Here is a 144,179-nt window from a genome sequence, read left to right as displayed (position 1 = left end):
AATAAAACTTTCCGAAACAACCATAGCCTGCCAACATAAGTTATGCGTATTTTTACATCGTCACAGGCAAGTAAACGTTAATCAAAAACAGTTTTTTTTTGACATTTTCATATTTCTCACTTGTTTACCTTCTCTGCGTTTGCCATAGCTTTTACTAAAGTAAGAAAACGTTTAAAGTTTACTATTTCTCTAACTTTGTATGTAATTAATAAGTACTACTACCCAGTCGAAGAAAAAGAATTGTATGCAACGTTATATAAGTAAGTCAAAAAAAGCTCGTGGCGTCTTATTCTTACGATGTTCGCTAAAGCTCACCATCGTAACTCACGGCACTCACCTTTTTTTTGCCATGTTTATGGAACCCTATTTATTTCGAGAGGTTCAATAGTGTCGCAGACTCAAATTTTCAGTTATAAAATTAGAAATATATCGTTTATTGTTTTTAAGTTGCTTAGGATATTATCACTGAAACTTGCGGTAAATACATTTTATTCTATTTTATCTTTTTTTCCACAATAACGTAAATTTTCTGCACAAAAGTCAGTTACGTGGTCAGGTTCGGATTATCCCTGATTACTTTGTAGTATTGTAAAAAATACAAGGTATAGAAAAACTTGCTGTTTAAACATGGATTGAATTTATAATATGATATACCAAGCATGCAAACATAAAAAAGTTAGGACATTGATAAGACTATTTTTTTTACATTCCCGTTGTTCCAAAATACACCATCATTTTCGTGGTCACACTTATTAAGTATATTTTAAACAAAAAAAATAGGTCAAACCTCCTGTGAATCCTTTTTTAACTATAAGCAACTTTGAAAATAAGACTGCGTCAATATAACGTATAATGTTTATCGCAAGTCATAATTATTATCTATAATTAATGTAATAAAGGTTCAGTTAGATTTGCGTCAAGATCGAGCGTCATTTTCGTTACGGTTGGACTTGGTAAGTATTGGGTAAATAAATATAATGTTTTACTGGTGCTGTGTCATTTGCAGTTAAGTTATTCGTTTCATTGCTTCAAATCTATAGGATATTTACTGCAGAGCCCGCGAAAGTAAGAGCTTTTCAAATTTCGTGGTCATCATTTTCGTGGTCTATGGGCCACGAAACTGATTAAAGACCACGAAAAAGATGATTTCCCTACAAGTAGAAAAATTACAGAACACTTTTATAGAATTTTCTGCTTTTTACAGTGTAATCGTTTATGCCGTATTGATTTAATTGATTTAAAACGAAGAATGGTTGACCGTCAACAACATTTGCTCCAGGTGTGGTTATAGGAATTATGACCAGTGCGTCGCCAATTTTGTTAACTGGCGAGAGGTTCAAGATTATTTTGCCCTGAATGTACGTGTGAAATGTATATATCTAAATTTAAAAGAAAAATTCGTCATTTCAGGAGCATTTGTTGTTAACATAATTTCGTTCTGGTTTACCGTAGACCTGCACGGGGGGAAGGTATTGAAAAACTGTTTTGGTTTGTGAGTTGAAGTTATTAATCTTACTTTAATTAAGTAATTTCTACATAGTATTTAAAGGTTACAAAAATGACAATTTGAAGTCGTCATTTTCGTGGTCAAGTTTTAATTTTTTTTTTATATAGATATCGATTGTCTATTTCTGTCCATACCTGATTAATTAAATAATGCTTATTCGTTTTCTCATTATGATCGGATTTTCATTCAAATAGTACAATTATAAAATTTTAAAATAAACAAAATTTCTTTTTCATATCTCGATGCTCATTTTGTTACCGTTAAAATTGGATTTTTGCTTTTTTTAAAAAAAGAAACTTTATCGATCTCTTATAATTTGTATTGTAATTAATAAGTACCCAGTAAGAAAAGTATTGTATCAAAATAAAACAAACATCAAAATGTGTGTCTTATTCTTATTTCTGTAACCATCGTAACTCACACCTCAAATTTTTAAACCCTTTATACAACTGTTGCATAAAATACTATTAAATATATTCAAATCCAAAATTGAGTTTGTAAAAACTTCCTACAGTCACACAACCAAATTTTTTATTTTGATCTGTACGTCCCACTGCAATGCTGCACAAAGGCTTCCCCTTTTTGTTTCATCCATCACTATCAAAAGTTTGCCAGTTTAAGTCGAAAACTTAATAAATACCATATTTTATTTTAACTTGTCAATCTTTAATGATTACGGAAACGGAAATAAAATTAACAATTGGCCTTCCTATGAAAGTAGTCATAACAAATTACCCAACCATTTAAATTTCACTTCTACAAATCAATTTCACTATGCCACACTCGAATACAAACCCAAGCGCGCGCACGTAAACTATCGCTATCAGCATCGCGAATGGGCAGATTGTGAAAAACCTCGTGTATATTTTATTGTTAGAGGAACAGTGTCAGTGAAGACATGCCAAAGTGGACAGTGCGTGGATGAGATGACGTCACTAAAGCACGGGGTGAATCTAAGCCGGCGGGCGTGCAGGCGGGCGCTTGCTGTGGCAGCTGTGGCACTCCTGGCTGTCAGCCATTGCAGTCCTATTGAAGTAAGTATACTCTTTATAATTTATTGAATCAGCCGTTAAAAGAAAGAAAGAAAGAAAATAATTTATTTAAAACAGCAATGACACATAATAAGTAAAAATAACAATAGGAAATGTTGCCGCTATAAAAAGGTCCCGGCTCAGCATGTCGCTGGTTGAAAACCAGCACTACTTAGCAGCAGCGTTACTTTCCGGAGGTCCATATTAATGAACTAACAGGATTACTTTGTTGTGTCTGTCTGTTTGTCTAACATTGTGGTAGCTTGAACGGTTGTGTTCAGTGGCGTAGCTATAGTATAGTGGTGCAGTGCACTAGGGCCCGGAGCTCAGGGGGCCTGTAACCTAAGCGTTGTCAAAATAGGAGCATAAAAAAAAAATCTTGTGAGCGGGCTCGAGCCATTTTTTCAAAATGTTTTTGAAAGTCCAGCTACGTGGAAAGGGGGTGGGTGGGTGGGGGTGTTGTGTTGCTCTGAAGATGAGTTCTGGTTGAGTTCGAATCGCGTCAGTTTATTGCGATGGTGGGGATAGATGGGTTTGTGTGATTTGTGTGTGGTCATACAGTGGTAGTGTTGGAGGTGGAGGAACTGCATGGACACACATTTCTTGCATAAACGTAGCTATCATAAGGTCGCGGATGAGCAAAGTAATGTTTTAGTTAATTTACTGTTTATATGTGATTTTCACAATACGATTAAAAGCGTGGCGTAGAACGTCCACCAACGAGATGTACGTACAGATGATCCTGGCTAAAGCCAGTTCACGGTGGATGCAGGTCGTGGGGAGGCCTATGTATGTCCGACAGCGGATGTCCTACGACTGAAATTATGATTATGATGAGTAGAATCACCCAATTAGTTATACGTTATACCATGTGTTTTAGAATTGATCGAATGTGTCAGCAGGAGGTTGGGTTAGTTTGAGGTTTTTGAAGTGTCAAATTATTTTTATTTTGATAATCAAAAATGTATCGGCATAACTACTCTGGGATAGTGCTCTCATATTGCTAATGTCAGTAGATAGGATTTTTACCTAAACTTGGAAGATTCCGTATAAAATACGAAATCCTTAGAAAAATATTACTTAATTTTTTTCTTAATGGCTACGGAGCCCTATTTTACGCGTGTCCGACACGCTCTTGGCCGGTAAATATAATCTCTGCGTGAAGCTGTGCTTGACTTTTGAACTGGTACTTAACCAGTAGATTACTTACACAATAAAGATCATAAATATTTTATTGCCCGCTTTCATCTGGGACGTTAAATGACATTGTAGCGACATGCTTACTCAGAAGCTGCACGAAGTTGTAAGATTATACTGCAAACATTCTGTATTTTTAACCGACTTCAAAATAGGAGAAGGTTCTATGTTCCACTGTTTGTATTTTTTTAAATGAGGCTTAGTACTTCAGTGTACACCTGCGCTGATAAAACACAGACACACATAAAAAATCTTTGGAGACTCATTATACTTAGGGGCTGTTTCACCATCCATTGATTAGCGTTAACCGACGGTTAAATGTGATGCCGTCTCCGTCTATTCGAACAAAACAAATAGAGACACACTCATCAATGGATGGTGAAATAGCCCCTAAAAGACCTAAATAGGATTGTAATGTAATAACCAGCGATTTGGCATGCTGGGAATTTTAAATCACAAGTGAGATTAGTAGGTACACAATCGTTATCTTATCCAAGCACGTGGGACTTCAAAAGAATGAAATTGCCGTTACGTACCGATTAGCGTTCGTACGCTTTGATAGAAATTAAATACGTTTATAAGTTGTTTAGTATTATATTTTTCTTTATCTATACCCATATAGTAAATCCTCTAGGTAATGACCAGCATTACGACATTGGATTATATTATGAACACGGCTGTATCGTAATGAGATTTCATACATCATTACAGCACGGACGGGGGGGGGGAGCAGGTTGGTTCTTGAACACATGACATTTAATATATGGATATAGATAAAATAAATATTGTATGCAACTGTACGTAATCAGGCCTTAAAACACTCATGACCCTATTATGAATCTCGGCTACGCCTCGTTTCACAAACCCACACTCGTGTTTTAAGGACCCCTATTACGATACATTTGCATAAAATACTATCTTCAACAACAGAAATCTTAGGGCCACTTTTATATCTATAGCATGGTCTATTACAAACGAGCATGGGGATCAGCTGATGGTCAGCATTCCGCCGCCGATGGACCGTCGCGACATTGTGGTAGTCACTTGCCAACTGAGTCGAAAATCAAAGTCCGTATCGTACCGTCCCTCTCGCTCTTGTATTAAATAGTATAAGTGCCAGAGGGACCGAACGACACGAACTTCGATTTTCGTATTTCGTAGTAGCCCTGCTGGTTATAAGATAGATCGTATACAGATAGATTTCTTACTTGAAGGTCCCAAGCAATAACTTTCGGTGAAAAAAAAAATCTGCTTGACCACGTGCAGAAAAAAAAACTCAGTTTTGAGTGTATGAATCTATGATCAAGCCTGAACCAGGTTAAACAACTCACTCAATCTTGATTTATATATTCATCTACAAGCGGTTAAAAGTAGCTAAACTGCTGTGCCTGCTAGCTAAGCCGCGTGGCAGGACCAATTTGTTCAACGAGGCGCCGGTAATACGGGCCATAATGACAGACGACCAGATGGCCTAGTGGTTAGAGAACCTGACTACGAAGCTTGAGGTCCCGGGTTCCCGTGTCGGGCAGATATTTGTATGAAATTTATTTGTTCTCGGGTCTTGGGTGTTTAATATGTATTTAAGTATGTATCTATCTATATAATTATCTTTATCCTTTCATTTAATGAGCGCCTGAGTGGTCGCGTATTTATTTCATAATAACAGAAAGTACCTGTATCTTGAGACGAAATTGCCGTGTAGTCGCCTGATTACTTAGTGACGAGGTTGAATAATGTATGAGCTTTCTGTCGTATGTTTATGGAAGGGTAATTTAATCTTGTATTAGCATCAAAGTGTATTAGGATCGGATGTAGAGAAATGGATGGGTTCTTGTTAGACACTTAACTTTTAGTTTTCCACTTTTTTATTTTCCCGCCAATGTGTATGGAAACACTTTTTTCAATTAAAAATTTAAGTAAATTCAAAAAGCTGAAGAGAAATTTGACTTGCAAAAATTTAAGAAATCTTAATTTGCAAGATAAATACAAGTTTGTAGAAACAAAGCTATAATCAACTCAACCTTACTTAACCTGTAAACGCCAATCAGAGGATAATAAAATTACCTACATATTGCAAAAATTCACAATATTTTTCTACCACCATCTTTTACCGTTTGAAAGAAAGGGATGGTGAATGCAATCAAGCAATCAAAGTTAAAAAGAGAATTGCGAAAACTAGCCGTATACTTATATGTAACAAAAACCGTTAATTGTTCTCAACAAGGTTATGCCTCGAATTACATTTTTTAGTTCCCATTTTACATTTAATTTAATTCAAGGTCTGCTGAAAAAGTAACGCTACGAATGCTTAATGTGCTACGATTATGTCGGTCGTAATTCATACGCCGTAGAGGCAACGACGTAGCGGTCGGAGTCATTTCGTAGCACCGCGTAGCAGATGCGTGAGCGAGTGAGAGACAGAGAGTCGTGGTGGCAGGTGAAGATTTTTTAGGGTTCCATATCCAAAGGGTGCCAACGGAACTTTATTATTGAGACTCCGCTGTCTGTCTGCACGCTGGCTGTCTGTCCGTCTATGACTCTAGGGCTCTATCTCTTGCTATAAGTATTTTTAATTTTGTTCGTGTTAGTTGACTGTATTTAAATACTACTTGGCTTTGGATACACTTTTCAAGTAAATCAATGGAAAAAGGTTTTTTTTTATACCACGTCGGTGGCAAACAGGCATGTTGAAGACCTCCATGCTGTAACTCGCTGGAAAACTCACTTGCCAACTGAGTCGAAAATCGAAGTTCGTATCGTACCGTCCCTCTCGCTCTCGTATTAAATAGTATAAGTGTCAGAGGGACCGCACGACACGAACTTCGAGTTTCGAGTTTCGTAGTAGCCCTGCTGAACCGATTTAGATTAATTCGGTAAATACTGATAGTTTGAGTCCCGGGGAAGGACATATATAAGGTAGGTGTATATTAAGTTATTTCTTTTTGCCTTTTTGTTTTTATGTGTATGTAAATTCCTTACTGTACAGTGGAACCATTTGATTCCTGACCCACCGTAGAACGTTCTCACCGTAAGTGTCATACTTAATTAATTCCCTTGTCATGGTTTCACAGTGGTCACGATTCAGTTGATTCAAGTGTACTTTCTTAGGAAGTAACTGATTATGCACTACACCTGCACAAAACTATCCGCCGTTTTCTCGCACGCGTACCTCCAGCTTTAAACCAGGGCAGCTACCAGTATAAACCCAATTAAGTAGAGTTAACCCACATCGTAATTAACGAGATCCCGGGCCCAAACTCTGAGCCTGTAAAGCATACCGTGTTTTATCTTAAAACATCCTTTGTACACGTAGTTTAAAAGTTAAAAGGAAATTTGAGTATAAAGTTCGATTTATCAGCGGATCTTAAGGGTTATAGGTATTGGTTATGTACTCGTATGTGTTTTGACAAAAGATAATGATGTAAATATGGGTTCAAAGAACTATTTATGTTTCTGTTCCGGCCCGCTACGTCTGTCAGTCACATAATTTGTGTCTTAATGAAGAACAGAAATCCATCCTCCTCCGCGTCCACGTAAAACAAAATGTATTATTTTTTATTCGACTGGATGGCAAACTTGCAAGTGGGTCTCCTGATGGTAAGAGATCACCACCGCCCATAAACATCTGCAACACCAGGGGTACTGCAGATGCGTTGCCAACCTAGAGGCCTAAGATGGGATACCTCAAGTGCCAGTAATTTCACCGGCTGTCTTACTCTCCACGCCGAAACACAACAGTGCAAGCACTGCTGCTTCACGGCAGGATTAGCGAGCAAGATGGTGGTAGCAATCCGGGCGGACCTTGCAGAAGGTCCTACCACCTGCAAACAGACATGTATGGCACAGACTTAACTACCACAAAAACCTTACAATTCTTACAAGTGGAGGAGGGTTACTTCCGAAAAGATTCCTCCGCTTTTTCACTTTTCGTTTTTTTTATATGTACATATATTTACCTGTAGGTTAATACATTACGGTACCAATGAAATGTAATCCTCTCTGAACCACAATATCTGTTTTGACTGACAACCCGTTCTTTGCAACTAACTCTTTACAGACTGAAATGGAAAACTACGCGTGACATTTCTATTCATCTGTTCTTTATTGGTTATGTAGAGCTGTTACTTTCAAGAAATACACATAAAGATAAATTTATTTTATACTCGTACATATCATACAAAGTAAATATCTAGCCCTCTTGTTCTAAGAGGAGGCCTGTGCCCAGCAGTGGGACGTATATAGGCTGGGATGATGATGATGATGAAATATCTGGCAGACCCCAAACTAGACAGAGAATGTATCTTTGGGCCATGGAGTGCACTATACTAGATAAAGTTTACCTGCAATGCTTAGTAGACGTCAAGTGGCAATTCAACTTCGTTTGTACGTAAAGATAAATTTCCTATTACATAACCAAAAAGTTTGAAGTGTCTCATTATTTTGATAGCGTTCACCACGAGGCCGTCTATTGATCCCGGGCTCTTTGGCATGCCTCGATAGTTTCCGCCTATCTTGACCTTGCTTTGTGAGAAGAGGCAGCCTTCGCGGGAGTTTACCCGGTATTTGATAAACTTGGGTCTTTGGACATGAAACTACTGTGAGACTCACTCATATTTAATGAAATAAAACCGGATAGGTAACTCATACTTAAAACAAGATTAGAGTATAGGAAGAAGAGCTATAAATTAGCCCGAAACATGTCGAGCTAAACTCAATTGAAGACGTGATAACTAACGTGAGACGTTACCGTTTTCATACATGTCTCTATGGCGGTAGTGTATTGGATACCTAACACAAAATTATATGAAAAAAGTGGGACACTTTTTTTCTTCTATTACAATCGAAAGTGCTCCTGGTTCTGAGTAAAATCAAAAAAAAGTCATTTCAACAATTTTTTCTGAAAGCGCTCTGAAACACGCCCTAAGCCACGTATAAATTAATGTGTATTTCTACTTAATTAGAATTGGTAGTGTTGAGTAAATTTTCTCTCGCAGACGGACTAACTTACACACGAGTGAGAGTGATCCTTAAGGGTTCTATTTTTCACACGAACATACGGAACCCTAAAAAGGATTAATAACGTTTTATTTATCTTGAGCCACAATAAGAGGCATGTAGCATAGGTTTCTACTTTGTTTCTACACGCACATATAGGATGTAATCAGAAGATCATCTCAAGCGAAACTTTTAATCTGAATCACGCTGAGTGGGATGGGAATTGTACGGAATAATATTTTTCACCCAAGAATTTTCTTATTTGTTACGAGGCAACTGCCTGTTTCACTGCAATGTTTTCTTACCTAAAGAGCCAGATAAATATACAAACAAGTCCGCGAACTTGTGGTGAATCTAGTGATTTTAAAATTTAAGATTAATGACATCTCAACAATGTGTGAAGAAAAGCAGCGAAAGCAGAAGGTCACTGGGAGCTATTCGCTTAAGGTATAAACGTAATTAATCTCCAATTTTATTATTGTGCTAACGTTTTACTCAATGAACGAGAGTAAGTTTGATTGTAAAAATTTCCAATCTCTTACTTTGATTTGCAAAATTTTTCCTATGAATATAGGTAAGTAATGTAAAAAACTTTTAAGAAAACCCGTAAAACTAAAAATTCGCCTGTAAACAGCTCCGCCTCGTAAAAGAAACGCAAACCAAAGTTTTCCACTGTTAAAAGTCTTACAAAGATGTGCCATTAAAAACTTTGAAAATACACCAGCTGTTCTGTTGTTTAAATAGATAACAAGTTTGTGATGAAAATTTCGTTTTTAAGGGACGCATATTTACTGGTATTAGTGGGAAAGTAAATTTTATTGTGATTTTGGTTATTAAATAAAAAACCTCTTACTACCACATATGCAAGCTAATAATCAAGTTCTTACGTCTAGTAAGTTCTCCATTTTTGTATCAAATGTTTGATTTGAATGATTGAGTGTTCAACACGCTGATGCTCCTGTCAGGTGACTCTTGCGGCCACCTCTTTCAAAGTTAAATGAACGATTGCAACTATTGGGCTTTTCCAATGTTCTTATCGGGACAGTGTTGAGCACTCATAGTTTTACTCTACCTTCTCGTCAGGGGGCGTTCTAGTAATACGTAACGCAATTTTTGGAGATTTTTGAGCGTGGCCCGATATGCACTTGGCCAGTTTTTTAAGCAAATCTACAAATAATATTTTTTCCAATATCAGTCTGAAGAACACACAAATAATATGTACGAGTATTTAATAAAATTTTACCGGAGAAAATTAGTTCTTGTACATTATTATTATTTATTAACCACATTATTATCCAATCTAATCTCATTAGGTATAATATAGCCCAAGCTAGAGCCGAAGGAGTTTTCTAAGAAGCATTTGTGTAAATACTTAAATTAGAACTCAACATCAATTAGCTAATGGCTCTTCCACTGTCTGGGAATCTAAGCGACGCCTACCTGACCTATTTAAAGTTGACGAATATTTATAAACCGGGATTAACTTGGTAAATTTTGACCGATGTCCATGACATGAAAACCGTTTTTTATAGTCTAAATACACTCTTAAGCCACGGATCCACTTCAGCATCGTCAGGCCAAACAGCGTCCAATTGAGTTACCAGCACATTATTCAGATATCAGTGTGAGTGACAGCACACTGACCTACAACTCTATTTCTATGTAGGGCCGTTAGGACGTGTCAGATTTATTTTTGCACGCTCCGTTGTGGCAGATATTAATGCAGGTGACTGTACGCGGCTCACGGCACCTCTAACGGCAACTGCTATCAAAATGTTTTATTCTAAGACAATCCCTCGATCCCCAATCGGCCATGAACATCTTTGCTTGTTTGACGCAACGCAAATGCTTGGGGTAGCAGAGATTTTTGTAAACCGCATTGCACTATACCGAAACAAAACGATTTATTCTATTTTACAAGCTTTTATTTAGTTTCACCTGTCCCGTTGTCTGCCTGTCTGTAATCGAATCTTGCAAGTTGAATTCGACCAACTTCCAGTAGCTGGATTGACCCGAAATTTGGTATACTTATGTAAATTGCGTGACAATACAATAATCTGGTAGTGACATCCTGGTAGTCTGGTCAGGATCGTCTCCACAGGACGGAACTCTTCAACGGTTAATGGCATCGACATTAAGAGAAGTCTCTTCGTTCCATTCTCCATACAAACGTAGTCTCGGTCTCATTTGAAAACTAAGCAACAGAAATAGATTAAACTTTGTAAGTATGGACTAGACGTAATTATCTATGCTTGTGGTTTTTCATATTTTCATATAAATGTGTATTATTAGAATTACAGGAGCTCAAAAGTCGACTAAAAAAGATGTCAACTTTGCACGACAATTACAGACTAATAAAGCATTTTTACAAAAATCGAAAAAACCACAGGTATAGAAAATATAATGAATATCTTGATTGTAAAATATCATTGATTTCTGTCCTATACTTTTCGTAAAATTCAACCGCCCAAATCTTGAAAAGCCTACAGCTATTTCGATATAAATTACGGACGTCGTTGCGGAAGGCATGGGGGGGACGGCTGCGAGCGCTTATGTCACGAGCGATAAAGACAGCAATATCCCAAACGAATACCTAACGCGGCCGCGCGGCCGGCAGGGAAACATCTCTTAAACTTGGTATGCAAATGTAGTTTGAGTGACAATACAAGTACAGTCAACAAAAAGTACAGTCAGTAAAAAAAGCTTGTATTTATTAAAAATGATTTTTTTAACTAAAACTTATTTAGTACCTAATGAACCATTTTGCGTTTACCATTTAGGTTTTCTCGAATTTTTTTTACAATGAAGGAAATTTTTTACTATGGATTTTAAAATTTTGCGAAGCAAAGTAAGAGATTGAAAAGGCAATTTTTACGATGAAACTTAGATACAGTACCCGGCCATAAAGATTGCACATCGGTCTTTGGAAAGAGACTCGGCTAATTTCGGCTTCGTAGAGCGTTGTCACACACAACTTAAGTAAGTGATGTATTATGAATTTGTGTTTAAAAGTCCTAACGAACCACTTTTCTTTTCAGAGTACTACGAAACAGAGTCCGTCCATTACTGTCGATGGGACTTCCACGTACCCTGGGCTGGGCTTTGGGCCCATGGGCCCGGTCGCTCCCTTGCCAGGGGAGCCGCCGGGCACACAGCTTCGCCAGCAACTGGAGACCACGTCGGAACTGCCGGCCACGGAGAAGACGAAAAGGACCCTCGTCATAGCAGCCTTCGAGTTCCACCGTGTGGAGACGCCTTTTCTCATCGGATTGTGGATATTCTTCGCCAGTTTAGCGAAAATAGGTAAGAAATTTATTACTTTTTAGTTAGTTTATACTGGTTTGGGCCGGGCAGAGTGCCCCATGCACCCACAAAGATGGACGCACTCAGCCACAAGTCACTGGGGGCAAGGCAAGCTGAAGCGGAGATAGCGAAACGAGCACGAAACTGATCTAGTGGTCAGATATGGCTATGAATCGAGAGACATTAACGTAGTTTAGTGAGAAGAAAAACAAAACTTTGAGAAAAAAACCTTTTTAAGCCTTATATCTCCAAACCTATACGACGTAACGTATGTAAACGTTAATATACTTCTGGAATGCATCCAATCTAATTAATAAAATTAAAAGAACTGAAAAAAGTCCGAAAGTTTCGAGGTTTCTTACGTGTTAAGCTGGAAGTACAACCAATTTAATGCAACATAAATAGTTTCACACACACTCCTAAGGGTTCCAAACAACCATAGGTACTAAAAATGTAGCTTTATGTCACGTTTTCGTTTTGAGGTTTCTTTGTGTAAGATTTGATTGGCCGGCAAGGTCCATACGTTTACCTTTAAGTAGATAGTCATACATGATTAGATCCAAAAAGGTTAGGGTTAATTATTTTAGGGATCGCTGCCCTGTTTTGAAGCCACTACCCAAGCAAGTGAAGCAGTGTAATCACGTATGAAAGTTTTCGGGTCCGTGTTCAGAAACTTACCCATCTAACTTCAGTTCGTCTCGCCATACTGTGCGTTCGATCGTTGGAGAACTCTACATGCTAAATAAATATCAGTTGGCATTATGGACAAGAATAAAATCATGTCAAATGTTCATGTCACACCCGTACCTACCGGTTATCGCTGGGAACTATACATTCGAGGTTGTTCACCACTATCTTTACCTAACAAATTGTCCAGTTAGGTAGGTCCAACTTCGACAAAGAATCTAACTCGAATGGATAGTGTTCGGTTGACCTTTACTGTTGGCCTCTTTAAGAATCTCAGAGTTACGCAATGAGCTATATAAGAGCTATGCTTGGAGTTTCTCTGCGCGATAGGATCATGAAATACAAAAATTTGTGAAAGAACTAAAGTCACCGACATAGTTATAGCTCAAAGAGTATGCAAGTTGAAGTGAGTCATATTGCTCGAAGAACAGATAACCATCGGGAGAAAAAGGTCCTACAGTGGCGACCACGAAGCGGAAGACAAAGCGTTGACACTTCAACTTCTTACTAGTTGGTTTGACGACATTGTGAGAGTTGCGGGCCACCGGATTATTATATTGTCACCGCACTATTATACTAGTTAGTATGCCAAAATTGAAGTCAATCGCTGACCACTGAAATTGGGTCAGAAAGAACTTGCAAGATATGACCCAACAACATACGAGTAACAAACAGGGCAAGTTAAATAAAATCTTGTAAAAACAAATAGAAAATATAAAAACAAACAAGTCTAGTTTGCATTTTTATTGCGCTTCAAAGACTCTCGGTTTCAGTCGATTCGTTTTTCATTCGGAACTCGGTCTGGGTCATTGATTATCTAGGTAGTTAGCCACTTGTCAATCAAGTGGCCTCGATTGGTTTTAGCAGCAACGAGAACTAAATGCCCTTTGATTTACTGCAAATAAATTAGCTTTAGATTGTTTTTCTATTAACTTTTTTTTAACAACTAACCGAGCGAGGGTGTATTCGTTTCGTAACTTTTTTACAAACCTAACCAATTAGCTTGAAACATGTCGAGCTAAACTCGATTTTAGACGTGAGTTATCAGGTACAATAAATATCATTTAATATGAGTGAGTCTCATTGTAGTTTCATGTTCAAAATGAACCAGAAGTTTGATTTTTTCATTTCTCAAAGTGGTAATAGACCTGAGTATTTGATATCTATATCAGCTTTGGTACCTCCATGCATCCCTGAAAAAAACCGGCCAAGAGCGTGTCGGACATGCCCGAAATAGGGTTCCATAGCCATTACGAAAAAATTAAGTAATATTTTTCTAAGGATTTCCTATTTTGTACGGAATATTCCAAGTTTAGGTATATTTTATACCTTAGGCTACTATTTACTCTTAAACTACTAATCATTCTCAAGAAAGCTTAACCGTTATAGTTTTCCTTGTAAGTTTGATATACTTACTAACATTCTGTTTTTTTTTCGAATTTTTCCACCCACCGGTTTAGATTTTAGAGGCGGGGGCGGACGCTCGATTTTAATGAAAATTTGCACTTTAAAGTTGAATATTTTGCAAACACATCACTGAATCGAAAAATCGTTTTAGCAACCCCCCAATGGTTTTAAAAAATTTTAAAGATCAATTCAACGACACCCCACACTACAAGGTTGGATGAGAAAAAAAATCGCCCCCACTTTAGGTCTAATTTTTTTTTAAATATATCATTTTGTCGGCATAGTTTACGTATATTCATGCAAAATTACAGCTTTCTAGCATTGATAGTCCCTGAGCAAAGCCGCGGACGGAAAGACAGACAAACATAGTGAAACTATAAGGGTTCCGTTTGTGTCATTTTGGCAATGGAACCCTAAAAAGGGCTTGGCAGCCGGACGGATATACCTACATACCTACAAAGCGATCCTAGAAAGGTTCTGTTTTAGCCAACTGAGGCATGAAACCCTAAAAAGGTTAATTTCATGTGTTTATGTAAAAATCCAACTTCAATGCTAATTGGTCTGCTTTTAAAAGTAATATAACCCTCTGTGTACCTGTGAGTATCTGTTTACACCTGTTTTCTGTATCGCTTACTATTTCTGATATACAATAAAGAGTCATTGTATTGTATTGTATAACAATGGTACAAGTAAATAAAAACAAGATATTGTTACATCATAGCTGTTTTGTAAAAAATACCCTCATTAATTCAGCAAGCTCACGTATACTTTACCTAAATATCTAAACAAAACAAAGAAAAAATAGATCCGCGGTCCTTAGCTTAAAGTTCTTTATCTGTAACTTACCTTAGTAACTTTATCCGAGGAAAAGGAAACTAGGCCATACCGTTTGTATTGTCTCCAAACCCAATAAGTTTTTAACTCCCTTTTCATCTCGAAGACCAGAAAAAGAAACAAAAAACTTTACTGAGCAATAGTAATCGTAAGACATTGGTTACACGCTCATTTTGGCGTTAGTTCAGTCCATAGTTCAGTCATCCAAAAGTTTCGAGTCAAAACGGAATATGTGAAATACTTATGAGTCAAAATGGAATATTTTGAATCATCATCATCGGCCGGAAGATTTCTATTGCTGAACAAAGGACACACCACAATGAACGACAACCTGCCACTTGCATCCACCAGTTGCCCGCAACTCTCACGATGTCGTCAATCCACCTAGTGGGAGGCCTGCCTACGCTTCGTCTTCCGGTTCGAGGTCGCCACTCCAGGCCTTTTTTCTCAAACGGTTATTGAATGAAAGAAAGAAAGAAAAATATTTATTCGTGACATTTAAAAGCAGATAAAAAAAACAAGGAAAACGAGACTTGGTTTGATTGGTTTTTCAAGCGATATTATTAAATAGGTAAATAGATAGGTGGTACGGTCAAAGACTTTAATTCATGAGCACCATGGAACCTTTTCAAAGGAAAAGTCATTACGATTTTCCTTGTTAATTAATGCGATGTCACTATGACGTTTACTGTAAAATGGTCCATTTTACTTTACATTTTATTTTCAACACATGATAAGTCCGTCAGTCTGAGAGGATAACACGGTAATTCTATCGTCTTCCTGACCAGAGCAGAATGAATCATGGACTGAACTATCTTCAGAATTTGCATCATGCTAATAGCATGTAACCAATGTCTAACATAATGTTTTCGGTACCTAGTGTCTGTAATCTGGGATGGAACTGTAAAAGTCACCTAAGACTAACAACTACAGACTGTTCGAATAAAAATGCTCTTTATTCTATTGCGTAGAAAAACAAAACCAACCGGTGATTTCCTAAAATTCGTGTCGAAAAACTCGTAAGTAATTGACCGGTTTCCTTCACTTCCACTCCACGACCTACGTATTTGGCAATTGAAAATTTCCTTAGACTTGAGAGGCTTCGCTGAGGTGTGGGTGACCTAGATTGAAAACCGGTACGAAGCGGCCCGACTTGGTATATTCGTTCAGCTGTCCCAAAACAGAAGTCAAACCAGACACACACGCACGCACGCACGCACGCACGCACGCACGCACGCACGCACGCACGCACACACACACACACACACACACACACACCTCACAAACTTTCACATTACTAATATTAGTAGGTAGGGTTCATCATTATCTTAGACTATCCTAATTGGTGCAATGAAACTAATGCGTCCTTGCTGTTACTCTTTATTCATTCTTGTATACATTTTACAAAAAATAACACGTGTAAATACAAAACAAATTTTACTTTTTTTTACTTGCTCATTAAATACTTGCTTAAATAGAAAGACCAAAAATATAACACACCGGTTTAACTAAAAAACAGCATGCATTTGATAAACAGTCTTTCTGGAACAACAGTTTGCCAAATGATTAGTTTTGGATTTCCTTCTCTGCTTGACGCAAAATGTTTTTCTACATTTGCCCTTGTACCGTCCTGGTTTAACAGGCAACACGTTGCCGTCGTCGCTGTATCTACTACTAAATTTATTAGAACTTTTCTCGCTTGCTTTTTCCGCTTCTTGCGGAGGTCGGGTTGGGTCAGCGTGGGTCATATAAGCGGCTACGTATGTAGATTTATTAGACTCGGGGTCAAACCCAAAGGGCCACGCTTTTTGAGTAGCCTGGAAACCATGAGACGGGCAATTAGCGTCAATCTCCATAGAAGTGATAGAGTCTATCGATATCCTTGAGTAATCCTCGCCTGATTTCGGGGTGGTATACTTATCCTCGCATCTCACTGTGTGCACTTTAGTGTAATAGTTACCCATCCTCATCATCGGAAGGTGAAATGAGTTGCTACTGCAAGTGTAGCGAAGTCTCGGCTGCAAAACAGAGTCGTCCAGCGCATAAGTTTTATCTCTGAACTGGCAACCCACGTCCCTGATAAATACCACGGCGTTGCTGGGGCGTTCTCTGACCTCGTTTTCGAAACACTTACAATTTGCGGTGTCCTGCTCACCATGCTGGCATGACTTATTCGACTTGCAGCAGTTACATGGATGTGGAATTTGATAAGGTGAAAAAGTATTAGACATGCATGTTTGATTCTGGAAATATGGCTGTTGCTGCTGCGTTCTTCTAAGTTCAAATGCATGTTGCATGTGCGGAATCGCAGTGTTTTCTAATGAGTCATGTTGACATAGACTCATGTATTTGTAACGTGGAACGTGAAAGCCATCCGTATTTTCTTCGAGATCTACGTAGTTGTTTGTGGTTTCGTCGTAATGAAGGCTCTTAGTAAAAGGTACACACAATGGTAGGTTCACACAACGTGGATGGTGCAAACAAGGTGGCACGTATTCGCAATTGTTCTTCAATACGTTAGCCCTTTGGCAAGACGGGACGACGGTGCAAGGTGGATGATGTCTGCACGCTTTCGTTATTTTTATGATACGAGGTGTTGATCTCGGTTGATTACATTGTTTTTTTAAACACTCTATGTTCTCAGTGGGTACTATTTGACAAATATGCACCATGTCACATTTAGGCTCATGATTACACGCATTTGTTTCATTTTCCATTTCTTGAATATCTGAAATCACTGAATGTGCTGGGGCGAGCACAGATGTTTTTGGTGATTCTTGAGGACTGTAGATTGTTGACTGACATTTTAAACTATCTTCGTCTTCCGTACTCATTTCTAAATTAATCTCAACTTTTTCTTTGCACTTAGGGCATTTAATTAAACGCATTTTTTTGGAACGTTTTGTTTTTTTACTTTGCTTACTTTCACAAGGTGTTGTATCAATCTGTGTCACGTCTTTTGTATCCGTAACTTTAAAAGCAGAATCATTTTGCGAAACTTCTTTGTCATGTTTTTCAACAAGACCATCGCCACTCAAGCCGGTTAATTTATCTTCCATGTGCATTGAATGTCTTTTAGTTGCAAATACGTTACCGCAAATTGTTTCCATTATGTTCGGGGTACTTGTGTTTTGTTCAGCTACTGTTAAGGATTTGCTACTTTTTGGTAATTCCGTTAAAGAACTCTTATCTTTACATGGGCAGCCATAAGAAAATAAGTGACAAGGGCACGGATTCCCAGCATGTTTACTGCATTTATCGACTTTTTTGTCTTTTCTTCTCTTATCTTTCTTCTTTTTGGACACAGAACTGTTTTCAGAGCGATACTTTGAGTATGACCAAAACTTTGATCCTTTACCGTTTGGGTCATTAACATCGTAACATATAGTAGATTTTTGATGATGCACCACATCACAATCATCTTCCCTCAGACACATATCACATGACAGAAGGCAATCAGGAGTCATATTCTTCCTGTTACTTTTATGGTCAATTTCTTTACTAACACGTCTTATAAACGCGGGACGGACGTCAGTGGCGCAATCTTGAACAATACAGTCAGACTTTCCATCAAAGCCATTTTTTGGTGATACGTTTACATTCAAAGATTTCAATATATTAGCATTGGAAACGCAGATTTCAGATAAACATCTAAATGAATGCTTTTTAACCACGCTGTCTAGATCATAAAATGAGGTACTGCTTGAATGCAAGACGCTAGATTTACTACTGTATTTCATCAGCGAGTTTAACATTTCACTGGTTATTAATTTTTCTGGTGGCTTGCGTGGTGATTCTGATTTACTACTTCTAGATTTTGTGCTAAGCGCTTTTCGGCCACATAAAGGCAACTCTGACACATTATCGGATTTCTTAGTTTCGACATAAAAAGGATTATTATAAGGATCTGGCCCAAATATATCGTACATACTAGTATAAACTTTCAGAGGCCTTTGGGCGGCGCTGCTCATTGCGATTTAAAATATATATAATACGAAGTTAAACTTGCCTAATAATACTTTCAAAAATAATTTCTGGTAAAATATTCAGTACTGAAAATGTTGAGTAAATATTCTAAGAGTTAAACATACTTTCTAAATTTTATATATTTTTAGTAATTTTAAGTTTTTTGTTTACTTTTGCTGTATTATTTTGACATTGAAATCACAATTTACGTCAAAGTGTATTTCTTTTTAAAAGTTCGTATTGTTTAAGTTGATAAATATGTAAATAGTTTACAACTGAAACTCAAAACTCGATGCATTCTTCTTTTATTGACAAGCGGTCCGAATAATCAATCGAAGTGCTAGTACTATGGAATTTCTCTTTATTTCTTCTAGGTATATATAAGGGTGAATCCACATTTTGTATTATTTTAGCGTATCTTTATGTCCGTCGCCATCGCGCAGCCAAGTATTATGATGAACACGTTCCGTATCTTATTTAAGAGTTCAAACTTAATACGACCATGATACTTGTCGGTGCTACGCGACGGTGATATGATACGCTAAAATGTGCTCCTACCCTGCCCGATAAATTTTTGTTCCTTATCACAACCAAGTAACAACAACATAATTAACTTAGGGCACCGAAGAGCTGGTAATTAGTTCATATACCACATATCTATATCACATCGTTTCAATGAAAACCATCTTATAATGACGGATTGGACTTATTACCGTCCATAATGTTATGAAAGGTGGTCACCTCGTGGATAACAGCGGGCCTCGACCTGAACAGGTGCGCGTCTGCAAAATGAAAAGAAGGATGACTATTTTAGTGTTCATACTCAGAGCATCATAATGTTTGCCATTCTTCCAGCAGGGCTACTACGAAACTCGAAACTTGAAGTTCGTATCGTACCGTCCCTCTCGCTCTCGTGTTAAATAGTATAAGTGTCAGAGGGACCGCACGATACGAACATCGAGTTTCGAGATTCGTAGTAGCCCTGCAGATGTTAGACTAACATCAGGAACGCTTGTGTGTCTAACATCTGGTAGCTAATGTAGTGTGGTGGGGGTGATAGCTGGCTGTATGTTTGTGTGTGTTCTTACAGCGTGGAGGTAGGAGAGCTGCATGAACGCACATTTATTGCATAGACGTAGCTATCGTAAGGTTGCGAGTGAGCAATGTATTTCTTTATAGTTCTATGATATGGACCTCCGCAAAGTAACGCCTGATTCAATAAAGTTATCATTTTGTTTCAGGTTTTCACATGGCACCAAAGCTGTCCAAGATGTTCCCTGAGTCCTGTCTGCTGATCTTTGTAGGGGTGCTCATAGGGGCACTGCTGCTCAGCACTCACAGCGTCCACGTGCAACCTCTGACTCCAGACACCTTCTTCTTGTACATGCTCCCACCCATCATTCTAGACGCTGGATATTTCATGCCCAATAGACTGTTCTTTGACCATCTTGGGACTATACTGCTGTTTGCAGTCGTTGGGACAGTGTTTAATACGCTAACAATAGGTAAGTGCTGTAAACAAGTTAGTTATGATTAGACTTTACCCGAGACTATTACTTATGTAGGTGAGGCCCCTATTTCACCAACGAAAAAATTGTCAGTGGCAGTGTCAGTCAGTGACATTCTCCAGTGACAATCAATTATTTGTATCAAAACTTAACGATAATTATGTTTTGAAAAAATAATTGTTTTTCCTATATAGTCGACATTAGCTCAGTAGCGAGCGACCACACTACATTTCGTTATTCGCATTTCGACCCGTTTTCGACTTATGCGACGTGACTAATAATTTCTCTGTTCAATGCGTGGCCAATACGCTATCAACACAGTGGTTATCTGACAGCACAAGGAAGGAACAGACAAAAAGTCACTTCACCACCGGCCATGAATGTTTTGATCACTGCATCTTCTTCACTCACATGAAAAGCAATGTATCTAATGTTTTGAATATGCGAACTCGAATAATAAAGTGTAGTGCAGTCATAAATGTTAAAAGCGCTCATAGAATTAAAGTTAGAACGTAGCCGAGATTTATGGCTAGTTTTATGACTGCGGTATATTCGTGGTTTCCGCCCGAAACTCTTCAGGTAAAGCTAATTGATTTGGGTGAGGTGTCTATAAAACTGCTTCATTCTTTAAGCGATTAGATATGGTCGTTTAGAATTAATTACTTAAACTATAAAATGAGCCAAGTGTGATAATACTACCTTTTTTAGGGTACCACCGGAACTTCAGTCTTGGAAACTAAACCATGTACCAGGGTGGAAACTTTGTGCTACTTATATTATGTTGACATCCCATACATTGCCAAAGAAATTGTACCGAAATTGATTACGAAAAGGTTCCACCCTGGTACGTGATTCAGTTTCCTCGATTGTACATACCTCAATGCAATTTTTCACATTATCCTTGTCAAGTTCAAAACAAGGAATAATGACACGTTTTTCTAAATTCCCATACCTACTCTAGCATTCTATAGACCAGTGTTCCGCCAAGTGTGTGCCGTGGTCATTGGTCGTTGTGCCTCGGAAAAATAAGATTATGTCATAAAGCTAAATAGACGGGTGGAAGAAAAATACTTACACATATGTTGTACCTTCAAAAATTTTCGTTTTCCTAGATGTTACGGTCAGCATCAAAAGTAGCTAAGGTAACGGCGCCTATTACCGTGGTACTTAAGGAAGTTTTCAAATGAGTCCCAAAAATTAAGGGTATCAAAGCTCCTTAACAAACGAGTTTTTTTTTTATTTAAGAGCGTTTATTGAACTTTCAGTGTCGTAACTTTTTGGGCTCGTTGTAGTTGTTAGTACTTATTTGATAAAATAATTACCTATAAAATCAAAATACCCAAATCTTCTATTACCGTGGTAATGGACAGGCTGTGACTCTATTACCACGAATTGAGCTTCTATTACCGAGGGTATAAAAACAGAAATTTTCTACCATATCTTTGTAAACAATTAGAAGCATATTATTTGTAATTTATCTAAATTTAATATAATCGGATGAATATTCACGGGTCTGTGGCCAATTAATGAAGAAAACCGTTTATTGCGATTTCTGAAAAGTAGTTTTTTTTATATAAGTACAGTGTTTTGTCATGACACGGCAGATGATCCGCTACTTTTGATGCTGATGTAAATACCTAGGTACCTTGAACACAAAAAAAATGCGGAACACTGCTATAGACCAAACTGTCGCTGCTTGGTTTAAGTTCTGTGGCTGATCAAACGGGCGCTAGTAGTTTATATAAAAGAGCCCTTTGCGGCCTATATACTTGCAGAATAATAGTAGATTGTTGCACTAAGCAGAAAGTTATTTATTATTGCACCGAGTGCCGATTTGGAGGCCGAGCGTTAGCGAGGGATTTAAAAAGCACGAGGGCAATATAAATTACTTAATGCGAGGTGCATAATCTGCTTTTCTTTCAACTATTATAGTAATAATAGTAAACAATTAATAGGAAAGAAATGTCACTAGCACTCGATAATTCCATTTTTGTAAGTTTTGCACTCTCAAAAAATTTCCACGGGTAATTTGCAAGGTTCCCGCCAATTAGTTTTTTTTTTATTTCTTACTTTTTTTGGCAGAGTTAGTAGCAGATATTTTTACCCGCGATCTGTCAAATTTCGGATGGGCGCCAGGTTGACCAACCAAACACACAAAGTTTTTTTTTTAAATACGGCTACTTACTATTTTTGATAGGATTATGGTAGCAACAATTTTTTGTACGCAATCTGTCAAATTTTATAAGGCCGCCAGGTTGACTAACCTAACACTAGATTTTTTTACGCTATGCAGGCTAAATTTATAGCAAAAATACTGGTGTTACCTCTTTGGTGGTGCAATAAAATAAAAACTAAAACAATGCAATAAAGGATGTTCATACATTTTTTCTGCTCTAGAGCAGAAAAGTCCCGCTTTGTGTTGGGTATTTAGTGCGATTATGATGAAATTAAATCATAGTTGGAAGAAAACTTTTTTTTTTATTGATTGTCTCCGTTTCTCCAGGTGCATCCCTCTGGGCCTGCGGGCAAACAGGCATGTTTGGCTGTACTACCCCACTGCTGGACATGTTTCTGTTCAGCGCTCTCATATCCGCCGTAGATCCGGTCGCCGTGCTGGCGGTCTTCGAAGAGATTCATGTGGACGAAGTGCTGTACATAGTCGTGTTTGGAGAATCGCTGCTAAATGATGCTGTTACGGTCGTGTTGTATCACATGTTCGAAGCCTATACGTGAGTATTTTACTTTGTTTTAACCTCCCCACCTTAACCGTTGGCAGTGTACCACAATAATCCTTATTGAACACCACAATAGCAACCAATACAGTAAACGGGTATCTTAGAGAGAAAATTACAAGGTAAGGACTTACGATATATACATGAAGAAGGTGCTTCAGAACGATCTTGTTTTTGGACAACCTTTTTCGACAGAATGAACATTGAAGAAATAAGATTTACTAACAGTAAAAAAAATGTTGCTTGTAACCTAAGCTTGTAGCCATAGCTTGTAACATAACTTGAGTGACTACAAAACTAAGGCTTACTAAGTAGTAGCTAAAAGTTAGGTGATGTCTTACAAAATCAGTTTTGCAATATTAGCATAATTTTGGTTCCTAATTAGTAAATTTTGGCTAAACGTCAAGTAGCCAAACTAGTTCAGCTATCCTTTTTTTCAGTGAAATAAAGAAAAAAATCAGCCATTGGTGCAACTTACAGCAGATTAGAAGCTACTAGTAAGCTACATTTCATACTTTCACTTTATAGGTACCTATAGGGCGTTTTCCCAGCCTCAGCTATACAAGCCAGAGCTATATGTAATGATTGATTACGGGGCATATAAAAAAAAGTGTTGGTACCTTTTCTTGCAAAATGTATTTAATTTTTTCATACAAATATTATAAGACAGTTATGTGACGCCAATACCGAATGTATAAAAAAAAAGTCGCACAACTGACATTTTTTTAAATCATTAGAATCGAGTCTGCTTTTGATTCTGGGCAGGAAAAACCATATTTACTCCAAAACTGAAAAAAAGAAAGGGTACATTTTTCTCTGAAAATGCCCTATGACAACGTGACACCATCTTCATTTTTTTATATATAAAAATGGGCAGTATCATGTAGTATTTAAACGCACATCAAAAGAAAATCCTTTTTCATCAAAAAAAAACCGAATTCACATCAAAATTACTGATTGCACAGCAAAATACTGCGCTCAAAATATTACGTAATAAACCGCAACTTATATTCGTGGCGTACCGCTATTTATCTTAAAGTAAAGCATTTTTATTATTGCACAGTTAATAATGAATAACGCACATCATACCTTTTTATTTAAATCTAGCTTCTATTTTCATATAACGCCACAGCATTTCATTTGACATATTATGGTATCATCTTATTATTTATTAATTACCATCCCATTAAAAAAACTACACTGGGGTCGAAGCCGCGGGCACCAGCTAGTCTTTTTACATACCTTCCTGAGTTATTTAACGAGACGCCCACAGATTACTAATATGTAGCTAGGAGACGCCTAACCAAATACAGCCCATAATTGACACCTGACGCCCGAGACGAGCGTCAAATACCTACATTTTGTCACAACACGATACACGATAAAGCAAATTCGTTTACGATCCCTGCGGGTGAAAACGTAAATATCAATAACGATTCTTGCTGAGTATCGTTACGGGACAAGGTTTTGTGGACTAATATACGTACCTCAGTGTAGCAATGAAATTTGTGAATAAATCTGAGTTATAAATTCTAAGCCAAAAAATATATTTTTGTACTACTTATTTTTAATCAGTGTAGCAATGAAATTTGTGAATAAATCTGAGTTATAAATTCTAAGCCAAAAAAAATATTTTTGTACTATTTTTAATCACCCACGAGTAACTATCGATGAGCACGAAGTATGCCGGACATGTTTCAACCTTTGTGTTGTCCTTCATCAAGGAGTGATCGTGCGCATACAGTCTATTCAATACTTATTTACTACTAGATGTTGCCCACGGCTTCGTCCCCGTTCCAATTTTTTTTTATTTTGTTTAACACAAAACTTGTCCCGACAATAACAAATAGGTACAACAAAAAATAACTATCCAATTCGGTGCCGTCGTTCGCAAGTTATGTGTATACATCATTTCGGCGATTCATTTTTATTTATATAGAAGATAAAAGAAGAAGATAGATAGATGAATCAGAGGCGTGGAGTGAATATTTTCTTTAGGTAATCCGAAGAGTGAAAGACGCTTGAGCTATAAGGTTTATCTTTGTATGCAACACCTCGTATTTAGTGTACACAAGCCTAACTATGTAAAATAATGTAGATAGGTACACAGCTTTTTCCATCACTGACGTTTCGAAAGAAAATTGGAGCTCGCTCAACCCATGGGAATCAAGATGTCGCGGTGCCACGCCACTGCTGAGCAGACTTAAACATGGCGTGGCGCTTAAGCTCGGCTTTACATTTGCAATACATATTGCCATTATTATCTACTTAAGGTACCTACTATCCTCATGTACACGTGAGTGCACAAATCAAAGCACTCTAGGCTATTAGAGACTCATTATCAAATGCAGAGCCAAGCTTATGCTTCGTATATTATTTTATTACTTACTCGGTCGAAGATATTGCTGACGCTCCGAAATACTCGTAATTACACGACGCTAAACTAAGAGTACCTATGACGGCAAATCTTTAACTGTTTATATTTCGGTGTCACCATCATAACTGTTTACCATACTAATTTTAGTTTTGCTGGCCTAGTGGTTCGTCATCGTGGGTTCAAAACCGGCCTCGCACTGAGTTTTTTGAAATTCATGTGCGAAATTACATTTGAAATTTACCACAAGCTTTAATCTGTATCTACCGAACCAACTGAATCGTAACCCACTGTGGAACCCTTTCGTAGAAAAAGTTATAATTACATCGCATTGCTTGACAAAGAAATTCATTATGACACTTACTATGAAAACTTTTCACGGTGGGTCAGGAATGAAAAGATTTGACTGCACAAACCTGCGAAGCAATTCAATGGTATGGCTGAAGTTCCCTAGCTACTAAGGTCCAAGTCCTCTCATTCTGATAGGAGGCCTGTGCCCAGCAGTGGGACGTAGGGGAGAGTAACCTATATTGAACCAGCGCTTAAATTGGACCACTTCTGTATTTCCACCAAATTACACAATTTATTTATACTTGCAACAAACACTGTTTGTAGTGCTGTCATCGCTTTACTTTTTGTTGCCAGTGTAAATAAATTGTGTAATTTGGTGGAAACACAGAAGGTCCAACTTAAGCGCCGGTTCAATATAGGCTACTCTCCCTTACATAGGCTGGGATGATGATGACGCGCCTCTCCCTAGCATTAAATTATGAAGCACTGACTTTAAAAAAATGTTCTTTACTTGTTTTAGTGAAATGGGTCCATCCAATCTCGTCTACACAGACTTTTTGGCGGGTCTGGCGTCTTTCCTCGTGGTGGCAGTCGGTGGCACCTGTATCGGCGTGGTCTGGGGCTTCGCTACTGGCTTCGTGACTCGGTTCACTCACGAAGTCAGGGTCATTGAACCGATCTTCATATTCATCATGGCGTACTTGGCGTACCTTAACGCCGAGATGTTCCACATGAGCGGGATACTTGCGTGAGTGTTTGGTTTCGTTTGTTTGTTGTTTAGAGTCATATCTGTAATAAATACGTAGTACCTGGGCGACCGAGCTTCGGGTTAACACTCGATAACAAGCGTTCCCCAGAAATAAGACTAAAACCCCTACATACATGCATCGAACATGGATACAGTTAAACTTTGGCAGTTATAAGTATTAGCGTAGGAAGTAGAACTAAAATAAATATAAACAAAGTTTTTATCATAACATCCACACTTCTAGCCCTCAATCCATGTAGGTCATGCATTTTCCTGCCATGTTGGCTGCATTTAATTCCTGTAGTGCTTGCACTCAGCAAACGAGATTCAGGAAATGGCTTGAAAGAGTGAAAGGAAGCGCTTACGCTGGCCTCGATACCAATCGGTGGAAATGGAAACCGACATACCTACGAGTACATACACGTGCAGTAACGAGATGTAACGTATTAGGGTCAATTTATTGTTGCTAAGGTTACATACCTACGAATAATATACCTAGTGCCATCCACGAAGACGCGTGATTTTGTCAAAATTAGACATTAATGACATTGTAATAAGAACCACAGCACGCGTCATCGTGAATGACTCTACCTATATCAGAGGGTCTATTGCGTAACGTTTCTGACGCTCGCGATCGCAATCAAATGACAGATTTCGCATACAAAAACTGTCATTTGATTGCGATCGCGAGCGGCAGAAATGTTAGGCAATACGGCCTCAGGTGTGCATATCTCTCATCTATCATGCCTCTTCATTGGTATCGGCAATCAAAATTTTCTTGCGCGTTTTGAATAACTTTTTATACTATGTAAAGATGTCTATTTCTTATACTTTGTAAGCCCATCTAGAAAGGCTTGTACATATTTTTGAGGATTAATTATAAACGAAATGTAAATCGGGAAGAGCGAGTCCGACAGAGGTGTACAAACGCCTACTAGGAGGCCTCCACATTATACTGTAGAATGTTTACTTTAAATGAATTAAGATTATTATATTATTATTACTAATTATAACCAAAAACAATTATATTATGACTAAATACATACATAATTTCTTTATCAACTCATGATAGGAGGCCTTTTCGCTTTAGAGCGCTGTCTTCTAGACAACCTTTTAGGATAGAAATAAGTATGAATGTGTATTTCAGTGCGACTGTAATTTTTTTTTTTCTTGTAAAGTTTGTGAAAGAAACGATTACTCTCGTTGTATTTATGACTGGAATATTAATAAAAGCAAAATTAGGTAGTCAATTAATTTTAGTACCACTTGAAATAATAATAAAAATAATAAATAACTTAGGTTAGGAAATAGAGGAACGATTATTCACTACGGTTTGTTTGTGTATTTATGTTGTAATGTGGTTATTTGAAGCAAAAATGATCAATTTTACTTCTGTAACAGGATAACATTCTGCGGGATAACTATGAAGAACTACGTTGAGGGTAACATATCGCACAAATCCCATACCACCATTAAATATACGATGAAAATGCTTTCGTCGTCTTCCGAGACGATCATCTTCATGTTCCTTGGGGTGGCAACAGTTAACAATAACCATGACTGGAACACTTGGTTTGTGCTGTTGACCATTATATTTTGCTCAGTGTTTCGGATAATAGGTAAGCGTTATTTACTCATATATTTAAACATGTTCAAGTGTAAAAGAGTTGACAATTGTAGTAACATTTCAGCGTTCGCATCTCTGTCTCCTAGCAAACCACGTTTAAAACAACTGAGTAACTTGGCGAAGATATTCTTTACCACTTAACAGAAAGCGGAGCGATTGAAGTCTTTCTTCAAACAGATTTCTCTACTTAGTTACCATAATAATTACAAGGGCCATAATTGACTTAGGCACCATAAATGTAATAATTTTTAGACTAAGTTGTGATGTGAGTTATGTATGAGAGTGAGAATTATGTCAAATTTTAGTAGGTAGTTGTTACTTTACCGAGTGCGTTCTGTTCGCTGAACTTACGAATACTTTAATGGACAAAAACAAAAAGTGTTGGAATGTCTACCAAAAGGTTGACAAAGATCTTGTGTAGATGGTGGAAAGCTATTCACTGTATATAGAAAGCACAAAACCGATTATCGTGGTGATTCTTGGATGGATTACTTCGAGCAGTGAACCCCTTGCGACATAGATAAATGATAAGAATAGCTTAGAATTTATACACACAATACACAGAGGTACAGAGGTCGGAGATACAATACGACACAATAATAGGTACGACAGCGAACTGGACCCTTACTTAGACAAAACTCTAATCATGATATTTTTTCAGGAGTGTACATATTTAGTGCAGTAGCTAATAAGTTTCGTTTGCACAAACTCAATAGAGTCGAAAAGTTTGTGATGTCTTATGGAGGTAAGCAACATTTTCATCTTGCACGTACTCTACTTTAAGTATAATAATTCAGCTTGTTTTTAATATAACGTAAGTGCCTGTGTGGTTTTTGCTTTTATTATTTTATGTATGTTTTCCGTATGTTTTCACATAAAATTAATTTACGGGTTACTTCGACTCTCTTAAATCTTATTTGCCGTTATCCTTCTCCTAAACATTTATTTTGTACATGAGAACTTCCAGTGCTTTAATAAAATAGATTTTCTCGGACGGTCATTAGTGCTTTGAGGGCTTTTTTCTGCCTTTAATTCTAACTCTGACAAGGGTCTCACAGTAAAAAACATTTTATTATATCGTTTTCGGCAAAAATTCCAAAATCTGTTAATTATATTTTAGTTCAACATTTAAGCTGCAATTATAGCTTAAATATATTTAAAGCTCACCACATAACATCACGGGTTTTTCCGGTGGCGATTTTTTCAGGTCTTCGCGGTGCTGTAGCGTTTGCCTTAGTGCTCTTAATAGACCCTGAAATTGTTAAACTGCAACCAATGTTCGTGACGACTACAATAGCGGTCATATACTTTACGGTGTTCATCCAGGGCATAACTATAAAGCCTTTGGTTAAAATGCTGAATGTTAAAACTGCTGAGAAGAGAAAACCTACCATGAACGAAAGGATACACGAAAGGGTACGAAATATGTTAATAAAAAAAGATATTTTACTTAATAATTTCAATGATTCTTATGTGTTTATTTTACAGTTTATGGATCACTTGATGGCGGGTGTAGAAGATATTTTAGGCAAACATGGTAACCACCACATAAGGGATAAGTTCAAGAGATTTGATAATAGGTTCATAAGACCATTCTTGCTAAGGAATTATCAGGTAAAAATCGATTCTATTAACGGCTGGTCCCAATATTCGATCTGTAAAATTTCTGTGATTTTTGTAAGGTATATTTTTTTAGGGCCAAGAACCAAAGATATTAGAAACATATTCGAAACTGGCCATGAAAGATGCTATAGAATACATGCAGAGGAATGCCTCTACTATCGGAAATATTTCAGGCGCCGAATCAATGTCGGCCATTTTCAAAAACTATACTAACACAAATTTAAATGGAAGGTATGACTTTTTACGTCCATTTGAATAGCTCCCTATTCCCAATGTTTAAAAACAAATGTTTATTTTTTAGTCCGAGTTTCAGTCAGTTGGATTCATCGACGTGGAACATAGATATGCAAGAGTTAGAGTATAATCCTAGTAAGAAGGATTTGACGGACGCAAGGATCCACCATTTGCTTGCCGAGGAACTTTGCAAGCCGTATAGACGTGTATGTGTATGTGACCTTTTAAGCACCCGTTTCATTAGACTAAGAATCCCCTCCCCTCTAATCAAAGGTCGGTAGTATATAAATTTATCTAATCCTTCAAACTTTATCTGCTTAGTTTAATCAGCTACTGAAACTAATGTACTTATATAGTATATAGGTGCTCATAGTTGGTTGACATGAATGCCGTCGGATTAGAATCTAGTCTTGCTTGATTCTGTATTTCATATACCTAAGTGATACCTAAAGCTAAACATTAGAATAAGTCGGAATAAAAATGGAAGCGAGAATGCAAGACAAAGTTATAACAACCGAGGGATGTTTTATAGCCAATCCGATGTACTTTTTCCATTCTTATAACGACTTCTCTTCTTATGTAAGTTTTCTTTATACATATTATATTTTGACGACTGGATAGCCAGGTGGTTAGATAACCTGACTACGAAGCTTGAGGTCCCGGGTTCGATTCCCGGCCGGGCCAGATATTTGTATGAATAATACGAATGTTTGTTCTCGGGTCTTGGATGTTTAATATGTATTTAAGTATGTATTTATCTATATAAGTATGTTTATCCGTTGCCTAGTATCAATAGTACAAGCTTTGCTTAGTTTACGCTAGTAATATTAAGTTTATGCTTAGTTTGGGACTAGGTTAATTGGTGATATTATTATTTATTTATTATATGTATTTTATTAAATAGGTTACTAAGTAAACCTTAACTAGCTAAAAAACTTGTGATTTTTAACGATTCTTTTGCACGCCAGTTATATATCTGCCTGCGATCGTTCTAATTTAACCTAGCATGACCATACCGAATAAAACTTGAGCTTTGACAGTTTTTCTATAATTTCTTTTGTTTTTTAGCATCGTCGTCTCAGCTATAGTCGACATGCGGTTAATGACCGGGACCTTGGCACTCAGGTTAACTACAGAACTCATATGAACATACGACGATTGGTCGGCGACAGAAAGCATCATCACAAACGTAGCAAACGAGGGAACAAGGTATGATGAATCCAAATTAAAAGTATGGCTTTTTTTTTCATTATACTAATGAGGGCTATCGCGTATGAATTCGCCTCTAGAGGCGCTAGTGTAGCGTTAGGTCTACGAAATGTCAAATCTCATAGTTTTTGGGTGAGCTACGCGGGTTTATTTATAATTAGAATATTTTTTTGAATATTTTGCAATATCTGAAATTGATTATGGCAAATATGCGTTCCGGGGGAATGAATGTCTGTGTTTTGAGACAGTTTTGTCTTTCGGAAACCTTTGTCCTCCCTTTTTTCCGAACAAAACGGGGACTATGCAACACTGTGGCATGCTCGATATTTTTATGGTACTTACGGTTTTAAGGTGTGTTAAATATGATTTTAATCTAAACTTTGTTTTCACGCCTGTAATAACAGACTTTGAAAGCCATACTTAAAAACCTCACACAACAGTGCGCCATCTAGTGAGACAAAAAACGATAGCCCTCATTGTATCATAGTAACATAAACCGGATAGCTTCGTCTTTAATCGAGTTTAGCTCGACATGTTTCGGGCCTAGCCCTTCCTATGCGGCTGCTGCAAAACGCGCCCTGCGCGTCTCAAATGTATTAAATGAGTGATTCTTCGAGGCCCCGCCGATTTTCGATTTTCGGGGGCTAATTGCAATGAACTCGGTTTTTGTGTAACAGTTTTTTTTAATAAAATACAGTTTTCTTAGATATTTTTATATAAAACATGCCTTAACAGTAAAAAAAAAATTCAAGGCAGTTCTATTGTGACGTAAAGCGGGCGGTTAAATTTGCCGGTGAGTATGTAAGTAAATAGGTACAAATAATAAGCACAGAAAATGTTTCCAAGAATAATTAAGTACCTACGAGTACATTGTTCATTATTACGTTTAATAATATTTTAATTACTATTTATATTATTTTATTATTATTTAACATATTTTTTTACAACTATTTTGATCCCTCTGTCGTCAATTTCTTATTCCTCTGGACACTAACTAAAATGTTAATTATTTTCTAAATGGCCAAAACAATATTTATGTTACTGAACCCCAACAAATCTTTTTTCATGGGAGCATGATTTTTTTTTGGCAAATAAGTAAAAAAAAAGTACGAAAGAGGAATAAATCAAAAATCACGACCTCGAAGAATCAATCACCCAAATGTATCAATAATTCATTTTGACGTTACGACCAAATTGCAGTGATCTTGATATAAGTAGACTTCAAAATGAGAATGAAATTATACACTTCAACGACTTTGATAAAATTTCAACAATTTTGTATTTAAGTTGTCGTATTAATTCGTATGTAGACATTGTATGTTTGTGTGGGTCCATCTTGTAAGTCGCGAGTAAAACACACTTCCAGTAGTCGGATTGACTTGAAATTTGGTATAAGTACATACATAATATGTAGGCTGAATGACAATTGAAGTACAATTATTGTGTTAATAATGAAATTTTTGACAAAAACTTATTCTAATTTTGGCGCTCTCATGTAGAAAACAAATGGAGAGCGCAAAAATTAGAAAACGTTCATGCTAAATTTCTACTACTTTTTAAGTGTTTACCTATACAGTTTTTGTTTTTCTTTTCAGGATGGCAAAAACCATGTTACTTTCCCTGAATTCCAGCAAAATGGTTCCGCTAAACAATTCACGCACGGTAAAAAAAAGTATTATAGATTAGGTACTTAATTTTTTCTTTATTATATCACGAGTGTTGATCGCATGCACGTGTGGGTTATACAATATGTTTTATTTTGTTTTAAGTTATTTAAAACACGCTTAGATTGTAAATAACTCATTATTCTCTATTGATTTGCCGAGCACAAATGCCTAGTTATTGCATTAGATAGGAACCTTCTTATCTTGCACATAGAGGCTATATTGTCTAACGCAATGCGAATCACAAACGCTCTCACTACTTTTTTCTATCAAATGGTGGTGAATGCAATGGCGAGCGCGTTGGATAATACAGCCTCTAGTCTGCTTGATTAGTCTTTAAACTAATGTATTTTATTTAAAAATGTACTTTAAACTGAGTTTAAACAAGTTTCTACTAAAACATACTCACTCACGCAAATAGTTCGCCACTATTATGTTTTGAAGCATGTGATTGATTATGTAGTGAAACATCCCACGTTTACCGATCACTGCACTATAATTATTAAAATTAAAGACTTTTATTAAAAAAATAAACTTAAATTGCCAGTAGTTCGTAAGAGCAACAGATCAATCATTTCTTAGCGTTTTTGTTCTTCACAAATGGTACAAAGACCAGTAGGTACCAACATAATGAAATTAACGAAAATTCCAGACTACATAGACGAGGTGCTCCAAGAGGACGACGACCGGGGACCTCGTCGGGAGGGCGACGACGGCGGTATTACATTCACTGCCAAATCCCCGCGTAGGTATTCTGCATGTACACACTTGCACTCACACGTTTGGATTTGAAAATGGGAGCGTGTCCGAATTGATTTGTTCTTTATTTATTTTTTAGATTCGATTTTCAAAAAGTTGAATATAAAATTGATTATCAGCTGTCGCAACAAAAACTAGCATTTAGGCCACTTGCTGTAAAAAATCTAGATTTAACCGTTAACTCTGGTTACAGCCATAAGTTTTGGGACAACTTAACTAAATTAAATAGAGATCTTCAGCAAGTGATTATTAGGCTCCAAAGTTTATCTCACTCGATATTTAATGTTAATGTACTTAGCCAACTTAAATTACTAGAGTGAAATTAACAGAGCTTATTATAGGACTCTACATAGGATAATCTTTTAAAATTATGACATAACTAGTTAGATAAAGACCTTTTCAAATTATACTTACCTACATTGTCATTCTCGGGAGAGGCTATCGATGCTTCATGATGAAACCATAATAATTTCGGGCCATTCCAAGGGGTAAGCGACAGCTGTCCAAAATTCCGAGTGGATAGGATTTCCTCGTTGTGTAATTTACACCTGCCTAGATGGTTCCTCTCGTTTGGGCAGAAAGGAATCCCTTCACATTCAAATCCAAACATTTCCTTTATGTCGTTGAAAAATGTATTTATACTTTATTTCGCACTTTGTCGTGAGTTTTAAAGTACTGTAACTAAAAGGGTGTTTAAACAAAGTATATTTTATTTGCTGGGCCCTTAACTAATCCTTGATCTGATTTGATATGGCTACCTATTAACCTTCTGTGAGAATGTGCTGACGTATTTGTGGTGGCATGTTTCGATTGGGTTTTTGTGATACCGCATCTAACTTTCTTTTCCATTTATTTTTGATCTGTTTCTGTTGAAAACGACGAAGTATTCGGTCTGTCACAAATACCGTTGATCGCTAACACCATTGACAGTGCGCTAGCCCCCAACTTCCATTCTGCTCCGTTTCAGCTTGTTTAATTGTTTGATTGTCGTTTTCTTCCCTTCTGGCAATTTCATGTGGCACCACTAATACTCCCCACAAACGGGTATAATCAGCTGGATATAAAGAAGTGAGTCCGACGTCCTCGCATAAAGAGAACAGTAGCTCACTTATTAACCAGCTGGCTAACCTGCCCGGGTTCAATCCGCTGAAAGCGAGGATTGTCAAGCAATACGCTAAGACGCCCGAGGAGATACTGCCCACAGCAGTTGAAAAGTCCTTGCCATGGAGAAGGGACCGGTCCACGTACAACTTTGGTATGTTACACTGGACACCTTGTTAGGAACTTCGTGTTTTGTATTACTTTATTGGCGTGTGATAATAAATATTTAAGCGATAAAGCCGCACTAGAGCTAGGTAGTGATTTCTAAAATTTCTATATAGTTACAAGGTGTTATTTAATAATTGACAATCTCAAAGTAGTATTTATTACTTATTGTTATTATTATTCCATAATATTGTTTTTATGTTTTAAAATTTACAGCGCATTGGTATGAACGTTATGCTGTAAATTTTTATTGGGCAATAAATAAACAAATACTTAATTACACTTTACATACCTACCTACTTACCTACTTTAAAGCAGGTTGTGTTTTGTTTTTAAATCGCGTTGCATACGATTAGATAATTTAGTACTGATCGTTTTTTCTGTCAGTTTAATTTTCTTCTAAAAACGGCTAAGCCAACTGACAAATACAAATTACGAGTGTATAGAGTCAGAAATTTGTAAAGAAAATCAGTGGAATTACTGAATTAGCAAAATATGTATACGAATATTTTTTTAAATAATTGAGGTATGTTTGAAAATAAAAATAATCAACTATATGTATCTTAAAATATAGACAATGTTTTTTTTACTTTATTTTGATGTTCTCGTGTGACTTAAGTCTTTAAACCTAAAATAAAAAAGGTTGTTGGGGTTTCTGAGGTTTTCAGTTATGTAATTAACATCTTGTTAAGGTCTACCTACTATACTAATCATTAAATCTGGGTACTGTCTGTAAATTTTGCACACAATTTCTTTTGTAACTAACGCAACCTCACTAAAGGTGAGAAGGCATACTTATGTCATTTGTATAACATAAATCTATCTGAATACAGAACTCTGACTTTATATTATTTAATTAAAATATTTATAATCGCACGAAAATAAGGTAACAATAACCTAATGCATGATTTCACTACTTACGCAAAATTTTAGTGTTGGTATTTTTTTTTTGGTTATCGCTATTTATGTGTGTATTTTCTATCTAGCTAGATTATTATAAATTACCGAATTGTCTATGGATTACTGAAAAACAGTTTTGTGAGCAGTTACAAATTTTGTTTTTATTTTAGGCATTTCACTTACCTAATAACGTTGCATGTTATTACGAGGGCGCTGCCTTTTAAGTTCTGTCGTTTGCAAACCTCCAGTGATTATTAAAAAAAAACTAGTATCATCTTAAAATATTTGAATTTAGAATTCGAAAACAAAAAAATGACTCGAGATCGGCCGAACTGTTTTGTCGGCGTCGGTTCATAGTTGACAAGTCAGTTGTGAAAATGGAAATATTGAAGGAAAATTTACGTGCCATATTTTTTTACAAATTCAAAAGGGGTTTAACTCGTCTTCAGTTCTTTGAAGAGCTGACTACTGTTTTTAATAATAAAGCACCATGCATCCGGACTGTGGAACGCTGGTATTTAGAATTTGCTGGTTCTCTAGTCTTAGTGATAGGCACCGTGAAGGGCGACCAAAAACAGCCGTAACCCAGGAGAACATTGATGCTGTACCTACGGCAACTGATCGTCGAAGATCGGCATGCGACATGCCGTGAGATAGAAGCTTCAATAAGCATTTCAGGGACCAGTGTTCAAAATATTTTGCATGCTCACTTAGGAGTAAAAAAATTGATCTCACGCTGGATAAGTACCACATTTACTAAGTGAAGAGCAGAAAATGGCTTGCGTTAGATGGTGTCGCATAAATCTGCGGCAATTCAACCGAGGAGAGTCTAAACACGTTTATGATATTATCAGTGGTGACGAATCTTGGATATATGCCTACGATCCGGATTCTAAACAGCAGTCGACTGTTTGGGTGTTCCAAGATGAACCAAAATCGACCAAAGTAAATACGCTCACGGAGCACTTCGAAAGAAATGGTCGCCACGTTTGTAGCGAAAAATGGCCACGTTGCCACCGTCGTGCTCGAAGACCGTAAATCAGTTAATGCTGACTGGTATACCACTGTTTGTTTACCTGAAGTTATCGGCGAGTTCCGAAAAAATAACCCAAGACGTCGACCACGATAATGCGAGCTCGCACACCGCCCGGCAGACAATTGCGTTTTTAAAAGAGCAAAACGTCGGAAATCTGGAACACCCGCCGTACAACCCAGACTTAAGCCCTAATGATTTCTTCACTTTTCCAAAAATCAAGCAACGACTTCGTGGTCAACGGTACCGGACGCCTGAAGAAGCGGTTGAGGCATAAGTACCTACAAAACGGCCATTTTGAGACCCCGAACTCCGACTGGAATAAATGTTTTAAAAACTGGTTCGATCGAATGAAAAAGTGTATTAGGTTATATGTCACGGTGATTACTTTGAAAAACAATGAATATCTACCATTTAACTCTTAAACTGACTTTAATTTTTCCAAACGACACAACTTATAAGGCAACCCTCGTATATATTATGTATGTATATATATCTAATACCTTTAAACGAGCAATTTTTGTATACAGTTGTGGACATATGTAGTATAGGTATATAATATTTCGCGGATCTCGGCAACGGCTTCAACGATTTCGATGAAATTTGGTTTGTAGGGGTTTTCGGGGATGACAAATCGATCTACCTTGGTCTTATCTCTGGGAAAACGCTATTATCGAGTTTTAGCCCAAGCAAAGCTCGGTCGCCCAGGTACTGTATGTAATCATCGCAATATAATATTTTCTATGAAAAAAATTAGCTCAGGTAACATAAGTACCTTCTAAACCGAATAATTCAACCAACGCATAGTTAGGTATATGTAGATTAGTCTGACTTCAGCCAATTTCTTTATTTACATAAAAATATGTGATAATGTAAAATTAAAAGACATTCATTTTTGTAAGAGTAAGAATAAATAAGTACCTAACCATAAAAATGACATTTTTAGGGTTTCGGAGCCAAAATGGCAAAAACGGAACCCTTATAGTTCCGTCATGTCTGTCTGTCTGTCCGTCCATCCGCAGCTTTGCTCAGGGACTATCAATGCTAGCAAGCTGTAATTTTGCACGGATATATATGTACACTATGCCGACAAAATGGTACAATAAAAAATTAAAAAAACATGTTTTTAGAGTACCTCCCATAGACGTAAAGTGGGGTGTTTTTTTTTCTTATCCAACCCTATAGTGTGGGGTATCGTTGAATAGGTATTTTAAAACCATTAGGGGTTTGCTAAGACAATTTATTTTTCGATTCAGCGATTTGTTTGCGAAATATTCAACTTTAAAGTGCAAATTTTCTTTAAAATCGAGCCCCCCCCCTCTAAAATCTAAAAATGGGTGGAAAAATTTGAATAAATTCAGGGTGGTAGTAAGTATATCAAACTTTTAAGGAAAACTATAACGGTTAAGTTTGCTTGAGAATTATTAGTAGTTTAAGAGTAAATAGCAGCCTAAAGTATAAAATATACCTAAACTATGGAAGATTCCGTATAAAATACGAAATTCTTAGAAAAATATTATTTCATTTTTTCGTAATGGCTACGGAACCCTATTTTGGGCGTGTCCGACACGCTCTTGGCCGGTTTTTAATACAAGTTTTTTTTTTGCTGACTGTACTTTTTGTTGACTGTACTTACATTGTCACCCAAACTACATTTGCATACCAAATTTCAAGTCGATGCTATGAACTGTTGATGAGTTTCGTCCTGCGGAGACGATCCTGGCTGGACTACCAGGATGTCACTACTAGATTATCGTATTGTCACGCGAGTTACATAAGTAGGTATTCCAAATTTCAAGTCAGTCTGACTACTGAAAGTTGATCAAATTTGCATTGCAATATTTGATTAGGTACAGACAGACAGACATAGATAGACAACGGGACAGGTGAAACTAAATAAAAGCTTGTAAAAAGGCATATTTTTTGTTTTTGTTTACCATTACTGGAGCATGAGTAGTTCACGAAAGGAAACTAAAATCCTTAGGTAGAGCTTTTATATTTACGTACAACCTAGTTAATTGAAAGATTATTTTACTTATAGTGGATTTTATTTTTAGTACCCAACGAAGACATACTAGAAGAAGATGAAAGGAGAATGTCCGATGAGAATGGTAAGAAAATGATGTTAATACTGTAAGTATGTTTATTTGGTCTTAGATACAAGTAGGTACACGAGGGCATAAATATCTATATATCTATAGCATTAAGTGGCATAAAAGTGTATAGATATTTTAGACATCTAATGAAAGCTGAACCCAGCTATTATTTGAGTGGCAACATTATTCAAATGTCATAGGCAAACAGACCAAAGAGTATAAGAAAACAGACACTTGAGCTTGTACTATTACCTCTCCTTCCTCTTTGACTATTACTTATTCTGTGACTTGTCGAGTTTAGTACCTTCGTGTGTTAAAATAGGGTTTTTTTTTGGAAATTTACTGCTGAAACATGGGTGAAACAATCAAAAGTGGTGTATGACAGATTATTTTACCATGATTAAGCAAATTCAAACAAAAACAAGCAGAGAGGGAAGCCTTGTTCAAACAGAAAAAAAGATTTTTTAGATGCGGTGACCGGATTTGTAGATTAGTAGGCATGGCAAAATATTTTGTTAGTATATATCCCTTGTAGAACTGGTCAATACAATTGTGGTTCTTAAGATTCACTTTTTCTTAAAAATTTCTTATTAACCTTTTCATGTTCAACATATCGTTTTAAATAATGAATGACTTATTTTCCAATAGGCATGCGATAGACAGAGAAGCATGCCTATTGGAAGAGAAATTGTATGTAAAGCACGGAATATACTCTTCTCGAGGTGAAATTAACTTGAAATTTGGTACCTACTTATTTAAGGAAAATTTACTAGATTTCACTTTGATATTATGCCTAAATAGGTACTTATTCCTGTTGTTGCACTGTAAGCGTATTCGTTCGTTCCAATAAAACTGTGACGTCACACTTCACTTACCCAATAAACCCTTATTCTGACACATTTGTTGTAGACACGTACATGATAGTAGCAGATCAAGCGCGCGTTGCCACCCCTACGGCAACGGAGACAATGTTACCATGGAAACGAGAGGAGGCGGAGGGCGCCGGTGCCCTAAAACAATCCGAATTCCCATCTTGGGCCTCCAATAAGGAATATTTGGCATACAGCTCGCCATCGGCCACGTTTCTAGGTGAGAGTTGAGCTTGAGACGAAATCAAAAAGTTATTGAACGAATGAAATGAATGGTTTAACGAAAATGGCGCCAATTTTTTATGTCAAGTGATGTATATTTTTTTTACTCGACTGCCCCAAGGAGGGTTATGTTTTTTTACGTTCAAATTGTAAATTAAGGTTAGGTGCTAAGTATTTTCAATAAACTGCAGAATTAACTAACATAATAAGGGTGTTCCTAACCAGTACCTACCTAATTAAAACCTGTAGCGTTTCATCAATTTTTGCACAATTACATATTATTTTTTATTTTATTATTTAAAGGAATGTTAGTATAAATATGTATTTTGTTCTATATCTAGAAAATATACCGTGCAAATTCCAAGTCCAATTCCTGCATTTGTCTTTAATATTAGTATGTACGTATACGTAGGTGCTGTATATATTATAAAAAATATTATCATAGCAATATTTTCTTAAACCTGCACTGATTTATATTTAAAATACCTATATATTGTATTATGATCTAACTAATTTAATTAATTACCAACGTTATTCTCATTTTGATTTTTCTCTTCCCCCTTCCCTTTCATATATCCTGCCACTAGGTGGTATAGAGAAACCGAAACATCCAAAATCTATCATAGGTTTGTTCCGAAGAGAGAGCACAAGTTCAACTCAGGCAGGAGATGCAGTGGCTTCTGACTCTGAGAATAAGCCCGAGTGCTCCAAAGGGGAGGGGTCTTCATATAAAGGGGAGTTTAGTCAGCCGAGGCAAGGTCCTAGCATGCTGTCAAAGAGGAGCACGAGCCTTGGTGGACCATCGGTGTTGCTGATGGAAGATGTGGCGCATTCAGATCCATTGGGGGCGTCCAGTCGTCCTGCTAGCATCATGCAAGGGCCGCACCGGGGTCAGTGCAGAAGAGGGTCTATGTTGGAATTGACTGGGTATGTGGCATAGCAATTTATCTTCAATTTATAAACTATTTATTTTAATAATGAATAAGTGACAAAACAACTAAAAAATAAGCAGCTAAACAAAGCAGCTAAAGTGTTTTTTAGTGAACTTGTAAAAAAGGAACTCGCATATTATTATTTACGAAATTGTTGTTATGTTCAAGTTTCGGAAAAAAGTAATAGTGACGGAACAAATAGAACCCATTATAAAGTTCTTTTTTATATGACGTATTCTATTAATTACAATTTCAGAACCTCATAATTCCGGACTAAGTATGTATATAAGTAGTTATTCACTACTTTGATTTAATTTCATATCTAAAAATAAAATATACACTCTTTTACAGATCAATGTCCCGCGACGCGATTACAGAAGAAAAGTGCTGCAAATCGTTACCAGAGAGCGAGCGCATGGGTGTACGTCGGTTACCTTTTGGCCAACAAAGCCTCCCAAGAGAACCCTTTATCCGCCAACTGACCATGGCTTCGACTCTCCTAACCAGCTCATCAGATTCTGACTCTTCCGACGAAGGCACCTGAGTGCGCCGCCGTGGCGACTATGATAGGTTGCCACTTTTAAAATATAAAACACTTGAGTGAATGAGTGAATAAAACTCATCACTTTATTATTCCTTGTGCTGTGAACAACTGGTGTAAGTAAACTACGGTATGCGCGCGCACCAAATCTATTGTATATTTTTGTGAGTGTTATTGTAATTTTTGTAGATAAAATATTCTGTATAATATTTAATAAAATTTTGAAATAGTATACAATAGTAACAAAAAATTGTATTCTTGAAACATGTAGGTATGAACTTAGAAAAAATGTTGCAGGATCGTAAATCAGCATCAGCATACCTATTCCATATCTTGATTCTTACCTACATTATTCTGTATCTACCAATTACCTTGGAAAACTATTTTTTTACTATAACTTAGGTAACAGGTAGCAGCAGTCTAAATCACTAATAAGTGATAAGTGATCGAAAATGCTTGTTTTTTATTCGAACTACATAAATTCTTACGCACTCAGACGGGTTGTCAATAAGCTTACACTTAAAGAAGACATCAAAATCAATATGAGGTACCTACCATTCATAAGTAAAAAATAACCGTTAATTACTGCGGTGCGTGTTGGATAGGAAACAAGCTTTTGATATTGTGTTCTTATTCCTACCCTTAAAACTGTGGTTAAATTATATTTACGAGTATATCGACTTAAGTAAACCTACTAAAATTATTTAGTTCAGATAATATGTTGGTTGTTGTTGATTGCTGTTGTGTAATTTTTTTCTGCGTCTGCGAAATTTGTATTTTCCTGGGATAAAAAGTCTACGTTTATCAAAAATAGTAGCTATTTAAAGGATTTTTATTATCTTTTCAGCAACTCCAGACATTAATCTTATCAAATTTTTGTGTGTAGTTACAACCAAACAATATTGACCTTTATTATGTTAATAATTACAATTGATACGCAAGATTACAGATAAAGAAGCAGCTTGGGAAGTTTTCACATTTCCTAAACGCTAGACGCTAAAATTTAAAAATGACAGATGCTACTCTATACTTAGAATCTACGATGTAAATGGCAGGCACACTCTGAAGAGTGACTTTAAGAGAATCTCATAAAATATGGAAGATAAATGCATGCTTGACGCTTGTACAGTATTAATTGATCATGTAAAAAAGATCTTGTATAAATAATTTATTGTAATAGGTATTCAAGATGTTGAACTGTTATTTAAATATGTACTTAATATTATTAAGTATCTAATGTAAATGTTATGTTTCATGGTTCAATTAATGGGTGAACTCTTATAGATGAGTGTAGACTACTATTTTATGCTTTGTTGTAAAGACAGCCCATTGACTGTAACGTTTCATAAACATGCATTTGTACCTAAATTGTATTTACTTAGGTAAATTAGTACAATAATAGTGGTTAAATATGTATTAGATACCAAATAATGGTGATTTTAGTGGTTTGGACAATGTTTTGCCGATATTTATTTTAATACTTAAATTCAAATTAACTTTGCATTGCAATTTTGTAACAATTTTTAAATAAGGAAAATAAGGCTAGGTACATAAGAAGTCAAGAATTAAAATTTATAATCTTAAATAAACCCATTCTTCGCCTTATTCCTATCAGATGCATCTGAAAACCGGTGTGGTTTTAGGAATTGTAGCTGTACATTGGGTCTCCCCTCTCACTAACACCTGTAAAAGGGTCTTCTTTATGTGAAACTAGCTCTTGTGGCAGCTACACGTTTTAATATTCGCATTACTCTTCTTTGTTACAATCATTGTGGATAATAGGTAAAATTGAACATTATTTTCTCACCCAGGGCTGTATTTCAAAGATGAGCCGAAAATCTGAGTGTTTTGTTTTCACCGCCCCTTTTCGGCGTCATGTTCAGACCAGGATGTGGAACATTTTAACCCCATGTCGAGCTGTAAATACTAAGTATTTACTAAACGAAGTGACAAGTGTTGATAAATGCCCAAATATTTAATTTTAAAGCTGTCATAATATAACGATTTCAAGTCACGAGAGTTGTGATATATGATACTCGTAATTTTGAACCCAACATTAGGATAATGAATTGATAAGCTAAAGTTATTGTAATAATGTAGATAACATCGACAATAGCGTAGTGCATTCATTTCATGACTGATTGAGTTGTTTAAATGTGGACTGTAAAATAAATGTTCAGTAGTTAGTGAAGAATAGTTAATGATAAAATTATGTTATTAAATATTTTAAGTAACGCAACTAATGCAAGTGTCAATCAGTTTGATTTTTCATTTTGTTTCTTGCCTAACATGTGCCAGGGTCAAATTCAAATTTGATAGCAAATGAAAAAATGTTTAATATTTTATAATTATAACATACATGATCTTACGCAGACAGTGGTTTTCTATGAAATATGGTATGTCAATTGAAAACATAATAGTGCCTAGGCTTAGATCTACACCACTCATTGTTTAATTATTGTTACATAGAGGATCATGTAAAAATTCAGTGAAATAAAAACTATGACTTGATGCAAATTGATTTTCACTCTAACCCCTTAAGATAAGGATAAAAGTTGAACCTGTGACGAAAGGCAACCAAATAGCTGTAATCCGCAATAATTGCATTCTGAATAAACGTAGGCGCGCGCTACTAGGTATATTTGTTAAATTTCCACTTTTTAACTTCTCTTTCAAAAGTAACGTAGGTATTTAGTAGGCACGTATTTAATAATAGTTATCAACGCTAATATATGTATAATAATTCATTGAATCAGGCGTTGCTTTGCGGAAGTCCAAATCAATGCACTTGGTAATGGTTAAATGTTATGTTGGTCTCAGGATGAGCTCTGGTTGAGTTCGAAACGTGTCAGTATATAGTGTGTACTCTATATTATTATTATTTAGAAGCCTGTACTCTATAGGTGTACTCTATAAATAAATATAAAAGTAACCCTCTACGCGGCAGTCCAACTCGCAATTGGCTATTTTTTACCGGTGTGCCGTCAAACATTGATGAACGAAAAGTGTGCCGTTAAAACCAAAAGGTTTTTTTATTATTATTCTGTTCTTAATTCCTCTACAATACTCTACATCTTGGACATGTCCAGCAACAATTTTCCTTGAAACGGTTTGTGGTTGAAATTTTATATTGAGTGATAGGTATTTAAGTGATACTCACAAAACCGGTATTCAAAATGATACTCATTTTGATCTGAAAACGATATTTAATTTATTACTAGCGATATAAGAACAATTATATAATTTTACTATTATTCAAAGAAACCAATAAGATAGCTTTATCTTTTCGTTTTACAGTAAAAGTACAACTAAATATGAAGTAAACAAACCCTGCCTGACATAACGAAAATAAAACACACTTTTTGAATAAATTTTACTTACCTCATTTAATTTTAATAACCAAAAATGAATTTACAACCTTTTGTCCACCCAAATCGCGGTATCACAGTAATTTTGTATTATAAATTAATACGTTATAGGTTTGATTTTTGTCAAAATGTCGCGATCAAAGAGTATAAGTACTACAGGGCTACTACGAAACTCGAAGTTTGTATCGTACCCTCCCTCTCGCTCTCGTATTAAATAGTATAAGTGTCAGAGGGACCACATGACACGAACTTCGAGTTTCGAGTTTCGTAGTAGCTGTAGCCCTGCTGGTCGCGATGAAATTTCCAAACGTCAGAGCATCAGAGCAGAGCCAAAAAAGTTGCGGACGCTAGGTGGCGCGATGTCATGCACAGAGCCAATAATAGTTTTTTTTCTCAAACCTGTTCACTATAGGTTCACTCACTACAAATGGCAACATTAGTCATTGAGCCATTCATTCATTCGGTCAGTAACGTCAATGGATTTCTAGACTGGCAACACTTATACGATGTTCCGTGCCGCTCACATTGTCTTGTGATTTTTCTTCTTGTTTATCATTTTCACGAAAATAACGGAAAATGAAACAACTGTGAAGTTTTGTGTTAGTCAATACGTTTATATTAGTTCGTTAATTATTTGGTTGAAATATTCCGTGCTTTCATTTCTGCTTAGCTGTTTATCATGTGTGGCGAATGTGTCAAGATTAGAAAGAAACATACTTTTGCTTCGTAATAAAGAAAAATAGCGGTAAGTGGCATAATAAATATTATAAAACAAACACTTAACTTGTATAGTTTGTAGGTTACATTTTGTTTATCAGGTTTGGCTCGAAAAAGGAGTTGAAATGCAAGCAGTCGATCTAGGTGCCTTTCTAAATGTTGTTAGGTACTTGTTTTTAATTTCTTTTACCACTTATTTCGAAGTTGCTTCTGAAAAGATTCTAATAAGATTAGGTGAACTATCATGGCTACGCGATACGTTATCATATCAGTTATCAAAGGGACACTACATCATATTTCTCTCAATAGTTTATTGAATATTTTTGTACTAAAACTATTGTTGATAATTTTATTCTTCAATTGATTTAATGTTAATAAGCGTTATTAATTACTATTATTCTATCTGTAATCTATGTAGATTACGATTCTAGGAACTAAAATTGCTGAAAATTTAATCACTGGACCATGTGTAAAAATTGTTTTTAAGTGCTTCCTGCCACATAGATGTCTGGGTATGTACAACAATGCTTAGGATTTAAGTTGTAGAAAGTACTTACCTAGTATGTTTAACTGATACCTAATCACTTATTGTTTATTATATGTGAAAATCGCGAAAGTTTATAACAGAACAATATAAAATAAAAATAATAAACACGAAACTGAAAAAATAACATGACACACATACACATGAAACATAGCAAACAGGTTGACTGATAGTGATCCCTTAAACTTAAAGGAATAGGTATGACTTTGTATTTTAACATTTGTTAATCATGTTGCTTTATTTAATTTTGTACAATTAAGTATGTTTATGTATGTATGTTTTGTACAATAAAGTGTTTACATACACACTTACATAGTGTGTAATCCGTTTGTGAATGGTATGTGTTGTGACCTTTTACCAATCAGTACTGTGCCAAAAGCTTGTAGAAATACTAAAGTAAATGTTAGCAGTTCATTGATATAAATTTAAACTCAGAGATGTCTTGAATCATTTAAATATTTGAAATATGTTATAACCTTTTAAACTTATTGAAATAATTTCCAAAAACATAAAACTGGGAATTTTTGGCTCCGTTTGTGGAACTATGTGTTAAAAAAAAGTCAGGATTAATAAGGTTATTTGTTGTGAAGCCAGCTGTGACTATTGCGGACAAGTTATTGATCCTAAGCTGTTTAAAAAGTCAGTCTGGCAGAAACTTTTAAATCTATGATCCAACTTTTTTTTCGTTGCCTTGGTCACATAGGGCAACAGGGTATGAAAATCAGTATGCCTCATTTCATTGGTCAGCAAAAATAAAAAATAAACTATCAACTTTTTTATGGGCATTAGCTTGACTTTTACCCCATAAGATTGCATCAGGATCACACCTCTGGCACCTTGGGTAAAGATAAAGACAGCCCATTACACCCATTGAGGCTTTTTTCCAGTTGTAAAAAAATAAGACACCCAACTAATGTCTTAATTAAATTAACATTGATCAGTTTGCTTACAAATGTGAGGTTCGAAATTGGATTATAGAAATTATCATAGATGATGGGCATTTTGACATGGGAATAAAAATGTGCAGAAAAATTATTGAATTTATTGGTTACTAATTGGTCCATTGACAGGATTTTTTATTTAGATCTAACTTAAAACTCCTCTTAGAATGTGAGGGCTTGATCTATAGTGGCCCCATGCAGGTCCAGTGTGGATTGGGATCAATTGATTTGCAGGTTTGTTGCTTCCTCACAATGTTTTTCCTTTATGATAAGATAAAGCTTGTGGTAAATTTCAAATGTAATTTTGCACATGAATTTTGTAAAACTCAAAGGTATAGGCCGAATTTGAACCTGAATTTGTCTGCTAAGAGGTAATAGGTCAGAACTCAGAACACTACCACCCATACAATGGTTCATAAAAAGCTTGTCTGAAATAGGGGTAATGTTTGATGTTGTCCTTGGTCTTGAATTATCTCCAACTTCATACCAAACTTCATTACAATTGGCTGAATATTTTAAGTGTGAAAGTGTAACAAACAATCAAACATACATTTGCATTTATAATATCAGTGAAGACGCCTATTTTCAATGCTATTCCTATAATATGTTTACTTTCAGGTGTGGCCCCAAGATGGAGCACTCAGACCTGGTGTCTGAGATGGCTCAGGTGGAACATCTCACCACCCAGGAGAGGCTCCACTTAGCCAGGAGGTAAATAACAATCATACATTTACTAGTATTTCAATTGCAGTGTGTGTATGTACTAATCTATAAACACACGTCTCGGTCTTCCCCTGCCTCTCCTGCCCTCTATTTTCCCTTCAAAAGAGAAGGTCAATGTAATGTCGTACCAGGAGCACAAAGCATTAGCAGACAGGCGTACAGAATGGCGTTTACTTCACCGACAAGAGCTAGGCTAGGCTCTTAAATATATTATGATGAATGATGTATGTTAGGGATAGCGATTCTTTCCAGAAAACATCGATTCTTGAATCGATCCGAATCGAGGCCTGAATAATCGAAATCAAAAAGATCGATTCTCTAAAAATTTATCTTGTGGAAGAAATGACCTTAATAATCGAAATCCGCAGTTCGTACCGTACCTCTTACTTTTCTATCAGATACTATTAGCGTAAGCGGGGCGGCACGATAAGAAGTTCTGATTACGAATTTCGACAAAAAAATAGTTAAAACCGAATCTCGATTCGGGAGTCTTGATCTTCAATGTCGAAATATCGACTCACTAGATCATTACTCTGAATCGATGTTAAAAATAGATTTTTTCCGTTGAAATAATCCATTAATCGATCTGAGATCGCCATCCCTAATGTAGGTATGTACCAATAGTCTCATGTACCGCGTAACTTTGTGGAACCGTTTCACAGTGGCGGAGTAACCCCCTCTCACCTTCGGGGCCCGGGACGGCAAAGTTGAATGAGGACCCCCAATATTAGAAGATGATGTATAATCAGAGGCCTTATTGTCTAACGCACTCGGAATCACGATCGTTTTTAACATTTCTCTCTGTCTGTCACACAGTATGAGATGAAGATAAAATCACGAGTGCGTTAGTCAATACGGCAACCGGCAACAGGATTTTTATGAAGAGCAATTGCGGACGTTTGGAGATCCCCCGGGACTGGAGGCCTGGGGCGGGCCGCCCCTTCCGTCCTACTGTTAGTCTGACTCTGCCGTTTCACACCAAATTTCGTAAGACCTCTTTGCCGGGCGACGATAGTGGCTTGGAATTGGTGATATTGATATTTACCGAGCAAAGGTTCCACGGCGGTACGCGGTGGACTAATAACAAAATTATTTTGTTCTTATGACTTGGTCAGGTTATTAAGCATAACTGTGTATTATTCTGTATGTACTCTAAAGTAAGTTTCCTTGTCAGTGTTTCAGTTCAAACGAGGGTCAGTAAATCTAGACGTAAATTACTACAGAAAAGTACAGGTGGCGAGATAAAATCGTAGATAAAATACGCATACCCATTAACTTTCACTGAATAGTATGTTTGTTAACTGAATGACCGTGGGACCGACATTATTTCTCTGCTGTAATTAGTAGTAATCGCAGTACACCCGTAATTAACATCAAAGTACCCACTGAACTGTTTATAAACAAAATTCTCGGCCCAATTCATGTTTATCCATCTCGTTTCATACCCGTTATAAAACCAACACCGGAATCTGTTTCTGTAAATAATTTTGCGAGATTTTTTGCGTCGTTCCGTAAAGCCTGATTTATGTAAAAAAGTAGGCAACTGTCTTGTTTCATCTCGCCGTACAATTTGAATACCATTCGGCTGGTTGTATAACCATAATGAATCTATTTTATTCTATGTAGACTGAAATGGTTTCAGCATAAGTGTAAACCTTGAAACTATCTTATCTATGCATGACAATAGCTCGTTCTGTCGCCGCCCGCGTCCTCAATGAATTGGTTATGTTTTCTGAAATACTATGGTTGCTAATGTTGCTATAGCTACAATGGTAGACATAATGACATGGATCTTGAATGCTTAGCAAAAGTGGCAGGGATTGATCGATGCAAACGTGGGGGCAAAGTTCCAGAAATTCCTTCACCTAAAATATCAAAAAACTGATTCTTACGCGTTTGTTCAACGCTCAAGATTCAGTGCCGCGTAGTACCTAAGTTTCAATTTAATTTGACCTCAAGTTTTCCACCTCCTCTTTAGTTGGTGGAGTCTTCAAAGTAAAATATAAGTAAATTCATTTATTTGTGTGGTAAAACTTCTCCATTATGTACTTTTCGTTTTGAAATGGCATTCAGAGAAGATTTCTACTGTCCTGTATTTATGGTCTTTCCTAATAACTTAAATTAAGTTATCAAATCATCAAATAAAAGGAAGTGACTCGATAACAGTGATGTATTGAAGTAGCTCAGCTGATACATGTGTTATACGTAGATTATATTGTCAGAGATATGGCCGGTACGCAGCGCGATTATCCGTTGTCGTATTATTGACCGAATCTGTTCTGGCGCTTGTTATCATTATCAATAGTATTCTAATCTAAGTTATTTTATATGATAATTTGTTTTACTATTCAGTATAAAAAATGAAGACCTAGTCCTGGAATCAAGCCATTTGTCACATAATTAGTATCTAGTCACGCCACCTCAGCAAAATCGATCCCAAAACAGATTTAGATATGATTTCACACAGGCCGAGGTGAAGTCTTTACATAAATGCATGTCATGTGTCATTGGTACACATCTGTACCGTCTTGTTTTTTATGGAGAGGTTGGCTTATTGCTTTTTGTTACCGCCTAACCGCAACTTACAGACTACAAACCTATTATGTCCCGAATACCGTAGGTAACCCCTTAATAAGCAGGTAAAATAGTGAGCTCGAACGGCAAGTTTTAAAATCTTTATCTGTCTGATTTGTTAGATTATTTTCCCATAATCATTTTTTCTTTGCAGCAAAAAAAATTTTTTTTACACGATTTTTATTTTTACAAGCTTGTTTTTTTCATGAAGCTTATTTTCACATTCGCGTTCTTTTTGTGTCGCATTTTTCCCCAGTCGCGTTTTTCCCCAATCCCAATCGGTACAGAAACAGTCTCGACGCAGCCTATCCTGGGTGGTTTTGGCCCTTCGGGCCGATGCTACACTAATATAACCTAAACCTACCTATGAGCCGTTAAGCCTGGTTGTGTGGTTTAGTAGTGGGGTAAATAAGACTTGATGGGAAACAGGAGCTCTGTGATACCAGGGCTCCATCGACACTGTTTCTGTGTGAAAATAAGCTTCATTAAAAAAGCAGACTTGGAAATATTGCCTTCGTGAAAAAAAGCGAAATGAAAATTTGCTACAAAGAAAAAACGGCTATCGGAAAATAATCTAACAAACCATCTGTCTTACGCAAAAAAGTACGTACTGGCTGTAAATTAAAACTGTATTTACAGTTTTACTGCGTTTCCCGTTTATTTGCAAACTTATGCAAACCTTTCAAGTCCAAGGACTGGGAGTAGCTGTACGCAATCTTTATGCGTCGAAAGCAAAGTCAAACAAGCCGTCTCGGTTTCTATTTTCGTTCCTGAAATAGTTTACTTACATCTTAGCATAACCATCGTATAGCTAGTCGATACGTAGTGTCAACAAGTGTACATCGTGTGTACACAATCATGTTTGATCTTTCAAATTTAGTTAATCCTTCGCACACAAGTTAGCACATCACGGTATTTATCAGGGCTACTGCGATGATAACGATAAGTTATATGTTCACACTCGTACCGGTCACCGGTCATTAATACGAGATTATACTTATGTGAGAGAGAATAACATCATGTTCAAAAAGGAAAAGCCGAGGTGAGGAGGTAAATAATTCTGCATCGACGGTTTTTGCCAGCGGGAATCTCTTTAAAAACTGTTTCCAGGTCATTCGTCACGTCCTCGATGGCTAACTGACTGACATAGATGAACGTTGCTGCTCTTGTGAAATTTAGAGTCGAGTTTATTAGAATTCTTTAATTAGACTGTCTTATTAATATTATTTTGAATCCTTACATCGCCGATTGACCCTTCTGTCCTGATTTTTGTTACAAAAAATTGATAAGCGTTTGAGTCAGACGCGAAATAAAGTGAAACCTTGTTTTCTCTTTTAACGATTGCATGACCGTTCGCCGTTAACAACCCATGAGGGATTAAGCGTTAAACATGGAACGCTGTTAGCTGAATTAATCCACACAAATTGCTCTGAATTGTGCAGGTTGTTCTCCCAGCATGAAATTTAAAAAAAATATATTGCATTTTAATGCTGCGACGTGCGTAGTATTAAAAATTTTATAGGTAAAATATCATTGTATTGTGTTTTGCGTGTTTGAATGAGACTAACTTTTATTAAGGTCTAAATACTTCGACTGATAAAGTTTTCCAATCATGATATTTATATCTATTTGATGCATATCAGACGTCGACACGAAAAAGAGGCAGCTAGAGATAGTTAGGGAACGAAAGGATGGTCCATCTCAAAGACACGCAATATTTGTCATTTTGCTTTTACCCAGTGAACTTCTTGTATTTGAATTATAGTATAAATTGGTCACAAATGGCTCTTTTAAAATCTGCCAACGCTTTCAGATAAACCAACTATCTTTGTCAAGAGAAATGCGCTGCAACAAAATGTAATATCCAAGAAAGCCCAAGGCTTCACGATAATCAGAACAGTTGACTTGCGCCTGCGCCTTCTATTTAATTGCTAACAGTCACATGCCCATAAACGTATACGCTTTGCAGTTATGCACTACAACGTATGTTTGCTCGTAGCCACGTGAGCCGATAACTAACTTTAACTAACGTGCCAATTTTTCAATTGTGCCAATCACGACTGCATCGTGCGAATATTTTCAACGTTTCCTTGATATTAATTTTCATAAAGGTCATGCGGTTTTAAAACTATTCTTTACTTATTTTAACTGTACTTTCGAGCTTATTAGCATGTTATCATGTTTAAATACTTGTTTATACCGTCCCGTAAAAACTGCTGCCATTATATTCTGGCGCTTTATTTCTTCATTTATAACTGGTTGCCCTGCGGCAAGTTTTTCTCGCTCTCTGTAAAAACTTTTACACTATAGTTACTAGATGTACCTACCTACCTATCTATAAATGTTTGTCTGTATCCCAGCTTCTTTTGAATGCTGATGACGTTCAGCGTCAATGAACAAAGCATGAAAGTGGCGATATAATCTATTACCGATTACCTATGTTTACAGACGGTCATTATCGGACGGACATTATCTTAAAATGTTGTCTGTTGTGCGAAATTGACGTTGAAACCGTAAAACTGGTCATTTAACATTCTTTTGAGTTAGTTTGTACCCTTTTTGTACCACAGTTCCCATGCCCCGTTACAGCCTCTACAGTAGGATTTTGTTTACCTTCATATTTAAAAGCACCTTGTCCGCAACGATTGTACGTATTTTAATTGACACATGTTTTAAAAGAGTTGTCACGGAGTTCGCGTTTGTGTCGAAAAATATTATGATAATTGACATAAATGACGCCACATGCGTATTATAAAATAACAAGACGACTGATATCTCGTGCCAACATTCATCCGCTTTTTTTGCATTTAATGCAACGGCCATTCATATATTCAAGGCGCGGTTAACGTTTCGCGGACCGGTTACATTACGTAAATAAATCTGAGTCTGCACCGGTTAGTAAAAAAGGATTTCGGAATTCGGACACATCAACTATGAATTTATATTGAAAATACAAACTGAAATATAGATGCACAGAAAAACCAGAAAAATAAGACCATCACTGGGAATCGAACCCAGGTCCTCGGTATTCCGTACCGCGTGCTATACCGCTACACCACTGATGGTCAACGGTACCGACACGAATTTCCCCTATGCACCTCATATCTCAGCTTGTTTGTTTCTTATTTAGCCACTTAAGCAGTGACGCTAGCGACATCTATGCCGTAGCCCTCATCAAGAAACTTTTTCGGCACTCCATTGGAACTAACCGCTCACCCGGACAAGAGATATCGTTACTAAGCAATCAAATCAAGATTGGTTTTTTGGAATCTTTTTGTATTTTTTATGAATTTATATTTGGTTTTGGATTTTGGCTTTGGGCGAGCAAATTAGGTCTTTCCAATAGATACTCAACGCTTGACATATTACCAGTTTATCAATTGCTGCTCGTCATGATATGTTGCGTATCAAGCGTTTACATAAGGAATATATTTAGTCCATTCTACATTTATTGTAATTATTTATTTTTCAGGCGTCGCATGCAGCAGCTAAAGCTATGGCAGCAGCGCGAGAAAGAATGGCTACGGTCGCGGGCCAAGCGAGAGAAGAGCACCAAACGGAACATCTACTTCAGCGATAGCGTCATGCTCCTAGAGGCTGCTGCCAGAAATGATATTGAAGAAGGTATATTGAATGTTTTATTTACCTAAAAATTACTTTAGAAAACTTCCAGTAACTACCATTGGCATTGGCACAGTACAGTCCAAACGAGATTGAACGCCGCCTCTTGGCTCGACTTGCAGAAGTAAGTGCGTGCTCACAATAGGACTAATTAGTGTCGATCACTAGCCTATGGGGCTAATATAAATAAATCATCATCCCAGCCTATATACGTCCCACTGCAGGGCACAGGCCTCCCCTCAGAATGAGAGGGCTTGGGCAGTAGTTCCCACGCGGGCCCAGTGCGGATTGGGAACTTCACACACACCATTGAATATAAATAAATAAATAATAAATAAATAAATATCATGGGACACTTGACACCAATTGACCTAGTCCCAAATTAAGCAAAGCTTGTACTATGGATATTAGGCAACGGATAAACATACTTATAAATACATACTTAAATACATATTAAACATCCAAGACCCGAGAACAATCATTCATATTATTCATACAAATATCTGCGCCGGCCGGGAATCGAACCCGGAACCTCAAGCTTCGAAGTCAGGTTCTCTAACCACTTGGCCATCCCGTCGTCTATAATATCTCACTGTTCTACCAGTCCTGTACAAGAGCGACATAACGCTTCAAGAATTCATTGCAATTTTGCTATGTATACATAGGTAGAGTCATTCACGATGACGCGTGCCGTGGTTCTTATTACAATGCCATTAATGTCTAATTTTGACAAAATCACGCGTCTTCGTGGATGGCACTAGGTATACGCCGTAATAAAGCTAGGTTTACTTTATCTGTTTAACTATAATTCTGTTATTTTTAATGTATGCTAGTTACGGTATACTTTACAAAAGTATGTATAAAATCAGTAGTTTGACAGTGAGATATGGAAATTTATCCGTAGGAATCAGGAGGCTATCCCAAGAAAAGATACTTGAGCTTGTCTATGTTTGTTATAATATTACTAAGAAAATGAGGAAAATACTGACTAGATATATCCATTTAGATTGCAAGACGGTGTAGTTCATAGGCCGGTACGATGCGATACCTACTATGTTATGGTGTAGAACTAGTTTCAGATTGTTTTTACGTTTCTACGTCATCAGGATTGAGTCACGATTTTATAGATTTTAGCATACTTAATTTTATTTAATGAATATGTCTAATGACATGTTTAGTTTATTATCGTAATACACTGGGGTGAGAAAGTATTAAGTTATTTAGGTTTTTTCTAAGAGAAGAGACAAAAGGGTAACAAGAACATGATTTACTGTCTTTTTATGTTATACTTTATACAGAAATTGATACTTACATATGAAACTTTTGATGTTGATCTGAAGTTCCATCTGACGCGGAATTCCGTAGGTCGCTTTTACGATCAAAGTGTTGATAGGATCTAGCACCATTTACGTTTGACAATAAATCTATTGTCGGTATATGACGTCAACGATGTCTGAAAAGTATTTTTTAATATTTTTAATTTGAACATCAAAGATAGACATGCAATAAAAACGGAACTAAACCTATATTTTATTTTATGAAAGAAGAAAAGCTATTTTTTTAAATTTGTTGTTGGTTTTAATTATAATTTCAACGTTGATTGTTATATCGATCAGTATATCCCTTTCTTACTACATACATTAGTAAGGCCGCGGACCGAACGCTAGCGGGTAGAGGAGCAGAGAGCTTGGTCTGTTTATTGCGTAGCTGAGACGAACAACACCTGGCAGGCAGCACATGCAATGAACAGAGAAAACGCTCACCTTGACGCTGCTTGCCCCGCTGTCTGCCTCGCTGCCCGCCCCGCTACCCGCTCGTGTCAAGCTCGTAACATAAATTGCTCAGTGACATGTAAACGGTGTGCTAGCTCGGCTTTTAGAATATAGTAGGTACATATATTGACCTGTACATGTTAATTTTTACTCATTTAATTGGATATTACTCATTTTTAGGGTTCCGTACCCAAAGGGTGCCAACGGAACCCTAATGAGACTCCGCTGTCTGTCTGTCTGTCTATCCGTCTGTCTGTCACAGGGTTCTATCTATTAAGCCGTAAAAGTTAGACACTTGAAATTTTCACAGATTATGTACGACTGTGGCCGCTATAACAACAAATACTAAAAATAAAGTTACAAATTAAAGGGGGTCGTCAATCGTCATACAAAAAACGTGTTTTTTTCAGGGTTTTTTGGTTGCTAGGCGACCGAGTATGCTTTGTCGTTTGAATATTTACCTTTGCGATTTTAATGATGTTTTATAAAAGCTTCGATAATATAATATAGTGACTGTCTGATACATACAAAATGTCGTTTTTGTTGGTCAGTTTAAATTTAGTGAAAGTCCTGCGTCAGGCGACGTCGAGTATTTAAACGTTTGTCTGAATATTTTACCTTGTGCTAGATTTTAATTAAACGATGTTTTATAAAAGTCCATCGTCGATTAATAGAATTGCGTAGTGATCTTTGGATTGTGTGGGAGATCGTTTTTGGCAAAATTAATGAAGCAATTTATGAACCACAAACCTCAATGAAGCCAACTTTGATAAAGCGCTCGCCAAATCTTTCAACTTAAATTTGAAGTAGATATCTTCAACCGATTGAGCTGAAATTTTACACGCATTTATTCTATGACTGCAATATTATTATGACATGGAGTTGATCTGATGATAAAAGCTAGCTGGTGACCATAGGAACTCTGTGATAACTCGGACTCGTTTGATTCGTCTTGTCGATTACTTAGGTAACCAGGGGCATACAGTACAGTCAGCAAAAAAAACTTATATTAGAAGAATTTTAAGAAAAACTTTTACTGAACTGTTTACGGAACCCTTCATGTACGAGTCCGACTCGCACTTGACCAATTTTATTATTATTTTTGCCGTGAATTTCTTGCACAACATTTTACAAAGGCGAGATCTTTTTGTCATGGAAAACTATGGTAATTTCTGGTAACAAATAATCTGTTTTTATTACCTGTACTTATCTGATTACTGATAATTAGTGTGGGACCGAAACTAGTATATGTGGGTAAGTATTATGTCGTCTAAAAAGCAGCTGGTCTAAGTAGCAAGAGGTCTAAGAAGCAACTGGTTTAAGTAGCAAGTGGTCTAAAATTCTTTGATTCAAGGTCAACGGACGCGGCGCTGCTATTTCGCGTGGCTGAGGCGTTTCGCGCCCTGACGCAACTCTTATCTAACTTAACCTATGTTTTTTTTTTAAGTTTTCGACAAAAAACGACTAGGACCAATTGCTTCTTAGACCACTTGGGTACCTACTTAGACCAGCTGCTTTTTAAACGAAGTAATATACGAGTATACCGTGTATGCAACCGAAACCGAATTTCGTTGTGTGCCGAAATTTTATTCGAGGGCGCAAAAAGAGGAATGTTATAGGTTTGACGCTAATGTCTGTTTGTCTGTCTGTGGCATCGTAGCTCTCAAACGGATGGATCGATTTCGATGCGGGTTTTACGTGAAAGCGAGTTTCAACATGTCGTTATACGACAAATTGAATGAATAAATGAAAAAAAATATTCATCACACACATAATAGTTACACACAAAAGTTACAAAAATAGTAGAAATTGATGATGAAATCTGAAATAGTGAATATATCTGTGATGTGAAGTCACAAAAAAACGCTGATCCTTTAATGGTGGAGCCACTTATCACGACGCGAATTACTTTAGAACACCCCATAAAAACGGACAGATTCAGTTTCGGTTCTAGTTTATGCAATTTACTTGCGAAAACTGAAGCTAAACCGAATGTCCAATATAATGCCGAAACTCGCCGAAATCTTAACCGAAAACGAATGTTCGGTCGGACACTACAAAATATGTATACCTACCTATACATGTGAAGCCAACATTATGTACTTTAAAATTTTACATACATCTCTTATGAACTTGATAAAGAATGATATAGGTTTATTCTTTTGTAATCTTACAATCCACCGAGTTATTTTAAGACATTATCTTATAGACTTATAAATAGGTTTATGACGTGATAAAATAATGCCTCATCAACTCACATCAACATCTACACGTATTAAAAACTGTGTATTTTATGCACCGAGTAAAATATTATCTTGTTGACATTGGACCTTGTGTCATATTATTATGACACAATCTCCTTGTCACTTTCACTTTTTTACACATACGTTTTTTTTCTTTAAGATTACTATAAAGTTACCTGGGCAACCGAACTTTGCTCGTGCTAAAACTTAAAAATAAGCGTTTTGCCAGAGATAAGACTAATGTAGATCGATTTTTCCTTCGCGCAAACCCCCACTTACCGAATTTACCGAAATCGCTAGGCCCCTTTCCGAGATTCCCGAAATAAATAAATATAGGTATGTACAAGAATTGCTCGTTAAAGTTATTAGATACAGATACATGTTAATATATATATAGCTGTGAGTTGTAGGAAAAAACGGTCAAGTTCTGGTCGAAATCGCGTACCGAGGGCTCCGTACGTAAGGTCCCTACGTAAAAATACCATACATCACAAGTTATTTCCGACTCACGCTTGACCGATTTTTATTATTTTTAATTTGCAGCATATTTATGTCTATTACCATTCGGAGTTTGAGATTTGTGTGTTTAAAAGTTATCGAGATAGATCGAAAACGATACGTTTATCTCCGTAACGGTTACACATACAAACCTTAAAATACGAGTAAGAGGAAATACCTACTGCATATCACTACTGAAAACCGATCAAGTATGAGTTAGTCTTGGAAAAAAACATTGTTAATACAATTAAAAACAAGCGTTTCGTTTTAATTGAATTAATAATTATTAATTTTATTTTTATTTTATTTTTAATTATTTTTCAACTGTTTTGATTTGAGATATGAAATTAAATCAAAGTACTGAACTATATACTTAGTTCCGTAGATGACTTAACATGGTGATTACTTATGATTAATCATTAGCTTTGGATTGACCTTGTAGTAAATAATATTGATGGAACTCACCGACTTCATCGACAAATTTCTTAGATAAGAAACCTTTTTAATACTTTTTTTTTTGCTGGCAGTTCTTGTCAGCGGATCACCATGTGTTAATTTTCAAGTAAATTCAATAACTGGAGATTTGAAGCAAACTAACTAATCAATCGTGAAGTGAAGTTAATGATAACTTGTAAATAATTTTCTTTTTTTACACGCTACAACGTTTTACCAAGTTTGCGAGTATGTGTGTGTGTGTATATGTTTGAAAGAAAGAAAATAATTTATTTATAACAGCAGTGACACATTACACAGGTTAGAAAAAAATACATAAGTAGTGTTGCCGTAATAAAAAAGTCCCGGCTCAGCATATCGCTGGTTGAAAACCAGCACTGGTCTGCCGCCGGGCCACAGAAGAGTGGAAAGTCACACAAAATAGACACAAAAAAGTTACTAGACTAAAATATTAGTTGGCTGTTACTCTGGGTTTGTTACTCATTCACGCTAAAACGGCTTGACAGATTTATAATTATGAAGTTTGGTATGTAGAAAGCTGGATGTCTGGAATAACACAAAGGCTACTTTTTACCCTGATTTTCCCACGGTATCGGGATAAAATATTGAAATTTCCACCGTATGGTTTGAAATTTGGCATTGCAACGTCGATGAAAACCACGATGTGCTTTATGGGAATTCCCATGGAAATTTGTTAAAATCTCGGAAATCCGATTCAACCGCCGATCTAATGGATTACGCGTCCTTATTAGTAGTCTTATTACTTTTGACAGTAGTCGCAAGATTTGGCAAAAAAAAATAAGTAGAATACTAATAAGTAAGTAAGTAATCGATGTATCTAATCTTTTATTCCAGTTCGTCGCCTTTTATCACGCGGCGTGACCCCCGACGCAACCAACGAAGACGGCCTTACAGCGTTACACCAATGCTGCATAGACAACAACGAGGCAATGATGCGTCTACTCCTAGACAATGGAGCCAACGTTAACGCCGAAGACAGCGAAAAGTGGACTCCCCTCCACGCGGCGGCAACCTGCGGGAACCTTAATTTAGTGCGAATATTAATACAGCGAGGCGCTAACCTACTAGCGGTTAACGGTGATGGGAATATGCCTTATGATATTTGTGAGGAAGAGAGAACTCTAGATGCGATCGAGAGTGAGATGGCGGCGAGGGGAGTGACGCAGAGGCTGATTGATGAGACGCGAGCGGCGACTGAAATGAAGATGCTGATGGATGTAGCGGAGCTCGCGAAGGAGGGCGTGGATTTGGATGAGCCTAGGGATAGTCAGGGTGCTACGTTGGTAAGCTTTTTGGTTTTTCAGGGCCTTAAAAAGAAAACAGAAGTCTTAGGCTGCGTTTCCACCAGAGCAGAGCTGTGCGAGGCGAGGTAAATGAAGCGTTTCTATTGGTTAATAAAAACACATTCCTCGCAACACATCATCGCACATCTCTGGTGGAAACGCACCCTTAACCAGTGTCTTGGCCACTATACATTAAAACTTTTTTTTATTTGACGAAGGTAAAACTTTGTAAAGCTTTCTATTTTTTTTCTTACATACTTATGAAATTGACTATGTCAGCATCAATGTATGTTACACTTTCCCTTGTACCGAAACTAATTCTCTGAATGCAAAGACTTGTCTAATGAACTTATAAATCAGTGGCCGTATTGTCGAACGCTCTGACATTCGCGATCGCATTCACCATCTCTTTCTACCCTCATCCTACTCTGTGACAGAAAGAAGTGGTGAAAGCAATTGTGGTTCCAAATGTGTTAGACAATATGGTCTTAAGCTGAGTTTAGACTTGCTAGAAATATCGTACAAGTTGCATTACATTGCGAGGCCGTAAGGCCAACGAGTTTGTAGTGGTCAATCGAGTGCCGCAATGTATTGCAACTTGCACGATTTTTCTTGCAAATCTAAAAAAAAGTCTAAAACGGTTTTTCCGAACCGGTGGTAGATTTTTTTGAAATTCGTAAGTGCTTGTTATAGCCTAACGTTACAGAGATATTTTGACTTTGACTTTAGTATCGTTTCCTCTGAAACTGGTCACTTATACGTCTATCTTATTTTATCCTCAGTTACACATCGCGTCAGCGAACGGCTATTTAAAAGTGGTGGAGTTTCTACTGGAGCATCGAGCGTCGACCGACGTGGTGGACCACGACTCGTGGCAACCAGTCCACGCCGCCGCTTGCTGGGGACACGTACGTATCTGAACTATGTCTTTTGGTCAGGGCCAGATTAACCATTTCGGGCCTCAACGCAATGCATAATTCTCGGGACCTCTTTTCAGCCATTTGAAGATCATCAGCACTTTTCGAGTTCAATCAAATCTGACAGCATGCGTCGAAAGCATATTTTACATACATACTTACATACTTAAAATCACGCCTCTTTCCCAACGGGGTAGGCAGAGACTACATCCTTCCACTTGCTACGATCCTGGCATACAACTCGCTTCCTCTACATTCATCAATCTTTTCATGCATGCATGTCGGTTTAGAGCACTCCTGACCCGACCTTTATTCGGAACGTCCTCGATTTGATCGTGGCACGTTCGTCTAGGCATTCCTCCTCCAACGTTCCCATTCACGCTCGTCTTATAGATCTACCTTGTCAATCTGTTTTCATTAATTCTCTCAAACATATATATATATTTTTTCTTTATGAAACACCCGCGGCTTCGCACACGTAAATCATTGGATCAAGCAGCTGAATTGAAATTTCGGGATTTTTTTAAATTCCCCTGGGAATTCCCGAAAGTTAAATCGTGGTTTTCATTGATGTTAAATTAAAAAAAAACATGTTAAATTTCATGACTCTAAGCCCAGCGGTTCTTGTTTCGAGATTTTATCCCTATCCCGTGGGAATATGGGAATAAAAAGTAGCCTATGTTTTATTCCAAATGTCGAGTCGAGTTATCTACATACCAAATTTCATCCAAATCCGTCCAGCCGTTTCAGCGTGAAGGAGTAACGAACATACTCACTCACAAACTTTCGCATTTATAATATTACTTAGTAGGATTTTCAATATCTTTAGTGCGCGCGCGGAACCCCTAGCCGAAGCGGGGCCCCTAGGCAGTTGCCTATTCTGCCTAATGGTTCATCCGGCCCTGCTTTTGATATATACTAGATACTTTACTACCAGGGAGCGAACTTGGATTATTCGCAGTAGTTCCTTTAATTATTTTCTTTTCATACTAATAAATTCTCCTTTTTTGTATTGTCAGAAGAAGTACTGCGAATAATCCGTGAACTTTTGGTGCGAATAACGCTTAGATAAGTAATTTAAGACGGGATGAGCCTTTACACCTATTTTCCCTCTGCCTTGCTACCTGGGCACTTGACCATCATTGTTTATAAAAAAATAATAATTAAATTACTTATTTGCCGTTTTGTTACAGCTGGAGGTACTAGAAGTATTAGTGCAATATGGAGCTGATCTCAATGTCAGAAACAAACACGATGAGACCCCAGCAGGTAATTTTTACTATTATTATTATGATTATTATAAGATTTATAAGACAACAAGAAAACAGCTTTCGTGATTCATGTGTTGCATAAATAACATAAATAAAAGAAAAACTGCGTGATCTTGTGGCGGTATTGAAAATTTGTCGTAAGTCGCGATTGTTAGAAATGAGAAAGCGCCCTCGTGCGGTTGTCGTCCACAATTTTGTGCGCCGACATTATTTATAAAATTGCAAAATTAAACCGTTAAACTAGAGCCGCGTATCCACTAGAGGCAGCCTCGCTCCGAGGCCGCGCAAGTGGAGACGCTGCCAAAGGCACGGCTCAGACTGAGGCTCCTTTGAGCACGGCCAAAAACCGACAAAATATGGCTCGGCTCGCGGTGCTCGGCCTGAGGCTGCTCTAATGGATACGCGGCTTAGCGATTATTCACATCTCAAGCAACCCTAATGATGGTTTCTTGACAGGCGAAATATTGCTAGATGGCGTTAGTATCGAGAAGTCCGTTTGACATTTATGTTCTTGCTTGCGATTGGCTTTATTAGTTACTCAAACAATCCCAAACGCGACGCAGTTATCTAAGTTTTCCATTTCATGACATTAGCTAGCGCCAACTATATAGCCTGTCGCAGAAACCCTAATTAATCTGTATGTTTTCATGCAGATATCTGTGAGGAGGGCGAGCTGCGCGTGCGCATTGCGCGACTACAGGCCGAGCAGGAGGAGCACAGGCGCCGCGCGCACGCGCCCGAGCGCCGCGCCGGCGCTAGACGCTCGTCCTCCACCGCCAGCAGCAGTCGGTATGTGGCCGTATAAAGGGAGGGGGGGGGGGGCTTTGTTAATCAATGGACTTGTTCTGGCTGATAATAGGCGTTCTTCCATTAGCCGGCCCGTCACCGGCGCCGATTGCCAGGGAAGTAAAAATGTGTTTGCAGGTGGTACGACCTTGTGCAAGGTCCGCCCGGATTGCTACCACTATCTTGCTCGCTAATCCTGCCGTGAAGCAGCAGTGCTTGCACTGTTGTGTTTCGGCGTGGAGAGTAAGACAGCCGGTGAAATTATTGGCACTTGAGGTATCCCATCTTAGGCCTCTAGGTTGGCAACGCATCTGCAATACCCCTGGTGTTGCAGATGTTTATGGGCGGTGCTGCTCTCTTACTATCAGGAGACCCACTTGCTCGTTTGCCATCCAGTCGAATAAAAAAAATGTATGAAAATTTATATACCGGTAGAAAGCTTCCCACTCAATGCCGGCCCGGCAAAACTGCATGTTGTATATGAATTGCGCTGAAGTCCGTGTCAGTACTGTACCACTCACCGGGCGTAAACCGGCATCGACCGGCGCCGGTGCTGGTGCACGGCCATGCCGGTGCCGTGCCGATGCCGGACGCTAATGGAAAAATAGCCAATGCATCGCACGACTACAGGCCGAGCAGGAGGAACGCCGCGCCGGCGCCAACCTAATGATTTTATGGGGTAGATCCACTAAAAGTTGAGAGTTGTGACGACAGTTTTAAAGCAATTCCTTCATGGATCTTCTCCTAAGCATGCTAATAGCTTTTGTTAACAATAGTCATAGCAATCGCCAGCAGCAAGCAGAGGGTCGTGGGTTCAAACCCCGGCTCGCACCTCTGAGTTTTTCGAAATTCATGTGCGGAATTACATTTGAAATTTACCACGAGCTTTGCGGTGAAGGAAAACATCGTGAGGAAACCTGCACTATCCTGCGAAGCAATTCAATGGTGCGTGTGAAGTTCCCAATCCGCACTGGGCCCACGTGGGAACTATGGCCCAAGCCCTCTTGTTCTGAGAGGAGACCTGTGCCCAGCAGTGGGACGTTTATAGGCTGGGATGGAGTCATAGCAATAGCTATTTATTGCAAACATTTTGCTAACAAAGTTAGTGTATCGCTGATGTCTCCTAAGTTACGGGACAGAATAACATACACTAAGGGGCTGTTTCACCATCCATTGATTAGTGTTAACTGACGGTTAAATGTGGTGCCGTCTCCGTCTATTCGAGCAAAACAAATAGAGACGGCATCAAATTTAACCGTCAGTTAACACTAATCAATGGATCGTGAATCAGCCCCTAAATAGTTGATTGACCCATAAAGTACCAGGCAACCAATAGGTAATCATGTATTTAGATGGTAATGAGCACAGATTCTGCGTCACCGTTTCCATGACTGACACGGCGATTTTGCTTTTTCGGTATTTCCTTTGTTATCCGTTTCTTCCATGGATGTCGTAAGAGGCGACTGAGGATATAGGTTAATGTATACCGTAGGCGACAGGCTAGCAACCTGTCACTATTGTACCGTTCTCGTCAAACTGAAAACATAAAATTGCTAAGTGGCTCCGAAGCGGTAACGTTTCGTGTGCTCTGCCTACTGCCTGCATTTGGGAATACAGGCGTAATGTTTGTGTGTGTGTCCTTTGTTTTACACGGTGCAGGTTTTATCGCAACTGACGACAGTTTTTTTTACCAAAAAAAATTACCGTTTTTTTGTGATTAATTTGCACTTCCCATGAATAGACCACTACTGCGGATTCATATTTTATATTTGGTGCTATTTGGCGTTTTTGTTGTGGATTTTAAAGCTACATTCCCATTTCAGCGTGCGGTCAGTGCGGCGGACCTCGCTGCGGGAAAAGCAAATGGCGGCGAAAGCGGACGCGCGGGGCGAGGCGCGACTCCGCGAGACCTTCGATTCTGTCGTCGACGACGATATGCAGGTAAGAGAGTAGAGGTCATTTACCAACTAATTCACGGAATAGAACAAACAGGATGAAGTGTCACCAATCCATTAAATTAATTTATTTTATTTATTTATCAATAAAAAATTACAGCATTACAGTTGAAACGAATGCGCTGTAAAATTCAAATTATACGATAAAATACACAACAAAAATACATAAAAGACACAAAAATTACATACATAAAAACACTAATTAGGGATTTTTGAAAGTCGTCTTCGTCGCTACCATCTGCTGGTGCTTGGCAGGCACTTGGAGTCTAAATGAGCTGAAATTGTTAGCTCATTAAGACTCGAGCGGAAGGAAACGAAACGAAACGAATACGAAACGAGTGTCGCCGATAATGCATACACGCGTGTTTTGACAAACTGTGAAACCTTGCCGATTAATATACCATAGCTTTTGTTTGAATAAAAAATACTTAATAATAATAAAGACGCTTTAATGGTAACTACCTAACTGCTCCATCATCAGACCATGGAAACTACCTTTGGTCAAAGTACACCCTAATACTATTCAAACAAGCACGGCAAGGCACGAGAAAATCAAGTTCAAAGATTCCGTTACATACATAATCGTGTTAAAAAGTTATCACTTCTGAACCGGGGTAATATAGTTAAAATTTCATGACATTTTAGAAAATTCCGTACAACTTGCTAACCAGTAGACGTGTACATAGTTGTTTGCATTGTAAAATTAACTCTGTTGTATAGAACTTAAGCTTAAAAGGACTGTAATACTAATCATCAACTAGTTTATATTTATTTACGACCCATTTACCCACGAGGATGAAATAAAAAGCTAATTTCTTATTCCGTGGGGATTTCAAAAATCCTTTCTTACCACCTCAAAGACAATAGGATACAACAACAATATCAACAACACAACAACAATAAACAATAGGACAACTATAGGTACCATCAGCCTAATATGTGGTCTTCAACACTAAAGTTGATAATCGTTTGCAAGTTCGACTTTAGCGACATATTTATTTGATAGGAACTTTTTTAAAAATTGATAGACCACTTATTGGCTGATGGTCATACTCAGCCAGGGTGGGTACCATGTCTGCTAAATATAATGTTAAGTTTCAGTGGTTTAGCCTGTGCAATGTCTGACAAACTGTCAGTTAGTCTCGTTTCACTTTTATAAGTGTAGATCAAACTCGCAGTAATTGGCGGGACTTAAAAAATACGATGTTCTTCTTTAGTATAATTTCTGCCATTATTGGCTTTGTTTCTTGCACTTACTGTTTTTTGGCCTTATTTTCATTATGAACATATTGTACAGTGTACTACAAAGATATCAATACGGTAAAAGCTAGAAAAATATGTATAGGTACACGACTTTATTGACTTAACAATAAGGTTGTGTATACTTATGTTTGTAGTGTAACATTGGCATTATCTAGTCGACTGTACAAGAAAGCATTGCATGGTTTAGTTAGGCCTCGTAGGTATAAAAAACCAGCAACGCAATTTCGATTTCGTGTAAGTAAGTACGGGAGATCTATTAGTTTTTGAGCCGATTGTGACATTGGATAGCCTTTAACATACTAATAAAAACGGGTGAGCTGTGTCCCCCCACACACGGCCGTCAGAATACAATTTCAATAAACATTGAAAAATGTTAGCAATCTAAGACATTTACTATAAAAAGTGTTAGGGTAAACCATACAGTAATTGGCCATGTTACAGTAATTGCCCACTTGATTTTTTTTATATGAAACAACAATACTTAATACAAATAATTTTATGATGAAAGCGACTAGATTAATATAATTAGCACGTTATTGGTTTGATTTATCACCACTTTTCTTTGTAAATTTTTGATTAATTAAAGTGGGCAATTACTCTACCGTGGCCAATTACTGTATGGTTGGTTTACCCTACCTATTTTATTTTAATTTGTTAGTGTCCTTTAAAGTGAACAGATTACATGTTTTATTTAACATGAAACATTTATTTTGTGAAACAAAAAATCTTATAAATTATAAATATTACTAGCTTTTTACCCTCGGCTTTGCTTCCGTGAACTGTTAGATCTATGTATTAGTTGAATTGAAATTCACCAATGGAAATGGTGATCTTAATTAATGTCGCATATTGGTTTAGATTTGGGGATGTAACATGTGCTTTGGCAGTTTTTCCGTTATTTGCATCTTGATTCGCGCCGCGAATCGCGCGCGAGTGTGGGAGGCTACTACTCGTTGACGCTTGACGGCACCTAGTCTGCGACCAGTGCTACTCTAAAATACAAGACGCTCTTTAGACCAAAAGCAGCATTACTAACATACCCATCCCAGCAATCAACGCGGTAAACATACCACGCTACATTGAGCTCACGTAATTAACATTATCATAATTGACATTCACATTCATCTCGTGATACCAACAATCTAAATACGTCATGACATGACAGACACGAGGGAATTATTCAGCTTTCGACTTTCACGCGGGAAATGGAAAAACTACGGGCGCGAAAAAAGTGCTCGCCGCGAAAGGGAAATTTTGTTGCGACGTGACGACTCATGTTTGGGCCTACCATCTTGCTCGCTAACCCTGCCGTGAAGCAGCAGTGCTTGCTCTGTTGTGTTTCGGCGGTGAGAGTAAGACAGCCGCGTAGCCGGTGAAATTCTTGCACTTGAGGTATCCCATCTTAGGCCTCTAGGTTGGCAACGCATCTGCAATACCCCTGGTGTTGCAGATGTTTATGGGCGGTGGTGATCTCTTACCATCAGGAGACCCACTTGCTCGTTTTCCATCCAATCGAATAAAAAAAATAAAAAAAAAAACAAAATAAAAATCAGTGTTATTACAAGCTATATATAACGTTATGCTTGAGATAGGATGCTTTAATAAGTAGGGGTAAGTGTTGTGCAGTTCCCGGCCATAAATATTGCACATCGGTAGCGTATTCGTAGAGCGTTGTCACACACTACTTTTGTGACATTTGTCAGTTCTAACCTAACCGAACCAAATATTTTTGGTAATTTGTGCTCAATAGGTTAGGTTAGGTTAGTATTGCGTCAAGGCGCAAAGCGCCTCAACTGAGCGCAATAGGAGCTTCGCGAAGCGGAGCTCCGTCGACCCTGTCACGTAATAGTTCATACATAGGATATTCGATACTCTGTACTTCGATATTTTGGACTTCGATATTTATATCTTTCGATGACACTTTTGTAGATAAATATATTTTCGATATATTGGACGTAGGTTATCTAACCATTCGACAATATAAACTTTCGTTTTATTAATTTTCGATATTTCGATACAGTCGATATTTTTATTGTCGATATTTTGAACATCGACATTTTACGCGTAGGTATTTTAACTTTCGATATTCAAATATGTAACCATTAGGCATCGTCCTAATAGAACGCGAATGCGCGATCATCGTAGGTTCGCGCGAATTGTAACGCGTTTGAAACGCGCGATCAAACATATTGAACTCGAATAGGTGTCCTAACTGACAATCGTGCGATCGTGCGATTAGTTTGCATAGTTGCCCCACATTATAATACAAATTGTAGTAATTTACGCACCAGCTCGCATATAAACGACTACGCATTAAAGAAAAAAGAATGTAAACTTCTCATTCAATTAAAATAACTTTTATTACTTCTGTATGTTAAAATGCTTAATACTTGCTGTTGTTTTTAAGTAATTGCTTAAAACTGTTTAGGTTTAGGTAAGCCAGCGGGGCGTGCTATGTTAATTAACGCGGTATAATTTAAACAATATCAGCCCGGATGAGTTATGCGGTTATCTCCATTATTTATCTGTACATTGAGCAAATCCGCCACGCGGGTGAGTTACTGTAGAGGTTGTAATCGAAACTATAATGAAATCTAGGCCATACATAACACCGTTGTAAATACAACCATTTGTAGACTTAAAAAAACTATAGACTGCTATTTCTAATCAACATTTATTTAATATAACAATTAACCTGGATAATCTTAACATTCTTTACTAGAAATACTGTACGGATATGTTTACTGAAGCCATAAAAATTAATTAGATCGGCTCACGCTATAGCTTACGTTTTTACCAAGGTGTAGAGATGCTTTGGCCAGCTGCGCGTGACAGTACACTAATGAGTCCGGACTAGAAGCAATGATGCTCTTGCCGAGAAGTGGCGTTACCATTTAGTAAAACAAAGACTAATTTTCATTCAACCGTGCTTCAATATACTAGTACAGTACAACGAGAATGTTAATGTCTCTCGGGACTCGTCGGATTTCTTCGTTTTCCTGGAGATTCAAATGAGAAGGAAAAAGAAAACCGATTTTTTGTTTCGGGTTCCGAGCGAAAGTAGCAAATTATTTGAAGTGTATAATAAGGTAGAGTATGGCCGCTCTTCGATTTGTTCAAATAATCACTATCGCTTATAACATTAATAATGCACTATTTAATTAACACGTAGAATCTAATACTTATTTAAAATAAATACCTCAAATTAAAAATTGGATTGGTATTTTCCTGTACATTTTTAGGTAAGAATCTTGTTTACTAACTCGATCAAAGCAAGGAAGAAGTTTTTGTGTGCTTGTCATGTTTTATTTGACACTAGAGTTTACCCCCGACTTCGCACGCGTAAACTACTCTATCTGGCAGTTACAATTGAAATTACGGGATTTATAAAAAATCCCCTGGGAAATCCCAAAATTTCTATCGTGATCTTCAATGAGGTTGTGTTAAGAACAACTGTACAACATTTCATGACTCTAAGCCCAGCAGTTGTTATTTCGAGATTTTATGATTTTTATCCCTATCCCGTGGGAATGTCGGAATTAAAACCAGCCTATGTATTATTCCTGACGGCCAGCTACCTACATACCAAATTTCATGACTCTAAGCCCAGCGGTTGTTATTTCGAGATTTTATCTCTATCCCGTGGTAATATCGGGATAAGAAGTAGCCTATATGTTAAGAGCGTTTATACCTGCTGAGCTGGCAACGTTGCATTTTTGTTAGTTTTTCTCGATTATTCCATAAAAATTAAATGAAAATTAATAATGTTGTCTGATAGAACCCTTCTTAATATATAGTTAATGTGTCTACTCCAAATATTTGTGATAGACTTTTATATTCCTTAAAAACGAATTAATGTTTATGACCGCTTTTTAAAGAAAATAAAAGTCTATAACGAATAATTATTGGAGTAGGCACATATTAAGAAGGGTTCTATCAGACAACATTATTAATTTTCATTCAATTTTTATGGAATAATCGAGAAAAACTAACAAAAATGCAACGTTGCCAGCTCAGCAGGTATAAACCCTCTTAATCCACCCCCCTCTAAAATCTAAACCGGTGGGTGGAAATTTAAAAAAAAAACCAGGATGGTAGTAAGTATATCAAACTTTCAAGGAAAACTATAACGGCTAAGTTTGCTTGAGTATTATTAGTAGTTTAACTCTTAAATAGCAGCCTAAGGTATAAAATATACCTAAACTTGGAAGATTCCGTATAAAATACGAAATCCTTAGAAAAATATCACTTAATTTTTTTGTAATGGCTACGGAACCCTATTTCGGGCGTGTCCGACACGCTCTTGGACGGCTTTTTTAATTTACAAATCATACCTGGACAGTAACGCATCTGCATAAGTATCTGATACGACTCTATTAATTTGTAGAGCCGATAGGACATGTCCGGTATTTTCTTGCACGCTCCGCTGTGGTAGATATTAATGCAGATGTACTGCAAGTAATAACTGTACCTACTGCAAGTGCAATATGTAATAGAACTTAGGCATTGCATTATCTAGGTTCATAGATTAGCGATTAGGAGTGTCGTAATGTAGAAACTCGTAGGCTAAGTATCGGGTTGCATTAACCGTTGCGTACATTTTGTCGTGCAAATTGGATTTTTATTGCTTATTTTAATAAATATTATGAAAGTTGTAAGTAATGTGTAAATATCAAATGACCATTCGAAGTTACGTACTTATCATTGAGGTAGGTGTCAATGTCACGAAAGTATTTTATTATATTACAGTTTCATAAAATAAAGTGACAAGTAAATCTTGTGTAACGATTATTTTTAGGTTTTGCTTAAATTGACGAAGAGCTTAAATATAATATATGTACGCCCTAAACATCCTGGGTAATAATACGTATAAATAAATATCATGGGACACTTGATACCAATTGACCTAGTCCCAAACTAAGCAAAGCTTGTACTATGGATATTAGGCAACGGATAAACATACTTATATAGATAAATACATACTTAATAAATACATATTTACACCCAAGACCCGAGAACAAACATTCGTATTATTCATAGAAATATCTGTCCCGGCCGGGAATAGAACCCGGGACCTCAAGCTTCATAGTTTCTCTAACCACTAGGCCATCCAGTTTCAGGTCAACCAGTAAGCGTTATTAAGAACAAGATAATTAACGATTTGTATTACTTATAAAAACTCATTATTTTATACTTCATTCAACATGTGAGATCTAGCTAAACAACACAATCGTAGCTCAAATGGTGCATGCGAATGTAATGACTAAGATGATTACTTGCATGAAACTACAATTTAATGTATTGTAATAAGACGAGTTATTTTTAGTCTCCAGTATATACATAGTAACGATTAAATTGATCTAAAAAAGAAGACTAAACCTAACTTATTGTAGACATTATAAAAACCTATATTTGGCAGTTGATTCTGAGTTGTTTTAATTTCAATTATAATTACAAAAATGAGTTTTTAGAGGGACGAAAGTAAAAGTTCGTTGGTCGGTATAGTGTAAATTAAAATCTTAATAAGGTTAATTACGGCATATGAACAACAATCATTTCATTACGTAGGTACCCGCTTATTACCGAAGTACCATGTTAATTGTTTCGAAATAGTGTTACGCCTTAACTCTACTGTAATTTGTTTTACACCATGGGTTTTTGTTTAGAAAAATATTCTTTTATGCAATTTTTTGCTTCCTGTGTTTGTAATCCAATTTACAAATGCATACCGAATTTCAAGTAACTCTTACCTCTGAAAATGAGTAAAAACTTACCGGAAGTTATAGGTATAGTAGGTTTTCTTTATTTATTGATTATTATCTTAGATATTATTGCGTAGGTTTAGGTATTTTCATTCTTCTTTAAAGCTAGTAAACAAGCTAAGTTTATCGTGGACAAAGTTGTTGTTTTGTTCACTAAAGAGTTTACATACATACAATATAATACCAAAAGTTTTTTTCTTAAAATAATCCACAAATGGCCCAGTTTCGAATGTTTTCAGAAACTTGTAATAGTTGTGTGTATAACCGTAAATATTTGATGAATTTATATCTGCGTGTTTTGCGATACTTAGGGTAATTTCGTGTAAGTACTGTTCGCTAATATTGGCTGGAATTTTCTGCTCGTAATTCGTTTAAATTTTATCGCTTTACTTTCTCTGTTAATTTCAAAGCGGGACATAATTGGCGATTAGTATTAATTATCCATACACTGATATCGGCTTCAGTGTGCTGTTGTAACCCGGAAATTAATGCACATAATCAAAAAGCGCAAATTTGAATATCTCGGGCACGTGCTGCGCCATAACAGATATCAGCTGCTGCAGCTAATATTGATGGGCAAAATACAGGGAAAATGGCGGCCTAGAAGGCGGAAGAAATCATGACTGTAGAATATAAGGGAGTGGACTTGGATCAGCAGTGCAAGGGAACTGTTCCGGATGGTTCAAGACCAAGACGGATAGATTTTCAGAGCTAACGGCCAACCTCCAGTAATGGAGTAGCACTTTAAGGAGACACTTATGTCTTAGGTTTTAAGTAAGGCCTTTTAGTTAGAGCGTAGGTAGTTAATATACGAATTGTTATACTTCTAAGTTTTTTGATGACGGAAACCTGCGAACAGTCCAATGGTACCTATTTGTGAAGCTCCGATCCGCACAGGGCAAGCGTAATAACTAACAACTCTAGGCTTGTCTTACTAGGAGGCATTGGGATTTATATTACCTGGATATAGTACTCTAGTCTCTGGCTAGACTATAAGTACCCCAGTCAGATGAATTGAAAGGTCTTCCCCATTAGATTAATTTCAATTAATGATTATAATTCTCAATTAATTTAGGATAATTTTATTTATTTACACAAACTTGCATATTAACCTAAAGCGACTGAGAGGTGCAAAATTTTAGGTATGCAACATAATACGTATAGCATACTCCTAAACTAGGTTATTTTGGTAAGGGTAGGCGAGCTTACAATGACATTATCAATGAAAACACATCATAATCCAGGGGCTCCCAATTTTTTTCGACCTCCTTCACCATTGTTTCCTTTGTAATTGTTTCACGATGCCCTTTTAAAGTCACGCTTGCCGTGACTTATGTGTACCTTTCGTCACGTGACGCTTCTGGGAGAGCGCCGCGATGCACAATTTGGGAACTACTGTTTAATCACATCGCAGATTATATAATAGTTACTGTTTTCTGTATCGCTTACTATTTCTGGTGTACAATAAAGAGTAATTGTATTGTATTGTAGCAGATTTGACACTGCGTTTGACAACTTCTGTATTCACCTACTAGCCGACTCGCCGCAGAGTATATCCTCCTGAGCTCTCGCGTACTTTATGAAGTACCAATTCACACTAAGAATAACGACCGAATGTACTTTATAAAGTACAAATTGTTAATTGAACACAGAATTTTAAGAATTTTGAAATAAAATCTAAAATAACAAAGCTGGTGACCCACGTCCAGATATAAAGTAGTGGGTATGCGTGTTAAATAAGTTCGGGGTCAGGCGAATATTATCGAGTTACAACTGCCAAAAAGAAAATTACTGCCTGCAAACGAAAACGGCGGCGAAGTACTCTAATATATAGAGTGAGGATGCACTGCTCTAGACTAAAACATGTTTGAAACGGCATCACATGATAGGTACACAAGAAATGCGTAATAGAGTCATTGTCATTATAGTCGTTAAACTTGATGATGGACACTTATTTTAGTATTATACTCCAGTGCTCTGTTGGTTTGTCGTGCAGTCACGATCATCGTGCTAGCTTGCCATCTAAACCTATTGGACCAAGGTATTGGTGTTCACCATTTGCACTCGGTTCATAATTGCATCAACGTTCATTAGACGTGGAGCTGTTAGTACAATCGCATCGTACAATACAAATTTAGGTCAAAACCTTACTATAATTAGTACCTATTAGTCGTGCTCTCAGCATGGGGTCATTGTTTATTTATATCACTCAGTAAATGCAGTATTTCGTCACTACTTTGAAAAAATCTCGTATCTGAAATCAATACGTTAACAAATATGAATCTTGACATAATGTTCATAAAGTTCACTCAAAAATAATCGATTTTGAGATACGAGCTTTTTTAGAAGTAGTGACGATTTATTATTCATTCATTCGTTCACCATGTTTACAGCGAATAAGTAATTTTTTGATTAGTTTTCTTCCTTAAATAGAATATATGATTAGGATAAAATGCGGCAAGAATTTCAGGTTTTAAATATAAAATGTAGTACTACCTCGAAAACTAATGCAGCTTCATCAAACAAATTGCAATTTTAAGGTAATTAACAGCGAAATCAAAATCAATAGTGAATTGAATAATTTAAAAAAAAAACCGGTTTAAATCGTGCTTTTCAAGAGCAACTTCACATATTTCCAAAAAAAAAAACAGGTGGGGGCCACATAATATTTGAAGAGTTCCTTCGATTTCTCCAGGATCCCATCACCAGATCCTATGTCTATGGCACTGAAACCAAGTAGAAAATATATCCTTAAAAAGGTTTCTTTTTGAATCGGTCTAACCGTCTTCGAGTCATTGGGGAACGTAAAGTTACTGAAATTTTCCACTTGAATGCAATATGAACAAGAACAAACTCTGAAATATTTTAATACCTACGTTTTAAATTGGATAACGCTTAAGACCTCATATTGGCATAGTCGAAAGGCTTACAAATGCGGGCGCAGCCAAGCAAGGAATATAAATCCTTTGCTAAATTTATAGGGTTCCGTATATCTTTTTTTCGTATGGACTGTTGATGTTAGCCTCTGATGGCTTTTACAGCTTACCGGAGAGGGCGCGTTGCCAGACGCGCAGCTCAGCAGAGACCGTATATTTAAGTGACAAAACGGAACCCTTAAAAGATCACTCATGTAATGAACTAAAACCTCCGCAAAGTAACGCCTGATTCAATAAATTAAATGATCACTCATGTGTCTGTCTGTCACAGAATTAAGTTGAAATTTGGCGTACTGGCGAACGTAATTTGGGTACATATACATTTGTGTTGCTCAAACACGAATAGTTTACGCAAATAAGTGAATTGACAATTTGGGGGGAAATCTATACTAATATTGTAAATGTTTGTCCGTCTTTCGAAACGGAGCGACGGATCGAAGTGATTTTTGGCGTAGAGATAGTTTATGGGCCAGAGAGTGGCATAGGCTACTTTTTATCTCGAAAAAAAAGCAGAGTTCCCGAGGGAACAAAGTGCGATAACCGAATTACACGCGGACGAAGCCGCGGGAAAAAGCTAGTCTGAAGATAAAAGAAAAAAGTTTCGTGAACTTTCTTGTGCGATTGATTAATTTCAAATGAATCTTACATATATTTTGTGTGATATCTTGTGAAGTGCAGGTATAGCTTTAAATATTTAATAAAATAAACGAAAATTTACCATTCGCTTTGTCTACGAAACCACTTGAATTGAAATTTTGAAATAAATACATAGGTAAAGTATTTCTTACATTACAGAAAAACCTATAAAAAACGTGTACTTTAAATACGCTTATTTGTAATTATTTTGCGTGTGTTTTTTGTATAATTTGAATTTTACGGCGCATTGTTTTTTATTGTAGCGCTGTACCGACTTCAAAAAAAGGAGGTTATTTATTGACAAATAAAGAAATAAATATTCAATAAGTCTTTTATCGTACGGAACCCTCTCCACGCGACCTTGACTCGCACTTGCCCGGCTTTTTACTTGCCCAAACATACCAAGCCGTCGCAACCCTCTTCAACGACAAACGTAGCCTTCTCCAGCTTGTTGATGTGTTAAATTAATAATAGCGAGTAGCATCGTTCCGGTGGTGGCTTGATTGACGCCGCGGCTCACTAAGTTTTCATGCGATTTCCCTCGCGCACCACCGCGGCTCAGTCCGCGCCGGCCGTGCGCGCACGCACATTCCTCTCGACATGCATTATGATATACAAAAGTTCCCCTTCGCACTTCAACTCTTCCTTTATGTTCACATAAAGTGTTAGCGATTTGTTTACGCAAAGGATTTAATTTCGCGCAGTTCAGTGTTTGCTTTATGAATTCCGTTGAGTGACTATGTCTTTGGATATAATGTTTCTGACTAATGACAATTTGCGGCGCATGCGCAAGGAGCCGCAGGTGCTGGGTCTGCGGTATCGGGTATGTCTTGTATTGTATACTAGGTGTTCAACAGTAAATAAATGAAAAATGTATGTATTCATTTTTTCATAAATAAAATAGTCAAAAGAAAATAAAGGGCAATTAAGTTTTATCGGTAAAATGAAAACAAAAATAAGTTTGCGTTTTTTTCTGAACACATTTAATTCATCCATCCATTCATCCATTTCCCCTTCTCGATATCTATTTACTTTTATTTTCTTCACTTTCTTTAAAATATACGCACAACGTAAATAAAATTTAGAATTTGACACTGATATTAACTTTTTTTTTTCCTTGATTATACCTAATTATTACAAACCTCTTTTTATGCTGGTACCGTGAACTGCGTCAACTTTTCCCTCTGGCCCCAACATTGCCTGATTCATTTTGGAGTCAAAACTAGCACCCTTCTAGGTTCTAATAATAATTCCCGTGTAGATAAAAGTTTAAAACCTATAAGAGTGCTAAGTTATCGGCTCTAAATGGAATCAGGCAATGTAGGGGCCAGAAGGCAAAGTTGAAGCAGTTTACGGTAGTACGGGAAAAGGGAAATTTCAATATGTACCACTACATATGCTATTCCACGCTCTCGGTAATTTATCTATCGACGAAGATTTTGTAGATCTCGAAAACGGCTCTATTTCGATGAAAGCTATGGGTGTGTTCGGGAATAACAATCGATTTAGTTTAACGCAATGTTCGGTCACTCAGGTATTGGCTAATACCTACCACAAATAATTTATTCATTTTCGTATTGCGGATGAAACCCAAGTGGCCCCTATTTTTTTTTTTGAGTAGCGTGCCTTGTTTTGCTGGCACTCATTCCTACAAGATTTTTTGTAAGTGTTAAATATAAGCCAGACAGGATTAGCAATATTTCCTATTTATATGATATTTTTTGTTTTCGAAAATTTTACCATCCTACGTTTATTAGCACAACGGAAGGAAAGTTGCAAAAAATTTGATCACGCAAGATTTTGGTTTTTTTTTTTCAATTTTGAAAAAAAAAAAACTATTAGGTATGTGGCGTTTTTTTTTCATACACTAAGTACGGGCCTCACAAAACTGACTCAGAAAATTTTGTATGACAAAATTAAATACATTTTGAAAGAAATAACACAATAAGCCGCAATGACACATACTTTCCTACGTGTTGTCTATTTGTACTTAATACTATTGCTGTGTCTTGTGTTGTGAATAAATGTATTTTCTTTCTTTCTTTCTTTTCTTTAAAAGGGTACACTTTTTTTGAAAACGCCCATTTACTTATACACATTAAAATTGTATAAGTAAATAAATATATGAAATTTAAACATATGAAAATGTATTATTTAAATGTCTATAGCCTACAGTTCAAACCCAAAAGTATTGTTATTTTTTCTTTGTATGAAAATAAATACGTATTGATATATCGACGTTAATTAAAAAATATTACTCATATAACATTTTGTATGATAATTTCACCAAGTTACTGTAGTAACCAATGTCAAATCAGCCATCATATCCAATCTATTTGACGAATCGATTATCGTTAAAGTAACTTGGTGCAATTCACACTTAGATATTTTTCGCTCTCCAGTTCCTTAACTTAATCAATTCATAAGTGACAACCTACTGAAGAAGCTCACAAGTTCGTATGTGACGCCCGGTAAAACCCTGTCGCAGGGAGTCTCTGCTGCCTTTATAAAAAAACAAAAAAGTTAAGTTGCAACATAATGAAACTATCAACATTAAATTAAAGTGATCAGTGATTTTAGTATACAAGTCATACTTTCATCTGTTTTTCGGTCTCCCTGTGTTGCGATGGCTGTAGATAGGAAATGCAAAGCCTGAATTATGAGGATCCCAGACAGTTCGTATAAAACAATAAACTTGGGTCTACTAGTCACAGACCAAATGAAACGTTCATTAATTATCATTTGACAGCGTAAACATTTGGGCAATCATTTTTGCTCAACCACATCTATCTTAAGTTGTTAAAAAAGATGTTAAACAAGATTGAGTGCGTATTAAGTGAGTAAATCATGCATGTGTTGCATGTTCAATAAAAAGTATTAAAATTTAACGATGTTTGTCTAGGTCGAAAATATTGTAGGAAAATTTGTACCATTGAATCGGTTAACTTGGACGGTTTTCGTGGGGATGCGCTCAACAAGGACGAATTGCAAAAAAGGGGGGATGCGTTAACTGGGTAGTGGAACTTTATATTAGACTAGTTAAACAAAATTTTACGGTCTTTAGTCTTCATAGTAATTTGTAATCAGCTGTGTTTATTTTAGCACGATTTCCTTTAAAAATATCAACGTAATGTTTCGAGTGGTGTAAAATTTATGAGGTACTTTGTACCCCGTTAATTTATGAGACAATCTAAATTATGCTAGATACCTTTACTACCTGTATTCTTCATTAAAATGAGTTGTTTGTTCATTCCAGGGTTTATCAAACGGAGTGGAAAATGACCAGAACACCGCAAACATACCTCCGGGCGATATCAGCCACAAGCGTCTATCCACCGGCTCTACCATGTCCAACCAAAGCTTCGACTCCGGCAATGTCGACTACGCGCTCCCGAAACACCAATACGTGCAGCACAGAAGCGAGAGCGAGATAAACGATAAAACATACACCCAGCCTAAAATATCGAACCCTTTGTTCGGCGTGAACGCCGCCTCGCATTACGCGCCTCAGCCCGTCCTCAAAGAAGAAGACCTCAAACACTACGATAGACCCAGCTTACCCAACGGCGTCCGCAAAGCGCCCGAAGGACAAGACAACGACGTACTTAAAAACGAGGACGCGATTGACGGTAGGAAAGACTTAGTAGTGAGCCCGAACCAAATCGCTCTCACTGAGGGCGGCAGCGCGACATACACCACCGACAATAATGGTAAAATCAATGTTCATGTCACCGTCATGATTAACGCAGGTAATTATATGCATCCTTACGAACATCTCCAATTGACTCGTAACAAACACAGTACATATTTATATATAGCACCGGTTTTTAACAATTTATATAAAACGTTTATCTAACAGTTTTTGCACAGTGATGGTTTATAAATACATGTAATCGGAAGGGGACTGCGGGTGCCCCGGGTGAAACGCTCTCGAGGATGCATATCTGAGGCAAGCTGTCTCGTTGTAGTTGCATGCTGTGTTCGTTTAGTGTACCTTTTCCATTTTTTTACCGTATTTCTGTCCTCTACCGTCCCTTTTGGTTTGTCTGTAGTTCTATGTATATTACGTAGTTTAGTATTTGTAGTGTTATTGTTTATTTACTTTTTGTATTTTGTTTTATTGCATGCGTTTATTTATGTTTCTTTTTTTTCTATCTATCTATCGTACACTCATCTTTGCACAAATGTCATGATTGCACTAGATTAACTTTCACTTATTTACGTAGCAGTAAAATTTTATATTAAAAAAACGATAAAGCTCTCAATTTACCACTCGATAAAAGTATATTGTTTATGAACCTGAAAATAACAATTAATCGCTAACACGAAACGTTTTCCCCTTTTATATTTAATGCAGAAAATGCTTATCGTTTAACACTTAAAAGCTGAACTGAACTGCAGTCTTCAAATATTGTTTTCTAATCGTGCGTCCATAATTTCAGGCACCCTAGCTGATTTGAAAAAGCAGAGGTCACAGATAAGGACAAACGGTAGTCCTGTGGAGAACAGTCTGGCGTCGACAAATAACCACAGCATAACGTCGCTGCCAGAAGTAGCGGTGCAAGAGGCTATGCCAGTACAGCTAAACCCGCTCACACTGTCCCCGAGTTCCGGCACCGTACCACGGTTCTCCGGACACACTAGCGACGTCGTCGGCGACACCAGGTCACGCAGGTGCTGTATTATTATGTAAAGACTTTATCATCGCGTCCCCAGTGGACGCAAGTAGAACAAAGTGATAGTGGCATTTAAGTCTGATTAATCATTCCAAAAATAACGGGCTCGTATCATACTCGAGTGCTCGGCTTGTTGTTGTACTTATTAAAATTTACGAATTTATTATTGGGCTGAAACAGTCGAGTAAAGGTTGCGGCTGCTTCAGATGCCTTTAAAATTGAATTGTACAATCATATTGTAGCATCTCGAACAGTCCTTAATAGCCCGTTACATTCCTGTACGAAAATGATTCAAGTTTAGTTCGGAATGATAATGTTGCCGATGGAATTGCCATTACAGCTCAGGGAGCGAAGGCTTGCCAATGTGCTAAGGACATTGTGATAGTTGCACGAGCTCAACAGTTATTGTACTAGAGGTAAGATGATGGTTGCTAGTAGTTATCCTAGTTACAGATTCCTATACGTAAGTGAAATTATTTTCGTGTATAGTATCCGATGCTCGTATTTTTGAACGTCGTCTTCGCCTTACCATTTTCCTAGTAAACATTCCATTATTTGAGTAATTTAATATGAGTGTACGTATTATATGGTTAGTAAACAAAAGTATTTGTGATTGGGAAATGAGTACTTAAAGAAATGTATTTTAACAATTTTGTCGTATTTAAGAGTATTATGTACAACATGGCACAGTTTACAAAATTGATCAGTATTCCAACCACACTGCGCTATCTAGGTAAAACCTCACTCATATCATAATCAATACAGAATGTCTGCCACTACGGCATTTAATTGTTTTTATAAAGTATAGCATAATACTAAAAGAATTGTTTTATTCCTACAATGCAAATTATTTAAAATTGACATAAGTATAAAACAAATTAATAATAATAAATTATATTTTAATATAAGAAATTCATATTTATGCAGCTTCGCATTTATCTTCGTAAACACCTATTATTATTCAATGAGATTCGAAAACTACTCGTTTAAGGTAAGCATCACTGAATTGTATTTATGTACTTACAAATGTGAAGGTTATAGGCAGACATTCCATTTATTCAAGATCTTTGTCCAATTCACACTTGATTACTTGGTCAAATGTATTTTTTATTTATTATCGACATTTCTAACAAGATATTTGGATAAGTGGAATACTGCCTCTCTAACTGCGATAATTTTAAACACGTCATAATTTCGAGCGTGGACCACTCAATGGCAATAAAACCATAGATATTATTTATAAAGTATATATTAATAGTTATCTATTTCAGACTGAAACTTCATTGTGTAAAAGTTTTCAAAGTACACTTGGAAATAAGAAACTCACAAATGTTTTTCAATCATTAAAAAACAAACATTGGCTTCCGTATCTATTAAAAATTAATCTACCACTCACTTTATAAATTATACATTTTTACAAACGCATACGTTACCAACTCGTAAAACGGAATTGAATGCTAATAAATTGTTGTTGATGTAGCCTTAAAACATTCCAAATTACTTTTTCATTTAGCATTGAGTTTCGAGTTACCTTAATATTGTTATGTAGGTATTATGATCATTAGATAACGGTTGGGCGCATGCGCAATTTAATTAACTTTTACGTAACTTGACCATAATGTTCAAAACGATGGAAAATAATTAAACCTTGTAAAAATTAACGTAACGCATCCTTTTTAGCTGTTTGTTGTAAAAAAGAATATCAAAAGGCCTTTTTGACCTTATTACTTTTATTTTTTGATATCATAGTTGCAGCTCTGTTTATTTAGCCATAAGTACATGTTTTCATTACAAAGTATATAAATTTTTCTGTACTTGTTTTAGTCCCATTTCGACAGTCCTCAGACTCTTGGGAATAGCCGCTCCTGTTTGTTTGTTAATTGGTTATTTTTAACATCTGAACGCTAAAGGGTTATTTAAGTTGTGCATGCTGATCCAATGATGCGTTTCTTTCAAAAACAGCTGACTGTTGACTTAGCGCGGGGGCCACAGCAACTAGCTGTTATTTTAACATCCCTATGTTACGATAATGTGTGATCCCTGTCCCATATAATATAGAGTAGAACTATGAATGTCCATTTTGTAATACATACAACGTTGTCGGTAACGTAAGGATGGTAAGTTAAGTGCCTTTTTCTAGTTTGTTATCTGCTAAATAAATACTCTAAGTGTGCCAATATTTTACTATCTTTTCAAATTGCAACCAAACCTGTCGATCTTTATTGCGTTGCTATCCCACAGCTGAGGTGGTATGAAGCATTTACTATTTACAATAATTATAATTGTGGTTCTGCGAAGTGCCGCTTCAACGCGCATGTATTTTTACACTTTAGAAAATTTAGCGCCAATATTGTCATTCTTTGTCATAAATAAACCAGTGTTCAACTTCTGTGGTATATTTCTAAGGTATAACGGCAGCTTAATATTCCATCAACTAGAAAGTAATTATATTGTTAAACATTTGATATTTATACGATCATGTGGGTTTCATTAGATCCCATCCAGTAGTAATTCATTCGTCCATATCTTAGTCACTAGTGTAACCATTTTATGTAGATGTTTCTATCTAAAAAGTACTTAAAAAGTACTAGGAGTATTATTGTTATTAACACATTCATGAAACGTGTTAAATTGTATCACGATGTATTATTAGACATGGTTTTATTCAGTGGATGAAAATATCCTAAGTATACTGGTGTAAATAATGAACCTAAATTAATGGCTTCAAGTATGTATATCATTAAAGAGAATACTATTCTCTATAGTATTGCTATAATCGAACGTATCTAGAATTGATTCACTGATGTAAAAGCAATACATAATGGCCTTATAGAAAATTATAAGCACAACATAAGTACTATCCAGTTGTTTTTTTCTTCATAACAGTATTATTTTGTAAACGCATTTTACATAAACTTTACATGCAGCATCTTTGTGATATCAATATTGTATTTTATTAAATTTTGAAAGTAAGACATTCAACTAAGTACTTAAAGTTTTACATTGTATTAAACTGTTTATAAATGTATGTCTTGTACATCTGAGTTGCGATATTGGTGTGTCGGTTGTGAAACTTGCAGCGTGTTACAGGCGTCTCACAATTTGTTGTATTATTTACTCCTGTAGAGTTTAATTCGTATATTTTCAATACTCTCCTTCAATATCTGCACAACTTTAGGTAATTTGAACAAAATTGCTATTAAATTTCATTACACGATCAGTTCTCTGAATTATATATACTTAGTATAAATTCTACATACGTTTTTTCTAAAGTGCATTTAGCCAGATGGCAACACTTGGTCACATTTTTTTACATATCAATTTCCATTCGTTAATACGTTATGTATTGAAAAACAACAGACGTAAATAATATTAGAATTTAATAAGGTACAAAACAAATGAGTTTGATCCGACCTTATAGATGAATGACATATATTCATTTCAAATTAAAATGGTCGTTGTTAAGCGAAAAGGGATGAAGCCAAAAACTAAGTTATTGATTGAGTCAATATACCTTAACGGAATCAATTGAAACATAGTTTTAGTTGATATATATCTGTCGATCAGTGCTTCTTGTCGGTCTTGCCTTTGACAGGACGTTAGTTATTATTGTTAAATTGTCTTCTTCGACCTGTGTATACTATTAGGTTACATTATTGTAAAATATCTAAATATTTAGTAAAATCATTATTTTGGAATTATAATATTCAAAATGACATTTCTGAAAATTGTACTTATAATATATTTTATAGTAGGTTCTGCTGTTATGAAAAGATAATCCTTTATGTAAGAAAATTGGATCACAACTTTTGTGTCAAAATAAGTGTTCGTTTACATTGCATACCTAAATAGTGTTATTGAAATACTTAGTCATCACATTTCGAACAGTTTTGTAGTGTTTTCAAGGCAGTTATACCTAATGTAAATAGTCAACGGATATTGCTCATTTTACAACCTTTGACGATGTTTTATTGCTATTTATAGCCTATTTCGAGCTCGTAGCGTTAATATAACATATCGATGAAAATATTTTACATATGATATCTCGGTGTTGTTCAGTGATTCCTATTTCAGTCTTGCCCCTTAGTGTCTTGCCCAAATTGGACCACTTTGCCAGAATAACTATATATAATGTAATCTTTACCAAACCGCATATATCTTACTAATAGTAGCGTTTCCCACAGTAGTTAAAACACGTACGAACACTGAAAACAGTTTACTATTTATGAAACTGACTTAAAAACCCCAATTAAACTGAAAAAAGAATTCAAAATTAAAGTTTTGAATGTTTTAATTAATTACACATTACAATAATTATTAGGTTCGATGTTGTGAAAATTATTATAATTATACAAATTATCTTAAATAACTATTTTCTCATAATTTCGCAAGTGCGACTAATATCACCAAAAATATAATCAGAAAACTTAAGAAATCATATTTTTTTTAAATATGTTTTTGCGTCACGCCTTAACATCAGTACTGACTGTTCTATGGACAGCCCTAGTATTTTTATGTATGATTATTTTTATTTAGTTATTGTATGTAACCGCTCGTGTCTAAATGTCAAAAAGTTAACTTTGGTACAAATAGGTAACCTACATAATCATTTACTAGAGAATGCAACTGACAAAATGCAAATAAAATGTGCAATTTAGATTCGTTACATTCGTTAATGAAAGCTGTTAGATATTTAGACATCAGTGTGGAGAATTATACTTTTTTGTTATAATGTAAAAATAAACCAATTGTTTAAATCAATGGCATGTATCAATTACTCAGTGTCTTCAGACAAGACGCCTACAAGCATTTTATCTCTGTTTCCATATGAATAGGGTTTCCATAGAATTTGACTTGCCGTGGTAGTTTGCTTATTTAGGTATCTTGTCTTAGGGAACTGATTATCCTATATCCTATTCTTACATTCTATTACCGTCGGAAAATAATTTTAAAGGGCGTATGCGAATAATTTACTCGACAGCCCGAAGGAGGTTTGTTGGTTAGTGAACATATCAGCTCCAATATATTTAGTGTTGACCGCAGATTCATATACACAGACTAGCTGTCGGAAACAATGTTAGAACCTTGTAACCGATAAGTTTGATAACATCATAACAGTTATCATAAAATGTAAGACAAATCAAGGCTAAATAAACTGTCAGGGTTAAGACTTAAATGTCATACATAGTTAAAAAATGTACATATTTGAATGGTTTGGGTTATAATTGCATCTTATATGATTAGACAAGAATGAGATAAAATAAGGTATTGTAGGTTTGTTCACGTTTGAATTATCATATCATTCAAAACCTGTGACTAAGTACAATTGTTTAACCAGTTTAAGAGATAAAACCTGTCGTGAGGCACCTTTTGTTAATGTGTTGTGGACTTGACGAATAAACAGATATTTATGTATGGAATAGTCATAAACGATAGGATATTTTAGTTTTTAATACTCAAAAAAATTACGAGGTTGGTTGTATGGCGCATGTTTCAATGCAGGTATTTGTGGTATTATATGTATGGATGGATATCTTCGTCAATCATGGATCGATTTTCGAAACTCAAATTATTTTTCGCTATTTTTTTAGTTATTTTAGTGGTTTTATTCGAGTCGCTTCCATTTTTTTCACAATGTTTAACTCGTCTCGGTCGAGGTTATTCAGAGTTTCAGAGCCTGCCATCGTCTGAAAACTATGCCAAATAGATATCTGCAGTGCTTTGTCTGTTCTACCGAACAGGAAAAAAACAAGTATCTATCGAAAAAAAAAGGACCTTCTCAGATATAGTACCTAATGCTTTAGGCCTCAAAAATACTAAATTATTTGCGGACTGCCAGTAACTAAAAAAAATCCGTACATTCCATTGGTGGCATTTTCAAACGATTCTGAGATCGGGAAGTGCTTTATATCGGTCTGCTTTTCGATATTGTTTTACGGCGTGTCGACGTCACTCGCCGGTCGCGGCAGACGATTCGCGGCCGTCACAGCGGGCAAGGTTACGTCACGACGCGTGCCGACGATGTGTGTCATGCACACATGCTCTGTCAAAGCGTGCTTGAGACGCATTCCCACTGCGTACACTGTGTCTAAGGTAACGAACGATTTGATCCAGGTGGTGGGGCAGTTGGGTCGGGACCGCCTAAGCCTTCTTATTCTGAAAAGAGGCTGTCCAGCAGTGGGACGAATATTATAAGCCGGTGATGACATACTATTATTTTTTAATTGGTTTTGACTGTAACTTCATCTGCCTTATTCGCAGGGAAGTCTTTAATTTTACGGTAGGTATAAAATCTGTCCTGTCCTTCCCACAGTCTCAAAGTATCTCCATATTTAATCTTAATCGGTTCAGCGGTTTAAGGGTGAAGAGGTAACAAATATATGACAAACGATGACTGGTTTGTTAAATAAAATGCCTCTTTAGAAAAGTTAGAGACAACTATTGCTCAGTCAGTATGTTGTTTAATACACCAAGTCATCCATGTAACAATTCAACTAACGGCATTGATTGACTCCGATCGCTCGAAGATTGATACAAATCAACTGATGGCTTCTACTCACAAGGCGACACAATACAGTTGCGTCTAAAGATTAAATCGAGTAGTATTTCGTGTATACGTTAACCACAGCTGCGCAACAGTGCTCGCCGAGTCGCCTCGCCACGCAGTCGCCTCGGCCACTCGCTCCGCCCGCACAGGACACGCTGTCAACACACGCACGCAAATTCTAACAATCTTCACAATAGAAGTTAAATTCTGAGAAAGAAATTTTGGTGCATGTTGAGCATCGTCAGAAATTTCTTCAACATGAAGCCACCGGTGAACGTGAGTGTTCGAATTTTTTATTCGTAGTTTTAACTTCTTAAAATCTAAAACTTTTGACAGACATACAATTGTTTTAGTTATACATTTAAGATTACTTATGGAACTACTCGCATTTCTTTACTTTTATTAGGAATTCAGATCATCTGATGCAACAATCAGCATTCTTGCTGACGGAGTAAGTAATTGATTTTTGCGCCGGAAAAGAGCCACAAGAAAGTAGTTCGTTTGTAATGAGTAATGACGTTTATCTATACTAAACTAATATTAAGTATAAAGAGGAAAGATTTGAATTTTTGTATTTTTGGATGTTTGTTACGAATTAACTCAAAAACAACTAGACCGATTTTGAAAATTCTTTCACTATTAGAATGCAAAATTATTCCAAAGTGCCATAGGCTATATTTATTACCAGAAAAAATAGGGTTCCGTACTAAAACTTCAATAATGTAACTCAAAGTGTAAAAAAGTTGCCATGAAACATCTTTCATCGCATGCGCTGTGGAAACTATTGATGATAGAACAAAAAAATCTACAAAAAACTTCGCGATACCTTATGTCCAACTATTATAGTTATGTCACTATAACTACTTTTTTACATTTAAAAAGTTGACTGAAATGCCGACTAAAATCAGACCATGTTGTATTAATCCTTATCCAAATAAATAATTTTATATTCAAGACGGTTTCAATACATGTAGATTACTTTTTAAATTATTCAAATCGGACATTCCATACAAAATATATTACGAAATTAAAAATATCAATCTATCCAAAAAATGCATTTACTCTACGTTGACGTGCCCCGGCTTCGCGCGGGTCGGGTTCGGGACTTCGGGTGTAGTTATTGGGAAATGGAGCTGAAAAATGTGTGTGAAGTGCCCTTGATTTGAGTCCTTTTTAGAGTTCTGTGCCCAAAGGGTGATGCAAACGGGACCCTATTACTAAGACTCCACTGTCCGTCTGTCTGTCTGTCAATAGGCTGTATCTCATGAACCGTGATAGTTAGATAGTTGAAGTTTTCACAGATGATGTATTTCTGTTGCCGCTATAACAACAAATACTACAAACAAAAATATTTAAGGGGGGCTCCCATACAACAAACGTGATTTTGTTTCTTTTTTTGCCGTTTTTGCTCGATATTAATAACGGCAACAGGTAGTTGCTTGAAATATTCATAATATAATATTTATTTTCATATTCATTCAAGTTAAAAATAAATAATTAAATTAAAATCAAATAAATATTGAAGTGGGCTCCCATACAGCAAACGTAGTTTTTTTGCCTTTTTTTGCAAATGTCATAATGGTATCGCGAAGTTTTTTGTAGATATTAATATTTTCTTTAATATGGTAGAAAATTTTTTTGTTCTATCATCAATAGTTTCCACAGCGCATACGATGAAAGATGTTTCATGGCAACTTTTTTTACACTTTGAGTTACATTATTGAAGTTTTAGTACGGAACCCTAATTTTTTCTGGTAATAAATATAGCCTATGGCACTTTGGAATAATTTTGTATTCTAATAGTGAAAGAATTTTCAAAATCGGTCTAGTTGTTTTTGAGTTAATTCGTAACAAACATCCAAAAATCCAAAAAAACAAAAATTCAAATCTTTCCTCCTTATACTTAATATTAGTTTAGTATAGATAAACTTCATTACTCATTACAAACGGACTACTTTCTTGTGGCTCTTTTCCGGCGCAATAATCAATTACTCCGTCAGCAAGAATGCTGATTGTTGCATCAGATGATCTGAATTGTGCGAAGCGTGCGTGATAAAAACGGTGAATAAAATACGGAAACAATCTTCCTTACTGATCAAAAATGTTGTTTATTTTAGAAACATAAATGCTGGCTCGTGCTGAGGCACCTATTTCAGACTGGTAGAAAATTATTTTCTTGGTTTTTAAGTCGGTAAATTTTTTTGTTATAAAATTTTTATAACGAGCGATTCTTGTATATAATATAATCAGGCTCCAACGATTTCGACGAAATTTGGTATGTAGGGGTTTTCGGGGATGACAAATCGATCTAGCTTAGTCTTATCTCTGGGGAAACTCTTTTTATAACCAGTTTTAGCCCGAGCAAATATATAAGTATTAAAAATAGATACGGATACGGTTTGAAAGGTATAACAAAATTTTTATAACTGTAAGATTTGTAACATACACAAGTATAATTTAATGAACGAAAACAATTACTTTTTGTTTGTAAAAGAATTGCTTTTGGTGAGCAAAGTAATTGTTTAGTTCATTGATATGGACCTCCGCAAAGCCTGGTTGTCTGCCTCAATAAATTACGCCTGATTCAATAATTTATTTAGGTTGTTCAATTTCGATAGGTAGGTATACCTACAGTACCTAGGTACTCAAGATGTAAACTTTACAGTTTACAAGATTAGTTTTTATTCTATTCCACAGATTCTATTTGATGTGCATTGGGTTAGGTTAGGTTTATTTTAAACAATCATAAATTGGTAATTTGGAGCACTCTACATAAATTCACACACAATTTTGTTAAGGGAATATTTTATAATTTCGTAATGACTTTTACTTGCGATAAAAAACACCACAAATCAGCAGGTAGACTTAAAAACTATTACTTTGCTCCCCCGCGACCTAATTAAGATCGCTGGTGAGCAAAGTAATTGTTTTTAGTTCATTGATATGAACCTCCGCAGAGTAACGCCCGATTCAATAAATTATTTGATAAAAATATGTACCTATCAGTTATTTTGTCGTCCTACATCTTAACTTAACCCCTGCGTTCCTTGCAATGAGTCCAATGCCGCGTCCCTAATGAACTAATATTGCACTTTGCTTCGATTAATTTATATTGCAGTTGATGGCCAACGATCGATCAATTGATTTGAAGCTCCACGTTTTTCCATGATTGCTTTAAATTGATGTCTCAAGATGTCGACTGCTATGGAACTGAAATAGAAAATACGAAGAGTATCAATCATCGAGATGATAGCGCGATGTCTTAAATTATTAAATTTGTTCATTGTGTACCTAGATAATAGGTAGAGTCATTCACGATGACGCGTGCCGTGGTTCTTATTACAATGTCATTACTGTCTAATTTTGATAAAATAATGCGTTTTTGTGTATGGCACTTGGTATATAATCCCCCCCTTTCCCTTCCTACCCCTCCCCCCCCCTCCACCTTTCCCTTTTTTGAAAGCCGACAATTAGCTTGAGTTAATTAAACATTGTAATATGACTGCAAAAAAAAATACGTGCCTAGTTGCATGACCTATGTTGCGAGGTCGTAAACCTAACATGTTTAAAGTAGTCAATCGAGTGCTGTAATGAATGTAAAGCAAATTCCACGATTTTTCTCGCAGATGTTAACTGGGCTTTATGCTTGAAATATGTACCTATAATTTTAAGAAATATTCACCATAGCTGTTGTCAGTGAATTCGTTTACAGCAGTCCCGTGGAAACTATACAGTTTTTCGCATGCTACCTTTCCCATGTCCTTCCTAGGGTCTCAAAATATCTCTATGCCAAATGTCATATCAATGATCAATCAGCGGTTTACGCGTGAAAGCGTAACAAACAAATAAACAAACACACTAGCAAAGTCATATCGCTCTGACCGAAGTCTAAGTACCTAAGTCGTAATTATCTCATGATAAAAAATCGTGACAGTGCTATTCTTTTCTTATCAATTTTGCTATCAGCGTAATGCCACGTGCAGAAACTGCGCAGGAATAACTAACACTGGTTATTAATAAACTACAACGAGGAGTCCACTACGAAACTCGAAACTCAAAGTTCGTGTCGTGCCGTGCGGTCCCTCTGGCACTTACAGAGCGAGAGGGACCGCATGACACGAACTTCGAGTTTCGTAGTAGCCCTGCTGATAAGATAGCGCCCGATCCTCGTTGAGCTTTTAAAGGATCATCTTGTTTCGTGATGGCCTATTGACTTATGTGATAAATTATTATGGATATGTATAGATCCTTTATTAAATGGAGTATATGTATTGGATGAATGCACAACTCTTATAATCTATGAGAGACCTACCGCCGTCTTCGCTCTAAAAGGCACTGACACGAAGTGACGCTACGCAACTACCGTAAAATAGAAAACCGTAAGGATGTAGGTTTAAAAAAAAACATAGGGTTGGTGCAACTCCAAGGATCTTATTTGTAAGATCATCCAAAGTCTGTTTCTTTGATTGTGATTTTAGGCTTTAAAATTAGCCGGCTCCAATAGTAATTATGTATAAGTATAGCTATGAATAAATCACGTCTAAATAAAATGAATAAATTAAACAAAGGTGAAGTAAAACATTATATTTTACTTAAACTTACTTACTTACTAAAAAAAATCTATTGATTTTAACAGGTCGCTCTGCTCCACGATGTGGACATCCCGACCAAGAAAGCTACATTCGGCATGGGTTGTTTCTGGTCCAACGACTCACTCTTCGGAGCCACTCTGGGGGTGATCCGGACTCGTGTCGGATATGCCGGCGGCACCACAAAGAACCCACACTATAGAAGCCTGTAAGTATATTTTTTTTATAAAAAAAAGACTTAGGTACGTTTGGCCTCAATCATCTCGCTTGATGGAAGGCGAAGATGAAGCCTAAGATGGTACCTACACGTTTGCCTAGAAGGTGTCTGTTCACTTCTGTTCTGTTCATTTTTGTTTATAAACAATGATATAGGTACACATTCGGAACAAAACAATTGATATGTATTTATTACAAGCTTCTAGGTATTTATTTCACCTTGTATATTTATTTGTTTCAAATCTTGCAAGTTAATTTTGATCCACTTCTATGTGCACATTTAGATCGGTCAGAATGGTCAAGTCTGTAACAATAAGACATGCAAAAGATGTGTTCTTAGGCACCATGTCAACGCGCAACGATTTTAGTGACAGGAAAACTGCATAGGTACCTACTAAGCACGTAGATTTAAAAAAAATGTACTCAGTTCGGGAATACTTTAGTTTCTTTTAAGTAAATAGGTATTTTTGTTAATTTTTTGATAAAGATAAAAATAGTAATTTATCAAACAGGTGTAGGTATATCAAATAAAAGCTTACTCGACAGAAAGTTAATCCTTACGTGTTTAGATAGGAATGATCAATTGTAAATAATTATGACACCATTATTAGATAGCAAAACGTGCAATAAAATGATAATTCTCTTGCTATTATTAAATAAAAATGCACCTTTACAACTTTAATCTCTTTCTTTATGCTTGTCAATCATACATCTATACAACTGTATAGTCCATTATACGTAATTAATGTCGAAGGGAAGTCTTAGAACTAAGGAGAGCAGTGAGCAAATAACATTGAATTGGTTTTTATACTATTTACCATTTACCCCCTATATAATTTATCTGAATATAAAAAAAGTTTAAGTAAATAATAGAGACAAATGGTTGAATGTTACGATGGTACCTACCTATCTATCTACTGTATTGAAAATATTACGCTAAAACATTTACTCAAGTTCAAGGTGTTGTCCGTAAAAGAAATCAATACCTAGCACTGCTGTGTAATAATGCGACATAGCGTTTGGTCTGTGAGTTATTTAGTTTTGTTATACTTTCTTGTAGAGGATTCTTAGCTTTTTATAATTTTTTTAATCAGTTCAAGATGAATTTGTTTTGTCATAGATACATACCCAAACTTTATTTAATTCATATACTTTTATGCCTTCAATATAATAAGTGATGCCAAAAGATTAACGAGGGCTATCGCGTATGAATTCGCCGCTAGAGGCGCTAGTGTAGCGTGAGGTCTCCGAAATGTCAAATCTCATAGTTTTTGGGTGAGCTACGCGGGTTTATTTATAATTAGGATAAATTTGTGAATATTTTGAATTACCTGAAATTAATTATGATAATTATGCGTTACAGGGCAATTAATGTGTGTGTTTTGAGACAGTTTTGTCTTTCGGAAACTTTAGTCCTCCCTTTTTTTTCGAACAAAACGGGACTACGCAACACTGTGGTTGTGGTTCCTCGATATTTTTATAAGGTGTGTTAAATATGATTTTAATCTAAACTTTGTTTTCACGCCCGTAATAACAGACTTTGAAAGCCACACTTAAAAACCTCACGCAACAGTGGCGCCATCTAGAAAGACAAAAAACGATAGCCCTCATTGGTGCAATGTCTTCGTTTGCGCCAAAGAAGATACGAAATTATGAAAATGAACTGGATACTCATTGTAATACAAACTAGACCAGTTTATTTCAATACAGAAATGTAAATTTTTAGATAGTTTAATGGGGAAACTTCAATACTTATTTAAGACACCAATTGAGGTTGTTTTATGTACATTTAGTTAAATACCTATCCAAACCAAGTATAGTTTAGAGTTGCCGGGGCCGAACGTGTTAAAGTCAATGTAATAAATAAATAAACAATCTGTACCTACCTCTATCAAGTTTTTAGTTTCACCTATTCGCTTAAAGTTGGAGGTACAAATATCAAAGTAGATATGTTGTTGGGAGCATATTTTTCATGGTTTTACTTTTATCATAACGTGTTGTCTGAAGATTAGGTATAATTGTACGTGCAAATATGCAATTAACAATTGTCACGTAAATTAAATTCAGATATGGGAATTCTTCATGTCATGGTGTATTGATATGACGCTAACTTCGAAAACATTGTGAAATTGAATAATCTACTAAGAGATTTTATTATTCCCATCATAACAATTATAATTACAATTTAATAAGCGTTTATTTCGTTGCTCGTTAGCATAATAGTTTATTCAATACCTACTTATATTCTGATACAAATTATTGGGTAATTTTACACATCAGGTATGTTTATATCTAAGTACATAGTATCTTTGAACATGAAACTACCGTGAGACTTACTTATATTTAATGAAATAAACCGGCATAACTCACGTCTTAAATCAAGTTCAGCTTGACATGTTTCGGGCTACACGGTGGCTACTACAAAATGCGCACGCACTAAACAAAAGATCTAACTGCTCTTGATCATCCCTGTTCTAACTATTTGGTACGCAAATATTCAAGTTTAAAAATCAGATTTAGATTTCTTTGACCGAAAAGAACATAGCAACAGAGAACAGAGAAATTTTAACGTTTGAGTTTAGATCCAGTCAATCAAGTTTGTTATACGATAGTCATTCTCATACGTCTGAATAGGGTCAGTAGGTTCTTTGCGGATTTTAGATTATTATTCTAGAGCTGACTTTCTTTTTAGCAAATTTTCATTATTTTCCTACTTTAGTATTTTTTTATCATACAAAGTTGTTCTAACCTAGAATAACAATTTTGCAATTTCAAAATATGTGTTAGTACTTACTTACCTATCTGAAATTAAAAGCTAGTGAAATTGTTGGTTACTATACGTAAGTACCTATATAGCTGTCATCGTTTGTTAAACTTACTATACTGTATTTTATTATATTGTTTTTTTTTTTACTTCGGGGCATTCCGCTTACACATAAGTGACAATTTTATAACTTAATTGTGATATTTTCCTTATAAATTACATTTTACTTGGCAGGTAATAGGTAAGATAATTTACTGCGCAAAATTCTAGCACAGTATCATGTGGTGTACATAAGAGCGGGGAGCATCAGTGGGTGAAAAATAAGAAGACCAGGATATCATGATTTAGCTTTCTGTATTATTAAGAAGCTAGACGATGGATATTGACATGAGCCAATCAGAGGCCTTGTTGTCTTGGACACTTACTCTGTTCCTTGAAATGTAAATAATTAGATCTTAAAAAGCATTTTTTTCAGAAGAATGTGTTAATCCTAATCCTAAAACATTTGTCCACTTTGAAATTATAAAAACATCCTTTGATATCAAAGCTTTAGTTTGATTGTCATATCAAATGAGTAAAGATATCAAAGAAATCCACGTGCTATTAGTGCAAGTCATTGTATAAGAAATACGTAATTCTAACACGTGACGGGACTCAAATCAGTTTTGTGTGCGAGTTGTGAATTCGTTCTGTCTTACCCAAGGTTAATGTGCAAGGCCAAGTTGCCGGTAAGCTTGCGTGCGCGCTGCGCATGTCATGAAAGATGAACTAGAAGCCAACGAAAGGCCTGTCATAGTCGTTATTAGCTGTAAATAAAGTGTCATTTTGCTTGTCAGGGGCTTTTGCGTTTTTTTTTTATACGACTGGATGGCAAATGAGCAAGTGGGTCTCCTGATGGTAAGAGATCACCACCGCCCATAAACATCTGCAACACCAGGGGTATTGCAGACGCGTTGCCAACCTAGAGGCCTAAGATGGGATACCTCACGTGCCAGTAATTTCACCGGCTGTCTTACTCTCCACGCCGAAACACAACAGTGCAAGCACTGCTGCTTCACGGCAGGATTAGCGAGCAAGATGGTGGTAGCAATCCGGGCGGACCTTGCACAAGGTCCTTACCACCTGCAAAATGCAAAATGCGTGCCGATGTTTAGTAGGAACTGATTCAAGTTTATTGTTATGCGTTTGTAGAGCAATTTTTTTATTAAACTTGTAAATTTTCGTATTACCTAATTTATTCTATTACCGCAGGTATTCTCAGAAAATAATTGTTTTGGTAATTAACACAGAGACGTTGGGCCTATAACCTGTTAGAAGCTGGAGAAGCGTCAAAGCGTATTTAGTAATTTAACTATATTTTGTCATATAGCTAAAAATATAAAATGCCTCGAAGAGAGAGAAAGAGACAGATATATACACAAGTTGCCTGATGTGTTAGTGAAAAAAATACTTAATATTATACCATGTTTAATTTTGTGGTTTCCAGAGGTGACCATACAGAGGTAATCGAGCTGGACTACGACCCCAAGACGGTCTCTTTTGAGGATCTGCTCGAGATGTTCTGGGCTAACCACGAGTATGGTCTTACTACGAAACTGAAGAGACAGGTAAGTTAATCATTGATTAAGTACAGGAGATTTGCGGATTGGCAAAAATTACAATACTCATACACAACAGTGGCGTGGAGTGGACATTTTTCTTAAACAACCCGGAGTGACAAGCGTAGGTTAGATATGTCTTCTAAAGTGACTAAGTACTTGGAGTTAGTACACACAAGCTTTGTCATACTTGTCATTATATAGATGAAACTTAAAAAAAGAAATGCAACCCGGTGGGAATCGAGTTGTTACGACGCAACGCCACTGATATATGACCCAAAGAAAGATAACCCAAGCATCCATAAAGCCAAAACCCTTCAAACAAACAAAAACCTAATACCAGATCTTCCTAGCTCAAAAGGTAGAAAAAAATAATTAATAGATTTTGAAAGTTATAGAAATACTAGCTTTTGCACGCGGCTTGGCCCGCGTGGAATTCGGTTATCGCGCGCTGTTCCCTCGGGAACTGTGCATTTTTCCGGGATCCTAAATATGTCACTCTGACGCATAAACTATCTCTATGCCAAAAATCACGTCGATCCGACACTTCGTTTCGATACTAAAGACAGACAAACACGCAAACACACACTTTCGCATTTATAATATTAGTAGCGATGTTTATTCAAGTTGCTGGCTCAGGTAGGTTGTTAAATATCGCTTTAGGTGTCACCTATTGAAGGTTAAATAAAAGCATTGCTTTGCCTTAGAGCGCGAAAAAGTAGAGTCGACCAAAAAAACTCACAACTGCATTTGTTGAAAATATAATGACAACCTTAGGTCGACCTGAACGGTCGTTAAAGTTATAAAAATATCTAGCTTGTGTGGAAATATCTTAGGTGACATTGACATTGGATGCTTACGAAATGACATTCTGGCAATATTTCTGAACAGGCCATTTTTAAAATAATAACGCGCGTTACCTATTCTTAATTTTGAGCCAAGAATAAAACGCTTCGGCGTTAAACGGCGTTTATATATAGTTTGTAAATTTGTGTGTCTACCAGTACCTACTAAGAACTGTCACAACAGGCTGAGAGTTCATATATCCGCTGGCCTTGTTTACTTTTAGCCATTCCTGTTTATAGGTCAGATCTTAAGGCGACCTTTTCTAAGTCCTACTCGTATGGCCCTCGAAAATAAAAATATGATGTCTTCTCGTTTGCTCCCTATCGTATATATAAAAACATGTGAATTTTGCTAAGTCGATAAGAAATCTTGGAAAAAAACGAAGATCTTCGCTTTTTTTTTTTAGCCATTCCTGTTTGTAGGTCAGATCTTAAGGCGACCTTTTCTAAGTCCTACTCGTATGACCCTCGAAAATCAAAATATTATATCTTCTCGTTTGCTCCCTATCGTATGTATAAAAACATGTGAATTTTGCTAAGTCGATAAGAAACCTTGGAAAAAAACGAAGATCTTCGCTTTTTTTTTAGCCATTCCTGTTTGTAGGTCAGATCTTAAGGCGACCTTTTCTAAGTCCTACTCGTATGACCCTCGAAAATCAAAATATTCCATCTTCTCGTTTGCTCCCTATCGTATGTATAAAAACATGTGTATTTTGCTAAGTCGATAAGAAACCTTATCTTCGTTTTTTCCCAAAGAAATTTGAGATTTATTTCGAAAGAAAGAAACAGTAACAGACAGTGTTGTAATGTTGTTGCAATATTGGCTCGATTGCTTGGATCTCACTGGTTATTCGCCAAATGATTTTTCTTTCATAAATTTAACAGAAAATAAACGAAAAGCAAATGGGAAAAGTAAAGAATAGAACCATCTCTTTAACACTGCGATGCTTTTCTTTATCCCCAAATCACCGCATCAATCCTTCAGGCTTCATTTTAATGAATTGTTGTCTCGAAAATACAAACTGAGACATGGATGCACCGAAAAACCAGAAAAAGAGACCAGCACTGGGAATCGAACCCAGGTCCTCAGCAATCCGTGCTGCGTGCTATAACCCCTACACCACTGCTGGACAGGAATCTAGACACGAATTTTTCCTATGCATACATATCTCAGGTTGCTTATTTCTACTTTGCTACTTAAGCAGCAGCACTAGCGACATCTATGTAGCGTCGACAGACATCACACTCTTTTCGGAACCAACCGCTCACCCAGACAAGAGATGTCCAAATTTGTTACTTTTACGGGTATCCCGTGAAACCATATCGATATGGTTTCACTCCACGGGACTCCAAAAAACCAACCATGAATTGTTGTCCACATTACAGTACCAGTCCATGATTCTGTACCACGATGAGGAACAACGCACTGCGGCACAGGCGTCCTACAAGGAGGTGGCGCTTCGGTTTGGAGAACTACGTACGGAAATCGCGCCTGCTACTACGTTCTATCCAGCTGAAGAGTAAGTCTATGTGATACCTACAGTTAACAAAAGGAAAAAAAAATACAAAAATTGGATTAGAATGAAACGAAATATGTAATCTTTATTTAAATAATTATTCTAGACAACGGCACAAAATTTTTTCGTTTTTTTTTGTAGCTGTCATTAAATTCATTACAGTTTATCCTCATTTGCAAACCTTGCCCTCGATTATATAGATATAGTAGCAGTAGCCATCAACTGTTGAATACATAACGTACCTACTCCCATTTACCACTTTTAATTATGTCACGGTCTACCTCAAACAAAGGACTGACCTCTAAGAGCACTATAATGAATATTATAATTATAACTTATCTTATTAGATAACTTCTCATTAGAATTCTGCGTACAACTTATCCTTATCCTTATACAATTTATCATCTGTAGTTACGGCAACTTCGGCTAGTGTTGGTACCTATATAAAATGTACCTATGTACCAAATCAAGCTAAAGTTGCCGCAAGTAAGGAAGTAAGAGTAAAGGAATATAGAATTCCTTATAGACTATTAAATAGTCTATAATCTCTTTCTTGTCTTTTCTTGTTCCTTGTTAATTTTGATGAACGCGCTTACGCTTACCACCTAATTTATAAAAACTATAAACCTGATTTAGCGAAGCCTCTAGTTTCTTGGAGAAATTAACTTCATGTGGTCTGTTGTAAATGTTGTAGATATTTTTTGTGACTGGCAAAGAAAAGGATTAAGATAGAAAACGAGAAACAGAATTTAAATAAGTATAAGCTCTACATGCGTTAATTGATAAGAGTTACAGCTGACGCTACTCGCCGAGAACAAAATTGCCAAGGCGAAAAGTTGGTTGTATTAGATATAATCTTGTTAGACACATCGATTAAGTACACTTGTAGAGATCTTGTCGAATGGCACGTCATTATATATCTCCATATACTTATTACGTGAAAATAATAGAAAAGGGAGGCTGTCTGCCGCCATTATTGATGTTATGTACTGAGTAGTAGATGATTTATAGTTATAACCAATTTTTGAGAAATCCGCTATTGATTCATGGAACTTCTTGAAAGCCTTGGAAGTCTTAGCTGAAGTGGCAAATTGATATCATAACGGTATTGGGAGGGTGCGAAGTACTAGCTGGGGGTAATGAAATCTATCGCAGCGCTCATGGTGGCCAAAAGTAGAAATAGCTCTGACTCTGTCATCTGTCATACTCATATGAATCTGTCATTAACAAAGCAATTTGTATAGACTTTAACTACGAGTACCTAATTTTAGTAATAGATGTTTGTGGCATGATGCGAGCTTGAATTATTGAACACTGTCCCTGTTTTGTTCTTAATTCCTCTACATCTCGGACATGTCCAGCAACAATTTTCCTTATGAAACGGTTTGTGGTTGAAATTTTGAAAAAAATTGAAAATCACGTTATCACAGTAATTTTGTATTATAAATTAATACGTTATATGTTTGATTTTTGTCACAATGTCGCGATGAAATTTCAAAACGTCAGAGCATCAGAGCCAAAAAAGTTGCGGACGCTAGATGGCGCTATGTCGTGCACAGAGCCAATAAGCTAATTATTTTTATTTTTATCGTTCTTACAGTTATCACCAAAAGTACCGTTTGCAAGGCCACAAGGACCTCTGCCGCAGTCTCGGGCTGGACTCGAAGAAGTTGCAGACCTCGCACCTAGCAGCTAGACTCAACGGTTATTTAGTCGGTGTGGGCGGTATGGCTCAGTTTGAGTCCGAGGTAGGACGGTTGGGACTCAGTGAGAAACAGGCTGAGTACGTGAGAACGGAGATCGAACGCAATGAGGGAGGCGGCCTGGCTTGCTAGCGCTGTTTATATAGGCCTTTTAATAACCATTTGAACATCATAACTATTACAGCATTCGCTTTATAAAACAAGTAGTAAAGGCTGACCAGGAATATAAAAAAACCTGACGCGAGGGTAGCACTTCTATGTTTTATATTGCAACATTCTATACGATACCTACCAGTCATATTGACAACGGTTTTGGTGATATTATTTAAAGGAATATTTTCTAACCCCTCAGACTTTCTATGACAAATACTTTTATACGTTGTGAATTATTTTCCTTTCAAGGCTATGGATAATCTTCGGCATTGTAACGCACAAAAACAGAAAATAACACTTTAAAATACCACGCGTAAACAACGTCAAACTTTGACAGCAATATACAGATGACATTTGAATTTAGTGCTACCAGTGCAAGAAATTAGATCCATTGTTTTTCCGCAATATGGCGAGGTTTTTTCTATTCCTGGTCAGGGTTTAATTACCTCGACGTTTCAGACGCATTGGAGCGGATATTGGACTACGGTCACGAGTAAACTGAAGTGTAGGGTATCACGTTCGCTTAACAGAGGTAGTCTTTCGAACCACCCGCACTTGATTACAATTAAAATCGGCACTCGTATCTCTAATTAACCGCACTTGGTCGTGGCCACTGGAATGTGGCTGAAACTCATTTTGTTAAACGTGATAAGTCCCGAGTGCTAATAGTTATGAGTGAAAATCAATAGCGCCTGATCAATATGTTTAGTGACGTGCATAGTAGCATTTTAAATCGCGCTTTGTGACGTATTGCTGCCATGCACGGTCCATTTAGCGAAAGATACTTGAAGGTAAAAGTCTTTGCCCTTACACTGTGCCGTACTATTACCGTAACTGTTGTGGCCTGTGCCAGGACGATATAAATTATGTTTTTTTTGCGCCTGTCTTAAGCGTTAGAGCACTAACGTCAGAGCGGGAAACTATTAAAACTGTTTTTTCGCAATACAAGCTTTTCTTTTTTTGGTCAGCGACTATTGCAAAAAAATGACACCGTTGGTGTTAAAATATTGTTGCATTTTTTTTTCAGTCGTTAATAATAAGGATATGACAAATTGAAAGACCGGTCTTCTGACGCAAGACTTTATTTTAGGTAAAACTTTATTTGATGAAGTAACACAAGTGTTTTTGGATTCTTTATCTCTTCGGGAAGCAAAGGCTTGGTTCATTACTCTGTTAAAGTTGTGATATTCTATGCGGTATTTGATATATGACATCTCTGTTAATCTTGTTCTAATAAACAGAGATGGCATAATGTAAATTATCAGACCAGGTACTTATTTTAAAACAGAATCGTGAAACAAGCTTAGTCTGTTCCAACTTAACAGCGGTATGACAATCTTCCCCCGAGTTAATCGAATCATTGTAAGACGAAGTGGCGTAATTTTTGTAAAAATATTGTTACTTCCTTCTGACACGGTATTATATCACGCGCTTGATTCGACAAAAGCACTTGCTGTTATTATTATAGTTTCTATTACCATAAACATCGCACTGACCGATGGCTAAAAACATAAACAAAACATTTGTTCATTTACATTTAAGTATAAAGTGACTATATTTCATTTATGTCTTATTTTATAAGTTGTGAATCTTCTGATGGAAATGTGCGATAAATTAATCGCTGTCACTAATTTTATAAATTATATAATGGAGATATAAATATATTTACGATTAATTTGCCACGATAAAATAACCCGGTAGAACAATGTTTACTTCCCAGTATTGTTTTTATTTAGTATAGTTTAGGTATAACGATCAATATGTTTAATGTCATAATTTAATGTTTCTGGCGAATTCGTGATTGTTGTATGACATAATAGATGTATTTTCACAGTCACATGTTTTATTTTTAATGTACCTATACCTAATACTTTTCATTTACCTGGTTTTAAGCAATCCTTAAAGTTCGATTCGCCGCATAAAAAACTATACCTAACTATGAAATAAAGACGCGTCTCAATGAAAATTCCTTTAATTATCTACATGATTGACCCCTTCCACTCAAAAGGGTGTCGCCAGCTGATAGTTAAGTCCGCTCCCTCTTAACCATAGGCTGGGGGGAATCAAGTCAGTTGATTTATTTTATGAATGATGGTGTTGCGACTCCTAGCGCCATCTATTGAGCAAATATAGAAACTCCAAAAGAATCCTTCCAACTTCCGACGCTCTTCCATCTCGAGGTCTCTCTATTGGAGCCTCCCCCCACAATGGGAACACTATGAATTGTAATTTGTAAGCACGGTCAAAAGCAGTCAGAATATCTAGCTAGATAGAAGTGCTACATCATTTCTTACGTCTTTGCAATGCATAATATTAGAACATTGGAATTGTGATTTATGGTAGTTGCGACAGATGGCGCCACGCGCCACTGTTGAACGTATGAAGGCGATCAAGATTTTTGGTAGATTGGCCGGGGGTGCCTGTGGTCAGAACAGGAGATACAGGTTCGAATACTGTTCGCCGACCCAGAAGATCTTCGTTTAAAAAAAATCTGTATGCTTATTTCATATAGCCATTTTGGTGCTTATTTTAAATTTGACCTCTAGCTAGCTAGCTCTTAAACGGGTGGACCGATTTGAATGGGGCTTTTTTTTATTTAAAAGTAGGTTGTTATGTATGTTTCATCAAAATTGGTTTAGCTGTTTTTGAGATATTGAACTTTGAAGTGACAAAATCGGGGGTTTTTCAACTTTTTCTTGGTTAGGTTATGTACTGGCAGGGAATGTAACTAGCCGTCGTTCTGTTACCGCGACTCCGTCTGTGTCTCGTGGGAACTATACTTAGGTACTTTTCCCGGGATAGAAAGTAGCCTTGAATAGCGCAATGGAGCATTCTGTTATTGACGACACTCATTATTAAACCCCCGACGCAAAAAGAGGGGAGTCATAAGTTTGACCGCTCTGTGTGTCTGTCTGTGGCACATTAGCTCATAAACGGGTGAACCGATATGAATGCGGTTTTTTTTATTTGAAAGCGGGTTTTCTAGCGATGGCTCTTAGACATGTTTTATCAAAATCGGTCCAGCCGTTTCTGAGATATTGAACTTTGAAGTGACAATGTCGGGGGTATTCCAAGTTTTGTTGGTTAGGTTATTACGGCAATTTGAGTAAACATTGATCTTTTATGTCTTAGATCACGCGTCTTGTCACTATAGTTAGGTATTAATCTTATCAACTATAAAACAACGACCACACACACACACACACACACACACACACACACACACACATTACGCTCTAAAAATTCGCGTAATATTTGTAATAAAATCGATAAAATATACAAAGATGATAATCATTGTTTGGTCGCTGATGTTACAGCTACTTAATCACTTTATAATTGACCTTTTAAAGCTATTTCCAGGTAGGTAAGTATTAATAAATCGATTGCTATTGTTATCTGTGATACCCGTGATACCACTAATTCTTTTGGGTTCACGAAACAGCCAAATAATGAGGGCTATCGTTTTTTGTCTCACTAGATGGCGCACTGTTGCGTGAGGTTTTTAAGTATGGCTTTCAAAGTCTGTTATTACGGGCGTGAAAACAAAGTTTAGATTTAAAGCATGCATCGAGCATGCCACAGTGTTGCATAGTCCCCGTTTTGTTCGGAAAAAAGGAAAGAAAGGTTTCCGAAAGACAAAACTGTCTCAAAACACCAACAAAACATTCATTCATTCATTCACATTCATTGCCCCGGAACGCATATTTGCCATAATTAATTTCAGATAAGCATTGCAAAATATTCACAAAATTATTCTAATTATAAATAAACCCGCGTAGCTCACCCAAAAACTATGAGATTTGACATTTCGGAGACCTCACGCTACACTAGCGCCTCTAGTGGCGAATTCATACGCGATAGCCCTCATTGTAGTTTATATAAAGCTGCGTTTCCACTAGAGATAACATATTCAGAACCAAGCGCTTCATTTACCTATCCTCGCACAGCACATCTCTAGTGGAAACAGCTGAGCGGAGCGACGATTGGTACCTAAATTAAGCGTTTCTATTGGATCATGTAAAAGACATTCCTATTCCTCGCACATCTCTATTAAAAACGCAGTCTTAGGTAAATTAAGCTTTTATTCAACGTCATGGCTGTCATAGCAAGGTAAAAGTGGTCATAGCAGGTCATAGGCAGACGCAAAACGCGTTGCGAGAATGGACGAGAGTTGCTGAACCAGACGAGTCCTTGAATGAAGTCCAAGAGTAGAACCTGGTAGATCATTGGTCGACGAAATTGGACGCCACGGAGTCGAAACTGGATGAGGCGGGCACTAGATCCCCAAGAGTGGAAGAAGAGCCCTACATCCAAGATTAGATTATCAAAATGCCAACATGATGGTGATTTAACTTTACTCGTGTATTTATTTGTTTGTTAAAGATTTAAAATTCGATCCCCTTCCAATGATCGGCTTGACTTGAAATTTGGTATACCTTACGTACATAGGTTGGATGACAGCGCCTCGTATTGACTATACTTACAGTCAACAAAAATACAGCCAGCAAAAAAGATTGTACTTATTAATAAGTATTAAATTATTAAGTAACTTATTTTTTAATTACACCGAAAAATCTTAGGCCCATCCCAGCCTATATTATGTCCAGGCTGGGCACAGGCCTCCTCTCAGAACAAAAGGGCTTGAGCCATAGTCCCCACGCGGGCCCAAGTGCGGATTGGGAACTTAACACACACCATTGAATTGCTTCGCAGGTTTGTGCAGGTTTTCTCACGATGTTTTTCTTCACCGCAAAGCTCGTGGTAAATTTCAAATGTAATTCCGCACATGAATTTCGAAAAACTCAGAGGTGCGAGCCGGGGTTTGAACCCACGAACGACCCTGAGCTTGAGAGGCGATGTCAAACCACTAGGCCACCACGGCTTTGTGATCGAAACAGGTACCCAATAAAAAACAGTAAAGTATAGCTGGGACTGGGAATGGAACCCCAATCCCTCGTCATTCCGCATTCTGAGATTTCCAGGGTATCAAATTATCTCCATACCATCGAAATTGGTTTATCGGTTCAAGCGTTAAGAGGTAACAGACATACACACAAACAGACAGAAAGGCGGACAGACAGTTATTTTGGCATTTATAATATTAGTAGGTACTAACAGATTCTAAGGTTAAAATGACAGAATTCCATGTTACCTATAATTAACATGTAATTAGCCATGTTTTTAGCTAGGTAGCTAATAACGCAAATTGCATACATTTAGTCTTTATAGTTTCGTGTAATCTGTTACTATTTTTAAAAAGACTTATGATTAGTATGGCTTGTTTGGTTCAAGTTAACGACGAACATTAGCATCACACTTTAATTTTTAACGTGGTTCTTTGTGCTTTTGTAATGCAAATATTGACTAATCACGTTTTCCTCACGCCACATATACCTAACAATCTTAAAAAAATATGCTACCAAGAAAAGGGTTTAAATACATAGACGACTAGTTTGCTTGAGAATTATTAGTAGTTTATGAGTAAATAGCAGTCTAAGTTAGTTAATAATAAACTACGAAATCCTCAGAAAAATATTACTTCATTTATTCGCAATGGCTACGGAACCCTATTTTGGGCGTGTCCGACACGCTCTTGGCCGGTTTTTTACTTATTTGTGTGTAGGTACTTAATTGTAAAAGTTTTGTTGCATTTGTGTGTCTTTTGTGAGAGTGAACAAATGTTTTCTTTCTTTGTCAAAATGTTTGAGAGTCTCAAACCATATCCGTACCTAACTTCATCGCGTACGGTATAGACTGGATTTGTGAATTTAGCGGCTGTCAAACGGAAGACGGAAGCGTCGACGAACCTGCTTGATCTCTGATTATGTTCGATGGCGGCAGGCAGAGAGCTGTACCCTTAGGCTGGTTTTAGTGTCACGCGTACCGTCAGTACGGATCGCTCCGCACAGGCTGATCTATATGAGCTTCCTATCCGCGCGGACGGTCGTCCGTACGGACCCCTCCGTATTACTCTAAAACGCTCCCATGAAGCTCATATAGATCAGCCTGTGCGGAGCGATCCGTACTGACGGTACGCGTGACACTAAAACCAGCCTTACGTCTTGATCGCGTTCGCGTTAAAATCTCAATTTGTATGGAAACACGAACAGCGCCTCTAGCGGAACGTTTGCGATGTTCGTGTTTCCATACAAATTGAGATTTAACGCGAACGCGATCGAGATGTATTTTGTAACCGAAAACTTACACTAAGGGTACTGAAGAGCACAAGTAACGAGTAATTATTTACATTGACCACCAGGGTTACAGTGTGTTCTCCATCAGTGATAAAAAATTTCACGAACGAAAACGTAACGAAACGAACAAATTCTAGAGACGCGCCTCGGCTTCCGTAAAAAATACGGTTTTTGGGAGATAGAGCTGAAAAATGTGAAGTGCCTTTAGTTTGACTAGACTATTTTTTGGAAATTGTACCCGTGCGAAGCGAAAATGGTACAAGTACGAGTAGATTCATTGAAAATTCCTGGTAACCTGTAACCGCACCTAGCTTATTAATATTCTTCAAACGTAAGTTAATTTTCCATTTAGTCTGTACTTAATGGAAAGACCTGACCCTGAAATCTTTAATTACGGCACTAAAAATACACTGTTGGCGATGGAATAGGTTTTGATTGCTGATGTCTATTTTTAGGAATGATTCTACTCGATATTATGCCCGCTTCAGTGATTACTCGAATAAACAAAGGCCGCTAATCAAAATGTCAAAATATCTGCGCAAACACTTCTAGCTGCGGCAAAGACGGCGTAGTAATTAGTTTAAGTGATTTATTTTGAGGGTGAACTGTTTTGCACATTTTGTAAATGTGGTTTCGCTTTAAACTAGGTTGGTATATTTATTTCATACTTTTGTTTCGCTCGCGTTCGGCTAGTCTAGGTTTGGCAGTTGATACCAAATTTCGGGATTTAGTAAAATTCTAAGAAATTACTTCGTAATCTTCGTTTAGGGTTGCATGAAGAACAACTGTGCAAAATTTCATGTCTACAGACTTCCAAATTTATGATAAAATGTATATTTTTTTAATTTTGTTTATTTTTTGATTTATTTATTCATAATAAAGACTTACAGTATTAGGTATATACACCAATGTGTCTATTACTAGCTAAACATACAAAACACTTACGTATTTGATAGATACATAATAAATAATTACATTAAACAGATATAATACACAAAAATTTCCTTATTTTATTGAGAAGCGACAGTCAGTGGTCAGCGAATATACATTCATCAGCATCTGGGACCTGAGTCACCAATAAGTTCAGAAGTAAGGAATACAACAAAAAAATAATTAGATATCCAATTCGGTGCCAAAGTTATGAGGGTACATACATTTCAGCGATTCATTTTTAGGGTTCTGTAGTCAACTAGGAAAGGACCCCTTATAGTTGCGCCATGTCTGTCTGTCTGTCTGTCCGCGGCTAAGCTCAGAGACCGTTAGCACTAGAAAGCTGTAATTTGGCATATCAGTCACGTCGACAGTGGTAAAATATATAAAAAAAAATTTTAGGGTACCTCCCATAGACGTAAAGTGGGGGTGATCTAGACACGCGGTAGCGTGTCAAGCCAAGTTCAAGCTAACAGAACTGGCGAGCAGCACCGTTTGTAATTTTACCCGAACCTTTTGGAGCCACTTTTGACCCCCTCATAACTCAAAAAATATTTCACATAAACGTGTCAAATTTGGCTCATTTATTGAAACTTGTGCGATACATATGTGCTTCAAATTTCATAAACAGACTTTCAAACTGTTATTTAGATATTAACATCCAAAAATCGACATTTTTATCACTGACTCACATCAAAATTCTTACCCAGTTCCAGATGACCTACAAAGTACAAATTTGGCATCCAGATAGGTAGTTGGGTGAATATAAAGGAATAAATCAGAAACTAGTAAATTTGTATCATTTTATTATAATTTTTAAATTAAATTATTTCTGTACAAAAAGTAGATAATTATATCTCACCATCAAAACATAAATGAGGCGTTATCTGGGAAAAGGGACCTTGTTGTCGGTTCTAGTTAACTAATCGCGTTTAAAGTAAAATGCCCTATTATTATTGTACGAAAGTCTACAATATGGCGTTTTTGGCGCTAAAGCAGCGAACTCGCTACGCGCTCGCAGCGACATCGTTGCGCGCACGCGGTGAAATGGTTATACATCATCATCATCATCATCATCAGAAGGAAGATATCCACTGCTGAACAAAGGCCTTCCCCTTAGAAAGCAACAAATGAACAACAACTCGCCACTTGCATCCATCGGTTTCTCGCAACTCTCACGATGTCGCCTGCCAATGCTTCGTCTTCCGGTTCGTGGTCGCCACTCGAGGACTTTTCTCTCCCAACGGTTTTCTTCCTCAACCCCCAACTTGCATAATTTTCCACTGCGCGCTCGCCTCGCTTTCAACTCTTCCGCAAATCGCTAGTGTGATAAGCCCTTATTGACGATTTACACCAATTTGTGTCTTTAGAGGTTGATTTATAATAATTATAATGATTAATAGTTACAACTACAAATCAAAAGTATTTTTTTAGATCTTATTCTTAACTATTTCACTAAAAATTTTACGTCCGACACTAAGGTCCCTTTTCAAATACGTTAATCATTTAGTGTTTGTTGAGACAAATTATAGGTTTTTGATAAGAGTTTTAATACTACAGTGATCTTAAATTAAGGCTATTAAAATTAATCGTAAGTTATTAGTCGTTTTCAAATGATATCACTTCATATCATTAAATATTTTACCAACTTTACCTTGAATTTTGAGACTGAAAAAAACTACTTTTTTAAGATTTGTAGAGTTAATTTTATCTCATTTGGCTATGTTTTAGCGTACCTACTAAATATAAACGTTTGTTGATTTTGACTGTTTAATTACATTTGTAAACCACAAAGTTATTTTTGTTAAAGTATTTTTTTATATGATAAACAACGTTGATTAAAATTGGAGTAGTTCTTATTTAGTGTCCAATTACGCATAATATTTATTCCTTCGATAAAATCCAATGGAAATATACTATAAATAGAAAATTAAGTAAAAAATCCATCATCCTTTTTTTTACTTTATGCACTTTGGCAAGGTAAACTATAGGAAAACAGTTGTCCAATTACAAAATTGTACTTGAAACCAGAAAGCCCGTACAATCTACTCCTCAAATAGCATGTTATCTATGTAACTTCCAACAACAACATACTTTTATTGGGCGTATAAGTTTGAATTCAATTTTCTCATAATCACCTTTTCTGGCTTTTGAGGTTCAACATTTTTTTTAAATATCTATTAAACCTATATGCATGTTTCTTACATGGTTCGATAGCTAAATGTATGTAGATTATGGGGATATCAATAACCAATACCGACAACAAGGTCCCTTCACGTTGATAAGGCCACAAATGTGAAATGAAAGCAAAGTTCAATATTATGATATGCCTATGCCTTGATTGTTGACTTTAACGACAAAAGAAGTGAGATCTAAATGGGTGCCAAGTGCCAAGGTGCCAAGTTCAATGGTCAGTCCTGAAATTATTTTATAAAACTTAAAATATCATTTCTTCTTATAACTTAGGATAATATTGAAGCCTATTGTCGGACTTGGCTAGTTTTCATATACGCCTCTCATTAATATTATAAATACGAAAGTAACTCTGTCTATTACTTCTTTACGTTTAAATCGCTGAATCGACTTAGATGAAATTATAGTTTAAGACGGTAAGGACGTTTTAGTTTTTAGTACTTACCAAGAAAATATCAGTTAAGGCTACTATAATGTATACACATTTATAATTATTTACTGAGGCTTTGTGGTATAGAAATAAATCATGTCTAAGGCCCGTTTAGTAACGAAAAAGAACAACAAAAAAATGTACCTGATGCTTCGATAAAAAGTCTAGACGGCAATATTTTTAAGGTCCCGTATCTTAAATAGACAAAGGATTACATATAAGGATCACTTCGTTGTCCGCCGTTGTCGCCGTCTTAATATCAACTTAAACAAATGAACTGTTTTTCTCAGGAACGGGTAAGTACCAAGATTAATATAAAAATACCTAGCTAACTAGGTCTATAACTCCTTGGACCTGTGAAAACATTAAATTTGAATTTTAAAAACTTTCGCTAGTGTATTTTCATCTTCTTCTTGGGAACCAATTCCTACATGGCACCTACTTCCCGCTGACATAACTAGTTCTTTATATAAATTTTGTAAAAATGAAGGCTTTCCACCACAAGTAAAAAAAACGACAGTGACTGAATCGTAAAAAAACAGTTTTAGGTACAGATAGTTCAACTCAGTTGTGCGCGCGGCCCTATGTGTGCGTGCGCTTGTAAATATACAACTTTCACGTGACGCGGCAGTCGTCGTCCGAGCAAAACGTGTTCTTATCGCTTTGCCCACACATAGGGCCGCGCGCACAACTGAGTTGAACTATCTGTACTTCATAGTTTGCTCACTTTTATATTTTACTATTCTCGCTCGCGTACAAGGGTTCCGTACCCGCGAGCGAGAACAATTCTCACTTGGCTGGTTTTTTACTATTATGAAACTGGATTCCAAACAGAACAAACTAATTAATCGACATAAAAACTAAGTATTTTTCCGTGCCCAATATGGATATGTGATTCAGGTGGTTTTTGCGCAGCGTAGCTCATTCATTATTACTCACGAGCAATATTGTTATGCCAATATATTCCTCATAATATGTAGGGTTGTCAACATTTTTTTTTATGTAGCCTGTTATTATGTCCCACTGCTGGGCAAAGGCTCCCCTTTCCTCCGCCACTCTTCCCTGTCCTGGGCATGCACCTGCCAATCGAGCTGAAAAGCGCTCAGGTCGTCTCGCCATCTCCTCTTGGGTCTGCCTCTGCTCCTTTGGCCATCCTTCGAAACCCATTCGGTAACGATTCGTGACCATCGGTCTGGATGCATGCGGCAGACGTGTCCAGCCCAGTCCCACTTCAGCTTAGCGGTCTTGACACCCACATCGGTTATACGGGTTCAACATTTTAAACTGATAAATATTATACCTGTGTACAGATTAAAGGTCTTTTTTACGTGGTTGAATATATATGTAAATAGGTATAGCAAATTAAAGCGCATTACGAGTACAACATAATCGAAAATACAAACTGAGACATGGATGCACAGAAAAACCAGAAAAAGAGACCAGCACTGGGAATCGAACCCAGGTCCTCAGCAATCCGTGCTGCGTGCTATAACCCCTACACCACTGCTGGACAGGAATCTAGACACGAATTTTTCCTATGCATACATATCTCAGTAACATAGTTTGATATCATATCATCCTCTCGGGCTACATACTCGGCACAGTCGTCGTTTACCTAAATTTATTTATTAACTTATTTATTATATTTTACCTAAATCTATTTATTTATTTTTCTTATGTAATGGTGATGTTTTTATGGCGATAAATAAAAGTACTTTCTTTCTTTGTTTAAAATCAAATCGTATTTTTAACACATTCAATTGTTTTCATGACCTAGACCTAGAATAAGTACGCTACGGTTAGATTAGAACCTCCGACATTCTCCAATCAGTCGACTATATAGAGGTTTTTGAACCTTTCAACTGTCGATGTTCTTCTAAGGGTGTCAAGAAGTCGCTATAAAAAAACCAGCCAAGAGCGTGTCGGACACGCCCAAAATCCCTATTATAGCTACGGAACTCTTTCCGTAGCCATTACGAAAAAATTAAGTAATATTTTTCTAAGGATTTCGTATTTTATACGGAATCTTCCAAGTTTAGGTATATTTTATACCTTAGGCTGCTATTTACTCATAAAATACTAATAATTCTCAAGCAAACTTAGCCGTTATAGTTTTCCTTGAAAGTTTGATATACTTACTACATCCTGATTTTTTTCAAATTTTTCCACCCACCGGTTTAGGTTTTAGAGGGGGGGACGGGGGGACGCTCGATTTTAATGAAAATTTGCATTTTAAAGTTGAATATTTCGCAAACAAATCACTGAATCGAAAAAATCGTTTTAGCAACCACCTAATGGACCTATTTTTACCTTTAAAAGACCTATCCAACGATACTCCGCACTATAGGGCTGGATGAGAAAAAAAAAATCACCCCTACTTTACGTCTATGGGAGGTACCCCAAAAAATTTTTTTTTGAATTCTTAATTGTATAATATTGTCGGCATAGTTTACTTATATATCCGTGCAAAATTACGCATTCTAGCATCGATAGTCCCTGAGCAAAGCCGCGGACGGACAGACAGACAAACATGGCGAAACTATATAAGGGTTCCGTTTTTGCCGTTTTGGCTCCGGAACCCTAAAAAGTACAGGTTATTTAACCTACCTACATATTCGTACTTGCCAAGTTTCAAGTCAGTCAAGTCATTAGAAGCGGTTAAACTTCAGCTTCCAAATTTTGAAGACAACTGAGGTAAGTAGACACGTTAGAAATCAAATATAAAAGTAGCATTATAAAATATCTTTTAGGTACCACGTATTTACGGTTTTATATACTAAAATGAGTACAGAATATTTTGTAGCCCTAAGCACTATATCGCATCGCGATCTGCCCAGGTACATGAGAAGAATGGTGTATTGTGTTTATTTCTCCGTGGCTATTGCGTTCTTCGATTCGCATTTGTTTACATTAAGGTCGATTTGCATGAGTTCTTTGTTGGAACGTTAATATTAATTAAGGCTTTTGTGATATTGTTGATACGCAATTTCTGTAGTTACTTCTATTGAAGCCACAGTGGCTGAACATTTAAATCTCCTAACGCTCAAGAGTCCAGAGTCCTTTATAAAGGACTTATTGTAATTTTAAATCAAGCTCTATCATAAATTATATAAAGTTTGATGTTCATAAATCAAAAATTTGACTCGGGCGTTAGGAGGTTATGTTTCTTTATTGACTGAACATTTTCATAGAAGGTTGCTTCAAACTTTCAAGACTTTACTTATTACTTCTATACTCACTCGTGTAGGTACTAAATCATGAATAAAATAAACGCACAGCTACCTAGGTAGAAACAAGGAAACTTCGAGAGTACCTACCTTAAATTAGTTTGTGCCGTCTATACTACCAATAATTAAATTACTCTAAGGTAGAGCCAATATTAGCCTCTATAATAACACCAGATTGGTGAAGACTGAATTCCTTATTATTGCTTCGTATAGTACTTACAGATGTATATGACGACGCTTAAAAAGCGAGGAATTCGAAAACAAAAGACGATTTTAGACTTACACCTACACATACCATTATTTAGCTACCAATGCGAGTGAACCATAGAACCGGAGCATAGAACAAATAATAAATGGAATGTGTTATGTCTCGGTTCCAATTTTAGTGAAGTTGCACGCAGTCGACGCGCAAGAATGAAGAAAGATAGAGCATGGTCTACACAAAATTAAGGTCGTTAAAAAACAAGTGCGAGTCGGACTAGCGCACCGAGGGTTCCGTGCACATAGACAAAAAAATCAAGATTTTCAGACTTTTCTAGTAGATTGTGTTATAATAGCTACCTTCATACCAAATTTCAAGATTCTGAGTTTACGGGAAGTACCCTGTAGGTTTTGATTCCCTTGCGAGTTTCGAAAATTTGCGGAAATTTGCAGCATAAACGGCTGCATCTTTTGATTGCGTTGGCTTAGAAGTTTGATTTTTTCACAGCTCCAAGGAACAGTAGACCTCAGTATTTGATATCAATTTCAGCTTGGTACCTCCACGCGTTCCCGAGAAAAAGGGTCTTGACAGACAGACAGACGGACAAAAAGTGATCCTATAAGGGATCTGTTTTTTTCCTTTTGAGGAAACTTTTGAGAGAACCCTAAAAAAAAGGTTATTGAGTACGTAGTGCAAAGGGCTCTTTTACATGTCACTTTTTACTACCAGTGCTTTTGAAAGCCCATCATTGCGAAGAAGAATGCACGGCAAGAAATTTAGCAGAAAGTAATTTTCAAATAAAAATATTATAATTCTTATTATAAAGCTAAAAAGTTAAGTTGAAATATATAAATACAGAAGAAAAATTAAATTACATAGTTTACATGGACATGACGACCGGATAACCAAGTGGTTTGAGAACCTGACTACGAAGCTTGAGGTTCTGGGTTCGATTCCCGGCCAGGGCAGATATTTGTATGAATAATACGAATGTTTGTTCTCGGGTCTTGGATGTTCAATATGTATTTATCTATATAAGTATGTTTATCTGTTGCCTAGTATCCATAGTACAAGCTTTTAATTTGGGACTAGGTCAATTGATGTCAAGTGTCCCATAATATTTATGTAGAGTTTTACTTTAAGAAAACACCTTAGTTGGCGAGATAAAATATAATTCAATTGAAACTCAAAAAAAACACAATCTTAATTAAAATAATAAAGCAACACGTCCTTTCGCACACACGTCTTACGTCTTTCTCCGACACTCATTCACTCCATCTCCCTCATTCGATCATCACATTCAATCAGTCATTCAGCATATCACTCATTCCTACAGCTCGGCCTTCCTGCTTGTGCCTGTCCTCAGGCACACCGTACCTAAAGTTACACAATGCAAAACATCTTTAAACAAACTTACCTATACTGAAAACAAAACTAAACCGTCATCCATCTAAATAATAAAACAAACTCTTAACAGTAACACCTAAGTAGACATCTCATCATAAACATCTCAACTCATCAATAAAAAAAAAATCGTTTGTGGGGCAGTCAGTCGAATACTTTTCGTGAAACCGCAAAAACATAAGAAATAAAAACTCTACCTTATATGCAGTGCAGCATAACGTCTTTTGACTGACCCGCAGTTCATTGACCCCTAGGCCACGGCTTCATGTAATCAGCTGACGTAGAAGTACGAGTGGGCCCTTCTGTCGAACTGTCTGCCTTCTACGTCGTACCGGTCCTTGCCCGTCACGGCTGTCACGCGGTAGGGTCCCAGAAATTTAGGTTTCAATTTCAAACATGTACCAAACTGCGTCCTCATGATAGCCACACGATCTCCAACATGATACAATGTGCTAACTTTGCGTCGTTTATTGTAGTTACGTCTATTTTCTTCTTGCACCTTCAATATCTGCGCCTTCGCTGAACATCGTAGCTGCTCTCGGTTACAGATATAAGCATCTCGTTCCTCTTGCAATAACATATCGTATATTTCAATATCTTCCTTTGTTCGCATTTTCGTTCCAAACATCAGTTCAAATGGTGTCGTATCGATACTTCTTTGATACGTGCTATTAAGAGCTGTCTGCAGTCTCGCAACATGCTTATACCACAGTCCTGGATCTGAAATGCACAGCTTCGTCAATACTGATACCAAAATGCGATGGATTCTTTCAACTTGTCCGTTTCCTCTTGGAATTCCAGTCGTAATAAGCGTATGTTGAATATTCTCCGTCTGACAATATTCCTTAAACTCGTTGCTCGTAAACGCAGCTCCTCGATCTGTAATAAGTCTATAAGGATTACCAAAAGCCTGTTGATGTATCCTTAACTTGTCCAAAGTCTCTTTCGCTGTTGTACTCTTAGTTGGGAATACCCAAACAAACTTCGTGAATGCGTCAACAATCGTAAGTATGTAGTTATACTGCTTCTTTGTTTCAGATAAAGGTCCAATATGATCGCAATGTAGTGTGTGCAATGGAATACTGCCCTTATCAATGCAATGAAGAAAACCTTCTTGTTTTCCACTCTTCTTAGTCGCCAGCAGACATGGAATGCATGTAACCATAAACTCGTCTATCTTCTTATGTAAATCTTGTATATGATAATCTCTACTAATTAACTCCACCATCTTCTTTTTTATCTGTCGATAATCAACACAAATTCTAGTGCTACCATCCTTCTTCTTGACAAGCACCAATGGGCTAGCGTACTCGGAATAACTTACCCGAACTACCCCGTCTTCTAGCCATTGTTTCACCTGACGCTCAACCTCTTGTTGCTCGGCCAAAGCCAGCCGTCGTGGTCGTTGCGCAACCGGGACGTCATCCTTCAATGTAATGCGCAACTGAACTGGAGCCTCTTTCGTCTTGTTAGGCCGATACGTCTCAACAACTTGTCTTACCTCCTCCTGTAACTCTGGATCCTTCATGTAACCTATAACATCGGAAACGCAAAAACTACACATAAAGTTACGGTACCAATCATTACTAGACTTCAATAAAAGTACTCGACTGCCTTCCATAACAAACGTTACATTCTTTAAAAAATCTTGGCCTAAAATTATAGAAAACGGCATCACATTCCTAGGCAGAACATGTAAAATTACGTCTTCGAAACATTGTCCATCTATAAAAATGTTTGTTTTGATAAAACCTAACGAATAAACACGCGTCGAACCAAGTCCACTCAAAGAAATCACGCTCTGTTCATATTTTGGCGCATTCAAAGCTTGTAAACAGTCAATCGAAATTAAATTTATGTCACTTCCTGAGTCTATCAATGCACTAATACTTTTTCCAAATAAAATAATTTCTTTCATCGGTTTACGATACGTCGGCCGTCCGCCATCCTCGTTGACATTGTTGTTGTCACTCATGTCATTCGCTACAGTCGTCTCCTGTGGCGCCGTCATTGCCGCCATCTTGACCGAACCGAATGAAGTTTCGATCTCGTTCTGTCGTTCGCTCTTGTTCCCGTTCGGAATGTTGTTATTTCCCGTTGTATTCGAATTCTTTTGAACACACATGTGACTCGCCGCTGATCCACCATTTTGCCTTTGATGACTTTTGCTTGTTCCCGCCGTCGATGTACATTGTGATGAAATGTGACCAAATTCATTGCACCGGAAACATTTTAGTCCTTTTGGCTTGTGCGGGCACTCATTTGACATGTGGTTATTCTCTCCGCAACTATAGCACTTACTTTTCGGCTTGTTTCTAAATTCTTGGTTAGGCAAATTTGGGGTCTTCTTAGTCTTCGAATCTTCTTTAATCGTCTCGTAAATTTTGAATTTTTCTTTTAACTCAGAATATGTCGTCACTCCATATAACATCATTTTCTTCATTGGGTCGTCTCTAATACCGTCGATAATATATTTGATCGCGACATAATCGGGCATCTTCCCACGTTTACCCAGTTCTTTCATGATGAGCATATAGTCGATGCACGATTCGTCAGACTTCTTCACTCGTGAACTCATCATTTCGTGGATAGTCTTGCTGTCAATGGTATCAGGGAATTCCTTTAAAAGACTAGCTTTTAACTCATCCCACGTTTTGTACATCCTCTCAGCGCGTAACCATAGTGCCGCAGTACCTGTCAACGACCGCCTTGCCATGAGTAACTGCTGTACCGGCGTCCATCCAAACACCTCGGCATTGTCCTCCACGTCTTGGATCCACTTCGTCGCAGGATACGTCTTATCCTGGCCGGAGAACTTTGGGACCAGTTCCTCTGACAGATGTAACATGGCACCGCCCCCTCGTGATGATGACATGGCTTCTTCAAAAGAATCTTCAAATTCTACTCGCCGACTGTTACGTCTCGTTTCTTTAGGCATTTTCTCGTCGCAAATTGTCTTCAACTCGTATTATCGTCGTCTGGATTTTTCGTTTGACGTGAGCCGTCGTCGTCGTCTTTTGTTCTATGAACACGTCGTCGTCTTAAAAAATCCAGTTGGATCGCTGTGATCCCGGACGAGCCCCCAAAAACTGTAGAGTTTTACTTTAAGAAAACACCTTAGTTGGCGAGATAAAATATAATTCAATAGAAACTCAAAAAAAACACAATCTTAATTAAAATAATAAAGCAACACGTCCTTTCGCACACACGTCTTACGTCTTTCTCCGACACTCATTCACTCCATCTCCCTCATTCGATCATCACATTCAATCAGTCATTCAGCATATCACTCATTCCTACATTTATTATTATTATTATTATATAATTTTTACTCGTAAATTCTTCAATCTACCCATGGTCATAATGCATGCAACTGCATCCAAATAGGTTAGGGAGCTTATTAAATCTGTATTTATTTAAATATTACTTTTACGTATTTAAGTACATAATGTTTATCCATTGCCTAGTACTCTAGCTTGCTAAAATAATAAGCTTTGTTTACCTATAGACTTTGGGACTAGGTAAATACTGTTGGTGTCAATTGTGCCGTCGTGGTATCTTTATTAAAGTAAGTAATCAAGGTCCATATCCCACAACAAACATACAACATATCTTATTATTTGTCAATTGTGTTTGTTTAGTTATTTTGTACAATAAAGAGTTTACATACATACAACATACAACTCATCCATATGATTCACATACCCGGTTAATTCATTATAAAAATATAAGGATAAAAAATATCAAAAGCTATTCACTGTAAACCAGCTTATTGGCCACTTGAACGTTATCACTCTATTACGTATCGCAGCCGAGTGCGCCCGCACTGGGTTCGCACCGGAAGAGCTGCGTACGATACCTTAATGTGATGATTCGACCGACGAACAACTTAACTAACTCGACTTGATGTTTTCTGGACCTTGGGTATGCGTCAACACGCCACGCCCACAGAACTAATGATATACCTACACCTCTAAACAAGCAAATCTTGTGTTTATTTATTTACCTGTGCCTTCGTTCGTGTAAAACATTATTAGATCTGGTGGGTAGTAGGATTTAAATTTCGGGTTGTAATAAGTACCAATGAGGATTTCGAAAAATGATGTCGTGGTCTTCATTTAGGTACGATATGATGAAATTTCGTGCAAACTTTCATGTTTCGATTTTTTGAGGTTCTATCTACTTATCTATCTATTCTTTTACCTCGAATTTTACTCGTATAAATTTACAGGGTTTTACTGGAAGTTCAGTTCAAATAAATTTCCTTTTTTTTTAAGTTACCTAACTTAATAGGTGAGCGTTTGCTACACAACGCGGATTTTTAACAGTAGTTCCTTGATACCTAGCCTAAACTAAACCCACCCGCAGATTACAACACAAAAACATTAAAACATAGTCAAAAGAGAAAGTTAAGTAGGTTTTAATCACGCTAAAACTAAAAAAAATTACATACTTAAAGAATAGGTACCCCTAGCTATGAACCGAAATTCAGATGAACTGACTACCTTTTTTTTTATTATTATATTCTTTTTGACTATCCTCGTGCGGCCCAATGTGCAAGAGAATGTACACAATAAGTTCAAGGGAATAAGGAATCTATGACAAAATGACAATGTAACAAAGTAAAAATTCTTTTGTTTTTCTATTGTTTTACACTATGGCAGTTTGACGGAAGTTTGACTTTATTTTCGAAACAATTAGATTCTAATTGCTTTGTATTTTTTTTCACAATATATATATGGTGGGCTTCAGGAGGCTATGAATTTTGACACGCTCTCAAAGGGTTTGATTTAGCAACTAACGCCGACTATATAGATGTAATGAATTATGCTCTGCCATCGTATTTTGTCGGGAAAAATCGTATTTAGCTTGCTGTCTCAACTAGCTTATTGAAACTTATTGAAGCTAATTGAGATAGCAAGATAAATACGAACTTATACGACAAAATACGATGCGATGGATGAACATTACTTTAGTACTCACTAAGTACTAGATATATATAAGTTTTAGAACCTTCTACACCTACAAGCCTTCGCATCTGCTTCGACAAGGCCACGGCTAGGGTAGCTTCAGAGTGACACAACCGTACACCATGCTACCAGTTGTGAGATGAGCTCTGGTTGAGTTCGAAACGCGTCAGTGTAGTGTGGTGGTGGTGATAGATGGGTTTGTGTGATTTGTGTGTGTTCTTACAGTGTGGAGGTGGAGGAACTGCATGAACACGCATATTTTGCATAAGCTTAGCTATCGTAAGGTCGCGGGTGAGCAAGGAAATTCTTTTAGTTCATTGATATGGACCTCCGCAAAGTAACGCCTGATTCAATAAATTATTTGAATTCTACGTGGACGGAGTCGTGGGCAACAGCTAGTAATGAATATGTCTGTCTGCTGAATTTCAAGTGTCTGCATCCAATAGTCTCAGTGTGTGATTATGTCTGGTTGAGTATTCGGTTCTTGACGTTGTTGACGCGTAGTAGGTCCAACTTCGATAAGGAGGTCAATCGCCGAATCCAACTCTGATGGGCAGCGTTTGGGAAACCCCGCAATGTCTTTTCGTCCAAAATCCCTCAGTGCCTTAAGACGAAAGTCTTTAACCAATGTGTGTTGCCAGTGATGACATATGGATCCGAGACGTGGTGTTTCACTATAGGTCTTATAAATAGGCTCAGAATTGTTCAGCGAGCTATGGGGAGAGCTATTCTTGGGGTTTCTCTACGGGATTGAATCAGAAATGAGGAGATACGTAGAAGAACAAGGGTCACCGACATAGCCAAGCGAATTAGCTCGTTGAAGTGGCAATGGGCAGGCCATATAGCACGAAGAACAGATGGTCGTTGGGGCCGAAAGGTTCTCGAGTGGAGACCGCGGATCGCAAGCGCAGCGTAGGACGTCCACCAACGAGATGGACGTATGACCTGGTTAAAGTCGCGGGTTCAATCCAATTCAACCGAGGCAACTGGAGGTCTATGGGGGAGGCCTATGTCCAACAGTGGACGTCCTGTGGCTGATATGATGATGATGTGATGGTGTAACATGTTATTAGGTTAGCGCAGGTCTTTATAATTTTCCTCGCCTCGTGGAGCGGTCACGCTTGTTTGTCTGTATTATGACTGTGCTCAGTGGACTTCGCCTCAATGACCCATACTTTAATCATACACATTAATTCGGGAGTTATCGCGTAAACACATGTCTAAACACATGCCAAGTAATTGCAATGATTACAATTGAATCTCTGGCAAGAGCTCGCTTACCCTGATCCAAAAAATGTATACTACTATTTTTAAGTGGAAAATTTTGAGGATGGCAAGTACGTATCTAATACTCTTAAACAAACAATATATATATTTATATTATATATTTTTTTGAGGATCTCGGAAACAGCTTCAACGATTTGGTATGTAGGGGTTTTTGGGGATGAAAATCAATCTAGCTTGGTCTTATCTCTGGGAAAACGCTTATGATCGAGTTTTAACCCGAGCAAAGCTCAGTCGCCCAGGAACTGATAAAATTCAATGCAATGCAATTAGTGTTTTAGGAATAGTCAATTGTTTTATCTAATCTTTAAGTTATCTGCCGTATACATCCGGATCGCTTGGCCAAAGTTATCACCGATTGGGTTCCCTGTGACGGGCACCGGAGCAGAGGTAGATCTAGGAGGCGATGGCGGGACGATTTGGACCGTTTTCAGCCACACGTAAGACTCGGTTAGAAGTAAGAACGAATGCAAGCAAAAAGAGGATTCTTTTGCCCGGCACACACCACAAGCTAAGCAAAAAACAAACTTTAAGTACTTATATAGGTCCACGTATATAATGTCGGCGGCCGATCGTAAAATCCACCAGATCACGAAATTCCTAGGCATATAGAATAGAATAGAATAGAAAAGACGACATTTATTCACATTCACAAACACACACAAATACAACAAAACTAAAAAACAACAATTAACAGCAAAAAAAAAATAAAACAAAAAAAAAGAAATACAAAAATTCAAATACATGATTTTGTGTGTCTCCGCAAAAGTGAAACGGCCGCTGACTCAGCATTATGCTGAGGCGTTAGCGAGGAGTGGTTAGTACGAGTATGAATTGTGACCACCACGCATGAGCCGAGTGACCGAAGCGAGCGTGCCGCGACAGCGGCCGGCGAAGTGCCAGAACCGATATGGCGGCGTTTTATGATGCCTAGGAATTTCATCATCTGCCTAAACTGGCCAAATCATGTAATGGCGGCGTCTCATGATATGCCTAGGAATATCTGTCTAACTTCACTAGGCAAATCGTTAAACTTAGCCAATTCATGAAATGACGCGATTTCACGAAATGCCTAGGAATTTCATGATCTGGCGGATTTGACGATCGCCCGCCAACATATACACGTACATTCCAAATGCATTAGAGATGTATCAAAGGTAGAGAGGTCATAAGGTTAACTTTTTAGGTAGAAGAAAACTGAAAGTCGGGTGAAAAGATACGGTTATCGTTGAGATTGACGCTATACCGGGACAAGTGGGACAAAACCAGAAAAAAGTATAGAAATAAACTATTGATTCCCAGAGCTCACCTTGCTATGCTAAAAAATGGCCCTTACTATAAATTTATGTATATTGATAAACAACAGAATTCCAGACTCAATCAAGCAGCAGCCCGCTGATCATTTGTTCAAAAATAAATTAAAGGCCGTAGTAATAGAAAAATGTTACTACTCGGTAGATGATTTTTTAAATGACGAGACTATTATAAATTACAATGATAAATTCATTAATATTGTAAATCTGTTTAAAAAAAATATACCTCGTTGAGTTTCTTGCTGGTTTCTTCTCAACAGAGGTTATTCCGAACCGGTGGTAGATTTTTTTTGACATTCATAAGTGCTTGTTATAGCCTAAATTGAATAATGATATTTTGACTTTGACTTTGACTAATGTTTGAATAACTAGTGTAGCAACATAATGTTTAATGTTCTAATCTATACTTAATTTATTTGTTCGAATCCTAGATTGACATGCTCATTGACATTGTTTTATTGATTTTATTAGTTTTAGTAATTGTTTTGATTTTGGGTGCGGGTAATTATACTATCTACTAGAATTATTGTATGCCCTGACAGGGCGTCATGGACTGACTTATAATAATATTGTAACACCTTATATATGTAACATGACATTACAATGAATAAATAAATAGATAAGTGGAAAATGTAAAAGCATTAACCTAGCTAGTATTTGGTGAATGTGCATTGATTTGAATGATTGTAAGTCAATTTACGGTTTAAGAAAAAAAATAGGCAGTAGATCGACCTTTGACGTGAATAAACCTTAATGACAAGGTGCATTTTATATATGCAAGTACAGTCGAGTTTATAAAATTGTGAGCAAAAATTTGATCAAAAATTTTTGAACACGCCTCTACGCCGTTAACAAGAGAGTCGTGTTCAGATATTTTTGATCAATTTATTGCTCACAAGTTTATGAACTCTACTGTAAAAGTTTTTTCAGACTAACGCGTATTGAAGTGTCTTCGGGTTCTTTATCTGATATAATAGTAATGTCTAAATAGGTACCTACCTACATAAATATCTATCTAATGGTGCCGCAGCGGTAAAAGCATGTATAGGCGCGGTCACAAGTTACTAAGTGACATCGATATTCTGTAAAAGTCATTCTAAAGAATGTTATCAATCAAACCCATGAAAGAAATCGCGTTTCATTAATTTCGGTTGAATGAAATAAACTCCCACGCCTCGGTTTATAAAACATTCGTGTGAATTATGAGAGTGGTTAATTGATAAGTTGATATACACGTATGTACATACCTACTTATCGGGTTTTAGTATTATGACTTGAGGTGCTGTAATTCTTATGAATGAATGTAGCATTCATTTACATCCTACTAATATTATAATGTGAAAGTAACGCTGTCTGTTACATTTTCATGCTTCAACCGCTGAACCGATTTTGTCGAAATTTGGTATGGAAGTGGTTGGAGTCCCGAGGAAGGACATAGGCTACTTTCTATCCCGGAAAATGCATATAGTACCCGCGGGATAGAGATAAGCGAATTCTGCGCAGACAGAGTCGCGGACAACAGCTTGTATAAAATATGAATACCTAAGGTAGGTAAAATCATGCACGCTCAGCATGCAGGGCACGTTAGCCACAGTACCTAAACTGAACAGATGGTCTATTAGTTTTTCAGAAACAGCTGAACCGATTTTCATGAAACATATCTAAGAACCATCGCAAGAAAACCTTGTTCCAATTAAAAAAAACCGTATCCAAATCGGTTCACCCGTTTCAGAGCTACGGTGCCACGGACAGACACACACACAGAGCGGTCAAACTTATAACACCCCTTTTTTGTGTCGGAGGTTAAAATAACCACGGAATCGGTAACATAAGATGGATGGCGACGGCGTGATAGGCCCAGGAGATGACTTATAGATGTGTTAGGTGCTTAACCCCTGGTTAATTTAAGTTAATCAAGACACGGATCCGTGTCAAATTTAAGACTATAATTTTTATTGTTTTATTTAAATCAGCAGAATTTGTAATTAATAAAAGTAGAGACTAGAATGCAGTACTTGTTTAGTTCTGAGGGGTTAATAACTAGCCGGATACCGCTCAAATCCCGGACGAATGGAGAAAATGGGGGGAGACTTTGTGCCCAGCTCTGGGACACTTCGCCACGCCAAGCTAAAAGATATTAATAATTATAGCTTGATAGGTATGGTATTGAAAAAATCTACACGTTACGCCTAAATAGCTTGTAAGCAATTTAAATAGATTAGTAAGTTACAACTTTTTAAGAAATTTTCTTCCAATAATTAAGTAAAATTGTAATTCTTATAGTTTTAATTTTAGCGACCGAACTTTACGTATTGTAATTATTTTGTGCAATAAATTGGAAACACACGTTTTCCCAGAGATAGGTAAGGCCAAGCTAGATTCATCCCCTCCCCCTGCTTGAGATCCCCCATATTAATAGCAAATTTCATTGAAATTGTTAAAGCTTTTTCGAGATTCAGAAAATATAATTAAATATATGTACTTACAAAAATATACAAGAAATACTCGTTTAGAGGTAGATTCATAAATAAAAGCGTCGAGATCACATCTTTCTATGTTTCATTTCTTATTTCCCAAACAATCTTCTGTGCCTCATAACTTGAATTTATATCAGACAATACAAAGGGTAGGTAATTATAAATGGAAGTTTTCTCGACAGTATTTTAAGGGCACCCCGTGGTGAAGGATACGCAAACAAAGAACATGTAAACAAAAATACATTAATATTAAAAACTGGACGAAAAATAATTTTCACCACTACAATACCAAGCAGTTACTGCTACTGTAGCCTGTTTCGAGCTGAAATACGAGCCTTCATCAGCGGGAAATCACTACTGTAATCTCCCTTGATCGTTTGACGTAGGTAGCTAAAGACCTATGATTATATTACCAATGGTAAGTAGGGGCTTAAATTGTATTAACTGTTGAAGATACTGTCCAGTACACCTACATATTACATCACCGCTCCTGAGTCAAACGTGAATAATACCCACTTGGTAATGATCGCTAAACTTGTTTACATATTTAGCAGATTCACATACCACACCACTATATGTAGCTACATTTAGCACTATATCAACATAGTCAGGTGTACTACACGAGCGTTACTAGTTACTTATAGTTAGTACTGTGAGCAGTTTGGCGAGGTTTAGCCATATTTTGATGTGCTTTGTCTTGTGACCAAGCAAACGTACGTACGGAGGCTATGAGCAAAACAATAAGAAATAACATCATTTAATGATGTCAGTGTTAAATAAATAAATATCCTGAGACAATTGGCACCAATTGACCGGGTCCCAAACTAAGGAAAGTTTGTACTATGGGTAATAGGCAACGGAGAAATATACGAGTATTTATGTAACGTATATATATAATTAAAAGTCCAAGACTCAAGAACAAACATTGGTCGTATTATTCATACCAATATCAGCCTCGGCCGGGAATCGAATCCGGATATAGACATACTAAGTATGTATATAGAAAAATATAGATTACTAAATATATCCAAGACTCGAAAAGAAACAGCATTAGTCATAGAAAACAGTAATATAATAAACAGTACTATCAGTATTAAATAAGTACATCAAACAATTACGCAGTAGGTAGGTGTGTCTCCAAAAATATTTGAACATCATTTTAACTCTGTGACACGAATCGTGTTGCAATATTTAATACTTACTCCACAATCTAACAATAGAGTCGTTTTCACAGTCATGTTTTTAAAAGTATGTGTTTGTGTTTTTTTGGCAAAATTGAACACAGCGGGGGTTTTTTAATAGGTTTCTCTAGGTCTTAGATGGGGTACCTTAGCTTGCTTATGTTTTCTGATCTGCTGATCCTTAAGCGATTAATATTTTTACTTTATTTAGGTAAATAAATAATTTATGTAGATACGTAATCCTACTTATATTATAAATGCGAAAGTTTGTTACTCCTTCACACCATTTATACCACTGTGTCACTCATTCATCTGAACTTAGCCTAGGAGATTCTGCATCAGATTCTACAGGTACCTACCAAACTGATTTTCTTTAGATACCGCCTTTTGCCTTATGAGGGCAGTATAAGGAATGATGTCTATAGGCTTGGCCGTACCTACTAATTGAATGCTTTGAAGAAGTGAACAATTTTCCGACGTATTCGTATGCTAATATTAAGTCTAATCAGTTGTGATTGCTTTGAACTTGTGGCAAGCCAGACAACGACCGACGCGACGGCTATCGGTTACTGCCGCACTCAGGGACGTCAGTTAATATTTAATCAAGAATTAGCGGCAATTTTTCGTGTAGAGATTTTAGTTATGAACGTAAGATGTTCTTGAATATGACCGGCAGTTTATTTATTTAGTTATCTTACATTTCACTGCATAATAATTATTCGCTTTTTAGTGACACTTTCTATTTATAGTTTTGTCGCCTGATATGATATCGTCTGTTGTTATCGGTTATCAGAGTTACCTATCAGATATCGGATAGTTAACACTTGCGACATTGTAACCAAATAATGTTTCGATGGGTTTGGTAAAGATGCATTAGGTAAATTAGGCTGAACAAACGTAACTTTTTATGAAATTATATTGCTAATTCAATTATTTTAACTTAATATTTACGCAGCAAAACACTACTAAAGTAATTTAGATTTACACTGTACAGAAAAAAAAACTAAGCTTGATTTTTGGTAATCATTATTAAGGTGGCAAGACACAATACATCAAGATTATTTTTTAGTGATTTAAGTTTTTTGCGTTGAAGCACATTTGCGATGCAGCCCTTACGCGATTGGTCATTTTGCATTTAATTAGGTACTTTACTACCTCTCTGTGTCTCTTATAGCTAAAACACTATACCTACAAATATATTTTTGGACGCAATAGCTTCCCTAATCCTATGACCGTTAAAGATATCTAAATAACTCCGACATGCTATGAAAAAAAAAACAATCTCTCGATCGATTCCCACTTCAATTACCGTCGTCCGTACCCATTATTGCGAACCAACTGGCCACTTATGTTCGTGAATCATTTAGTGCGCTTGTACCGATCGCACCGACGGCATGGCCTTGCTGTATAAGGCATGGAACGAGTTTTCTATGTACTCACGAGCGAACAAACTGTTTCATGTATAGCCTAAGATTAATAATCAAATTTCACTATGACTTCCTTGACAAAAGTATGGGATGTCAACATGATATTAGTAGCACAAAGGTACCCTGGTACATAATTCAGTTTGTTCGACAATACCTGCTTATTTATTATACATGACGTCATTGAACTACTCTACCCTGCTTCCCTAGTATACTAACAATAAGTTTTGTCGCAAACATAAACACAAAGCAGTGATTGCTGACTTTTTTAACCGACTTCAAAAAAAGGAGGAGGTTATCTATTCGGTTGTATTTTTTTTTACATTTGTTACCTCCGAACTCCGTCATTTATGAACTGATTTGAATTTTTTTTTTGCGTTCGTCTAGGAATGCCTTCAATTAGGTCCTATAAGCACCAAATTAGGATCTGATGATCGGATCTTAAGGAAATCGAGAGAACTCTTCAAATATTGTAGAGACACCTATGGTAATTTGAATATATTTAGCAGTAACTGCATTAGCTCTTGAAAATAATAATTTAGTGAAGTGGAACTGATGATGAAGAACACATTTGACCAAACAGAGCTACTACTCAATAACAAGTACTTCACGGGTTGAATTTCAATTACTTCAACACAGTTGCTAAGCTATTTATGCTCGTCGTATGGAACGAGTGGTACAGCACCAGCACTCCTCAGTAATGAACGTTTCTGCATCAGAAAAAGCAATCTTTCGTAAAAGGTGTCAAGCAGTTGACATTAAACTATTGTATCTTAGACACTAAAAAGCGTGAAAAAAAATTTATAACAAAAAATTGAACCCAATAAAATAAACCATGAAAATAATTTTCTACCAGCCTGAAGAAGCACGAGACAGCAGGAGTGATTGAAGTGTAATAAATGAGAAGGTATGTAGGTGAAGTAGACGACTACAGGTCCACTCCTGCTGGCTCGTGCTGAGGTACCGACTTCAGACTGGTAGAAAATTATTTTCATGGTTTTTTGTAGTCGGTTCAATTTTTTGATATATTTTTTTTGTGATTTAAGTATCCCTGAAAATTTAAGTAGATAATGTATTGTCTCATTCTCTCCTAAAGCCCTGTTTACATTATTACAGTGAAATCGTTCCAGTAGCTATGATTGCTTGCTGGCTGGGCTGCGACGCTTAAGAATTGCAAGAAATCGATTGAGCAACGTAATGTCAAGCTACTGGAGTGACTTTACTGGAATAACGTAAAAGGGTGTTACACTTCTTTACACATGCCGACGAAATCTTATTCGTTTCAATACCCTTTTCGAGATATCACTTAAGAGCTTCACCTATAATTACCTACAAAGTCGGAAACAATGTCATAAAACATTTAACTATCCCTTTCCCAGTGGGCAAGATCAAAAGGGATGAACGCATTCTTACTCTAGCATGCTAGCCCTCGGTTCGTGCAAAGAGGAAACTTTTGAGACTGACTTATGTTGAAGTACCAAGTAAGTACGTCTGAACCTGCGCAGTATCAACGCTTAGGTTCTTTTTATTGCGTAGCACGACGAAATGTTCAAGGAAGGTCACAAACAATAACACTGCGACATGATTGGCATTCGAATAAATTTTATGATGGTTCAAAAAGTTCTGCGGACCCAATGTGATATACCGGACAAGATGCCCGTAAGGGACGATAAAGATTACCTACTCCTATTCATTCTGTACATTACAGCTGTGTCTTCTTTTTCCGAATAACTGACGTCCGATGTCCATTGTCCGACATGCTATACGGTAAATAGCTTAAACACCATCTCCGTGAGTTTTTTTGATATTTCCAAAGCCTACCTACATAATATTATTCAGCTCCGCCTTGTTTGGAGTCTGATGGAAAATCTGTATTATGTATGAAGTATTATAAAATAAACTATTATTGACACAAGCTACGAAGCAACTACAGTGTTTGTTACTTGTACGATATGTAGCTGTACGTTTTTAGTGTTTTGTGACAACCGGTTTGAACTAAATTGATAAGAAATGTATTGTGTTAGGTAAACAGAAAGAAAACAAAAAGTGAAAATTTGGAATCTGAAAAGTCATGATATTCTGAATAACAAATTTTGACATTGTTGTGATCTTACATGGTAATAATTATAGTAATGCAATAGCTATACAAAGTTGTGTTTATAATGCGTTCAGATTGCAGGTGAATGCGTAATATTAGCTGGTATCTGCTTATTACAGGTGTCAGATACAATAGAAGGCATTTCCTTTGTCTGCATAAAGTAAACATAATGTTGTTATAAATAACATAATTAATGAATTTGACACATTGTAGTATTTGTCTGTTTGTTTTCAATTATGAATTTTCAACGGAAAAGGCATCAATTTAGGTTTACAAAGTTACTTGGATTGTTACCATCAAGCTGTAATTTATGAATTATGAATGAGTTCATTATACCGTACACTGAATCGCTACATTATTTTTATGTGTTCAATAAACAAGCAACTACTTATGTAAATTTAACAGAATTGGTGACTAATTTAAATGAGTGCAACCCCGGAAATATGTGTAATGAAATGAGTAATTAAATTCTTTATTAACCATTTTTCTTTCCGTTACAATTATTTCGTTTCAAAGCAAAGGCTGAGATTATTTGAAACACTGCGCGCGCATCAGGTTTAAAATAGTGTTAAATATTTTAGTACGGTTCATTTTGGATTTAATTTCCAGGAGGATAACTTAATAAGTATACTATTAAATAAAACCGGCCAAGAGCGCGTTGGACACGCCCGAAATAGGGTTCCGGAGCCATTACGAAAAAATTAAGTAATATTTTTCTAAGGATTTCGTATTTTATACGGAATCTTCCAAGTTTAGGTATATTTTACACCTTAGGCTGCTATAATTACCCTTAAACTACTAATAATTCTCAAGAAAACTTAGCCGTTATAGTTTTCCTTTAAAGTTTGATATACTTAATACCTACCATCCTGATTTTTTAAAAATTTTCCACCCACCGGTTTAAATTTTAGAGGGGGGGGAGGACGCTCGATTTTAATTAAAATTTGCACTTTAAAGTTGAATATTTCGCAAAAAAAACAATGAATCGAAAAATCATCTTAGCAAACCCATAATGGTTTTAAAAGACCTAAGTATCCAACGATACCCCATAATAGGGTTGGATGAGAGAAAAAAATCACCCCCTCTTTACGTCTATAGGAGGTACCCTAAAAAAAATTTTTTTAAATATTTTTATTGTACCATTTTGTCGGCATAGTTTACATATATATCAGTGCAAAATGACAACTTTCTAGCATTGATAGTCCCTGAGCAAAGCCGCAGACGGACAGACAGACATGGCGAAACTATAAGGGTTCCGTTTTTGCCTCCGGAACCCTAAAAACGAAACTATATAGGGCCTGGTTTCGAAATCACTAATTTATTTATTTATTTATGTCTTCGGGTTGCTACTATTGGTTCATGACAAAAACTATGTCATTTTAAATACTTCCCATTTGCTTACATAATCAAAGTAAAATGTCAGCACCATCCTCCTTTCCACAAGTGCGTCCGCACTGAGTGTAAGAATAAACAGTATAAGAAGCGAAACTCCTCTGATACACACATGCAAGACCCGTAAAGATTTCGGATAGTTATACCACCATCTTCCTCGAAAATCCTAGCGAGAGAGTTATTTTTGCGCTCTAGGTTGGCAATCTGAAATCCCTCTGGTATTTTAAATGTCTATAGCAGAGATCGGGTAGGTAGAAAGAATACGAACGTTTGTTTGCTTCTTTATACTCTTTATTGTGCAAAAAGAAAATATAAGAAGGTTATGCATAAAAGTGCTAAGTACAAAGGCGGAGTTATCTCGAGTCTTGAATGTTCGATATTAAACCTGGCGTGGCCTGGATTTTTGTGTGAAGATATCAGCATTATAGAATTTTGAATCAGTAGCCCAACATCCTGGGATGGGCACGGCCCACCCGGTCCCGCCTATTATTTGGCGACATTAGGTATATTAAAAGCTTTGTGCTGAGGTTAATGGCATGTCAATGAGTGTCAATTTGTCACCTGTTTTTTATTGTTTGCGTATGTGTCGATTTTGTATCAATTATTAATGTTTCTGTTCTCACAATTACAAAAGGACCATGAAACATTCGGAGTGTCACTTCTATCACTATTAAGCTTGCACCTCTCATTACGAAAAATATTGAGAGTTATTGTCGAATCACGCCAATCGCGGGCGGGTCAAGCGAAGTCAACTGGGGGGCTACTACAAAATTCGAAAATTGAAGTTCGGTATCGTACCGTCTCTTTCACTCTCGTATAAAATAATATAAGCGTCAGCGGGACAGCAAGATACGAAGTTCGAATTTTGCACTTCGTAGTATGGTCCTGCTTGCGCCGGTGCTATCCGTCGATTGGGGATTGTATAACACATTCGTCAATGCGCTGTGATATGAGTGAGATTTCAATTTTGAAAGTATTGATTGACATTTCGGAGTAGTGTTACGAACAACGTTCCCCATGATGCCTTAATCATACAATAATACAAGAACATTCTTTTTTCAATTTGACAATTGAGTCTCGTACAAGAAAGCCAGCAAAAAAGAAGTTTTGAGTTTAAAAATTGAAATAGATAGTGTAATTGAAATAGTATATTTGTCTAGGGACTAAAATAAGCCAATATATACCCGAGGTGGTTAGCCACCCGAGCTTTAGCGAGGGTGTCTATTTATACGAGGGTTTATATTGACTTTTAGTCTCCAGGTGAAAACTCTATTTTTCACTTCGATTGCGAGAAAATGCTTTCTGTGAAAGAATTAATGCGTTTCTTATTCCTCCAGTCCATAAAACTCATAGGTTTTTAAATAAATCTTTCTAGATTTCGGCGGCAAAAGATTAGCAATTATTTCTTTTGCTCTTTACTCGACATCATAATTTTCACTATCACTTGACGACATTGTGGGAATGGACAATTTATTTTAAGCGTTTATGATTTACGCTCTACAACAATTTCAAAGTTTTCGCGGTAAGTATTTTTTCCAACCAGACACAGATATAACAAAATCGCATCGGCGAAATGGGCAATACGCAACACAAACTGGAATAAATAGAATGGCGCCACCTTCTATACGGAAAAAGCACAGAACTAAGACCACGTAGACTAAGAAAGTAACATTTTCATCATGAAAATGGTCCACGCACAATCTTATTTTATGCCAAAAACTAAGCAAGTACTGGCTGTTTGAGTTTATCTAAGTCTTCGAAATTTAAAAATTAATTACTTTTACTCCCTAGGGACTAAAGTACTCACTTTACTCTCGCCTCGTAAGGCTATATTGACCTACTTTTGAAGCATGAGAAGTGAAAAAGTGATTTTTACCTTATTTTACATCTCGTTTATAATTATGAACATAGGTACCTAAAAGAAAAAATAGATTAAGAAATCCAATATCAAATTCCTCATCATCTAAGCCTATATACGTCCCACTGCTGGGCACAGGCGTCCTCTCAGGTTGAGAGGGCTTGGGCCGTAGTTCCCACGCGGGCCTAGTGCGGATTGGTAACTTCACATACACCATTAAATAAATAAATATCATGTGACACTTGACACCAATTGACCTAGTCCCAAACTAAGCAAAGCTTGTACTATGGATACTAGGCAACGGATAAACATACTTATATAGATAAATACGTACTTAAATACATATTAAACATCCAAGACCCGAGAACAAATATTCGTGTTATTCACACAAATATCTGCCCCGGCCGGGAATCGAACCCGGGACCTCAAGCTTCGTAGTCAGGTTCTCTAACCACTTGGCCATCCGGTCGAATAATTAAATTGCTTCGCAGGTTTGAATATCAAATTCGTCCAGCCATTTTAGTTTGAAGGAGCAACAACCATACATAAACAAGTTATTTTTAGGATTATCTTAATAAATAATGTAGGCCTACTTATATTATTTTTTACTAGAAAACTTAATTATTGTAAAAGCGTAGGAAAGTACCTCCGATTTCCCAGTTGGTTAGTTTCACACAAGCGCCCATAAAAATTCCTGTTAAGTTATTTCCGTCCAACCGATATGTTTTCGAGATGTTGTGAGTTTTATGATTGGTTTGAAACGGGCCAGATGCGGCAAGTCTCGAGCGGTTTTAGATTTGTCGTAAATAAAACCTGTGTGGGCGAATATTAATGCACCTAAATAATAAAATAAAGTACCTAACCTTGGTGAGGACATCTGCATCTTGCGAGTTGTGACATCACCGGTCGATTTGGTCAATGGGGGCCGATTTTTGGAATCTGTCTTAAAATTGTGTAGGTTTGAGAGTGTAAATCTGTAGATATGTAAGTAAATTTGACCGCTATGTGTCTGTGGCATCGTAGCTTCTAAACAGATGGACCGATTTTAATGAGCTTTTTTAGTCGAAAGCAATTTTTTTTCTTATTACAGTTCGAATAATTATTTGAAATGTTACAATAATTAACTCGGGTGGCAATTTTATCTTATTTCATATCACTTGCATTTCAAATGATCTACCGCGCGGGTGTAGTTTTGGGGAAAAGAAGGTGAAAATGTGAAATTACCGCCTTTGATTTACAATCTTATTAAATGATATTGTACCGGATAACGCTTTTTCGCCTTTTATATTTAAAATTGCACTTGTGCTGTTGTTTTATATAAATACACAGTTGTTCTCTTCTTCTCCACTTTCGAATGGTATTTTCGAGTAATGTGATTTCAAGAATTGGCCCCTGGACTTCTAAGAGTTTTTTACATGACATGTAAAACCAATTGATTTCGGTAACTCATCTCACTTGTCTGATGTTGAATGAATATTTTCAGAATTTATTTCAGTTGAGACGTTGTGACTAAAACTGTTTGTTTTAAATGAGAATATTGGGACAAAAAGCTGTTAAGACAACAAAAGAAACTGCGTAGACAATAGTAACATTGGTTTAAAATTTGTATTTGTAAAGCTCTACCGCATTGTATCCATTTCAGATACTGCACCCATTCTTCACGTTAACAAATACTCGTTGTTGTTTCATTATACCTAAGTAATACAGTTTACTGTTGTTAGTATAATTAGCTTTTCTTGTTATGGTTTTAACTCGGTAAGTATTATGTCTTTGACAAATGATGACTGTGTTCTAAGCTCTTACATTACAACGCTCTATAATATACTGACTACGAAAACACATATTCTATACAAGAATATTATTAGATTGCTTTCAGGAGTTTACTTTTATTTAGTTGTATTTATAGGAGCTGTTTGAAAATCTATAGCTACCTATTTGTATCTTAAATGGCGAGATTACCTAGTGATACCATTTATGATATGACCTAAGTTTAATAAATAAATCAATTTGAATTTAGGAAAGTCATAATTCACTTTATTTCTCATTGGCTTAAACATATTCCCTTTCATATGCTAGTAGTTCAGCCACCAGCATTAGGTAATATCTGCCACAGCGGAGCATGCAAAAATATCAGACACGTCCTTCCGGTCCTAGAAATAAAGTCGTATCAGACATTTATGCACGCTTGTGTGTCAGATATTTGTGCTGGTGACTGTACAAGTGGGTAAAGAAAAAAGCGGGTTTATAGCCAAAACAGACACGCACGTTTCCGTGACTCGCCACACCTGGGTTTCAATTTTTCGTATTGAATGAGCCATTTCATAATGTAAGACTTTAATCAAGTAAAGGCTCGAACAGTTGCCCTAGTCTACATCGAAGCGTGTTATGGTGGCGTCACACCCTATATCACCCCACAGGGCGCCTTAATGGGAAAATGTACTCAGAGGTTTTAAAAGTGACACGATCGAACAGTTTTCGTATAGTACAGGAAGTAAATGCCAGTTTGTTGTTTGGTTATGTCAGGGCATGCTGTTTACTGTTTAGTAATATGCATTAGTTGGTACGCGCGTTGGTACATTGCTACATAGAGAACGTAGAGACTTTTTAACTTCTATTTTAGCAAATTTTGAGGATTCAAATTTAGGAGGTTCTGAACTGTTCTGTACATTTATATACTATACTAGTTGCACACCCCGGTTTTGCATGGGTAGGGTATGGACTAATGAAGAAAATGAGACTTAATCTTGTCAAAACTGATATTATTTTTATTCTAAACAATTTAAAATAGGGTAGGTAGGTAGCCCGCGCGTCGTTCAAGCTAGGTACTTACGTCAAATCTGTTACAAGAAACAGGACTCTTAAAATGAAGTTAGGATTTTTTTAAAGAAAATTCGTTTTTCCATGTGGCAACCCTATGTGCGATAGTCCAATGTTTTCACCACTATTAACGTAGGTAAGACGTAAGTATTATAATTATGCGCATGAGTTTATAGTTTTTGGCAGCCGCGAGATCAATGAACTTTGCCAAACGGATGAAAACCTTGGACGCGAGGACTTGAACTCTTTTGTTTACCTAACTGAACGAATTGGTATTATATTTGAAGTCTTTAGAATTTCATATCTCGATAGGGAAAAACTTTTGTAGGATCACTTCGTTGTCGGTCTGTCAAAACCCTTTTTTTCAAGAACGCGTGAATTTATAACCTAAACAACAAAAAGTTGGAACACTCCCGACATTGTCACTTCAAAGTTCAATATCTCAAAAACGGCTAAATCGATTTTAATAAAACACATCTAAGAACCATAACCATCGCTAGAAAACCTGCTTTCGAATAAAAAATAACCGCATTCAAATCGGTTCAACCGCTTAAGAGCTACGGTGCCACAGACAGACACACAGACATACTAGCGGTCAAACACCCCTCTTTTTGCGTCGGGGGTTAAAAATTAATTAATATACTGAAATCCGCAATACTTTGAGCGTACCTACTTCCATATGACCCCGCACACTGTGTACAGATTTTATTTGAGAGTAGGGATAAATATAAATAGGGAGTATTAATAAATAATAATTAATTATAATTATCATGGGACACTTGACACGGGACACATAACCTAGTCCCAAACTAAGCAAAGCTTGTACTCTAGGCAACGGATAAACATTCTTATATAGATCTGGGTGGGACACGTCTGCCGCATGCATCCGGATCGCTGGGCCAAAGTAATCACCGATTGGGCTCCATGCGACGGGCATCGGAGCAGAGGCAGACCTAGGAGGAGATGGCGGGACGACCTGGACCGATTCCAGTCAGATTGGCAAGAGCTGGCCAAGAGTAGAGACGAGTGGAATAAGAAAGGGGAGGCTTTTGCCCTGCAGTGGGACACATTATAAGCTATTTTAAAAAAATAGATAAATAGGTACATACTTAAATACATATTATTAAACATCCAAGAACCGAGAACAAACATTCGTATTATTTATACAAATATCTACCCCGGCCAGGGATCGAACCCAGGACCTCAAGCTTCGTAGTCAGGTTCTCGAATCCGGTCGCCTAAAAATGTCCGTGTATTGCGCGCACGACGGCATCAACGATTAAAAATATTAATTTATATAAGAGTTGCAAAATGCTCCAGATTTGTTTCCGATCTAGATTCGTTCCGCCAACACTGGTTATTTACGATGAAATCTAACAATTTCACAATAATTTACCTAATTTATTTAGAAGTTACTTCAACGCGTTAAGAAGTAGGTACTTATTCACTTAAAAAACATCTGTCACCTCGTTTATAGATAACAACAACAGAAAACAGTCGCAAAATAACAGACCTGATTTTATCAACCTTGAAACTATTCTTATTTATAAAATACAGTTTAAAGAATTAATTGTTGACCGCGTTTTTGATTAAACATAACATTTTGGTGTTAGGAATAAAATTGACTGTCTGTTCATCAACCCAAATAACATATTCAATAATAAATGGCCGACTTTTACCTGGCCAATATCGGCTTTCATCATCATCATCTTTTTTTTTAAACCGCATAAAATCATATCCATCGTACCTACCTACCAAGTGACACAGTCGCCGTCAGGACAAATCAAATGTTTCATTTATCAAAATTGATTGAGCCGTTCCATAGTTGCGAGCAGACAGAAATGGATATAAGTACAGTCTAACAAATTGATTCATATAAGTACCTGGATGGTACCAATGTGTGTTGCCAGTGATGACATATGGAACCGAGACGTGGTGCTTTACTTTAGGCCTTATAAATAGGCTCGGGTTTCTCTACGGGACCGAATCAGAAATGAAGAGATACGTAGAAAAACAAGGGTCACCGACATAGCCAAGCGAATCAGCTCGTTGAAGTGGCAATGGGCAGGCCATATAGCACGGAGAACGGATGGCCGTTGGGGCCGAAAAGTTCTCGAGTGGAGGCCGCGAATCGGCAAGCGCAGCGTAGGACGTCCACCAACAAGATGGATGGATGACCTGGTTAAAGCCGCAGGTTTACGGTGGATGCAGGCCGCTGCCAACCGAAGCAACTGGAGGTCTGTGGAGGAGGCCTATGTCCAACAGTGGACGTCCTACGGCTGAGATGATGATGATGATGATGATGATGAAGTACCTGGATGGAACCTTTAAATAATCAATGTCAATGTCACTATGATTTCTTTGACAAAAGTATGGGATGCCAACGTGACATTAGTAGGACAAAGGTTTCACCCTGGGTCAAGATTCAGTTTGTTCGACTGTACATACATACATATAGGTATGTCAAGCACGTGTCCTTCCTATTGGGTCAAAACCAAGTCGGACAGAAGAATAGTTAAAATCAGTTCAAACTGACGTATTTCTCGCGTACCTATAGAACAGTGGAATTGAGAAGCTCCTCCTCTTTTGATGTCAGAGCACCTGCCAGTCCATTAATAACGCCTTATGAATACCAAAAGAAACGCAACACGAAGCCCCGTTTTAATTAGCTATTAATGATACCTTTCAGCACAGACTAGACTAATCGAAGCGAAGTACAATAACACAATGTAAACGTGATGCCCTCGTATTCCCAAAACAGATCGTTGGCGCGCCCTTAAATACTTAACGGCTAACCTTTAACTGTACCTTTATCAAGCTACATTAGTAATTTTCCATTAGGGTTCAATTTAACTTCAAACATGTTCCACACATCGATTCGGGGGTTACCGACTTATTCAGTTGGTCGCGGCGACTCTCCAAAATTGAACCATTCCCATATGATAAAGATACCGGTTTGCCCAAACGAAACTCGCCCTACCAGAACTTTCGAGAACATTGTTGTGACGTCGATTGAGGACATGAATTACGTTCTAAATACTAAACCGACTGACCCAAGATGAATTACATAATAATTTGGAGCTATCAATAATTTCCACATTGAAAGTTAAATACTTGATTACTACTGGCGCTGGCCTACTCTTAGGTTTTCCGGGCGCCATCGTATAATATTTCGAGGTTTATTCTTTAAAATTACCGAAAAAGTTTTTCTTTGCTTTATAGCAAGTAGGTCTACATTAAGTACGTCCCAGTTAAATTAATATAATCTAGACCACAGCGAGGACCAGGTCTACATTCATCCCAGCCTATATACGTCCCACTGCTAGTCACAGGCCTCCTCTCAGAACAAGAGGGCTTGGGCCGTAGTTCCCACGCGGGCCCAGTGCGGATTGGGAACTTCACACTCAGGTCTACATTACACTGCGTTTATTAAAAGAATGACTCAAAATGTCACTGTGTGGTATGCAACCTGTTTTAGTTTTAGGATTTATTATTGTTATTATTATTTTTTATTTATGTAAGTATTTTAAGTCTCAAATATTTTTATGTACATAGTTTTAATTTAAAAGTAGTATGTAATAACGTTTCGCATCTGAACATAGCGTTTGTATTATGTCTAGTACTAATGTTATAGTATTTTTTTATTTGACTGGATGGCAAACGAGCAAGTGGGTCTCCTGATGGTAAGAGATCAGATATTTTGACATCCACCGTTGTTGTCCGAGAGTTCCCGGTTTGACGTTAAACATTCTTCTTGGCCTGCCTCGTCATTGCTGGATACTCTCCGGCACCCACCAAGTGGCCCAGTAAGTCTATCTCCACGGGTGTCTGTAACGGATAAATTCGAGTGTAAGTATAGATAGCTACCCAAAATTTTTGTTTCCCAATATTTTTAGTTCCATTCGCGTTTTTCCCATTTTTTTATTTTCTTGCAGTTGTGTTACCATTAGGTTATTTCTTCGAAAGCATTAATTTTTAACAGTTTTTGTTGCTAGACGTATTTTTTTCCATGCGTTTTGTCTCCTAGTCCGCATTATCCTCATGCATCTGTTTTACCCGTAGAACCAGTTCTCAATATTATTTTATCACATACTATTATTCTGTTACCATCAATAATTGACTGATAAAAATAAATATATCATGGGACACTTGACACCAATTGACCTAGTCCCAAACTAAGCAAAGCTTGTACTATGGATACTAGGCAACGGATAAACATACTTATATAGATAAATACATACTTAAATACATATTAAACATCCAAGACCCGAGAACAAACATTCGTATTATTCATACAAATATCTGCCCCGGCCGGGATTCGAACCCGCGACCTTAAGCATCGTAGTCAGGTGCTCTAACCACTTGGCCATCCGGTCGGTGATAGGGCTTAGTAATGATATGATACCTATTGATAACTTCATAGACAAAATATAAACCTCTTTAGAAATATGTATACTTTTTACTACTTACTATGAAAAATGTGTTTTTGCATTGACAACTGCAATGTCAGTGAGGCACATCTACATAATTAATTATTACTGAGAGATGTTTATGTTTGCTTTGCTGACAACACTAGATTAATTAGATTTCCGTAAATCATTGAAGATAATCACCAAACTCTCGGTGGCTCGACTGGAGAATGCCAAATTAGATTTCTAAAAAGTACACATGGGGGGAGGATTTTAGTGCGAAGGGGATACCGGCACTATCTAAACCGCAGGAACAAAAAATCTCGCACGTCCATATGGGTGTGCCATTTAAAAGGAATGTGCAAAGGGTCAGTGGTTTTAGACGCGACACAAAAGTCCATTCTGAAAGACAAAACACTGCTGTGTTCCAGACTTTGAGAGCTTAGACATCGAGCTCAATATAATTGACTTAAAGCAGAAAGTGGCTACTGATTACCGGCCGATTCCGACGCTTTTAGGGGAACAAATGGCCCCACTAAAATCGCTAGAATACGCGGATAAACTACCGACATTTCATAAGGTGAGAGATTCTTTGTACAAGGCTCGACAAAAATCCACCCAAAAGTCACAGTTCGACAATTTTGAAGATATTGCTATACGTGAAAACATAGCTAAAAATTTCGTTTGTGTTCAGGACACTGACATTTTGATATGTGTAACTGGCGAATGTAAAGACTGGATTACAGCCTTGAAGACTTATTTTTTAGACGGGGCCTTCAAAAGTGTACCTAAACCGTTTATTCTGCTATAAGTACACAATACATGTGGACATCGGTTCTGATGAAGAACATACAAAAGTCGTGCCTTGTGTATATGCATTACTGCCTGACAAGCAGCAATGCACATATGAGAGGTTGTTCAAGGCAGTGGAACAAAATATACCAACTTTTCGGCCAGAATTCATAAAAGTTGACTACGAAATCGGTGCAATAAATGCTCTCTGGTCTATCTTCCCGTCAGCCGCCATCAGTGGTTGTTATTTCCATTATTCGCAGGCCCTTTACAAAAATGCAGACATCTTTGGGACAACCAGTAGTCGCGAAGGGGCTAGGCATGTCGCAAAGTGTGCAGCATTAGCTCATTTACCAGCGTTGAAAATTCATGAAGGGTGGATGATTATATCGGCAGCGTCACCACAGATGTCTGAAATAACACGGTTTAATGAGTATATGATTAAACAGTGGCTAAAAATGGACATGGTTTCCATAATGTCGTGCTATGAACACAGGCATAGAACTAACAACGTGGTCGAAAGCTGGCACAAAAAAATGAACAACAGAATACATAATAACGCCAACTTATTGTATTTTTTGAGCGAATTACGGAAAGAAGCGTTAGATGTAAATTACAATAACCTGCAAAACGAAATAAGAAGTGATATTTTTCGAAAACGCAACAATAAGTATTAGATGATGGACAACAAAATTCAGTCAATCGTAAATAATTACCCTCATTAGATAAATGTATAACACTTTTATCGATTCTTAAATATAAAATATAACTATAACTAAACGTACATGTATACTTACACATATATCACAGGTTTTATTATTTGTTTCATATTAAATACTTAAATCGTGAAATAGTTTTCTTTATGGTAAAACTTTTTTATAAGTAGTAATATGGTGACAGAATAATTTTATAGTATGTGATATGTTATAAAACAATATTGAGAACTGGTTCTACGGGTAAAACAGATGCATGAGGATAATGCGGACTAGGAGACCGTCCGAAGAAATAACCTAATGGTAACACAACTGCATAGGAAAATAAAAAAGTGGGGAAAAACGCGAATGGAACTAAAAATATTGGGAAACAAAAATGTTGGGTAGCTAATCTATACACTTGGTGGATTATTGCTACACTTTCGGTTTGATAAAAGCCAAGATTACCAGTGACTTACGAGACGATGACATGGCTCTGAAACGTGGTCGCTCGTCACCGGCCTTGTGAAGAGGCTCATAGTCACTCAAAGAGCAATAGAGAGGATTATTTTGTTTTTCTGTGAGATCGAATCAGTAACGAGAAGATCCGCAGAACCGAATTTATAAGAGGTAGTGGACGAGGCATATTGCTCTAAGAACCGATGGCCGTTGAGGTCAATATGTTCTTGAGTGGTGACTTCGTACCAGACCGGAAGACGCAGCGTGGGTACAGGCCCTCCGTAAGGTGGACCGGCCTAATTAAGGTCGAGTCTCTTGATGTGGGCGGCGTAAGACCGGTTATTATAGTGTTCTTTGGAAGAGATCTATGTCCAGCCGTGGATGTTTTTAAACTGACAATCGTGTTGATTACGATGGAGATTAGAGTCCAGTCTCTGTAGCTATAATGATATATCCACCATTATCTTCATTGAAGTTTATTGCATACCTACCTACAACAGACCGTATACCGGGTGTGGCCTGTAATATGAGCAAATAAATAAAACATAGATCATACTCGTCAAACTGTACAACTTCAGCGACTTTTAAAAATGATTACCTAGTTTTTTTAATTTTTATTACTCTTTTAAGTTTAATCGAAGAAGCAATGTAAAGCAAAATGCTTGATGTTTGTAGCGTGACAGGCGACGTCAGGTTGTGTTTTAGGATGGCGTACATTGATAGCAGTATTTAATTTGTATGAAAAAAGGAAAATTCAATGACTCCATTATTTTTAAAAGTCGCTAAACTAATACTGTTCAGTTTGACGAGGACGATCTACGTTTTAATTTTTTGCTCGTATTACAGACCACAACCGGTATAAAAAATTTGTCATATTAAATCGGCTTTGGCATTGGAATTTGGAACTCCCTGCTCCCTATGGAGCAAGAGCCGTTCACCGTACCTGTTGGCAACCCCTACGTATGTAATTCTATTACCGTAAATTACCTGTGCGATAACAAGAACTCTTAATAACCTTTTTTTCATTTTTGATTACTCGCAAAAGACAATTATTGCGTAGATAATTGGTAATATTTAAAAATAAATTTGCTGGTTCCACAGTTCGCGTTATACCTACTCGTAGATATAACTGAGGCGGGTGATGTCATCTAGCATCTTGCAAACAACCGGGGATTTATTTTTATTCAATGGATGGCATATCGCCGACTATAAAACAAAAACGTCACAGAATTGCGTGTGTGTCTTTTATATTTCCATAGTTAAAAATAAATATGGATGTTGAAATACTGAAGTGCCTAATTTCTTACTTGAAATAAGGAGGACCAACGAATTTGTCAATCCAAATGTCATATTAAAATTGTATTCTATGCAACAGTTGTATAACAGGGTTCAAAAAAGGTGAGTGGCGTGGGTAACGATGTGAGCTTTAGCGTACCGACTTATACAACGTTGCATACAATACTTTTTCTTCAACTGGGTACTTATTAATTACAATACAAAATTAGAGAAAAAGTAAAATAAAAAAAAAAAAAATGTTTTCATACTTTAGTAAAAAGTATGCTAGGTAAACGCAAAGAGAAGGTAAACAACAAAATTAACAAGTGAGAAAAATGAAAATATCGAAATTTTTCTAAGTAAAATTTTGTTTTTTATTAACGTTTACTTGCGTGTGACGATGTTAAAAATATCCGTTACTTATGTTGGCAGGCTATGGATTATGTTCGGAAAGTTTTTATTCTGTATAAAAACCATATAAAATATGTAACTGGCTGCACTTAGCCTGTGTGAACGTACGAATTAAGAAAAAAAAGTAAGTGGTTGCAGTATCGTTTTGGCAACGTTTACAATACAGTGCTGTTATGGGAACAATAATAATATAGACTTTTCCAGAATCTTGTTATGTATGCTGTTATATTACTGTTCGTGATGGTATAGGAGTAGAAAAAATAATTTATTCATATGCCGCATATGAAATGGCTACAGATT

The 144,179-nt window shown here is 36.8% G+C and overlaps 5 protein-coding genes across 15 annotated transcripts; 3 read left to right on the top strand and 2 right to left on the bottom strand.

Moving 5' to 3' along the window:
* Positions 1-2,361: 2,361 nt before the first annotated feature.
* Positions 2,362-44,072, top strand: Nhe2 (Na[+]/H[+] hydrogen exchanger 2). Of its 8 annotated transcripts, none has more exons than XM_074090896.1 (19): positions 2,362-2,541; positions 11,769-12,033; positions 20,169-20,432; positions 22,939-23,164; positions 26,353-26,580; positions 27,982-28,199; positions 28,869-28,952; positions 29,415-29,623; positions 29,696-29,821; positions 29,904-30,061; positions 30,144-30,276; positions 31,133-31,273; positions 32,869-32,959; positions 33,590-33,682; positions 34,751-34,951; positions 38,953-39,006; positions 39,901-40,080; positions 40,670-41,009; positions 41,366-44,072. In XM_074090896.1, the coding sequence occupies exons 1-19, from the start codon at positions 2,434-2,436 to the stop codon at positions 41,556-41,558; spliced, it is 3,312 nt and encodes a 1,103-aa protein (XP_073946997.1). In that variant the 5' UTR covers positions 2,362-2,433; the 3' UTR covers positions 41,559-44,072. The 8 variants fall into 8 exon arrangements, with proteins under 8 accessions (XP_073946997.1, XP_073946999.1, XP_073947002.1 ...); XM_074090898.1 differs by having other exon boundaries at positions 30,132-30,270; positions 32,869-32,935; XM_074090901.1 differs by having other exon boundaries at positions 30,132-30,270; positions 40,709-41,009.
* LOC141430278 (uncharacterized) lies at positions 16,360-19,086 on the bottom strand. Its single transcript, XM_074090903.1, has one exon. The coding sequence runs from the start codon at positions 18,930-18,932 to the stop codon at positions 16,470-16,472; it is 2,463 nt and encodes an 820-aa protein (XP_073947004.1). The 5' UTR covers positions 18,933-19,086; the 3' UTR covers positions 16,360-16,469.
* A 1,339-nt stretch (positions 44,073-45,411) lies between the features above and the next one.
* LOC141430279 (protein phosphatase 1 regulatory subunit 16A-like) lies at positions 45,412-85,276 on the top strand. Of its 4 annotated transcripts, none has more exons than XM_074090905.1 (10): positions 45,412-45,668; positions 47,744-47,836; positions 53,895-54,046; positions 59,865-60,313; positions 61,096-61,221; positions 62,424-62,499; positions 63,155-63,290; positions 65,111-65,228; positions 79,096-79,588; positions 80,282-85,276. In XM_074090905.1, the coding sequence occupies exons 2-10, from the start codon at positions 47,757-47,759 to the stop codon at positions 80,530-80,532; spliced, it is 1,881 nt and encodes a 626-aa protein (XP_073947006.1). In that variant the 5' UTR covers positions 45,412-45,668; positions 47,744-47,756; the 3' UTR covers positions 80,533-85,276. The 4 variants fall into 4 exon arrangements, with proteins under 4 accessions (XP_073947006.1, XP_073947008.1, XP_073947007.1 ...); XM_074090907.1 differs by lacking the exon at positions 45,412-45,668 and adding an exon at positions 46,000-46,152 and having other exon boundaries at positions 79,096-79,468; XM_074090906.1 differs by lacking the exon at positions 45,412-45,668 and adding an exon at positions 46,000-46,152 and having other exon boundaries at positions 79,096-79,549.
* A 1,859-nt stretch (positions 85,277-87,135) lies between these two features.
* Positions 87,136-102,281, top strand: MsrA (methionine sulfoxide reductase A). The gene is made up of 5 exons (XM_074090910.1): positions 87,136-87,338; positions 91,699-91,859; positions 96,118-96,238; positions 98,461-98,594; positions 100,192-102,281. Exons 1-5 carry the CDS (start codon positions 87,291-87,293, stop codon positions 100,424-100,426), a joined length of 699 nt encoding a protein of 232 aa, XP_073947011.1. The 5' UTR covers positions 87,136-87,290; the 3' UTR covers positions 100,427-102,281.
* Positions 102,282-115,298: 13,017 nt separating this feature from the next.
* On the bottom strand, positions 115,299-118,328 carry LOC141430365 (uncharacterized). Its single transcript, XM_074091034.1, has one exon. It carries the CDS (start codon positions 117,963-117,965, stop codon positions 115,299-115,301), a length of 2,667 nt encoding a protein of 888 aa, XP_073947135.1. The 5' UTR covers positions 117,966-118,328.
* Between the last annotated feature and the right edge of the window lie 25,851 nt (positions 118,329-144,179).

Source organism: Choristoneura fumiferana, chromosome 8, assembly GCF_025370935.1.
Source record: "Choristoneura fumiferana chromosome 8, NRCan_CFum_1, whole genome shotgun sequence".
NCBI lineage: Eukaryota > Metazoa > Arthropoda > Insecta > Lepidoptera > Tortricidae > Choristoneura > Choristoneura fumiferana.
This window is presented reverse-complemented; position numbering and strand designations above follow the sequence as displayed.

Coding starts and splice junctions, on each gene's coding strand:
- Nhe2 (XM_074090894.1), top strand. CDS start 2,434: ATGACGTCACTAAAGCACGGGGTGAATCTAAGCCGGCGGGCGTGCAGG. Junction 12,034..20,168: donor CGCCAGTTTAGCGAAAATAG/GTAAGAAATTTA, acceptor ATTTTGTTTCAG/GTTTTCACATGGCACCAAAG. Junction 40,081..40,669: donor GCCATCGGCCACGTTTCTAG/GTGAGAGTTGAG, acceptor TCCTGCCACTAG/GTGGTATAGAGAAACCGAAA.
- LOC141430278 (XM_074090903.1), bottom strand. CDS start 18,932: ATGAGCAGCGCCGCCCAAAGGCCTCTGAAAGTTTATACTAGTATGTAC.
- LOC141430279 (XM_074090904.1), top strand. Junction 62,500..63,154: donor ACACGATGAGACCCCAGCAG/GTAATTTTTACT, acceptor GTTTTCATGCAG/ATATCTGTGAGGAGGGCGAG. Junction 79,589..80,281: donor CACCGTCATGATTAACGCAG/GTAATTATATGC, acceptor CCATAATTTCAG/GCACCCTAGCTGATTTGAAA.
- LOC141430365 (XM_074091034.1), bottom strand. CDS start 117,965: ATGCCTAAAGAAACGAGACGTAACAGTCGGCGAGTAGAATTTGAAGAT.
- MsrA (XM_074090910.1), top strand. CDS start 87,291: ATGTTGAGCATCGTCAGAAATTTCTTCAACATGAAGCCACCGGTGAAC. Junction 87,339..91,698: donor ACATGAAGCCACCGGTGAAC/GTGAGTGTTCGA, acceptor TGATTTTAACAG/GTCGCTCTGCTCCACGATGT. Junction 96,239..98,460: donor CTACGAAACTGAAGAGACAG/GTAAGTTAATCA, acceptor TCCACATTACAG/TACCAGTCCATGATTCTGTA.